The sequence below is a fragment of the Eucyclogobius newberryi genome, unplaced genomic scaffold, assembly GCF_026437365.1.
Source record: "Eucyclogobius newberryi isolate DKJ021-1_F unplaced genomic scaffold, fEucNew1.0.hap1 SCAF_10, whole genome shotgun sequence".
In the NCBI taxonomy this organism is placed as follows: domain Eukaryota; kingdom Metazoa; phylum Chordata; class Actinopteri; order Gobiiformes; family Gobiidae; genus Eucyclogobius; species Eucyclogobius newberryi.
The window spans coordinates 29855607-29998065 of NW_027315724.1; the positions used below are offsets into that span (position 1 = coordinate 29855607).

Here is a 142459-nt window from a genome sequence, read left to right on the forward strand (position 1 = left end):
TAAGGGGCCGGTGCAGAGAGATCTGGGCGGCAGTCGACGGCAGGGGCCTCGGCGACCAGATCTCCAGACACAGAGACTAACTCTGGGGACATGGAATGTCACCTCGCTGGGGGGGAAAGAGCCTGAGCTTGTGCGGGAGGTTGAGCGATACCGACTAGATATAGTCGGCCTCACCTCCACGCACAGTTTGGGCTCTGGAACCCATCTCCTCGAGAGGGGCTGGACGCTCCACTTCTCTGGTGTTGCCCGGGGGGAGAGGCGGCGGGCTGGTGTGGGCTTGCTGATAGCCCCTCAGCTCAGCCGCCACGTGTTGGAGTTTACCCCGGTGAACGAGAGGGTCGCGTCCCTCCGCCTTCGGGTGGGGGACAGGTCTCTCACTGTTGTGGCGGCCTACGGGCCGAACAGCAGTGCAGAGTACCCGGCCTTCTTGGAGTCCTTGGGAGGGGTACTGGACAGTGCACCGACCGGGGACTCCGTTGTTCTACTGGGGGACTTCAACGCCCACGTGGGCAATGACAGTGACACCTGGAGAGGGGTGATCGGGAAGAACGGCTTCCCCGATCTGAACCCGAGCGGTGTTCAGTTATTGGACTTCTGTGCTAGCCACGGATTGTCCATAACGAACACCATGTCCAAGCACAAGGGTGTCCATCAGTGCACATGGCACCAGGACACCCTAGGCCGGAGGTCAATGATCGACTTTGTTGTCGTGTCATCAGACCTCCGGCCGCGTGTCTTGGACACTCGGGTGAAGAGAGGGGCAGAGTTGTCAACCGATCACCACCTGGTGGTGAGTTGGATCCGCTGGCGGAGGAGGAAGCCGGACAGACTTGGCAGACCCAAGCGCATTGTGAGGGTCTGTTGGGAACGTCTAGTGGAGCCCTCTGTCAGTAGGGTATTCAACTCGCACCTCCGGGAGAGCTTCTCCCATGTCCCGGGGGAGGCTGGGGACATTGAGTCCGAGTGGACCATGTTCTCCGCCTCCATTGTTGATGCGGCTGCTCGGAGCTGTGGTCGCAAGGTCGCAAGGTGCCTGTCGTGGCGGCAACCCCCGAACCCGGTGGTGGACACCAGAAGTAAGGGATGCCGTCAGACTGAAGAAGGAGGCCTATCAGGCCACTCTGGCTTGTAGGTCTCCGGAGGTCATCGACGGGTATCGGCAGGCCAAGCGAGCCGCGGCTCGTGCTGTCGCAGAGGCAAAAACCCGGGCCTGGGAGGAGTTCGGGGAGGCCATGGAGGAGGACTATCGGTCGGCACCAAAGAAATTCTGGCAAACCGTCCGGCGCCTCAGGAGGGGGAAGCAGTGTCTCACCAACACCGTTTACGGTGCGGGTGGAGGCCTGCTGACCTCGACTGGGGATGTCGTCGGACGTCGTCCATCACCCAAGCTGAAGTCACTGAGGTTGTTCGCAAACTCCTTGGTGGCAGGGCTCCGGGGGTGGATGAGATCCGCCCTGAGTACCTAAAGTATCTGGATGTTGTAGGACTGTCTTGGTTGACACGTCTCTGCAACATTGCGTGGCGTTCGGGGACCGTGCCTCTGGACTGGCAGACAGAGGTGGTGGTCCCTCTGTTCAAGAAGGGGGACCGGAGGGTGTGTTCCAACTACAGAGGGATCACACTCCTCAGCCTCCCGGGTAAGGTCTATTCCAAGGTACTGGAGAGGAGAATCCGACCGATAGTCGAACCTCGGATTCAGGAGGAGCAGAGTGGTTTTCGTCCCGGTCGTGGAACACTGGACCAGCTCTATACCCTCCATCGGGTGCTCGAGGGTTCATGGGAGTTTGCCCAACCAGTCCACATGTGCTTTGTGGATCTGGAGAAGGCTTTCGACCGTGTCCCTCTGGGTGTCCTTTGGGGGGTGCTCCGGGAGTACGGGGTCCGGGGCCCTTTGCTCAGGGCTGTCCGGTCCCTGTATGACCGGAGCAGGAGCTGTGTTCGCATTGCCGGCAGTAAGTCAGACCTGTTCCCAGTGCATGTTGGACTCCGCCAGGGCTGCCCTTTGTCACCGGTTCTGTTCATAATTTTTATGGACAGAATTTCTAGGCGCAGTCGGGGGTCGGAGGGTGTCCGGTTTGGGGACCACAGGATCTCATCTCTGCTGTTTGCAGACGATGTTGTCCTGATGGCTCCATCAAACCCGAACCTGCAACATGCACTGGGACGGTTTGCAGCCGAGTGTGAAGCGGCTGGGATGAGAATCAGCACCTCCAAATCCGAGGCCATGGTTCTCGACCGGAAAAAGGTGGCTTGCCCTCTCCAGGTGGGTGGGGAGTCCTTGCCCCAAGTGGAGGAGTTCAAGTATCTCGGGGTCTTGTTCACGAGTGAGGGAAGGATGGAGCGTGAGATCGACAGGCGGATCGGTGCAGCGGCTGCAGTGATGCAGTCGCTGCATCGGACTGTTGTGGTGAAGAGGGAGCTGAGCCGAAAGTCAAAGCTCTCTATTTACCGGTCGGTCTACGTTCCTACCCTCACCTATGGTCATGAGCTTTGGGTAGTGACCGAAAGAACAAGATCGCGGATACAAGCGGTCGAAATGAGTTTCCTCCGCCGTGTGGCTGGGCGCTCCCTTAGAGATAAGGTGAGGAACTCGGCCACACGGGGGGAGCTCGGAGTAGAGCCGCTGCTCCTCCACGTCGAGAGGAGCCAGCTGAGGTGGCTCGGGCATCTGTTCCGGATGCCTCCTGGGCGCCTCCCTCGGGAGGTGTTTCAGGCATGTCCGGGAAGAGGCCCCGGGGAAGACCCAGGACACGCTGGAGAGACTATGTCTCTCGGCTGGCCTGGGAACGCCTCGGGATCCCCCCGGAGGAGTTGGAGGAAGTGTCTGGGGAGAAGGAGGTCTGGGAGTCCCTGCTCAGACTGCTGCCCCGCGACCTGGCCCCGGATAAAGCGGCAGAAGATGGATGGATGGATGGAGGAACACAGTGAACAATAAATAAATAATTAATTAAGGCTGTGTTGACTAAAGAAATTCTAAGTAAACACGCCCTACCAATCGATTGGTCAATTGAACGGGGGCGTCTCAAAAGTATCTCAATGTTTCTGACCCAAACTACACTCAACCAAACAAGACCACAACTGCACTGGAGGTCATACAAAAACAAGTACCAGTATTTATACAGAAATGACTAGGAAACAGTGTGTTTGTATGCAAAAAGGTAGATTCAACTCCAAAAAAACTGCCAAATCTCAATCTGAGCTCACTACAACCTGTTGTTCCAAATCAAAATAAAATAAATGCTAACTAATACAAATTTAAAATTGACTATAACACCATCGACCGATTAAACGACAGATGAACTAAGGACCTACAGCCCTAGTATTCGTTCAACTAGGTGCACAGAAACAGTAAAGAGGAAGTCTCTACAATAAGCGTTTCAACCCAAGATTAAATTAGAAAAACCTATGCCACATGCTGGTTTCCTCATCTGCTGACAGTCACGAAGATAAATGACACCGTCTTCCCATATATATTAATCTGAGACACCAGCAAACAGCAGTGACTTCAGAAAAGGCCTTTGCGATAATGCTCCAGTGATTTGATTTGAAATTCAACCACATTATTCTCTTCTGGAAAAGGATTATGAACACACACAATGACCCACTGAGACTTGACTCCTTGAGGCAACATGACAGACAAACAGCACTAGGTACCCTTTAACATTCAACTCTGTGACCCTGGATGACCCTGGTATAGCAAGAGACAGTAAAAACAAAAGCGGGTCTGATTATTTATAGGAGCAATAAAGGACAATGCATATTTATTGCTATATTAAATCACAATTAAGGTCTTTCCTGTGACAAAAGATATATTTATATAATATTTTTTTCCCGTGAATAGAGGACGTCTTTAATATTTGTTCCTGTAATCAATAGACAAGCTAAACAGATTGGTAATTAAACCATAAGTAATAATATATAAACAGTATTTTTTTTATTAGTAAAAGAAATAGGTGACATTTTTGTTCCAAAACGATTAATAAAAAGATTGATTCAACTATTATCATCAGGGCCATGATAGTCTCAGTAGTAAAGATAATAAACAAACCTTGTATTAATTGTTATTGAATTCAGTCATATCTTTAGGAACCATGTAGAAAATGAAAAAGCACATTAGTTTAAGTGTTCTTGATAATCAGAATAGAAGTAAAATCAACATTACTACAGACTTAAAGAGGCAGGTGATTTGCTATGGCGTGTTTGCCTTAAAGAAACATGCAGCAATCTTGACTTGATTCATTTTTATTGCAGCAAAAGCCCAGGATGCTGAGCTGTACACACTGGATAATGCAGAGACTCCTTGAGCCTTTGTTTCTTGGTGCAGCTCCCATCGGACACGTGGATCAATGAAAAGTAATAGGCCATTTCATCTTTTTACTGTCACCGCATCGCCATCTCATCTCTGCAACGTCTGTCTTCTGCATTTTATTGATGATTTGGGAGAACTATGCTTGTCACTGTGCAGTAAACAAGGAATACTTCTCTGTACTTCTCTGTCAGCTTTAGTTCTGCTTTCACTCTGGCAACACTGATGATTGTGACAAAACCTCAGAACAGCTAAAGCATGAATTTCTTCACTCAGCAGCCAGAAACATTTACTAATTTCAATGTAAACAAGAGTCAGAAGGGAACAAATATCTTCAGGGTACTGCCGCCATGCAGCACCAGCAACTCCAGTTGAGCTGACAAATGTCTAAACAACAACCAGCTAAAATACAACAACTTATTGATTCTGCTTCCAGCTGTTCATTCCGCAGCGCTACAGAAAAAACTGCAAAAACAGATGAACAAATGATGAGAGTGCCAAAATCTTGTAGACTGTGTGTCGCCCAGAAAACACAAATCTCACGGAAAACACATATTAAAGTAGTTTTAACAACACCGTACTGATTTTATTATGTACAGATCATTTTGAAAAGAATTGTAGAATAATCTCTATAAACATAGAAAACACTGCTTATTCTGGGTAGTAAAGGCCAAACGTGAGATTATAAGATGTTAGTTTTTGCAAAGGTTAAGCATTCAGACCTTTTCTCTAATATTTATACAGAGATCCACTCCATTTTTGTCATAAAATACAGCAATTTACAAGCATTACGTTCAAAAGGTTTTAATTGTAATTGGACTCTCCTGATTAAATGAAGGTTAAATAAATTAATCAAACTCCTTTTTTATAATTATCAGTGCAATATCAGTTGGATAAGCTGTATCACAGAAGAAAATGGTGCACCTTTCCCCAGTCAAAATGAAAAGAAATGTCCGGAATATAGAACATACTTGTCATTGTTTGACATAAAGCAGAGATTAATTGATCACCATTGGTCCCCACCAGACTGCTCCTCCCACCTTCCTCTCATCACGCCTCCCTCAGGGCTTTGGCCAAAACCAGGAGTGACTGTGTGAGGTGATGCTGCAGTAAATCTCCGCATTTAAGGCCTCATTGGTCACAGCGAGCAAGGGCCTACTGCAGTATCCCAGATCCAAAAATAAGTTAAAATAAGGACCATTCATAGCAAGAAAGGAGAATAGGCTCTCCGGTGGTGTAGTGATTTAAAAAACACATATTACTCCATGTTTGTATCGTTATTATCCTTTAAATGTGCACTTGGGTAGCTTTGCTTTGGAATCTCAGGTTTTACAACTTTAAATACAGTGATTGTTCTACTAAAAGTACACGTCAGCCAAGGGTTTCCCACGTCAAGAATTGAGTTAGAGCTCCATTTAGTGTCAGCCGAGGGAATTATCACAGGGAGATAAACAAACCTAGCTTTCCCCCCACATGCTAATGCAAGTAAACAGTTTTAATGCACGTATGCTCAGAATGAGTCTGGCGATGATTTATGGGCTTAGAAATTGCACAGAAGAACTCTGAGCTCAAGGTATTTAACCTGGGTCTTCTGACTACCAACCTAAGGTGTTTTCTGAGGCTCAAAGGAGAGGAAGCTAAAATAAGCTAATTAAAACTCCAGGTATGTTTTTCATGAGAGAACGATGTTATAACTTGGTTAAACACTCTCAATTGTGTAACCAACTACCCTCTTTATCCCCATTTCATGCTACAACTTTCCTGTCTATTAAAGCCTTGGGGACAGGAAATGTTTTTGTTTTTTTTCAAAGATAGGACAATAAAAAGAGGAAGACGATTAAATTTATGAATAAGTACTGTTCTTGGGGTGTTTTATGGCGCATTTCTTTTAACGGGCCAATAAAGCTCTCTTCTGCCGAGCCTGTGGAGGACACTGTGGTTTGGCTTCAACTGCAGTCTGACAGCTGTGACCTTCCAGTGACCCCACGCACTCACTTTTAAGGGCTGCCACAACCATTACACTGTCAGAGGAATCTACGGTGCACGCGCGGAAACCTGGCCATGTGGCTGCAGTCTGGTCCCCGTGGAAAATAAAACGCATGTAACTTGGCAACTTAACACATATCTGCCATACCTTAAGCTAAGGAAGAATATTGAGAAAAGCCAAAGAGTCTGTCCTAACATTGATTTATGTAGAATGTATTTCAATAAGCCAAAGTGTGCACACTACCAGATGTGGCAACAATAACTATTAAAAATATCATGGAAGCCATCAGGGGTATGACAAAAATATGTTTATGTTTTGGGGGGTTTCGCCTGTATTTTCTAAGTCAATTTAATTATTTGTAGGATAATTATAGTATAAATTGTTCTTTAGTAATGATCTGCAGTGGAGCAAGCAAAATATCCATGGGTTTCAGTCACGTGATTTATTTGTTGTCCTTGCCATGTTGAAGACGTCTCCGCATGTTGCCCATCTCCACTGTTAGAAAATCATGAAAAACAGCAAATAAAACTGAAATTAAAAAGGGCTAATACTTCAAAAAGACAGAATGTATGTGCTTTGAGCCTTATATATAGCAGCGAGTTGCCGACATTTATAAGCTGCAAAAACTTGCCACAACAAATTTCTGCAGACATTTACACTCAAGCTTCCTTGTCAACAAGCCCTCTGCGCTTGAGACAGGTCCTCAAAGATTTCGAAAGCTTAGACTTGATGAGTGACTGTCTGATCCTAAAATATAACACCCGGACAGTAGGAAAGTAGGCTAGTTAAAATGTTTATTAGCATAGCCGCGCAATAATATGTAAACTAGCATTAGCCAGCTGCTAACAATCTGAAACAAACAGCTCAGCGTTCAGCCTGGAGTGATTTCTGTAAGTCCACTGGGCCTTCCTGACCACAATAAAACATTTCTGGCCACAAACAGGGTCTTCGGTGATGTTACAGAAAAGGAATCCTTTGTTTTGAGACTTAATGTGGTACAATCCAGGCACAGCAAGCAGACAGCATGCCATCTTTCGTCCTCAAGATGGCAGTAACAACAAGTGTGTGACGTCACTTCGGACCCATGAATAGTTTCACTTGGGAGACTTGTTTGAATATAAAAGACTTTGAATGTCACACGATACATCACTAACATCTCAACATATTGCTGTTATTCCCTGCACTGCAGCCCCGTCAGGCCAAAGGTCTCTATAAGTGTCACTGGGTTGTTCTTTATCAGCTCACGTCCATCCATCTGCCTGACAGCTTTGTGGTCGGAGAGGAGTCGAGGGAGAAGAGGTGCAGCCTGAGCCGAAAGACTACAACCGCAATCCAGTCTGGCATTCACACACATACATAATGCATTTAATCTCAAGTCCTCTATGTGTTGAAAACCCTTCAGACGTGACGGAGCAGACAGGACGAAGAAAAGGAGGCAGACATTTTGGAGGGACACAAAGAAGGACCAATCGCTCTTATCATGGGTCAGGTGGGTCATGTGACCCCACGCGACAGGAAGAGTTAGTTTGTCTGTTAGGTTTGTAAAATGAAAGTGTATTTATATTGCTCCTTGTACACATATCATATTTGTTTCAAAGTCAGAGTTTTAGTACTCTTTTGTAATGGCATTAGGACAAAGCATACTGCTTTAAAACAACTTTGCACATTATATCCCAATGTTTGAGTAGTGAAAAAATATGTTTTTGTTTGATGTCTTGGCTTTAGGCCTGTTTCCAATGACAACCTTTGTCTGGTTATTTTTTTACATCACACATTCCCCCAATACAGAACATGGGGCATATCTGAACAGAGAAATGCAGCATTCTGCCATGACACTGCCCACTCAATAATCAAAAGCGTTACAGAGTTTGACAGCTTTCATTTTGTAATAACTTTGATAAAGCTTGAGCAGCATTGGCTGAGAAATTCACAGTGCTAGAGGAAGCTATAGCTGCATTGTTCCGTATTATTTTTTTATTACTAAAACTTTTTCATTTGCAGAGAGTCTCTTAAAAATATAAAGTTGGTAAACTATAATTTAGGATTAAGGAGACTGTCTAACCTGTAAGCAAATGAAAGGTCAGTTCAGACAGTCAGATCAAAAACCGTACCTCACCACCACTAATACTTAACACAAACTTATGTATGTTTTCAATACAATGCTAAATAGGGAGCATATGATGATAAAGAGTATTGCGAAATCCAGCTCTTCTAAGATTAGAAATTAGCTTGAGACATGTGCAGGCCAGATCTGAATTCCAGAAGGTTTACTCTGATGGGAAAGATAAGCATCTACTTCCCAACTACTATAATCGTTAAAGATACATTATTTAGTAATGCCACTTCAACTAAATCATACGCTTTAACAACTATTTAGGAATATGCAAATTGCTCAATATTACAAGACATTTGGCAGATTAAGTATTTTAACTTGAAATGTCTTGGCTTTAGCAGTGTTGTCTTTCACATAGCGTACTTTCTTCTGTTTGGTAACTATGTTCTTTGGATTTGCATGTCATTTGACGTAGGTTGAATACAACTTGTATATTGACATGACTTTGTTGTGCTATCTGTGGCTGGCAGTACTAGGATCAACACTACACGCTGAGGCAGCCTGTTCCCTCCCTCTCATCAGCTCTGAGTGGGCCATTATACAGTAATAGGACTGGAGGGCATCACGGCCCATATCAAACAATGACATCATCTCTGCAGGACTGACAGCCAATGAAGACTCCCTCCCAGACTGTTTAGGCTGAACTCTGCTACAAGCAATTATTTTTATCTGTTTCTACAAGTTTTCTTGACATTGAGGAAGTGAAGGTGTCTGAGCAGTTACATTCTCGCTGCATTGCATTGTAATTACTGTCATGATCCGAAATGTTGTTTTTGTAATATTACTGTGTGGTTATTCTGAATGTCTGATATGGATCAAAACCATTCTAAAACCATTTAGGAACCTTGTTGTATAATCTGCAATGTGGGTTACTTTTTTTTTACTGTCCAATGTATTTACGAATGGGTTCCACCTGTTTTTATTGTCTGATGCAGCTCAAATGAATTTGTTTTGAAGGGATACATAAAGTCTTCAAGTTTTCAAATTGCCCTTGTGCCACTTTTCATAACAGATGCTTGCTCAAATCAGTATAAAACTACAATACTAGTTTTAGTATTCATTATCTGGTAATCGATTTTACAACAAATGGTATTGTAGTTTGAGTTTTATGACATATGACAACAGTAAAAGTTTTTTTTTAAATTAAGTATAGTGACTATAAAGTGACTATGGCAGTAGCATTTCTGGACTTAGTATGTACAGCTTCAATTACAAGCTAATAATAGTAGAACGAACTTTTTTACCTGGTTTCACAACAGAAAAAGGTTTGTCTGTACTTAATGAAGTCAATATTAATGGCAATTGGCAACACAAGCTGCCCAATGTGCTTCACATGCACAAGTAATGGTAAAGACACAGATAAAGTACAAATATTACAAACAAAACTGATCAAAAAATACAGTAAGCTTGTGTTGAAAGCCAATGCAAAGAAATGCGTCTTAAGAGCAGATTTAAAAGACACAGTTTGGGGGCAGACACAGCAAAGGCCTAATCTCCTCGAGTTCTTAATCGGGATCTGGGCACATTTAACAACAACTGGTTTTCTGTCTTCACTGACCTGGCTGGGACATAGTCTGATAAAAGCTCAATCAGGTATACAGGGCCAAGTCATTAAAAAACAAACATCAAAATCTAAAAATCAATCCTGAATGTTACAGAAAGCCAGAGAAGGGAGACAAGAACCGGGGTAAAATGCTTTCGCTTTCTGTCAACGAGCGGGCAGCAGCATTTTGGACCAGCTATAAGCGCTGTAGAGAGGATTGGTCCAGCCCACAGTACAACGAGTTACAATAATCTAGGCATTAAATGAATGAAAAATCTGTGCAAAGTGCAATATTCTGGCTCAAGAAGAAGTCAGAGGTATGGACTTCTTCTCCTCAGGAGGAGAGCTATGGAGGCCCCTATGAGGCCAAGTATTACTGGATATCCTGAGTGCTCTGGATCTACTGGTGTAGGTGACAGTCCTCCATGAAAACTGTTGTTGGTGATATTATGACCAGATTTACAATGCAATACTTTTTTTTTTCAGCCATTGCACAGTTACTAGTGTTCAGAATTACAATACTGACCTTTCAAACTCGATTTGGATATTAAGGAATAGGTTTGATACTCAATACCAATTTCGAAATAACAATGACAAAATTGTATCTAGACTTGTTCAAATGAGTATCTAGTTTTCAATACTCAATTTGAGTTTTAGCATTGTTGATAAGCATTTGATTTTCAATGCTTTTGACAACCCTTTGAGAAAGCGATGAAAACAAGCAGCTTTTATAAGTATACTATATCACTGATATATCAGTGCAAGACAAGTCAAAAGATTTTTATATAACTTTGTTGTTATTTAGTATGGTATTTCTAAGGAATATACAGGTAGACTAAAACTAAACGTTTCTTCCCGTGCAAATAGTCAAATGTATCTTATCTTATCTTAATAAGTATGTTACTAAAATTATCATTTAATAAATGGCTGAAACCCTCCCTCATTACAATGCAAAGCTAGATCGGATAAGGCATTGCACACCGTTCATATCCAAATAGGACTATCTAATGGCGGGGGGACACTGTATATTCAACATTCTCCCATCATGTGACGGACACTAGAGAGTCACCAAAGGATGACAGACCAAAGTGAGAAAGCAGAAAGCAAATGTTTAGATCTGTCTTTACCTCTTGTTACCTTCACTGCATTACGTTTGACCAATATCATGGATCAGGTCTGTTAGTCTGCTGTGAAATGATGCATCTGATTAACTATGCAAACTGTGCTCTCCTCAGACAGGCTTGTTATAATGCACATGCTTGGGCTTTCTAACAAGTCCATTTCAGATCAAGAGGCCCTGAACTGAAACAGGTAAAACTCACAACAAACAAACAAACACTGGACAAGTTAAACATTGAATTATAGAGTGGGTCTATGAAACCTGACCTAGGTCTAGACTCCCAAGAGACCATTTGTGCCGTCTGTTTAGACAGCAGTGTCACCAAATGAGGAGAAGGGGAGGTGGAGTGACACACTTCCCCCATCTCCTCTGTCTTAAGGGCAAATAATCTATCGGCATTTATTTACAATTCTGCAGCAGTTGCAGGAATTTTAATGGACCAATGGGGCGACACAATGGCATGTGGCTACAAGAATCCCCAGACTCCCATTCAGGTTATGGTCCTAATGTGAGGACATATGCCCCTCAACATTGTACAGTATTCCAGGTGGATTATTCTTCAGCATTTATAGAAGTATTTTTTTCTAGAGCATTTTGCAGTTCATAACATTTTTGTTTTCTAAGAGCCATAGTTTGCTAATTTAGCCCAGTTTAGTTGGTATTTAGTAGCTACCAGTTGTTTATAAGTCATAAATGTTGTTTAGTCCTGGATTTAGAATATGTTATCAAGGCCTACATACTCTGGACAGTTTTAAATTTGTCAGTATTGTGTCAGAAGAAATCCCCCATAGCACTCCTGTCAGGCTCATTTCTATTAAAAGTGTCAAACTGACACTTTGGTCAATTTTAGCTTTATGCTGTGTGTGTTAAGCCAATCAACCATTCACAGCCACTGATGCCCTGCTCTTTGCCCCTCTTTTGCTTTCTTCCCAAATATTGATACAAGAGATTTAATACACAACGACTGGGGAATCTTTATTATAGGCCCCAAACACAAAACCAGCTTGATGTCTGTTGTTCCTAATAGTAGAATAAGAACAACAAACAAACAGGGCCATTTGGCTGTCACCTGGCTACCTGCCACAGTGCCCTTCAAGAGAAAAGAGGAAGATGTGCTACTTCCTTGTCTATGTATGATTACAAATGTCGTTGCATCGCGATCAGTGCGATCAACATTGGGAAACAAAGATAAAGAGCTCATGCCTCTTGGACAACAACAAAGTGGCTTGTGTAATTCCTGCACGACATCTACCTCCTCCTCTGCCAGTGCCACCATCAGCAGAGCAGGTCAGCCAGAGGTATACGAACAAGCGAGAAACGCCCGCGGAGATGCAGTCCATTACCTGGCCGTACACCTTGGGCATGGTCGCGTCTCCGATACTCCTCCGAGTTCGATGTTGCGGTAAACCACCCGAGTCTGAGCCGCCTCTGGTGACACCTCGAGCGGCCAGGCGCAGCGCTGGAGTCGCGGCGCCACCTCCATCACCGTCCGCCAAATTCACATTCGCGTTTATGGTGTGAATCCCTCTGTTCTGAGGACGCATGTAGCGCTGCTCCGAGTGAAGATGGAGCATCGATGCATTTAATCCAATGACCGGCAGGACTAATAAACATATGCGAAGACAGGACTGCATCTTGTCCGCCTGTAATATCGCCATGTTTGTGTATGTTTGGCTCTGATGAGGTAAGACTGAAGAGCTCCTTCTACCGGCGCACGGCTGCCCCAGCTGCGACGTTCATGGCCCGTGGGAGTGGCGGAAACTGGCAACTTCTTTTGTTGCGAGTTTTTCTCCCGATTCAAACTAAAGCTGTCCCCGAACCTTTTGGAGTGCAAAGCTAAGACTCTCTAGTTTGGCTTCTGTTGTCTGATATACTTAACTTATAAGTGGAAGCAAGCTCTACACAGAGGGATATCAGTGCAGTCAGTAAGATAGTCACACTGCCTATTTTAAAAGATTTCCTTTTCTCCGCCAGCCTGTAAATGCACCACTATCGCTCGTCGGTAAATGCATTTACGCTAATGTTACTGAACTGATGAATAAGTGTCACGTTTGTGTCATGTTATCATTTGTTACATAAAACTTCAACAGACAATATCTTGTGAGCAAATTGTTTTGTAGGTTAAGGTTTTGCCTTCTTACTTTTTTTATCAGCAAAGTGAATATTTTCACATTAAGTTAAATTAGATTACCGTTAACTAGCTAGCTTAACTAGCATAGCTAATCATAACTATACTTTAAGAGCAGTTAACGTTCAGTAAATTGGACTGTTAAATATATTGCTAATATGCCTTATTATTAATTATTATAACAGTATAACGTATTATTTTACAGCAACTCTGAGCCATGAAAGAAGCTGCACATATGTCCACTCCTGTTAACAAGAGACCAGTGAACAACAGCACAGCGCCCAATGAGGCTACTCCAGAGGCAAGTCAACTGTTATATAGTTTGTTTTAATCAGAGAAAAGATCACGAGATGAATTTATCTAGTTAATCCAACACAGCATTTCTATTAAAAGAGATATATACTAACTCGTTAGCCTTAGTTTACACATCTGTATTCATTTGTAGTAGGCTTATCTAATGTTTGCCTTTACTTTTGTTTATCTACAAACCTTAAAATAGTAAAGTCATTTTTTATGTTTTGCTTTAGATGCCTTCACCTGCTGGAGAAAAATCGCCACCAAAAAAGAAAACCTTCAAGCAATCAAACCTGGACCCAGCACATTTAATTGAAGCTGCAACTGCAGGTGATTACATTGACATTAAACGAATGTCCCGAAGAATTATTGTATGTTTTTCTTTTCATATATGACAGATTCTAACTCATTCAAGTTAAAGTCTATATGGCCATGTTCTCCTGTTTGTTTTTTTAAATATTAATTATAGTTTTACCACCATAAAGTTGTGGTTTGTGAAGAAGTTTTGACAAATAAAGCTTTAAAATGACCAGGAAGTAACATATAAACTTAACAGAAATCTGAAATATAATCATGTTCACTACATTTTAGTGACATGTGCAGTCTACTCTGTCATATGCACTTTTAAGTTCTTGTGTGCACTTGTGGTGTTTGTTGTATATTTCACACAAAATTTACATTGAATTAAGCCAATCTTTTCTTTTCAGATGCAAGCTGTGTGATCAATGAGCTGTTTGCAAAATTTGCTGAGGTCCTATGGTAAGTCAAATATTTATGTCAGTGCCAACAATTTCCCCAGATGTATAGTTTATGTCTATTCAACATTTAACATCAAATCTATATAATACTTCACTGTTATTTATTTACTATTATTCTGCTCTATTAATCTATTTAATCTCTAGTCCTGCAGGTTGTCTGATTTGATGATTTTCTAGTTATAAGTAGAAACAAGCTCTGCACAGTGGAAAATCAGCTAAACTAGAGTTTCTAATATTTTGGTTCATAGATGAAACAGTAAAGCTGTTTTCAGGTATGGACTGACATTCAGTAGATTTGTTTGACAATTCCTTTTTCAAAGCTAATTTAACTAAAAATACATTTAGGTGGAATGCCTTTATAAAGCCTATAATTTATGTATTTTTGTTTTAGTAATTTTCTTTATTTGTGGGTTTGGAGAACAAACTGACCCTGATTCCTCTCAGGCTGGTTGATTTGACTGAAAATAAGTGGAGTGTAGTTTTTATATTGTACTTTCCCAGGAGCTTGATACCGTAGTTACTTTTTTATCAGATGGTGGACAAAATTATATGAATGCAACAATTGTAAACCTGCTTCCGAGGGTAAAGTTCCCTTTATCCAGCAGAAACCACATTGGTCTGACATGGCAGTGGTTCTTTTCATTCCTTTGCAGCAGCGCCACCTTCTGGACTTTTGCAGTCACTACTCACTTCTCTGCCGAGACAAGCTTTCTACTACAATGTAGACACCATCATAATACTGCTGTGTTTTGTTTCTGGCAGTGAAAAGGCGGCTACAGATATATCTATGATGCAGGAGCTGGAAGGCATTGTGATTGAAGCTAAAAGCCTGGAGGCTCATCTCATGGAGAAGAAAAACCATCTGAGGCAGACACTGGCATTGATTTCTGATAAACTAATCTGTCATGATCGGTAAACAGTGACATGGGACAAAAATTGTTAGTCTGCAGAAAATTCATATTTTGTTTTATTATGTACAATTTTACTGGTGTCAGTTCTCTTTGTGTGTGTTATAAACATTTACATATTTATTTGCCATGTAAAGCTTGTGTTACTTTGTACATTTACACTTTTTGTTAAAAGCGGGTTAAATATTCTAATAAAACATGGTAATTAATGCAGTTCTAATAACAATATCTTTATTGAGATAATGTTCTTAGTGTAATTTCCTTTGTCCTTAAACATACTTTTTTATGTACAATGTATCTTTATTCTTGTCAGTCTGTTTACCTAACCAGTTCAAATAATTAATTATCAACCGCTAATCATAAAATTTGCTTGAAGTGCATATAAAAGGTTGGCATATTCCTTTCCCCTCAAATCTTGTGAGTATTATTATAAAGGTACTTAATATTTTACAAAAAAAATCCATTTTGATGATTTTGGTGACATTCATAATGTTACTTCCTGCTTCAAAATGGGCAGCAAATGCCAAAATCATATAAATTGCACAATTGTTATGATTTGACAATTAATACTTCCTGGTAATACCTTCATTTTGTTTAAATTATTGTTTTAACAGTTGGAAAAAGTTACCAGTTACTTGTACATTGTCCCTGAATTTTGGATGGAATGTCATTTATAGATGACAGACAGAGGGATTCCATTTTAGAAGCTCTTCTTCCTGTAGTTTTCAACTTTTATTGTTCAGTTTTTCTTTTCAAACTGAACCTTGACTTACTGTAAAACTGATAAATATTCAATACTTTTGTCCACAGTAAAATTAAATGAATAAATACCAACATATAGAGTATACTGCAATGCATTAAAATAAAGCCATGCACACAAATAATACAAGATTGCTAATAATCAGAAATATACACTGCATAAAGCTGCACATTAAGTAAAAGATGATGAAAACATTTACAGTTGTGTATATGTACAATTTGTTTTGTTGTTAAACGTCCCATGAAAACCATAGGGAATGTTGACTGGGACCTCAGCTCTACCCAGTTCCTCGAACGTCTGAGCATCTAAGACCAGAAGAAATGTGCTCTTGTCCTAACAGAAAACAAATGAAATATGTCACTTTGAATCTGTTCTCGACATATCCAGGTGAAATTCATGGATTATTTGAATCCAACAAGCTTGATATAATAATACAGCTGCAAAATTGTTTCCAAACTTTCCAACTGACCTCATTTGGAGTGATCACCACAGACAGAACAACACCATCATCCTCCGCTGTGGCATTGGGGGAAGGGACAAAGATGGGTTCAGATGGGTACAGACCGGGTTTATCCCACACCTGCAAGGAAAAAGTAACCGATTAACAATTTAAACTATAAATACTAATGAATAAATATGTAAATAGGTGATTAATACCTTCATGTGCTTTCCTTGCAGATCCATCTTGAGCAGAGTGTCACCCACTAGGTGCCTGAAGCCACAGCCGTAGAAGTAGCGGTACGAATGGGTGTTGCATTGGCCATAGTTGATCTGAGGGAACTCCAAGCCTCCGTACTGATGCAGGTCCTCCCCGTGCAAGTCCTCGTGAGTACAAAACACCTGCATAACACACACAACATTAAAAGAGAGCAGTGACATGCAGGGTCTCAGAACTCAAGATGCCAAAAACAGTTCTTTCCCATAGTCTAAATGCAAGCAGGATAATAAATTGTCCCAACAAGAATCACCAGGCCAACGACTCTAACCAAGGCCTGCCTCCCTGCTCTCATCCCCCATCTCACCACCCTCTTCAACCAGTCTTTATCCCTCGGCCATGTTCCTTCCATCTACAAACTGGCCTCCATCACCCCCATCCTCAAAAAACCCACCCTAGACTCCGCCAACCTCTCCAACTACCGCCCCATCTCCAACCTGCCGTTCCTCTCAAAAACGCTGGAACGCATCGTCGCCGCCCAACTTCACACCCACCTCCAGTCAAACAACCTCTATGAACCCCTCCAATCTGGCTTCCGCCCACTTCACAGCACTGAAACAGCCCTGGTCAAAGTACTCAACGATCTCCTCACCTCTGCAGACTCCGGGGCCCTCAACATCCTGTTACTACTAGACCTCAGCGCAGCCTTTGACTCTATAAACCATTCCATCCTCCTACAAAGGCTGCGCCAACTGGGTGTTGAAGACTCTGCACTTGACTGGCTCACATCCTACCTCACCAACAGGCAAGAGTTCATTTCCCTCTCCGGTCACTCATCCACCCTCTCCCCAGTAACGCAGGGGTCCCCCAGGGCTCAGTCCTCGGCCCCCTCCTCTTCATCTGCTACATCTTCCCCCTTGGTCACATCCTCCGCCAACTCAACCTGGACTTTCACTGCTACGCTGACGACACCCAGATATACCTCACCACCAAATCCACCCAAAACCCTCCCCTCAGCCACATCGAAACCTGCATCTCTACAATAAAATCATGGCTCACTCTCAACTTCCTCAAACTGAACAGTGACAAAACAGAGCTCCTCCTCATTGGCACCAAATCCACTCTCAATAAAACTGGTCCCTTTTCACTCAGCATCGACACCTCGACCATCACCCCCTCTACCCTGGTACGCAATCACGGTGTCATCATGGACCCCACCCTCTCCTTCACTCCCCATGTCAGCCACATCGTCAAGACCTTATACTTCCACCTCCGCCGCATCGCCAAAATCCGACACTGCCTCACCCTCCCCGCTGCTGAATCCCTCATCCATGCCTTCATCTCCTCCCGCCTCGACTACTGCAACTCCCTCCTCACTGGCATCTCCTCCCATTCCCTCCATAGAGTCCAAATGGTCCAAAACTCCGCTGCCCGCCTCCTCACCCACACCCGGTCCAGTGATCACATCACTCCCGTTCTCCGCTCTCTCCATTGGCTCCCCATCAAGCAGCGCATAAACTTTAAAATACTCCTCCTCACCTTCAAAGCTCTTCACCACCTTGCCCCCCCCTACCTGTCTGACCTCCTCATCCCCCACCGCCCCACCCGAGCTCTCCGATCCTCCTCCTCTCTCACCCTGGCTGCACCAACATCCCGACTCAAAACTTGGCGACAGAGCATTCTCCCGAACAGCACCCCGACTCTGGAACTCCCTCCCCCAAACTGTCCGCCACTCTCCCTCACTCACAACATTCAAATCCCGCCTAAAAACATACCTCTTCACCCAAGCCTATGACCTCCCCTACCCCTAGCCTCCTCTACCCCATTGCCTACTCTTCTACCCCCTGTTACATCCCCATCTTTTTCTCTCTACTTCTTCTGTCTTGTTCATTTTATCTGTATATTAATGTGTATTGTACGTGTTGTCCCCCCCTGTCTGTAAATACCCCCCCCCCTTTTTTTTATTATGTTCAGCGTCTTTGGGTCACTGAAAAGCGCTATATAAATAAAAGTTATTATTATTATTATTATTACCAGTGTCACCACAGACTTAAAATAAATAAGTGGTAAATAGTATGTAGTATATTCACCAAGATATAAAACAGTACAGATCAAACTACCTTGTTTTTAGACGTCATAATACAAGTTGCAGTGCTGCTAGGAAGCGTGTTCAGATTCTGGTCGTGTGGAGTGTCCTTGTCTATATTAAGAGGAAAGACAAATCGCCTCGGGAAGACTCTGTCAAGTGTATTGTACACCTAAACAAAACAAATACGTAGTCAAACGTATGTAAATGATTGACTAAACCATGTGGAATATGCCAAACCTCATCAAGAGCTTCTCCACTTTTGCGTAGGTTCTGCACATTGTAGTTAGTGATAGCCTGGCCATCATCAGACACACACATGTCCACGATTAAAAAGCCATCTTCTTCATAAGCGTTGATTTGATGAAATGTTGATAATGGCTTTGACAGATATTTGACCAAGCTCACCTGGAAGTAGAAGCACAAGAGTTAGTATGTTGTGTTAGAAAATAGGAGGGACCGTTCCTTAAAATAAATTACTTTTCCAGTCTGTTTGTTGATGAGATGAAAGATGGTGTTGAGTTTTGGGTCCCAATAAAAGCTGTCACTGATGCTGCTTCCTGTCAGCTTCCCTGTCACAATCTTCATCAGGTCCATCTTAATGGGCTGTTCAATGAACACCACATAATTTTCTGACATTGCTGTTTCAAAAAGAGAGGAAATTAATTTGAACCAAAATATCGTTTTTTTCTCAAGTGTCTGCTGTGTATCTGGCTCACCAAAGCTGTGGTAGTAGGAGGGTTTGGTTTTGTCCTTTGAGGGAATGGAGCAGAGCACTGTGGCGCCCTCTAGAGTTTCCTCATCACTTTTCTTAGTCGGAGGGACGCGGATGATGTTGTAAAATGCTCCTGTCAGAGTAGAAACATATCTTATGACAGCTGTACAATCATGTTACAGGTTCATGTCAGAAGGATAGACGCAAATATAAAGTAGTAGCATTTTGGTCTAGTCCCTCGTTCGTCCTGGAGTATTGTAGAAAAGGATTGAAGTGGAGTCATCTGGACACTGTTTACAAAATCAAGACGTTTTGACTTTCATCCAAGTCTTGATTTTAAAATCCTGTTCTCCAGTAAAGTAGAAATATTTTAACTACCTTTGGGGGTGTAGGAATTCCCCATGTTGTATGTGGTGCCATCAGGCTCTGTGTGAGGGTGAGCAGTGGCCCCATTTACAGCTATGAATTTGCTCCAATCCACCTTGAAGTGAATAGTGACAGTAGCATTTGTTTCATGTTTATGACTTTATACCTTTATGAGTTGGCGTTATATATCTTTATGAGTTGAGCTAACAGCTTTACCTTTTTGACTGTTTCAAGTGTCTCGGGGTCGACCTTGTGCATAAAGTTGGTTTCGGTGCTCACGTAATAATCCCCTTTATACATCGCAAAGCTCACATTATCATTGTCCGTTGCCTCTGCGAAGACAGGAGATAGACAAGTATAATTTATAGAAAGAATCCATTACAATTTATTTAGCTTTAAACTTGTGGAAAAATAAACAGAATAAAGGCTATTTACAAAAATCCAAATAGCATGTAAAAGAATCAAACATTATAAAATATTGTCAACTAAAAATAAGAATTGTTAGCCCTCCTCCATTAATATTTAGTTTTTTGTTTATTATTGTGTATGTTGTGTATGTGCCATTACTTAAACAATAAAGTTTAATAAAATAAATCTTGTTTTAAATGTTCAATAGAATACTTACTTGGAAGCTCAAATCGAGACAGGAAGCGCTGGAAGACGTTTTTACAGGGGTCTGGCATAGTCAGCGTGCCAAATTCCGACACTGCAATGCGGTTAGTGTCATTGTTGGCCTGGTAGCTACTGCTGGACAAGAATCTGCTTTTGTAGGTCACTTCACCGTTGGCAATTTTGAACTGATGCAGTAAAGCCATGCCATCAAACCAGTGATTAAACCTGGTGTAAAAAAGTAAGAATCACATTTCATTATTCTGTTGTTTAGTTGAGATTTCTAGTTTTAATCAACTTACTTATGGTTCCCAATTTCAAACTTTCCTGGTCCATTTCTGAGGAAGTTCCCATTGATCCACTCCGGAATTCTTCCAACAATGTTGGTTGTAATTGGCTCAGGGGTCTCCTCCACTGTGCGCACAATCTTCTCAATGCAGGGCAGGCCGTGCACATCTGTAAAGTGTTGGTGCTCCTGCTTTGTGTGATTCGACTTCTTGTGCTCTAAAGGTAATTCAGTAATTCAGTTAGTGCACAAAATATACTTCAAAAGGGTGTGAAAGTAGACCGTTAATACTACCTGCATGTTTCTTTTCCTGTGCTGCTTTCTCCATGATTCAGAACTTGCTGTAGCGTCAGCAGATGAAAACTGTTCTTGGCGCTCTCTCTCTTCTGCCAGGCTAATTCGCTGGTTTTATACTCGCCTTTCAACTGTACGCCCCAACACAGTGTGATAAGTGGATTTTATGCTTGTGTAACTTCTCAAAAAGCAGCACTTTGTGAACGAAAGATAAAACAAGAGGTAACTTATTCACAGAGATAATCACTCAAATAAAGACAAGCACATCAGTAGAGTCATGTAGATGTATGTAAATATAGCAGTTTGCTTTTCAGAAAGTATCGTTGATTTATTACAATGTAGTTAGTGTGTAGTTACTTTATTACACTATTGTGTTACAATTATATTTTTTGGTGAAGCAAATGATTTATTAATATGATTTTGGTATTAGTGCCACTCAAATCACTGGATTACCATACACTTATATACAAAGATGCAATGTATATTGACATAATAGCTGATAGCTAAAGCTTGAATCAGTTGAGGCAGGATACATTCTACACGATATCAGTGTAATCCCTCAGTTGTCTGGTTGGATAGTTAGTGGAGAAGTTATGTACTTATGTAACCATGTACAGTATGTTTGTTTGTCTTGTTAATGTGTTTTATTGCCCTTTAACAAGATGGCCAGAGGACTACAGCAAAGTAGGCTAATTCTAGCTTTTTTAAACTCAACTAAAACTCATGTTTATTCATGTGTTTTTTTACCTTTACCTTTCAAACAATCTAATGTAATCTACTATCATAGGTCAACATAGGAACATGTAAAAAACATTTAGCCTCTCTGGCAGTCAGTCCACAGCTGGACTGGCTTGAATATTGAAACTTGCTTTCACATGTATTTCCGAGGGTTAATAATGAATGACTGTTTCACCAAATACAAGAACTATGTCTCAGCACTGAGAGTTTGCTACAATAGCCAAATACGGTTTCCCTTGTCAGTTTAGCTGTAAGGATTAAGTGCTATCCACTCAGTGCTAGCCATTATGGACCCATTTTTATTTACCAGATGAGAATAAAAGTGTACTACTTACTTGAATATTGAGTCAATAATCTTGCACTGAATTGTAAAACAATGATGATATTTGCATGCAAAGGCGTGCCGCACTATAAAACCCAGGGTAAAGTAAGCATTGCTTGTACACCCCCTTAGTTTCTGCAATTGTTTTTAAAAGTTCATAATTTTTCTGCTGAATAGTTCGCGCACACATGTACACGCACACACATGCGTGCGCACACACATACACTTACACACACGTACACTTACACACACGTACACACACACATGGGTGCGCACACATGTACACACACACACACACACACACACATGCGCACGCACACACACACACACACACGCACGCACGCCCACACACACGCGCACACACACACACACAGGTGCGCACACACACACGCACATACACACATGCATGTGCACACACACGCACACACACACACGGGTGCGTACACACACGCACACGCGCACGTAAACACACACGCACACACATGGGTGCGCACACACACACACACACACACACACACCCATTAGCTCTGATGCCTCTTATCAGTTTGCTCTGATTGTTGCATTGCAGTGATAACTAGAGGCCAAGCTGTTCAGATTGAGGCTGGTCATTCTCACCTTCAGATGAACATGCATGACATAATGTACAGAATATGATACAGTGTATATGAAACAGCAGTTCAATATATGCTCCAAGGTGCTGGTTCTGGGCTGGTTTAGACCCGGTTCATGGCTGGTGCTGGTTTGGGCTGTGCTAGATCGGGTTTCCACCAAATAATATAATAATAATAATGCTGTTTAGTTAGCATTAGTTTTTAGTTTTTTATCCTAACTGATCCCTGTTTTTTGTATTTCAGCTAAAAATGTACTTTGTTTGGCTTTATCCATATTTACTTTTTGTTAGTGCTGAGAATGAAAATATTTAACATAATATGTGCATATGTACATATTATGTTAAATGTTCTAATTTCTGGCCGTGCTCTTATCTAGTGGTGAGCAAACGTTTTTCAGTGGAAACGGCTGAACCGGTTCTGAAATGGGCACCAGCCCAGAGCAGTAAAAGGGATTTGAGTCGTTAGAGCTGGAGCGACAGCTTATTACTGGTTGGCTGGTGGGAAATTCCCACAAAACATACAAACAAACGATGCTCTCACATCATCAGTGAACATAGATGGAACATGGAATTAAAAATGTAAAATCATCTGGAACTTTCCAAAGCAACAAAGTTATTTATTTTCAGTGTGTAGATGTTGTTGCCAGACTGTCAACCGCAAATCCATGCGACCAGTTAGATAAGAATAACAAAGACAGAGGAGATTTTTGTAACTTTTCCACAATAATTTTAGTTACAACAGTACAACAATCATAACACATATGAATAATTAAGATAAGATAAGATAAGATAATCCTTTAATATCCACACAAGGGGAAAATTTCTTTGTTACAACGCAGTAGAACAGGAGGAAAGGACAGATTATAGGAAGTTTCACAACACACTCTTAATTCCCACTCTGAACTGTCCTTTCTGATGTATTTACAGTATCTGCACAAAATGCAAAAGCTATGACGTATTGCTCGAACTCTCTTGACCGTGGATGTTGATTGCTAAAAATAATGTGTTTGAAAAGAGGAGCTTGGAGCAATGTCCTCGACTTATGACAGAGACTTGTGTGTTTGAGTGGGCCACTGCCTTGGGACATTTTAGAGTCTAAAAGTAGCGTTTTTGCCCCTTTGTCTTCAGTATTACATGAGATGAATAACCATGTTTTTATGTAAAAAATAAATAAATATGTACATCCCCAATACATTAAACATCAACAATCTATTTAGACGCTTAAAATATATGTAGCAAAAATAATTTTAAACTGATTAAGGGATCATCTCAAAATGGGTTGAAGCTGAAAAGACTTAATATTTTTTTGTCTTGGGGGGGTTGAACCTATTTTTGTCTTTTTCTTGCTTTGAAGCTTCAATACATCGTTGTGGCAGTAATTGTTTTGAAATGCTAAAAAACTCTATCAGCAACGAGCATTAGGTCAACATTAGGCGGCGGGTGCGTGAGCGGAGCACGGCGGGTGCGTGCGGGGGAGTACGGAGCGCCATCTTTTGAGACTATCTCAATGTAGTCATTTCAATTTTGGTTGAATGGGATGTGCCGTAGGGCCCCTAGGGCCCGTGGACCATGTGGATTGAGTAAACAAACATGCGCGACAGGTGACATTATTTGGAGAGTTCATAACTTCTACTGATAAACATCCGGATAAACATACAAAGGATGTTCAGGGATGTTCACTAGAGGTGAGCAGGGTCTATCAAGCTACTATCGTTTTATCAATGCGTAAAATTTTATGTGAAGCCAGAAATTTTTTTTTAGTCTTTTGACTATCATTCTATAATATTAATGGTTTATAAAGTGGGAATATGACAATTTTACACTTAATGAATGATGCGCATATTTTTTTGTGTGTTGAGTTAGTGCTGCTTCTTCCAGGTCATCATTGTAAATAATATTGTGTTCTCAACTGACCTATTCACAAAATATTGAATAAATAATTAATTATATATATATATATATATATTTTAAATGTGTTTGACCAAGAACACCAGTCAGACAGGGGAAGATCCTGGCTTCAACTCCCTTTTGGCCTTTCATACTTTCATACATGTTTCTCCCTCTGTCTGGCTTCTCTTCTGGGCTCTCTTGTTTCCTCTTAACCTAAAAAAAAAACATGTACACGATGTAAAGTCACTGCTCCTGACTGGAGCCCCAACCACATTGAACGATGCAAATGCAGGGGACAAATGTATCTACACGGACATTAAAGTGTACTGGACATAATTAGTACTTTCCAGAGACAATTATAAGTCTATTATACGTATATTATGAGTGTTAATCCAGTCAGACCTCACTGCGCACCTGGTGTAACACATTTGTTGAGTAGATGCTGGAGTGGTTTTATGGCTTGTTTTGTAATTGATAAGTCTGAGTGCACCGACAGTTCAAACCAGGTCTATAGGTAGTATATACGACTGCGTGACTTCTCTGTGACTTGCTTTACGGACATTCCTATCTAAATAGCAATTACAATACTCAGATAGAGATTATATAGTGTTACACAACAGACTTAGCCCTTTTGGTGAACTCAGCACATGCCCTGGACTATGATGATCTGCACATTAGGCAGATTCACATAACTGTACTGTTGTGGACAGGGGCAATCATGTTTTTCTTTGTTTGATTGATTTTAATTGACCGTTTTATTTGTTCCACTGAGATCAAGAATTGTTAAGATGTCCTGGCCCTGACACTATTGATTATGAGCGTATATAGCGTCCTCTCTAAAAATGAATTGCCACTTATAGAAGCTAATTTTTCAAATACATATAGATTTGAAAATATATATATATAAAATAAAAATGCCGGTGAGAAAAAATAGAGTTGGTAGAAATAAATCTTATCATTGGTTTCATTGGTGAAATCCTTCACAGGGCCACGGGTGCAAAAGAGTGCGTTGCAATCTAATTCAAAAGTGTTTTCACCCTCATTTCAGGCCTGTAAAAACCCCTATCACGCTAGTATCATCGCTGCACCCTCAGTCAGTTTGGTGTCTGAACTCAGGCCTGTTCAAGACAATACAATTATGTTTCCACACAGAGACAGGTAAGTCTTTTTCCTTTACAGAATTAGAGATTGTTCTTTCAAATGACTTCTTTCTAGTCAAGTTAGCACACATTTACAAAAACATTTCCTATCCTATCCATTATATTCAGAATACATGGAATTACTGTTCATCGTATATCTCGCTTGATTTCCAAGTAAAAGGCATTACTGTTATGCCCACATTCCTTAGGATGGATCATTTGATTCACCTGTTTGGCCAGATGCCAAAAATTCTGGTTTGGCAGGAAATGACACATGTTGGAATTTTTTCTATCGTGTGAATTTGCGTGTGGGTGGCAGACAATATAGTAATAGATCCCCGGTTGCAGATTGCCTCCTGATTTCTTGCCAAAAGCAGTGTTTTTAAAACATGTTTTGTTTTGTCTACCAATTTCCATTACTTTGCCATGTATATTTTTTACTATTATCATTATTTGTTTTATCTTGCATCATGTCGCCAAAGCAAATTCCTGGTGAATTTTGTTGTAAACCTTTTTTCTAATTCTGAAATCTTTGGGAACATTTTGGTCACATGTGTTTGTGCTGAGGAGGAAGCCTGCATATTCAAGCTCAAAAGCTCTGTAGTCCTTTATAAACCTGTTCCTTACAATCTGTCTTATTTTTTAATTTTCATTAAATCATCAAATTACAAACCAATAGTTATACCATACAAACATAAAATGTAAAAGATCTGTTCAATCACAATTAAATAAAATTTGCAAAGTAAAAAATAAAAAATTGGGGCATATATCATCTCAAAATAAATGTACAGGACAATATTTTAGATATCCAAATGATCCAGAAAAAAGACAAGTTTGAAAGCACTTTTGGATTTGACCAAGGAGAGAGAGATTTTAGAAGACTTTTAACTCATTCCATCCCAAGTCCATCCCAAATACAATTTGGGATGGACTTAAAAAAACTGCATTTATGTATAAAATGTTTTGTCTTATTTTCTTCATAGAGATGTCTTAACTTCTCAGTTTTCTTTTCCTGTCTGGTGTCCGGATGTGTGTTCAAACGTCACCCGCGCGCTGCTTGTCCCGCCCATGGATCTATTGGTCTGTCAAATATAATAGATCCATGGCCCCGCCGAGCGTCACAGCGCAGCGCTCCCGGACTCAAGGTAGGCTTTCATTCTGCATTCTCTTTGACTGAGGCTTGTATTTAGGTTCTAGTAAAAACAACATAGGGGTGAATATAACACAGAGTTTTATTATATGGATGCGTCTTGTGATTGAGAGTCTTATCTGTCCAATCCCAACCCACCCACAAAGTTATTTATTAACCTTTAGTCACGTGTTCAGAGGACTGCTCTGTGGCCAAATCCATCTAATGTATAAAACTAACATTTTTATTTGTGTCATAAACATAACATTGCAGTGTTATAGGTCTCCAATATGTTAAATATCTTTAAACTGACCTTTAGAATCTTGTTTTAGTAACAAAGAAATTAAACCTTTTTGAGTATCAGACAAAAAAGGTTATATATGGATACAAATAAGTCAAAAGTAATGGTTTCTTTACTTGGTAAAACTCAATTGTCTCCCATCGATCCCAGGGGTTTCCCTTGTTGAAAAGTCCTGAGGCTGCAGATAGTTCCTCCTCACTTATGAGTTGTTGTTAACTGTTGGAAACGTGAGGACACTGGTATTTTGCGTGGGCAGAACATTGAGTCTGTGCCTCAGTATTTTCGGCATACTCTGTCCATGTGTAAGCAGTAGTTTACGCTTACTTTCTACATTGTATTCAATCTGTGTTAACATTTAATTGTTTTTTAATCATTGTAAAGTATTTGTTTCTACAGTTTTTCAAAATGGCTAAAATCCCATTTCCTCTTACTTTGGTGGGAATACATGACAACACTTTCTACTTTAAAGGTAGGATATTTTATACTGTTTAAATGATTTAGTTCATGACAAAGTAACACATGGATGTATCTTTTGTTTTCTTGCAGAACCTGAAAGTATATCGAGTGAGTCAACTGTGTACTTATTCATTTCATCAATAGGCCCAGTTCAAGATGTGATAAAAGCAGTTATCCAGCTTCTTTTTTCCTTTTAAAGCAACCCTTTCGTTTACATTCTCGGAGACAGCAATGACATGTTTGATTCGAGGCCCCAAAAGCAACTTCTTAATTTTAAATGAGGCAAAAGAGTTTGATCTGAAAGACCTCAATATTCAACAAAAAAGTGCCTCAGGTTTGCAAGAAGATATAAAACTATATTTTTTTAATAGATAATTTAGATTATTTGTTTGCTTTTTGTTTTTAGATTACAAAATGCATATCGCCTTTTATAAGGACAGGAAAATGGAAAACGATTTTCGGCCTGTGATGCTTTATGCTCTTAAAGATGATAAGAAGTATTTAGCAGTTTGCAGAAATGACACAGAAGTCATGGCAGAGGAAGTAAAGGTGAGTATCAAAATGTCACTACCGGTATTTCCCACTCTATGAAAGCTTACATGTTTTATTTGTGCAGGACCTTCCGGCGCGTATCGAGTCCTCTCAAGACAAAGCCTTGTTCTACCTGGTTCCGGTTGGGCAAAACGTTTTCAAGTTCAAGTCTTCCTTGTTTCCAGACAAGATCATGGGGTTTGACCAAACCGATTCCAGTAAGGTGATTTTACAAACCAACGAGCCTGATGACCAATATAATAGATTTGGAATAGAATAACATTTTAGCACTTTTTGGGGCACTCAAAGGCACTTCACAGAACAATTTAAAGCTAATTCAAATTACAGAAAAGATTAAAAGATGGTCCAGTCTTGGATAAGAGGGGCAGTGTGGCAGTTGTTGAGAGTGGGCAGCGATGGGGAAGTCTCCGTCTCCTCAGGTCCGGAGCTTGGTCCAGCAGGGAAGAGACGCTCCCTCCGAGAGTTATGAGTATGTTTGCCACTGCTTGTTTCTGTGACACCTACTTGTTTTAGGAACACCGGTGCCCCACCTTGTCTCTTAGCAACTAATCATAATCATCAATAATTGTGAATTCATAACCGAGCAGCTCTCTATTTCAAAGAGGTTTGAACTGTTTTTTTTTTGTATTCTGTACACTGATCAGCCAATGCACAACCTGCCTGAAGTTTAAGATCCCGTGCAGACTTTCACAACCTTTTTGCACGGCCCACTGCAGCCCACTAACAAAGCAATCTGATTGGTTAGAACCAGGAAGTACGATCCCATTAGTCCTGTGCTCAGGTCTGCACTGGCTTCAGGCTCAGAGAATAGACTTAAAGCAGCTAATATCTGTTACATTCTTCTAAATGCTTTTCAATTTTTTATGCTTTTAAATTGTCTTTTTTAATCCATTGTAAATTTTGAATTGTTTTGTAAAGTACTTTGAAGTGTTTTTAGTATGAATTGTGCTTAAAAAAAAGAAAATCTGAATTTCATCTTATACTATATGGAGGAGTATATGCTTTACATGTTGTAGTCCTGCTTCTGTATGAAATAAACACTTGAGACTATCATTTTCTAACTTAATGTCTTTAATGCAGTTTAAAGTGTTTCCTGTGAGCGAGGATGTTGTGGTTGACATTTACTGTGAATGACAAATGGCACACAACAGACACAGATGATAAAAAGAAACACCAAAACATTTAGGCAGTGGAAAGAAGTGCATTTAGCGTCATGCAAATTATGTATCCCATCTATGTATCGCAATTCAAAGCATAAATTAAGTCTGCAATTAAACACATATTTTTGTGGGTTTGTAAGTGGAAGACTTTTGACGTTTGTAAACTCATGGTTCAGTCAAAACACCTTTTATATTTTAAACATTCTTCTCCGGTGACAGTTTAAAAAATGTTAACTGTCAGGTCAAAATGTTATAGACTCAATTTGAATAATGTGGAACAGTTCAATAGTAGTTAAGAGTGACATTTTTGTGACTACATGTACGTACATTTCAGTTTATCACTATGCGCTTGTCGCCTGAATCTTTGATAAGTCATGTTTATTAAAGAGCTCCCCGGTCGTGTAGTGGTCCACCCGTTCTTTTTTACTTCACACACGTCCTGTCCAATAAACCTACGGGCCAGAAAATATAGTTCATAACTCTAACATCAAAATCTTCCACTTGTGTCCAGTAAGTTGGGACACTTCACTCGATGTAGAGGGGAAAATCTCAATCTCCAATGTCCCAAATAATGCTAAATCACTCCCTAATCTCATTTTGAAACCAGGTTAAATATAGTTTGTAGTTTGTGCCATGGATAAATCTAGGTTTACTCGACTCATCACATTAGAAAAACAGAAACAACTTTATGCAAAATATAAATAGCCTTCCATATAATGCATGAGCAGAAGAGCATATTGTGCGTTCAAGCTTAAAAGTATTATACCAAGTACTAATATACTGTTAGCCTGACCAGCCAGACCCTCCTACACTCTGTTCAGGTGAAGTAGTCTGTCAAAACAATGTGACAGTAAAAGTATTCTACCAAGTACTAATATACTGCATTTGGCTCTCCGTGAACGTAGTCTGACAACACCTGTCCAAGGCCTTTTTTGAGATGGACTTTACAAAAAAACGGCATTGTATAAAATGTTTTGTCTTATTTTCTTCATAGATTGTCTCTACTTCTGTTTTCACTTCCTGTCTGGTGTCCGGATGTGTGTTCAAACGTCACCCGCGCGCTGCTTGTCCCGCCCATGGATCTATTGGTCTGTCAAATATAATAGATCCATGGTCCCGCCGAGCGTCACAGCGCAGCGCTCCCGGACTCAAGGTAGGCTTTCATTCTGCATTCTCTTTGACTGAGGCTTGTATTTAAGTTAAAGTAAAAAACACGTTAGAGCGAATACTAAACGCAGAGTTTGATTATATGGATGCGTCTTGTGATCTTATCTGTCTAATCCCAACACACCTTATTAACCTTTAGTCACGTGTTCAGAGGACTGCTCTGTGCCCAAATCCATAATGTATAAAACTCACTTTTTAATTTGCGTCATAAACATTGCAGTGTTATAGGTCTCCAATATGTTAAATATCTTTAAACTGACCTTTAGAATCTTGTTTTAGTAACAAAGAAATTAAACCTTTTTGAGTATCAGAAAAAAAGGTTATATATGGATAAAAATAAGTCAAAAGTAATGGTTTCTTTACTTGGTAAAACTCAATTGTCTCCCATCGATCCCAGGGGTTTCCCTTGTTGAAAAGTCCTGAGGCTGCAGATAGTTCCTCCTCACTTATGAGTTGTTGTTAACTGTTGGAAACGTGAGGACACTGGTATTTTGCGTGGACAGAACATTGAGTCTGTGCCTCAGTATTTTCTGCATACTCTGTCCATGTGTAAGCAGTAGTTTACACTTACTTTCTTCAATCTGTGTTGTCATCTAATTGTTTTTTAATCAATGTGAAGTATTTGTTTCTACACAGTTTTTATAAATGGCTACTTTGATGGGAATACATGACGATACTTTCTACTTTGACGGTAGGATATTTTATTCTGTTTAAATGATTTTGTTCATGACAAAGTAACACATGGATGTGTCTTTTGTTTTCCTGCAGAACCTGAAAGTTGGGACACGGTAGACATTTGTAAGTCAACTGTGTATTTATTCATTTTATTCCAGTTCAAGATGTGATAAAAGCAGTTATCCAGATTGTTTTTCTTTTTAAAGCCACGGATGGGTTTGATTCCTCGGTGACGGTAGCACGTTTGATTCGAGGCCCTAAGAACAAATTCTTAATTTTCAATGAGGCAAATGAGTTTGATCTGAGAGACCTCAATATTCAACAGCAAAGTTACTCAGGTTTGTAATAAGATAAGAAACAATAGGTTTTTTTTTTAATAGATAATTTAGATTATTTTTACTTTTTGTCTTTAGATTACAAAATGCATATCCACTTTTATAAGGACACGAGCTTGGGAAAGGATTTTCGGCCTGTGATGCTTTATGCTCTTAAAGATGATAAGAAGTATGTGGCAGTTTGCAGAAATGACACAGAAGTCATTGCAGAAGAAGTAAATGTGAGTATGAAAATGTCACTATTTCCCACTTTATGAAAGCTTACATGTTTTATTTGTGCAGGACCTTCAGGCACGTATCGAGTCCTCTCAAGACAAAGCCTTGTTCTACCTGGTTCCGGTTATGCCAAACATTTTCAAGTTAAAGTCTTCCTTGTTTCCAGACAAGATCCTGGGGTTTGACCAAACCGATTCCAATAAGTTGTTTTTAAGAACCAACGACAATGAAAACCAATATGATAGAGTTGAAATAGATTTTTGAGAAAATGTCAACAATATAATTTGTTAGCACTTTTCTGGACACTCAAATGCACTTCACAGAACAATTTAAAGCAAATTTAACGGCCCACTAACAAAGCAATCCGAACCAGGAAGTACGATCCCATTAGTCCTGTGCTCAGGTCTGCACTGGCTTCAGGCTCAGAGAATAGACTTAAAGCAACTAATATCTGTTACATTCTTCTAAATGTATTAAATTATTTCTGCTTTTCATTTGCCATTTTTAATTATGACTTTCTGCTATACAATAAGGAGTATATGCTTTACATGTTGTAGTCCTGCTTCTGTATGAAATAAACACTTGAGACTATCATTTTCTAACTTAATGTCTTTAATGCAGTTTTAAGTGTTTCCTGTGAGCGAGGATGTTGTGGTTGACATTTACTGTGAATGACAAATGGCACACAACAGACACAGATGATAAAAAGAAACACCAAAACATTAGGCAGTGGAAAGAAGTGCATTTAGCGTCATGCAAATTATGTATCCCATCTATGTATCGCAATTCAAAGCATAATTTAAACCTGTAATCAAACACATCTTTTTGTGGGTTTGTAAGTGGAAGACTTTTGACGTGTGTAAACTCATGGTTCAATCAAAACACCCTTTATATTTTAAACATTCTTCTCCGGTGACAGTTTAGAAAATGTTAGTGGTCAGGTCAAAATGTTATAGACTCAATTTGAATAATGTGGAACAGTTCAATAGTAATTTGTGACTACATGTACATACATTTCAGTTTATCACTATGCGCTTGTCGCCTGAATCTTTGATAAGTCATGTTTATTAAAGAGCTCCCCGGTCGTGTAGTGGTCCACCCGTTCTTTTTTACTTCACACACGTCCTGTCCAATAAACCTACGGGCCAGAAAATATAGTTCATAACTCTAACATCAAAATCTTCCACTTGTGTCCAGTAAGTTGGGACACTTCACTCGATGTAGAGGGGAAAATCTCAATCTCCAATGTCCCAAATAATGCTAAATCACTCCCTAATCTCATTTTGAAACCAGGTTAAATATAGTTTGTAGTTTGTGCCATGGTGGGAACACAAATCTAGGCTTACTCGACTCATCACATTAGAAAAACAGAAACAACTTTATGCAAAATATAAATAGCCTTCCATATAATGCATGAGCAGAAGAGCATATTGTGCGTCTAAGCTTAAAAGTATTATACCAAGTACTAATATACTGTTAGCCTGACCAGCCAGACCCTCCTACACTCTGTTCAGGTGAAGAAGTCCATCAGAACGTGTAGGGACAGGCTGCTCAGGCAAATACTGTAGAGCACAACAATGTGATCACGAACAAAATAAAATCGACTACGTAAGACCTGAAAGAAAAGATGAAGTTTCTGAAAAAAAATCGTTCTATTTGTGAGAATTGTGCAGAAGTATTAAGATGACTTTTCGGTTTACACATAGGCCAGATGTATGATCATAATCCAAAGTGGAAGCCAGTGATTTTATGTTAAGATAGCAGCTCTGCCACATGTAGGAATGAAGTTCATATTCGAGCCAGCCATTACTGCAAATCATGTATGCAAACAAAATGTCAGCATGAACTTACATCAATCAGTGTAACAATCATACACCTGACTGCCATGTTTTCAAAATAATATATATTTATAACAATTAACATAGAAACCTTTGAATTTTTACAATCCGCCAGGACATGAACATTGCCTCCCGCAGCTTCCTGTCCAGAGTCTTATTTACTTGCTCCATAGCAGTGCCACAGCTTTACAGATGCCTACGTCGTGGTAGTTGAAGTAGCAGAGACCTGCAAAGGTGACAGTGGACAGAAGAAAGAGTCCTGCATTGGCCCTCTTGATCTGTGGCTCTCCGTGAACGTAGTCTGTCAACACCTGTCCGATGCCCCTACAAAGAAAAACATGATTAGTACCGAGTGGCTGCATTTCCTCTGAAATACTATAACTATACTATACTATGTTAAACTCATCATAGCCACATGCTAACCCTCAGAGATGCCCTAAAGGGTTGAGTCGCTTGTGGTGCACATGATTAGGATTTCTGTCAAACACTTCCATGAAGAAAGTGCAGTCAGACTGAAATACTGGTCTTAAGAGCTGAAACTAAGGAAGGCGGAATAAGGCTTTTTCTTCACTTAAGTAAGGGTCATCGGACAGGCCAAATCTATTCAGTGGGTTACATTTCCCTAGTGAGAACATTGCGGTGTGGCACAATAAACCTTGTACTCAGACAAATGAGTTACAGTATTCATGTGATAGACATACACAGAGCAGCTACAGAGGATCAAGATGTTATCTTACTAATGGGCATTAAATAACTAGCAGAACTTTGCAAATTCATTGCATGGCTGAAGTGGTTGGATTGTGTAAAAATAAAATACAAAAACTAAAGAATTTCCCTTTTCTCTGGGTTAAATCAATGGTTCAGCCAATAAAAGCACACATGTATTGGCAAAAATGTGTTTTAAGACCACAGACAGGACAATTTCACCAGGGAAAAAAAAACAAAATGGGGAACAGAAAGCTAAATACAGGTTACTGCTGACCACTTCGGACATGACTGAGACGAGGCCACAGTCCTATCAGGTTTCATGGCAGCCTTTGCAAGCAATGATTCTAGAGACTGCTTTGAAGAATGAGGGACTACATTGACCTACAGTAACACGTGTTTGTCGCAGATCTTACCAGTGATTATGCAGAGTGAGGGCTGCAGCCAGGGAGTAGTCCATGATCGGACCAGGGTGAAAGTAAGCCACGGGGCCCATGGCCAACAGGACAATGCTCAGGACACGCTCTGCTGTCCAGTGCATGGAAGCAGCTTTAGAGCCAGAGCCCGCTGTGGAAGAGAGGCAACAACTTCACTCCACGAGTCACAATATACAGCATAGTTCAAATGTATTTTAATGTCTCTGGGCACTTGGAAATGTCTTATGTCACAGAGAAAGGTTCATAAATTCTCACTCTTTTAAGTTATTGCATTTTACTGGGTTTCACACATATCACGCATACTTTATTTATATTCTGTGAGCCCATAAATACACAAAATGCACAGGTGTTTTATCATTATTTATAGCCAAAGTAGTTTTTTGGGTCACACCAGTTGTTTGGTGTGTCACTAGTCCAATGACCTACTAGAGCGCTCGTCTCCGATTCACAGCTTTACTCATATTTGTAGCACTCACCGTTTAGAGCCTGCGATGCATGGATCTTTGCTGTGAGCTGGTACGACTGCTCCTGGTATTTGTGTGGCACAACCAGGGGCCTGGCCAGCAGCGTGGTCTGGTAGAACAGAGCTGAAAGTGCAAAATCCAACCATTAGAGAAAGGAATCGAGTATTGGAGTGCAATTAATCCAATTTTAATTAAATAATCTCCAATTGTCAATCACTGATATGCTTGGGTCCTCTTGTCTGTCAGTAGAAGTATGGATTGGAACAGAGTTTAGAGGATACTTTATGTTAAGAAATAAGTATTAAAAGCCAGTTGTATTTGTTTTAATAAGACAAAATACAATGTAATCTAAAATTGAAACAGCACTAGAGTTCACTAGATTAAAAAGAAGAACAGCAAAATAGGGAACCAAAACTGCATGTTCACAGCAATTCAATTTCCTTAGAATTATCTATCCAACATTTTTGTCGAATTGAGTTAATATTTCTTTACATTAGTTTCTTTATGAAGTTTATTTGAGCAAAAACTATTTCCTCGTTTCCTTGTGCTAAATGAGTGATCAGAACTTTAAACCCCAGTATCTCAGAACTAACAGAACGCAGAGAATCCTATCATTCTAAAAAACATATATATTTAACTGCAAATTTGTGCCAACTTAATAGGTAGGTCGGTGTAATCCCTCATTAGTCCAGGAGCATTCCATTGTAGAAAAAGATTCAGTTGTAGTTATCTGTGCACTGTTTGCTTTCTATAAATAAAAAAATATAAAAGTTGTATTTAAAAATGTATACAAAAAAGCAAAACAGTGTCGAGATGACAACAGCTAAATATTTTTCTGCAACTTAAAGCATATTTTTAACTGTGTGGTTTTGAAGGCATTAAAAGGAACAATTTGACTGTCAGATAATAAGTCTTCCCATATAGTCCATGATATAGTCCCAATGGTTCATATTTAGTTTAGGTTTTAAAAGCAATAATGAAAAAAAAAATAAAAAAAGTTATCATTGGAAGGTTGTCAAACACAAACTAGACGGAGGGGGGCGACATAGAGCACTACACACCTTAGATGAACTTTTATTAGATTATGCGTGTTCTTTTATTAGAGAGTTACACGGGTCCAAAACACAACCTTTGCTGATTTAAACATCTATGAAGAGAAGTATGTCTCTTATGCGTCTTTAGTGTGAACGGAAAATGCAATTGTGTGTCTCACCACGGTGTCAAAGGAAGTAGTGCGATTATTATCTGGCTGTAATGAGCAAAAGGTTGAGTTTCAATTAAAAAGAGTCCCACATGTTTGTTATTATGACTGGATGATTTCACTTGATAAAAGGGCAGTGAACTTGAGAGATAGTCTTGACGCCAACTCACTGATGTCTTAGCTGACATTGAGACTTCTACCAAACACTGATGACAAAACATACAAATACATGCGCAGACACCAAATGCCTAACAACACCAAAACGCGTGTCAAATACGAGACAGGACTCACGTTTAACTCCTCTGCGACAAACAGAACTCAACCTGACGATAGACGCCATGATGAACAACCCAACAAGGTCACCAGTGTTCACCCGGATGTAGTTGTGGAGCCTCCGCGAGCCAAAGATGTAAAGTGCCGCACAAGAGAATTCAACTAAGTCGTGAGGACTGTATTGACTTGATATTGTCTTAACAGCAATGATAAGTTCAGGTGAAGAGAACGAGGAGACACGGCGACAGGATTGCTTTCTTTCTCTCCCCTCCGGTTATTCTGTATGAGAGATCAAAGTAACAAATATTCAATTGATCGTTGTGTGGTGTAAAACCTCAATCATTAATTCTGATTCCTCCCTGATCTGATTGATTGAATTGCTTGAATGATTCGGAAGACTTGTTGTGTTGCTTTTAATGGCGGTTGGCAGTCAACTGAAAATGTGCATTTACCGCCACCTACTGTCTTCAAAGTATGTGTTTTACGCTGTTCCGTAAAAACAAAACAAAAAAGTTATATCCATGGTCCTTATCTTCAAAGCACATGGAATCACAGCGGAAAGTGTGACGTCACTGGAGCGCCCTCTACTGGACATTCCACAAACGCGCGTAATAACGACGTACAAATGCACGACGTAAACCTACGGCATTTATTTTGAACACCACATTTTATAAGTTTCCAAGGTGCTGCACCTATAAAAGAAAAAAAGAAAGAGATTCAGCCCCAAAAGTCAGCAGAAATACATTTCAAACAAACGGAACTAATAATAAATCAATCGGAACATTACAGATGATTTGAGAAATGTTATGCTATTATGTTCCTAAAATGCAGTCTAGCATATAGTATGCGCTGTTATTGCACGTTTGTCATACCTAATCAGACATTACATTTTTTAAACCGTGAAAAAATAGACGTGATTGTTACATTACTAGAATTTGACTATAATTTAAACCTGAGCTAGAGCAAGTCTAAACCTTTTGATGGAATTCACTGTTTAACTCTCAGATTGTGGATTTGTTGACGTGGTTTATGGTTAGATTTCTGTAATTACTGTCTGGGCCTTTCCACATGAAACAAAAACTGGACGATAAGATTAATATGACAAGTTCTTGAAGCCAATCCCAAACAAATAATGATAAGTTTCAACATATGTGGATTTCTTTTTTGCATATTTCTTTCAAAAACTGTATATTTCCCACGGAGTAACATCCCCCCCCGCCCCCCCCCCCCCCCTCCATTTCAGATTATATCACCATCAAATTCTAGATCTTAAACGCAGCCCAATCATTATTTATGTTATCAATAGTTAGAATATGAGTTCATTTTTACTGAATTTGGCTTTATTAATAAGCCTATCATCACCCAACAATATAGGAATTCACTTAACACATATTAGAATCAGAATCAGAACACAATACATTAACACAATTAAAAATATATTGCAGTTTTGGGCACTTTGTTAGAAAAGGGCCGGGGGTAAACAAAGTAAACGCTAAACAGTGTATTTTCTCCAAAGGTGGCCTTAACTCTCTTGATAGAAAGTCAAATCTTTGCACAAACGTCATATCCTGGACGTGCCCTTTCCGCTGACCTACAAACAACTGGATGTAGATTCTGTCCACTTGTGCCGTGCATTTACAGCTTTACAATCTTTTATATTTCTGGGGTGTTTCGTGATTGCGACATTCTCCTGCTCTAAAACCGAAGGTCACGTCTCATGAGCAGGTTTCTACCCGGTAAAGCTCTTATAAACGTTGTGTAACATCAATATGGACAATTTTGACAACCTGAGTGCGTCGGAAAAGGCAGAGGCGACAGAGCTGCAGCGCATGATCGCCATTGAACAACAGAAAGCACAGTTTCAGGCGCAGGTTTGTAATAATGAGCTACATCAATTAGCCTCCTCCCAACGTTAGCACATGCAGCAGAGATGTGGCCCTGCACCATGTTCTGCACACATAATGTACACGTGATCTCTATACAGTCATATTTAGGTAATATGTGTAGCTATAGCTTGTATAAACGCTGATCGGATCAGTATATTCTAGATTTTCATTAGGCCTATTCATGTGTTTCAGCTTGCTGTCAGTTGCTACATATAACTACATACATACATACATACATACATACATACATACATACATACATACATACATACATACATACATACATACGCACGCATACATACATACATACATACATACATACACACGCACACACGCACACACGCATACATACATACATACATACATACATACATACATACAACCTTCCGGTAGGGTGTATCTAGAGTAATATTTCTGCACTTTTATGATTTTAATTTGACATTTGTCTGATAATTAAACCTCAGCTGGTATGTTTAAATCAAAAGGAGTTCTTGGCACTAAAGTGTGTTCTAACTGCTGTTGCAGGTGCACAGTTTCACAGATGTCTGCTGGGACAAGTGCGTGGACACTCCGGGCTCAAAGCTGGACTACAGAACAGAGACGTGTTTAGTGAGCTGTGTGGAGCGATTCATTGACACCACTTTGACCATCACCAACCGCTTCTCACAGATGGTTCAGAAAGGAACGCATTAACAATGGACACAACCTACTGTAATAGGAGTCATTGGACAAATAGTTTCATAACCTACAAGTGAAATGTGAAAATGTTATTGTCTGTTTTTGAGAAACATGTTTTCAGTTTGGCACACACAGCCACTGTAGCCACCTGTGTCAGCGAGAGGAGCCTCTAAACCCTGATCGAAGCTGGACCACAATCTTCACATATTCAGTACATTATTGAGGTGCTGCCAGATATTTTATACTTCAGTACAATAATGCATCATTAAAATATTGCCCTCTACAGAAAAGGTGGCTTAATAGTGGTTCTTGTCATAGTCTCCTGTGCTCTTTAAATTCAAGAAAATATCTTTGGTAAAGTTGTTACAGCGCTCTGCAAACAAATCCAAGCATTCAGTGTAAAATGTACAATTGCAAAAAATGTTAATTTAAATTTTATTTAGATACATCCAATTTAAAAGACAAAATAAAATATTTTCTGTTGAATAAATGCTGCATATTGATTTGATTGAGTTTGTATTTTCTAAATCATATTAGTTTGGGGCCTTGGATAAAGAATCAGAATAAGGTTTATTGTCTTTGTCGATGAACAAAATTCACAAACATGGGAACTTGTCCTGATGATTTGTTGCAACACAAACAACAAAACGATGAACAATGAACAATGACTAACTAATGCCTATGAGTGCAAATATTTTAAAATGTCACAGAGAGCAAGAAATGCATCATAATAACAATGATACTGGCCTTTTCCTGAACTTTAACCTCTTCGTTTCTTAAACCTTTTAAACTGAAGTAGCCTTCTCAGGGCGTCTCAAGTCAGTTTATAAGGTTAAAGTGTTTGACTGTTAATGTTTTGCGCTGCTCTTATGGCAGACTTCATTGCAGTTTCAATCCAACCATGAGGCGTTGCAGTGTGTTCCCCTGCAAAGTGTACTCTCCCCTCGCTCTGGAACAGTTCGGTGGCATACTGTCCCTGCTGGTAGGGTGTGAAAAGGGCAAACGCACCAAGACTATAAGGGTCCAATCCCCACTTTTTCACCAGCCCCCCTGTCCAAAGAGGCCTGATGTACTCTCCATGGATCTTGACCAGGTCCTCCAGCACCTCGGCCATCAGTTGGTCATCGCTCATGCCCTGGAAAAGAGTGGAGTCGTCAGAGCAGGTGTAGGATGCGAGGAGAGCCCCTGCTGCAGTCTCGGGGAAAGTGTGGCTGGGATAGTAAATGAATCGCGATATCTGGTCTGTGATGCTCTTGCCCCCTCTGATGCCCTCATGCTCCCAGAAGCGCGCACTGAAACTGAGGATGACTTTGGTAGAGCTGGCGTAATGGACCGATCGCAGAGCCTCCATTTTGTTTCCAGGAAGAGGAGGCTGGAAGTCGATGAACAGTGTCGCTTTGGCCGTGGACGTGACTAGAGCGTAGTCCACTGTGAGGTTTACGGTGGAACCCAGCCCGCGCCAGTCCTCGTATGTGACTGTGACGCCGCCGCCGCCTGTCTGTTGAATCCCTCTGACCTTGGACTTCAGGAGGATGGTAGAGTTAAGGATATTGAAAAAGGCCCGAGGTAGATTGTCAAAGCCACCCGTAACTTCAAAGTACCTGAAAGAAAAAAGAAGAAGAAAACAGATTTATTTTATTGCAAGGCAAGGCAAGGCAAGTTTATTTGTAGAGCACATTTCATACACAAGGCAATTCAAAGTGCTTCACACACTAGGAAAAATGCATTCAAATCACAAAGAAATTACAGAAACAGAAATACAATAAAATTAACAAAATTAAAAATTATCAATCCAACTGATTTTCTAAACTAATAAAATCACAAACAAAAGAGAAGAGTGCAAAGAAAAAATCCTTTCAGTCATATGCGCAGCTAAACAAAACTGTTTTTAGCTTAGATTTGAACATTGTCAGAGTAGAAGCCTGTCTCACATCTTCAGGAAGACTGTTCCAGATTTTAGCTGCATAAAACTGAAACGCAGATTCCCCATGTTTTGTCCTGACTCTGGGCACCAGCAGGAGGCCGGTCCCTGAGGTCCTCAGAGTCCGAGATGGTTCATATGGCACTAACATATCCAAGATGTACTTTGGTGCTAGGCCATGTACACAAGCAGAGCTGCTTTAAAGTCTATTCTCTGAGCCACAGGGAGCCAGTGTAGAGACCTGAGAACAGGACTAATGTGATCATACTTCCTGCTGGTTCTAGTCAGGACCCGAGCAGCAGCGTTCTGGATGTACTGCAGCTGTTTTACAGCTCGTTTGGAGAGGCCAGTGAGCAGGCCGTTACAGTAGTCTAATCTACTGGAGACAAACGCATGGATAAGTCTCTCTAAATCTGGTTTTGACACTATATTTTTGATTTTGGCAATGTTTTTTAGATGGTAAAAAGCTGCTGATGTTATTGATTTGACGTGGCTATTAAAGTTCAAGTCTGAGTCCATTATTACCCCCAGATTTCTAATTTGGTTTGTAGGTTTTAGAGCGAGACTCTGGAGGTGACCGCTAACACTTTCTCTTTGTTTCTGTAGGCCAAAAACGATTATTTCAGTCTTATCTGAGTTCAGCTAGAGAAAGTTGTTTTGCATCCACAAACTGATCTGTTGGATGCAGTGACAGAGTGGTCCATAGTCACCTGCCGATAGTGAAACATAGATCTGAGTGTCGTCTGCATAATTGTGATAGGACACATTTTCACTGCGTATCAACTGACCTAACGGCAGCATGTAGAGGTTGAACAGAAGGGGACCCAGGACTGACCCTTGGGGCACTCCACAGGTCAGGGTCATGTGGTCTGAGACACAGCTACCAATTTCAACAAAGTACTTCCTGTCTTCCAGATAGGACCTTAACCAGTTTAGGGCAGTGCCAGTGATGCCCACCCAGTCCTCTAGTCTCTGTAAGAGGATCCCATGATCGACAGTGTCAAAAGCAGCACTCAGATCTAACAGAATTAAGACTGAGGCTTTGCCCGTGTCAGTGTTCAGGCGGATGTCATTTGTCACCTTGACAAGAGCAGTCTCAGTGCTGTGATGAGGTCTAAAACCTGACTGAAAAACATCAAATGAGTTGTTTATTAAGAGGAAATCTGTGAGCTGTTGGTAAACAACCTTTTCAAGGACTTTGCCCCAAAATGGCAGATTAGAGATGGGCCGGTAATGACTCAGTACTGCGGCATCAAGACTGCTCTTCTTTAGGAGAGGCTTTATGACCGCAGTTTTCAAAGACATTGGGAATGTTCCAGATTGAAGCGACATGTTAACTATGTGAGTGAATGGTGCTAACAAACTGTTCAGCACAGACTTTAGAAATCTGGTGGGTAACACATCAAGGCAGCATGTAGATGAACTCAGACTGGTGATGATCTCATGGACAGTTTTGTCAGTTACTGGTGCAAAGTGAGTTAGCTCTAAGTGTCTTGGTGGTTTTAGGGTAATTTTTTGCATTGTGGGATTTATAGCATTTTTAATGCCCTGAACTTTGTCATTAAAGAATAATGCAAACTCATTACACTTGGATGTGGAAATGAGTTCTAACGGCAGCTGAGCTGGAGGGTTTGTTAATCTGTTTACTGTGGCAAACAGGACACGCGAGTTGTTACTGCAGCTTCCAATTATTTCAGAAAAATATCTTTCCCTAGTTCTACATAATATTAGGTTGTACATGTTCAGCTTCTCTTTGTAAATCTCTTTTTGAACCTGGAGCTTTGACTTGCGCCATTTCCGTTCGGCCCTGCGGCACTCCCTTTTCTGTGCCCTGACCGAATCATCATTTCTCCACGGCGCCTTCTGCTTATTTTTAACCATTTTAGCCTTCATAGGGGCGATGGTGTCCAGAACATTCAAAACACTAGATGTAACAGAGTTCAACAAATCATTTACATTAGAACATGAGACATTTTCAAAGTTTATCATTTCCATAAACAGTGCACCTGTGCCATCACTTATGTGTCTCCTCTGAACAACTGCAGGACCAACCGGAGGTTTGGGAGAAACAGACAAGTCAAAGAAGACACAGAAATGATTGCGAGCATCATCTCTTCTTCTCTATCTTAAGAAACGTACAGACCAGTTAGTTGGAAAAATAATGTAGTCATAATTATTAGATGATTGCATAAAGTAACAATGAGTAGACAATTATTTTAGAGGCAATTTGAAACAACTGCGGTAATTAATTAGAACTTGATTAGTCTGTATTTCTTTTCATTGTGTCAAATGGGGTCCACTTACTGTATGCCGTCTCCAATGTCTGACTGCATGTAGAGCATCTCCACCAAAGACATGTAGAAGAGGCTGTTTTCATTCAGGATGTCCCCGATCATCCTCACTGCTCCTCGGCTCAGGCTCCCCTCTTTCACCAGGTACTCCTGTAGAGAACATTAGTAAGACATTATTATTATTATCACAATGTATTTCTAGAGTGCTTTGAGTGCCCTGAAGGCGGAAAAAAGCAATTTACATACATTATAATAATTATACTTTTTTACCAGGCAATGTGGGTGAAGTGTCTTGCCTAAGGACACAACCGCATTTCCTCTGGTGCCCCACTGTGGCCCCTGGCGTTCCAGTGGTATCCAATGCAAGTACTAACCAGGCTCTATCCTGCTTATCTTCCAAGAGCGGACAAGATCAGGCATGGGCAAGATCAGGCATGGCCAAACCATACATGGGATGAGACAAGAGCTCATGCCACAAGAGGTGGTCGGTAACTAAGTAAATGTGCTTATTTACTGTTCTTATGTTTTTGTGGATCTGTAATTTACTTAAGTTGTATTGTAGTTGAGTACTTATTACTTTGACTCCACTGCATTTGAAAGTTAAATATAATACCCCACAACATTTCTCAAAAGGCTCAAAGCTGTTGTAAAGTTTTCTCTATGTCATGTGTCCCATTTAAAGCCTCAGGATGCTCACTCCAGAGACTTTATGTGTGCATTATGTGCAGTTAGAGATGCAACACAGAATGTTTTTCGCCTGTACAGGTTCTGTCATGGAATGCTTTGTTGTTATGACTTGGTTTTGATCTTGACAAAACAAACTGACCAGATTAAAATTATGATCAGATTAAAGTTATGACTGTAACTATGGTTTTATGACTCCAGGATGAGGTCAAGCGGCTCTAACAAGCTTTGAGTTGGCTTATTCTTGCTTTTGCGTGTGAGATAGAAAACAATAGACTAAACAGTCTACGAGACATGTCCCGAACATGCCTCGTAGCTTTCTAATGTCATCTTTTATATAATTTAACATTTGTTTTACAAGGTGGACTGAATAGGATAAGACCAATACATCTTGTCTGTACATCTTATATTTCGAAGTATTAAACCTACAGTATTGTAAATATATTTGAACCCACAAAGTTATCATTCACAACACTAAAATTATTGGAAAATGATTATTTCTGGACTTTAACTGGACCAGGTATAAATGTACTTTTCCTCGCGTGCCACACGATTGTGCACACGTTAAAAAACAACCTTGGGAGATTTTTGTTGACATTTGGCTTGGACAAAAAAAGGTTTGTGTAAAAGTGTGAGCTGAACCAGAACCACCCAGTTCATTTATAATGTATTAAGTCTTGTTTCGTTCTCTTTGATCTGATCTTGCCTTGTCTTGTGGGAATCGTGTCACATAATAAAAAGTACTGACCTTGACTGTATAGGAGTCATATTTATTTATCATGGCACTGCAGCCCATGGACTTCAGGTCATCTCTCACCTAACAACAGATAATAAGAAAGACTTGTTTTCATTTGAATGTCATTTGAATGTCAAGATAAATGGAAAAAGAGATAATATTTATTGGTGTAAATGAGCACTGACCTTCAAGAGGGCCTGATCAAAGAGCTGAGCTGCAGATTTCCCTTTCTCGTTGTCTGCCAGTGTGTATTTAAGGATACTGGGGTCATTCTCCACAGCATACGTTTTTTGAAGTATGTTGTTGATTAGATAAAAGGTGTTGATGTCATCTTGGACAAAAGGGTTCAACGGAATTTTAAACTTTGATAAAAAGGTAAGAAGAATTCTGTAAAGGAAATTACGTTTATTTGACCATTGAACTGGAAATAAAAGACACATTGACTGCTAAACTAACAAGAATAGCTCCACATTCTCTATTATAGCACTTTTGCTGTCAGTACATATTTGCTTTCCTGTTCAAAGTGCATTTCAGTTACAGTTTCTCACTTGTGAAAGTTGGGGATCCTCATGGGGCCCATTTCTGCGTACCAGCCCTCCCTTGTGTTCCTGAACGTCTCCACTCGACCGCCAATCCTGTTACTGGCCTCGATTATTGTGACCTTACAGGATTATATAAGAAACTCGACAATCACAACACAATTTACATACATAAGCACAGATATGACCCAAAAAAAAAGTAAAATTCAATATGAACTATATATATATGGGAATATTTAGTAGAATAACAGAAAAGTAGTTAAAAATGGTTAGTCACCTTGCTAATAACACTTTATAATACCCTTATGTCAATCAGAGAATACAATTTCGGTGGGGAAAGTAACAGATTCAACACATAACCCCAAATATATATCTAATTAAAAAGCATTTATCTCAATCAAATACAAATACAGTTTTGGGGATATTAACACTTTTATTTGCTCAAATTATTATTTTGAAGGACTGATAATCTGGAGTTCTGGGGACACCCTGAATTCTCTAGTGCTCTCCCAACAGTAGAAGATGTAGATATAGATTGATAATATAGTCAGAGTATCTTGTACCTTATGACCAGCTTGTTCCAAAAACATGGCAGCGGTGAGTCCAGCCATGCCCCCGCCGATGACAGCCACATGTCGGGGGGTCCGGGAGACTGGAAGTCCCTGCTGTACCAAACTCAGGAGCTCATTGTAGTCTGTGTCAAGGAGGCAGTCGAAAAGAGGGTCCCCGGTGCTCCCACTCACAGCAAAAACAACCACCCCAACCACTAAAAACGGGACAGGCACTGGGGAAGAAGAATAAAAGATCAAAACTGAAAATGAAAATGAATGAAAAATGGTCTTGGCCTTTGTGTAAAACGTGACTTTCCAATCCAATTTTAATTGAGGAAATTCAAATATAAGTTTAGTATAGGACTATTACACCTACAGAACTTGCACAGCACCATCTTCTGGACAGAGCTCCAACAAGATGGTTTAGTCCAGGTGTTGTTAATACTGACACTATTGGAGGAAAACGAAGCCTAAAAGAAATCAAATAGTACAATTTCAGCAAGAGATTTAAAGACAACACATTACATATCAAACGTAATCTTTCACACAGCTTCTTCCCTGCACAAACATCATAAGAGTGTCACTCACCTGTAACAAAGGTAAAGTCTCATCACTTGCAACAGACATAGACATGATTAATAATAATCTTAAAAGTCCCTGTAATGATGTTCAAATCTAGTCCCCATCTATGGTCACAGCCCCGTGGAGCCGTACGTGTGAAAATGGTGTCACTAAAACAGGGACTCCTCAGGTCGACCAGAAAGATTTTCCCACAGCGGCTCGTACTCACCCACTCTGAACAAATCAGATTAGTGAGGTTATACTCTCCAGCACACCCACTGCTCTCATCTTCTCACATTTCAATATCTGAGAGTCAGGGGGGAAGTTACTCATTTTACTCACTATTTTTACTTCCATTGAAGATTACGCTTTTTCAGAATCTTTAAAGCATAGTGCGTGTCGGCATGTTATGTCAGGTCATCAGCGATGAAAACATCTCATTAAAAAAGTACTTGGATTTTATCATTGATATGATGCAAGAAATACCATTTTTCTTTGTTGCTTTAGGACATTTCAGAACCTTAGGACGGAGTATAAGGGCCAACTAAGGGGAAAAAATGCGCTGCAGTACGAGAATAAAGTCATTAATTAATGAGAAAAAAGACGTTAATTAATGAGAAAAAAGTCGAAGTCAGAAAAAAGTCGTAAATTTAACGACATTAAACTAATTAAATAACGAGGAAAAAAGTCATTAAATAACGAGAAAAAAGTCATTAATTAACGAGAAAAAGTCGTAGTTTAGGGGCCGATTCAAAGTGACGTGAGCAGTTCACTTTCAGCCCCAGGTCAGGACGCACAAGAACGGGCTTGGATGAGTTGACAGTTTAGAACTACATAAAAGCCTGTTATAGATGTTAAAGTGTTTCCTGGCCTTTAAAACGATGTCTTACGTGTGTTTATTACAAGACAAGACACTGCGTTTAGCAGCACCTTTCCTGTTACGCATCATTCACAAACTGTTGGATAAACCCTTTACTTTCTCCATGATGGACCCGTAATGCACCAGGGCTCAAACAGCAGCCGTGCTCCGCGCCACAGCCGCCCGGAGACAGGAGGAGCAGCCTCGCTGTTACATTCACACGCGTCACTATTCTCACTCATGTTCATTGTGCTCATCGTGTGCACTTAAGTTTTATGCCCGGATTCTAACCTTTTGTGATCCCTTGGACAAACTCAGTAAAACACACAGAACACAAACACACAACATTCATCTGCGCTTCCTCTCAGCTCCTGACGCCCAGATCGTGTTTGGCACAGCCTAAAAGCGATATGTTTTACGCACACGCATCATCCATACATCATCCATACATCATCCATACATCATCCATACATCATCCATACATCATGGCATGAGCTCCAACACACGCGAGCACCAACACCGGAGTACGTCATGTTACAGGTCCAGGACCTGACATGGGGGCACTGCACCGGGGACATGATTGTTTGTGATGTCTAAAAGACCCGCATTATAAAGATCGACATCTATTGTGGGCTTCTGTATTCACTTTTAACCAAGCGCCATTTGCGTCCTGGTGGTGGTGTGTTTGTGTAATGAAGACTCCACAGATGGATTGGACTCAGAGCAGATCAGCTTCAGAGCTTTAAACATACAAAACACAGCGCTGTTACTGGACTGTACCATTATGCAACACTGAGGGGGGGAGCACGTAACATGGTGCTGAAAGTGAACCGCGTATCTGCCTTTATAGTCTTTAAATTATGAGATTTTTCTCGTTATTTAATGAGAAAAAAAGGCATTAATTAATGACTTTTTTCTCGTAGTGCCCCGCATTTTTTTTTGGTTGGCCCTTATACTCCGTCTTAAGGAACTGATTTGTTCTTTCTTTAAATGCATTCCCCAAAACAATTCATAAAAAAACATCAAACCCACTGTATCTATTGTAAAACCTGTTCAAAATGCAGTATTTTTCTTGGTGAACATGTCAGAGCATCTGAATGCACAGATGTGCAGCGTTTATGGAATGACCATCAATGCTTCATCATATTTTAAGATTATGTACAATATATATATATATATATATGGCTCATGTTGGACACAATTTTACTTTTCACTCTTTTAATAAGCTTCTAAATCAGATGATCAGTGCAAATGACACAACTAACCACAAACAGGTTCATGTGTTATTCTATATCCTGTTGAAGAACATATCATGGTCTCTCATACACTCTCCCACGTTTTTAACCTTAGTAATGGGTCTTTACAGCTCTTAATCTTCCCTGTGGAAAAAATAGCTTTCTGCTTTTGAGTGATCCTTCCATCAAACATTCAGGAAGAATGGAGAAGAGTTCAGCCCTGAGCCCTGTTTGATTGGGCCCGAGCCCCAGCAGGGCGTAGGGCCTATTGGTCCCGCAACGCTATCCTGTCTCCTGCTTGATTGTCTTTTTAAGAAATGCCCTAAATGCCCCTATATCTTAGGAAGTTTATTATTAGATTATTACTATTCATGTTTTATTCAATCACAGCTTGATTATTGTAACTCTGTTTTACCTATTCACTTCCTATTGCACTACAAAACTTTATATTTATTATGTACATATCATCACTTCCCATTGCACTACAAAACTTTATATTTATTATGTACATATCATCACTTCCCATTGCACTACATAACTTTATATTTTATTATGTACATATCATCACTTCCTATTGCACTAAATAAAAACTTTATATTTTATTATGTACATATCATCACTTCCTATTGCACTAAATAACTTTATATTTTATTATGTACATATCATACCGTTTAGTATTCAGTGGTCAAGGTTTCTGTGACAAATGGCAATAAACCCTATTGTGATTGTGATTCTGATTCTATAATAATAAGACTGCTACAAATGGCTATAAATCACAAATTGTGGAAAGCTCTGCTGTCAGGCTTTTTAACAGGAACCACCAGAACGTTCCACACCATCCTCCACTGGCTTCTAGTAAAGTTCAGGATTTATGTAAACATTTTAGCTGTTACTTTTAGAGCACATTCTGGAACTTTACTACTCTGGACACACCCTTTGGAACCTGCAAGTCTCAAAAACAACATTTAACACTTGGGGAACCTGTTCTGTCAAAGCTATGAAATGTACAGAGTTAAAAAAACTTTTGGTTGAATTGATCTTATTTTATATTTGTTTCTTAATGATACAGCTGTTATTTTGGTGTATCTCTGCAAAGTATGTTGTGATTTTATCTGTGAAAAGTGTACAAAAATTATACCTTGCAGTGCATCCAGAATTCAGAAATGATTCAATTCCTGTGCTTTAAAAAACAACAACTTTATAATAAATTTGCATTAGATTTACATAAATGTTTGGAAAAAGCTAATTGTGGTGGCCATGGTTCCAATAAACAGTAATCAATATGTGATGGTTCTAAACATATGAGAGCCGCTTTCATGCATTTTAAATAGTCTGGCAAAAACAAATTAGACAGCTTATTTGAACCATAACACAAAAGCATTGGAACAAACAAGAAAATGACTTTATGATTTGCAAAAGTACCTGAAAGACTTGAAGACTGAACCGATCGTTAGTTTCTGTTCAGAAAAATGTTCCAAAGAAACTGAAAAAAGTATAAGGCAATTTTGATGAATTACTTAAAGAGTTTCTTCTGCTTGATTTTGTTGTTTGGCTGGATTCCTACCCTTGGTTTTATATCTGCGAAAATGAAACCTAATATCAAATGGGTGTTTCACTTTTCATAGTCAGCATAATACCACAATGCTACGACGGAGTATAAGGGCCAACCAAAAAATAAAAATGCGGGGCACAACGAGAATGAAGTCATTAATTAATGCCTTTTTTCTCATTAAATAACGAGAAAAATCTCATAATTTAAAGACTATAAAGGCAGATACGCGGTTCACTTTCAGCACCATGTTACGTGCTCCCCCTCAGTGTTACATAATGGTACAGTCCAGTAACAGAGCTGTGTTTTGTATGTTTAAAGCTCTGAAGCTGATCTGTACGATGGAGTATAAGGGCCAACCAAAAAAAAAAAAAGTGCGGGGCACAACGAGAATAAAGTCATTAATTAATGACTTTTTCTCGTTAATTAACGAGATTTTTCTTGTTAATTAACGAGAAAAAAGTCATTAATTAATGACTTTATTCTCGTAGTGACCCGCATTTTTATTTTTTTGGTTGGCCCTTATACTCCGTCGTAGAATGCACTACTTTTTATTGCAATATCAGTGAAAAAAATTATGCTTGATCAATTAAGGAAAGTACTGAGATCCAGATCTTGTGACTGGTTCAAAAGTAAGGTGTCGGATAATAATGTCTGGTAATAATAACTGGTAATAATATGAAGACAAGGAGGAAGCTTAGGGGCTTGTGTACATGTCAAGCATATCCTCTTGGGTCGTCCTGAAGCAGTTCTTTTGTCTGCTTTTTAGAAGAGAAATGTGTAGTTTCCACCCAGCAATAATGATCTGGCCCGAGGATCAGCCAACAACCTTCAAACACAACCTATAACCCACAGTTTTACATTTTTGTTACTTTGGGAACAACAGAGCATAGGTGCTTCTCACGGTCCCATTTTAAGGTAACAAATCACACACAAAAATAAGGTTTTTTCCGATACAATGCCCATAACACAGTAACCACAATAACAATAAGGTAATGGTGTATGAGGCACTTAACAACAATGCAATGGGTTTGGTTGAGTTGTTTTACTTTTCTATCCAAGCATGAAGAGATAGTAGCTCATTTTGGAGCCGCTGTAAGTGGAAGATATGCCTCAGCTCGTCCCTGCACACATTGACGTGAACCCACTGCAGCGTGTAATGTAATCTATGTCCCAAAAATATGTGTATGATTAAGCATGATGAGGTTAATTTTAGCAACAAAATATGGAGTTCGAAAAAATCTACTGATCATTTTCCATGTAAATTGTCTCCATAATATTTGAATTTGTGCTTCGGCGTAAACATGCCTCTTCCCACGTTTCCTGAGATAAACTTAGAATCGCCTCTGCCTCTCATCTTTGTTTGGCCTGTCCGGGTTTATTTTGAGAGATAGATACAAGCATTTTATATACTTTTGTTGATATGTGTATCTCCTTCTCTTTTAAATTTAAATCAGGATGTCTTCAATTGGTGAAGCTTCAGAGAATTCCCTGCACTGAGCTGTAAAAAAAAAAACCTCTGCTTTACAAAAACTGAAACAAAGACTCGTGATTCTGACCACTGACCAACTCTGTGCAATTCTGGAAATATAGCATGTGCAAAAGGGAAAGCCCAGAAGCCTTTATTCTGTTTTGCGTTTTAAATAAATTGAAGTTTAATCTTAATTACAAATTTTGTGTTAAACAAAGGTATTTTATGTGTTGCATTTCTTCAAACAGTTTTTTTTAAAGATAAGATAAGATATTCCTTTATTGTCCCACATGGGGAAATTTCATTGATGCAACGCAGGTAGATACAGAGGTAGATACAGAAGAAAAGAACAGATCACTTATAGGAAGTTTGAAAAACACTCTCAGTAGAAGATCTCCTATAAACAAAAAACTCCCATAGACATGGTAACGGATTGCAAATTATAAGATTATGCTATATGTATGTTATATTTTCTTAACATTTGTACAGTTTGAAAAGACTTACCTGTAGTGAGTAGATCATGAAGTATTCTAATCTCTTGTTACATATTTTCTGCTGAAGAGAGGAGTTCCTAGGGCAGTTTTATTTCAGTTTTTTTTTTTTTTTACTTGTAAAACACAAGTTGCTGAAGTAACAGGGGTCAGTCATGTTAATGGGTAATGTCTCAGCTCTGTCATATTATTTACAATTTTGAGTTTTTAACCAGGTTATAATAGTTCATCATTAGCTTTCTTTAAGTTATATTTTGAGTGATGAATGTAATGCTGTATTGTCTTGCATTTGAGGCTTGAGTGCTCAGAAAATGTCTGTTTTCGCACCCCAGATATATGGGATTATTCATATAATTCAGACTCTGGGGCATACATACAAAAAGTCACCTAACATTTTTTTAATTTAAAAACAAACAAAAATGTACATTAAAGTCTGCTTCATGTAACTGAAATTGATGTGAAATGTCAGGATGAACATGATAATTTCTGCAGTTTTGAACAGCAAGTCTATAGGCTTGTTTCAATAAGTCAAGTTCAATAAGACAGTAAAAAATAATGATCTGTGTATGTTGCAGTTTAATACTAAATCAAAAAAAGCAAAAGAAAAGCAAAACAAGTCCTATTTGGTCCGTGTGAATTATAGTCTCAGCTCATCAGTCTGATTTTTTTTTATAGATTTAAGCTGAGTACTATTCTATAGTGCCCTTTACTATTTGAACTGTCGCACACAATACTCTGCAACACAAAAATCTATATATTTATTTTTCAGTTTCAGCGAATGGAACACGTTTGCTGCGCACTGACGTCACCAAAGCGGAAGTAAACAACTGTAACGAAAGGGCTGTCAGCAGAGACTTTCTGCTGGATGTTTGACAGATGAGGTGGGCGATTTCCAGGTTTCCCTTTTAAACACAAACAGATATTTTCTTGTGGCGTTATTTACAGACAAACATCTGGTCTCTGGTAACATGTCTGTCACGTATAGGAGGCTACAAAGCCCGAATGCACCATCTGTAACAGGCTGCTTCATTTTAATAATCTCGTGCAAAGACGCCGACTGGTTCTTATTTCAGTGTTTATTTGGTAATTTGGGTATTTAGTCTAAAAATATCGGTTAGCCCATTGTTTTTACGCAAACAGATGTTAAAATGTCTCCGCTCGTAACGGGGTTAGGTCCTTAGAGTTGAAAAACAGCTGTCCGTGTTTGCAGTGACGACTTTTCAGTAGTGGTTGTTTCCTCAGCTTTGTTTTCGTCTTTTGCCTTCAAATCAAGCATAATTATGTTTTCGCTTTTATTACGTGGTTGTGTCAGTAATTTTGATTGAAACAGTACAAACCAGGCTCGGCTAGAAACACGCTTCATTTGTCGAAAGATGTAGCGTATCATCCGGTTAGGGGTCGTTATAATGGATGGATTTTAAAGTCATCTGCTTCAGCAAGATGGTGGTTTGTTTTGTCATTATCATTACGATCTTTATCTTTGATATTTATATTCACACCAAAAATATGATTTCTGGCGTTTTAAGACTTTTGAAATGCCATGTTACATTTAATGTAAAGAAAAATAAAATAAAATTCTTAAGACTGAAAGAGTTATTATAACAATTCTTGTACTTTTTTCCCCATAGCCTGTTAAATTAGAAAACTAGAATAATCAGATTACCCAATGATTTTGGTTTGTGCTTGCACATGCACCAAATAAATCTTAAACATATTCTTAGATTTCTAGTAATCCTAGTACTTGCTGTTTATTCAGTATTTTAGTCTTATGTTGTAGTACTACATTGTAGTACTATGTTGTAGTCATTTTTTGTATTTTTAGAGTTCTAGTACTAATTTGCAGTATTTTCGTCATTCAATGTTCATTTTGTAGATATTGTCTGATTCTTTTTGTTCTTAAGATATTCCTTTATTGTCCCACATGGGGAAATGTCATTGTTGCTTTTAATGGCGGCTGGCAGCCATCTACTTTACTCTTTAGACTTTATTCTTGTCTGATTGTTGGCATTGCTTTCATTTTCCTCAGTCTTGTCGTTTTTGCGGGATTTGTTGTCAAAGTTGCAATTTTGCCTATCTCTAGAGTGGCGGAATGTTGTTGCTTTGTGACATCATGTCATGGCAACTGTACAGGATTTGGCCATGCGTTACGCAGTCACTCGCAATGGCTTCTTGCACAGCATCTAGTTGTCATATTGTTGTTTGTTTTATTCTATTCTAGTGAAAGATGTCTGCCTGGTTTCCCTGACCTGTACACACTAAAGAGCCATGGCGGAGGTACTGGGGCAGAGGAGCCTGCTGGGTGTGGGCATGCTGGTGACCTGGCTAGTGCTGTTCCACCTGCTGGTAAACATCTGGCTGCTGTGTGTCTTCACGAGTCTCCTCGTGGTGCTCGGAGGGTGGCTGGGTTCTCAGGCTGCACTGGACTCAAACACTGTCCTCCACTTGGAGAGGTTCATCACAATGGACCAGGTAAATCTGTATTAAGGACCGTTGCGATTATAATGAGAAAAAACACCACAATTTTAAGATTGTAGAAAAAGCTTCAGTTGTAGTCATCTGGACTCAGTTTGCAAAAATAGACGTTTCGACTCTCATCCAAGAGTCATTGTCAATAACAGAATTTAGGTCGAGAACTCCGATATTAATACTGTTCTGTGGTAAGACCCGCCCATTGGGAGGAGCCTTCCTGAAGTAGAAAGAGTTGTTTGTTTCAACAGAAACTCCCCCCTTGTATCTACCGAGCTAGCCTATTCAGAATCTTAATGGGCTATTAGAAACCTCTTTGTCTTTGTGAGACCCTGGCTCAACCACCCTGAGTACCTGATTAGCATCTGAATGTCCTCTACCTTTCCAGGGGTTCAGTAACCCATTATAAATAACAGGAAGATTAAACCTTAGCCCTCCATTTCTGTTTAAAGAAGGTCTTTCTTTTTTTAACAAAAATAGCTTCCTTAACTCCTCTTTCAAACCATCTTTTCTCCCTGCTTAAAACCTTCACATCACCGTCTTCAAACGAGTGATTAGAGGCTTCAAGGTGGAGATGCACGGCGCTCTGTGGTCCTGAACTAGTATTTCTTCTGTGCTGATAAAGCCTCTTGTGTAGAGGCTGTTTCGTCTCACCTATGTAACGTTCTTTACAACTTTCTTCACTGCATTGGATCGAATAAACTACATTGCTCTGTTTTTGAGTCGGCAACTTGTCCTTTGGGTGAACCAGTTTTTGTCTTAAAGTGTTTCCTGGTTTAAAATAAACAGGGACTTCGTGTTGTCTAAAAATTCTCTGCAGTTTTTCCGAGAGGCCAGACACATAAGGGATAGAGACACCCTTCCTTCTCTGTTCAGTTTCCCTTTTCTCCTGCTTCTTGGTTCTCTTCACTCTGTTGAGAGCCCAAGCGGGGTAACCACAGGCTGAGAGGGCATTTCGGACATGTTTTTCCTCTTTCTTCTTGCCCTCTGAGCTGGTGGGCACACCTTGAGCTCTGTGTTGTAAGGTTCTGATCACCCCCAGCTTGTGCTGTAGTGGGTGGTTGGAACCAAAGAGCAGATACTGGTCCGTGTGTGTAGGTTTCCTATATACTTCTATTTGGAGAAGGAGCCTTATGCAGATGCTCAGTGAAAGGATCCAGGAAAACAACGTCAGAATTGATAAATTGAAAGGCAGAACAGGAACTTTACAGGAGAAATTAACCAGCATACTCCCTGAAGAAGCTTTCAAAAGAGTGCTGGATTTTACACAGACAGCACAAGAAGCACAGCACAGGAAGAGCAAAGAACGCCAAATCAAGAAGTTCAACATTCTTTTGAACAAAAAGAATGCAGGTGAGGTCGAGCTAGACATTAGGACTGAGACAGACAAATTAGCGACCAGCAAAAACAATTGGATTAAGAACCTATCAGATTGTGTCCTGACACAGGCAGAAAAGGAGGTGCTCTCTAAAGGGCTCAACTTTTCTGTCACCTCTAAACACATCCCTACAGAGGACTACATCACAGCCACTGAAACTGCAATTAGAAACAACAAAAATGTCTGAATCGGAGGCTGCAGACCTGAGGTTACGTGTCACAGCGACCCTGAAGAGTGCCAAACCACCGCCTTCAAATATCACAGCTGAAGAGAGTAAAGCACTTTCAGCACTGGAAAAAGATCATAGCATCAACATCCTCCCAGCAGACAAGGGACGTTGCACTGTGATTCTCAACGCAGCTGATTACGAAGCCAAAGTCCACACCCTCCTCGAGGACACGACCACATACGAGCGCTTGAAAAGAGATCCGACCAGTGGCTACAAGAAGAAAGTGATAGACTGTTTACAAAGGCTGGAAAAAGAGGAAGCGATAGACCGGCCTCTGTATTACAGACTGTATCCTGGTGAAGCCATGCCTTGCATTTATGGCCTTCCAAAAATACACAAAAAGGAGGTTCCACTCAGACCCATAGTGTGCAGCACAGATTCCATCACTTACAATGTGGCCAAGCATTTAACAACTATATTGGCTCCGCTTGTGGGGAATTCGGAACATCATGTGGAAAACACGCACAACTTTGTGGATAAAGTGAAACATCTCCAACTGGACCCAGATGACCTCATGGTTTCATATGATGTGGTGTCCCTGTTCACCTGCATCCCGACCTCTGATGCAGTAGCAGCAGTGAGGATCAGACTGCAGGAAGACTCCACCCTACAGGAAAGGACCAAACTGACACCTGAACACATATGTAAACTGTTGGACATCTGTCTGAACACCACTTACTTTCAATTCCGGGGACAATTTTACAGACAGATTCATGGCTGTGCCATGGGCTCGCCCGTCTCTCCCATAGTGGCCAACCTGTACATGGAGCACTTTGAGAAGAAGGCACTGTCCTCATTCTCAGGCATAGCCCCAAAACTGTGGCTCCGCTATGTCGATGATACTTTTGTAACAATCAAGAAACAAGAGCTGGAAACCTTCTCTGATCACATCAATGCTGTGGACCCACATATTAGGTTTACAAGAGAAGACGCTAAGGAGAATCGCTTGGCCTTTCTTGATTGTTCCACGATCAGAGGAGAGGACGGGAAACTCCAAATAGAAGTATATAGGAAACCTACACACACGGACCAGTATCTGCTCTTTGGTTCCAACCACCCACTACAGCACAAGCTGGGGGTGATCAGAACCTTACAACACAGAGCTCAAGGTGTGCCCACCAGCTCAGAGGGCAAGAAGAAAGAGGAAAAACATGTCCGTAATGCCCTCTCAGCCTGTGGTTACCCCGCTTGGGCTCTCAACAGAGTGAAGAGAACCAAGAAGCAGGACATAAGGGAAACTGAACAGAGAAGGAAGGGTGTTTCTATCCCTTATGTGTCTGGCCTCTCGGAAAAACTGCAGAGAATTTTTAGACAACACGAAGTCCCTGTTTATTTTAAACCAGGAAACACTTTAAGACAAAAACTGGTTCACCCAAAGGACAAGTTGCCGACTTAAAAACAGAGCAATGTAGTTTATTCGATCCAATGCAGTGAAGAAAGTTGTAAAGAACGTTACATAGGTGAGACGAAACAGCCTCTACACAAGAGGCTTTATCAGCACAGAAGAAATACTAGTTCAGGACCACAGAGCGCCGTGCATCTCCACCTTGAAGCCTCTAATCACTCGTTTGAAGACGGTGAGGTGAAGGTTTTAAGCAGGGAGAAAAGATGGTTTGAAAGAGGAGTTAAGGAAGCTATTTTTGTTAAAAAAGAAAGACCTTCTTTAAACAGAAATGGAGGGTTAAGGTTTAATCTTCCTGTTATTTATAATGGGTTACTGAACCCCTGGAAAGGTAGAGGACATTCAGATGCTAATCAGGTACTCAGGGTGGTTGAGCCAGGGTCTCACAAAGACAAAGAGGTTTCTAATAGCCCATTAAGATTCTGAATAGGCTAGCTCGGTAGATACAAGGGGGGAGTTTCTGTTGAAACAAACAACTCTTTCTACTTCAGGAAGGCTCCTCCCAATGGGCGGGTCTTACCACAGAACAGTATTAATATCGGAGTTCTCGACCTAAATTCTGTTATTGACAATGACTCTTGGATGAGAGTCGAAACGTCTATTTTTGCAAACTGAGTCCAGATGACTACAACTGAAGCTTTTTCTACTATGGAACACGCCTAGACGAATGAGGGATTACACCGACAATTTTAAGATTATTCATGAAGCCATGACGAAACAATGGTGAAATTCAATTAAAGCCAGGGAGCTGATTCAAAACCATTAAAGAAGTTAAAGTTGATGTTTTAATCTAACTTGTTCCTTGCTTTCACAAACCCTTTGGCACATTTCAGACAGAGAATGGAACAGGTTGAACCATCTTTGAATAGTCAATCAGCTCTCATCCCAAAGCTTGATTCACATGGGTTTCTCCTAATTTGTAATATATAAAAATAATTCTAATTAAATAAAGATGGCATGCAGTGGTTCAGTTGTTCTGCTTTCTCACTGTCATGGGGAAAGCAGAACTTACTTACTTATCAAAAAAAAGTTTAGTATTTCTGCTTGCATTGTGTAAAATCTTACGGTGCTGTTTCTAGAATGTGACAAGCCTTAAGAAATCAAACTTTGTGATCAACAGCCTGTTAAAACATGTTTCATTCAGTTTTACTTTTATTATTCATTTTGAGAAAAACCTTTGAATCTGTGTTTTTGTGAAACCCAAAATGAGTTTCCTGGGGCAATGCATGCGGGTATAATTAAGTGTGAAACCATAGAAAATCTGACCTACTTCCAAAGACATAAGTTAACATGTATTTCACTCTCCCCCAAGAATTTGTCATGCTCTACAATGCCACACACACATTCAACTCATACCAAAAAAGCAGCAAAGAATTTTGAAGCCTCTTCGTCTGGTTCTGGTGGTTTTGTGCAGAAAAGTGCAGACAAGTCCAGAGTACACTTCATTATCAGTGTACCAGAATAAAAGGCTGCACTCAAATAAACTGTATTTAAATCCAGAGTAAGATTTATTTATACATGATGTTTACTTTTATTTGTATTAGATTACTCCATCTGAGGAAGACGAGGAGAAACTGGACCAGGAAATCCACAATACAGTGAGAAAGATCATCCGAGACTTTGTGACATCCTGGTACTCCACAGTGTCCGCTGAGAAAGACTTTGACTCTGATGTACATGATGCTATGATCTTTATGGCCATGGAGCTCAAAAGACGAGCCAGACAAGTGGACAGGAAGGTACAAAAACACTCCAACGACGCACACACTATGACCACAAATGGCTGCTGATGTCAGGTATACATTAAGTAGGGCTGTAGTCGATTAAACAAATTCTTTGTTAACTAAAGACAGGCCATGCCCATCGATGAATTGACTCAAATTTGTTGGATCTCGCACAAAAACTACTATGTATCCAGAGAAGTGCAAGTAAACAGCATCTTCATCAGTGAAAAGGAATGAAAAACTATTCAGTCACTCCCAAATCTTCAGATAACTCCTTTCGGCTGTTGTGCGTATACTGTAAATCCATAATAAAATAATGTAAATCTAATAATAGTAAAATAATACATAATTATATAATATATGATTTACTATAAATATATCAACATTCATAATACAGCTTCATAAATTTGTAAGTCGACTAAAGTATCACGTGATGGAATGGGCTGTAATTTAAAAAATACTGGAGGATACGGAGCATGAGCTGCTTTTCACACGCTCCTATTTAGAGCAACAATAAAACAAAAAGCAGAAGCGTATGTGGATTAAACCTGGGACACAGTATATTCACTGTATGAAAGGAGCATGTTGCAGTCACTGTAGCACTGATGATGAATGAAAAAGTTCACACAAACTCCATGTTGGTTTCGTTGTGCTATTTTTAAGGTCATCATTAGGTAATGGAGCCTAGCACTGTCGGCTACTTTGATTGGCTCCGTTAAAGTTGTTGCATCAAAGACACCACAGACATGAGGAGTGCCACCACAAATAATCGCTTATGAATTGCTGCTCGGGCCACGCCTTCCCGAACTCGTGGAGAGGCAAATCAGGCAGAAAATCCTTCTGTGTGTAGAAGGCTTTAAGCACCATTGAGCGATTAATTGATACATACATTTGTTTGTTTTCTACCATAAACTTTACCAAAACAGTATCGAGGATCAAAAGTAGGGAATTTGCATTAGCTGATTCTGATAATGCATATTTGGCAAATTGATCCTAATGTTATGTTTGATCACTTTATATTTACCGTCAAAATAAGAACCTTTAAACTAGGGCTGTGCAATAAATCCAAATTTGACTGAGATCAAGATTTTGCCATTTCTAATCATCAATGATATGCGGCTTTGTAATCAAGATCCACAAGCAATCCTCTGTGCAAGTTGTTTGGAGCAGAGTTTAGGAATGACTTGACTATTTTTTGTTAAATGGCAATAATTAAAAGTCTGTATTGTCTACGTATGTTCAGGACATTACTTTTGAAGGCCATTTTGATCAGTTTTTAATAAGACAAAATCAATTTGAATGAAAAATCATGATTGTTCAACATGAGGGGAACTGTTTGATTCTTTTCTTTTCTGCATATCACCCAGTCCCATTTTAAAATGTTGACTAATTTACCGCCTTTCATTGCAGGAGTTGAACCAGAGAATATTGGATCTCGTTGGATGCCACTTGCAAGATTTCCTGAAAGCCAAACAACTTGTGCCTCAACAGCAACGAAGTGTCAAATGGGACAGCGAGAGGTTGTGGCGCGCTTACTCCGGCATCGCCGCGCCGCACGTGGCTATGACCAGTAAAGGCTTGGAAATAAACTACATGCGGGCATTAGTGGATCTACTGCTGCATGTTTTGGTGCCATCTCCTCATTTAGAAACTCGCAGTGGTCGCTTTGTCGTGGGCGAGCTCATCACTTGCAACGTAATGCTTCCACTGATAGATAAACTGTCCGACCCTGACTGGTTAAACCTGTTTGTGATTGAATTATTTGGAAAACGCAGCATGCAAGTAGATGGCATTGAAGAAAATGTACAAAATCCAAGACCACAGTTGCCGTCTATTGAATCGGAAACCTCTCTAATTGAATCTACGCTAGAACAGCAAACTATTGATACAGAGGCAGTGACGGATAAACAAGTGCCCAATAATAAAGAGATTTTTACCCCAGAGTTCCCGATGTATTTTGAAGTTGACTCGAATGATTTGGACGGCACGCAAAACGCAGAAGACGACGAACCAGCGCAATCCTTTTTGAGGCATTGCCTGCGAGGAAGTAAATTGAATCCGTTTTATCAAGAAACAGATTCAGATTTAGACTCACCGTTGACTGATTATCAACAGAGTCCCATCGATTCCTTGGTTATGATTGGCCAAGAGGAAGGCCTGGACGATAAGCAGTCCATTGACTTGGAAGATGCTTATTCAAATGCGGGAGATGGGTCTTGTCCTAAAGTTTTGGTGAATTCCCAGCCTGTAGTGGACATAAATGGTTGTTTGATACTGAAAACAGCTGAAGGAGCAGCCAGCAACATAGATATAGATAAGGAGGGTCTTATCCCGCCATTTAACCCAAGCAGAGAGCTCCTTTTGGGGGTGGAGCAGTCTGAATTGACAAGCCCGAATGAGTTGACAGTAGTGAGCCCGTCCCAGATGACCTCTCCCCTGGCCACGTTCAGTTTTGAGCCTCTGAGCAGCCCCGAAGGACCGGTGATCATCCAGAACCTGCGTATTACCGGCACCATCACGGCCAAGGAGCACCGCGGCACCGGCTCACACCCCTACACCCTCTACACCATCAAAGTAATGATCACATTTATGATCACAATGTTCATTTTTAAAAGTGCGTCACATGAATCCAGAATTTAATATCTGTCTTGTACAACGTTTAGAGATGGTCTGATATTGATTTTTTTTTTTTTTAACTGCTAGCTGCTTTTCACTTTAGTAAAAGTTAAGACAAAATGTACTTATCTTGGATATCTACTGATTTGTGGCATGATTGTGAATATAAAGCCATATTTTAGCCTAAATGCTCTTCTAGTGCCATTTTTGCTCAATAGATATCGATATCGGAAAATTCAGATTCTGGAACTGATATATTGGCCATTTCTGATGACTTTCACAAAAATGTTTCCCATTAATAAATCTATTTGAATGTAGTAGTAAGGTGGTTTATAAAGCAGGGATAAGTGACTGTGTGGGCAAAAGTTTGATGAATGTATTTATACTAATATTTAAAGCCAAAAAATATTTTGGCTGTTAACCTGAAAAGTTATTTTTTTTTGTAAAAGTTGAACTAGTTTGTATATTCTTTTAGCCGCTGGAATTTTAATGAAAAGAACAAATCGCATGTTTTCCCTTCAGCATAACAAATGTTCCCTTCATCTCTGCAGTAAGCTTATGTAACAAATGTTCTATGTCTTAGTACGAGACGGCGATGGGATGTGAAAACCAGGAGAGCGCGCAGCCGATCTCTGATGAAGCAGAAGCATCGAGCTGCTCTGAGAATTTGTCGGCGGTTCAGCAGATCGCATACCACATGGTCAACAGGAGATACAGCGAGTTCCTCAATCTGCAAACAAGACTGGAAGAGAGAGCCGACCTGCGCAAACTCATCAAAGGTACAGGAATACGACATGACTGTTTATGAGTGTAAAGCAAATCACACTTTCAGGTGTCATTTAAATGTGTAAATGATTGTAACATGGACTGTTGCAGCGGTGAAGGGCCCAAAGAAAATATTTCCTGACATGCCTTTTGGAAACATGGACAGCGACAAGATAGAGGCCAGGAAGGGATTGCTCGAGACCTTTTTGCAAGTCTGTACTTTTGAGTAGGTTCACAGAAAATGTTATGTATATTGAATATTAATATTTACTTATTTTTACAGCAACTTTGTGCCATTCCTGAAATAGCCAACAGCGAGGAGATGCAGGAGTTTCTGGCTCTAAACACAGATGCCAGGATTGCCTTTGTGAAAAAGCCTTTTATAACATCCCGTATAGACAAGGTTGTTTATTATTGTAGTTAGTTTTTCTCGTTCTTCAGCCCTGTATTTGTAACCCAGTGGCTGCTTGCTTCTAGATTGTGGTGAATGCCATCGTGGACACACTAAAGACTGCCTTCCCTCGCTCGGAACCTCAGAGTCCCACAGACGATATCGATGAGCCCAACGGTGTGAGACTGGCCTCTGACAAGAAAAACAAGTGAGATTCCCAAGACAAGATTTCACTAAGGACAAATTTGTTTTGGAAATTCGATGACGTTAAAATCAACCGTACATTTTTGTAATTTCTCAGGTCTCGTCTAAAGTTTTCCACCAAAAACCTACCCTTAATGAACGGCTCGGACGCCAGAACACCGCCTCTCTTCAGTGTTGACCACAACGGCAATGCAAGTGTCTTTCTGAACAAATCAAATGCCCGTTCTTTGCATATAGCTTCACCCTCTCCTTTTTATATGGTACTACAGGTTTTTAATGGGATGACATTGGGAGATCTGGAAGTTTTTATCAGCGATCGGGAGAAACTGGCCCTAAGACAAGAAAGACAAGACTCCTACACAGCCGACAGCCCCATTGTCACAGAAATAACACTTTCTCCAAACACCGAAACAAGAGCCAGGTCCAGTGAAGAATCTGGTAAAAGCTGAACCTCAGGCTTTTTGGTTTTTAATGGAACATATAAAATGGGTTTAATTGCAGCCAACTGTGATGCTAAATCTTAATCTCCAGTTTTAGCTCTTAATGCTTGTGCAACTAATCCAGATTTTTCTGCCCTGATTTCCTGTGTCTGACCAACCACATGACTCACTGCCCGCTCTGTCACCAGACTTCCTCCAAGACTTAAAGTCAGTCACTTTCTGTTCACATCCAACCCCCAATCGAGTGGATAAGAACAGCTTTTTTAACCACACATTCAGTTTAGAGAAAGATTTATTTCACGCATAAGCAAATTTACTGAAACAACCAATATTATTTATACATGTAAACCCTGAAACACCAGTGATTTTATTTTATGAAAGAAAAACTACACATATTAAAGAAAATTACACATATAAAATTGCTCCTTGCTGTTAGTTTTGTAGCTGTTGGTTCAACCAGCATCTATTTCAACTGTGCTTTTATTATTTGAAATACTTTATCACTGTTGCAAATTGTCATTCAGTATTATTTGAATGAAATGGTGAAATAAGAAACTTTAATTTCAACCCTGGTGCTCTTTTTGGTGAATAGATAATGAGTCTGCCTGTGCAAATTCCCCCCAAACACAGGAGGGCATTTGACCTAAAATCTATGCCAAATAACACAACAGAATGAGAAGGTACTATTTTTTTCATGCTCAAGCTGTCACTGTAACTGTACAGTAGTATGTACAGATGACCACATGGGGGCAGTGCTCATACAGCAGAACACCTCTGTATTTGAACTACAGTGTGTTCTTTTAAGGAGTGTCCGAGATGGCGTTGGCGGAGGTGACCCTGAATATCCTGTGTCTGTTGATGAGGGAGCAGTGGAGCTGGCTCTGCACCGAAAACATCCAGAGGACCGTTCGACTGCTGTTCGGGACGCTCCTCAACAGGTGACGGCAGGGTGACACTGACAAAATGTAAAATCTTTAATAACACAAAACACAGAATTTGTATCTACTGTAATTTAATTTAAATCAATATAATTTAGATTTGTAATATATTACAATTGAAATACTATTAATTATATGCCCCCCAAAAAGCTATACAAAATATATCAGGCCTACACTTTCTTTACAGGTTCATTTTGACAGTATAGTTGTAATTGTTTGACTTAATCATGATTTCGATTATGAGGCACATCATTGTGATTATATTTTTGCCCAAATCGAGCATTCCTATCACAGTAAAGACAGATGCATGGAAGATGTCACTTTTTCAATGCATTTGGTTCAATTTAATGTATATTATTGTGGATAATGCCATTTACTGTCATGGAATAAATTCACTTAGAAAACAGGATCCTTGTTACTATATTGTTTGATCTTTTGGACAAAGACAAACTGTATTGATGTAGAAAACACTTGGAAAATGTGTAAATTCATTTTTCCTTCTTTATTTTATTACATTTCACTTCAGTGCACTTATGTAATATTACTGCAGTTTTAAATGTTTTACAAGTTCAGCCTCATAAAAAAAAAACAATACAATAGTTGAGGCGTGTGTTAGCTGTGGAAATGTGCTTGTGTATAAATGCTGCATTGGCTGGTCAGTGGTTGCTTTGAGAAGTGTCAGTAGACTGTGAAGGACAACCTGTCTGCGTGTCTTTGTAAACCATACGTGTTTTTAACCTTTGTTTATTGTGCTGTGAGTGAGCTAGAGAGGCTGGCCAAAGTCATGAAATGGGGAATCCCTCTGTTGCGGAAAGAAGGTTAAAAGTTCATTTTGAGAGCACTAGACTTTAAAATAATTATTATATACAGTTTTGCTAATAACTGGCTGTAGGGCTGGGTTGTACTTTGACTCAGCTTTCACATACTGGTACTCTTAACTACTTTTACACCTGCCTCTTTAGTGTATCCGCTCTTTTGACTTATGTTATTGTCGTCTTTTCCTTCACGGATTATTATTACAGCCACCTTGGTTTGGATTGTGGCCCTTTAGCAGTATTTAGTTTTACATTTTACACACTCAAACTTACCGTAATTAGTTTGCAGTACACCACCTGCTTGTTTCCATGGAGATGTCATTGCTTTGCCTGGAGGGTTCCATAGTATGGCATTTGACAGTGACACCTCTAGGCCAAGGTACACGTCAGATTTGTGGAGAGACAACAGTGTTTTTCAATGACTTTATGCAAGATGAAGAAGTTTAATTACTTATTTCATTCTGCACAATTGGGGCCATGACATTGTGAATGTTGTTTTGAAGATATGAACATGTTTAATATCGAGTATACCGTTTATAATACAAAATGCAGCAAAAGGAGCTGAATGGACAAAATAGTTGTAAAACTCCATTAAGGGTATGTTACATTTCTGTAAGTTACATTTATGCACTTTAGTACTGTCTTTTCACATTTGTCTGATAATTAAACCTCATCAATTCATCCAAAGACATGTTTCAGCACATTTCTGTTGGATTTGCAAAATAATGTTATCGGGATACGCCAAAAAACTTTTGAGATATTAAGTTTTGTCAATATTACCACCCCTAATGTGGAACATTCCAGGAAAACAAGTAAGGTGCCCATAGAGACAAGCAGGTACAGCTGCCCACAACCCACCAGCAGAAAAGTTAAAAGTGCACCTCAAAGGCTAAAAAAGTGGTAGTTGTGCTGCAGCCAGTGAGGTACGGTACAATGAGAACATAAAGGGCTCAGGTTGTGCTTTGGCAAAACATCTTGGTCTCAGTGTGAATTGCCTAGCTCTTTACATAACTTTAAAACAACGGCACATTTGCACAGGGAGAATCTCGGAACGAACACTGACTTTTACTATTGGTTTGTCAGCAGCTTTACTCAGATGGAACACATGGATTTGTATCCTCGCGGCCTTGTTGAAATCTTACTGTCTCGTTCTCTGGAATCATGTTGTACTAGTGTAATCTCTGTAGATCTGTTTATTGACACTTAATCTTAACTTTATAAGGTGATGTCATTTGGTAGAGAAAAGGCAGAGACAACTTGTTCTTTTTGCTCTACATGGCACTACCAAGTTACACTACATTACCTACAAGAACAATAATTCTATTATTGTCCTTATTACTAGAATATTAAATAAAAACTCAAGACATCTAGGATCTACCATAGTTATTCAAACTGAGGTGTTTTAAGACACACCAAGTCTAATGTGATTAGCTCACATTCATTTATAATTTAAATAATGTTTCTATTAAGTTTTGTCACAGTTAGCAGAGAAGACTATTTTCTTGGGTTTTAGTATGAGTTTGATGACCTCATGCTCCCAGGACTGTCACCACAGAAATATCACTGCTTCTAAACTATTCTAGATCCTCTATTTAAAGGTCGGCTAGCCAAGCTAAGACCTCGCACTTTTGTTTGGCCTCCGCTATATTAGGCTGCAGTCTGTCAACATGTCTGTGACGACTCTAAGTGCAGTGTCACCCGTTTCTCACTGCACTGGAGATGAGACGTCCAGAATGTAAACAGCCCTTTTTAGAACCTGTATTGTATTAACATGGGTTGTAATGGGTGGCAGTCATTGAGCACCAGAACAAGCATTTGGAGATGTGTGGGATCACAAAACCCTCTCATTAACACAGACATTCATATATTTAGTGTTGTGAGACTCCAAGGAGACTGTAAGTAAGTTATGGTACTGTTTAAAGTAACATGGTGCCTCCAACAGTGTGAAATTGCAAAAAGGGCAATGGACTGCCACACAAAATAACTAACTTATGAGCTCTTGCATCTGGAACAAAATGGTAAAATGCTACAAGGACATTAGAGCAACAAGTATTTTGACATTTAAAAGCATACACAATGCATTGCAATGCACTCATGGAGTCATGCATGAGTTTTGTTTTTTTTTGGGTTGTTTTTTCCCTCAGAATGATCTTTTATGTATTAAATAATGAGACAAATGATGAGAAGTGCTCCTGTAAATGGAAGCAAAGTAAGACTGAAATGTCTGATGTCCAATGAAAATGGGACAGTTTAAATAGCCTCTTTCCTTAGAAAAACAAAACAAAAAACGCATGTTTGGAAATGGAGCCAAACTGTTGTCTGCAGTTGATGTCAGAGGGGGACTGTATTATGTCAGCCTTTTTAATGATTACGTATTTTTGTGGTGATGTCCAGTGCATTTTCCTAATACCAGTTATGGATTATATTCAATTACAATGTCTAAATATAGGCACAGATTTTTCTTGTTTGTAATATATTGGGGGGAAAAAACTCCACTCCAGGCTTTGGAAAAGGGTAAAGTCAAACAAATGCCTTTCTGGGATGGAGTAAATTGCATATTTAGCCCAACACTGCACGCTAGATTAGGAGAAACCATTTTTTATGTTTAACTAAACACTTGTTTATCTCCCGGAGCTTTGCATGTGACTGCTACTGTTTTATTGCACCTGTTGCACAGTGACATCGTCCTTTATTTTTGCATGCTAATATTGCATTATTAATACTTCCATAAACAAGCGCGGGTACCAGTAGATCTCGCTGACAGCTTGATGATGAAGGCGAGGATGAGGAGGGAGCTGCAGGACTTAGAGCTTGTCAGCAGTTGTCACACAGTGAGGTCTCACTCACTCAATCTTTGTCCTTAGCTTTCCCTGTCACTGAACACGCCACACCTTTAATTAATACCAAGGGACCTGCTCTGACAGACGGTAGCTTGGATTTCACACGAGCGAACAAGCATTGTTGGCCTTTTGTCCTCTCATGTCACGTAAACACAGACCTCATCCATTATAAAACATGATGTCATAGTGGACTGATTAAACTAGATTGTAGATAGTTTAATCTCTATCAGTTTGTGGGGTCTTGTGCTGTTTTTAAGATTACAGCAAATAATTGTAGTTTTTGAATTTCCTGTGTGAAAATATCCACTAATTGTTACAGATTTGGTAGACTGAAACATGTTTGAATGGGTTGTAGCTAGATTTGCATTTGAGATATACTTGTTCTATCAATAGATATTGGTCCTTTTATGGGATGTTTGTGTTTGGTAGGGATGTGGTCGACCAAAGAAATGTTTGCCAAAGATAGGCCATGCCAATCGATTAATTTGACTAAAAAAGGCAAAACGATTGAGTAACTTTATAATCTGCTTTATAATTGAATCAGTTTAGCCATTTAACGGTACATACACATACATGTGCATGTTTTGACTGCAGTATCATAAATGTAGACTTATTTCATATCTCATTGTTCACATTTCTTGTATTGAATATGAGTCATTTATAGACCTTAGTTAATCACTTTGCCTGTTCATTTATGAAGTAAAAACATACCTAATATTACATACTGATGCCATCTCCTACTTCATTTTGACTTTTTTATTTGTTCTGATATAATACAACATTAGACCTCAAGCCTTGTTACTTCATGAAGACCTCATGAATCACGCTGATGGGAATCCAGAGATTAGAGTCTTTTCCAAAATGATTGGCCCCAGAACAGGAATACCTTAGGATTTTTGACACGACTGCTTGTTTTCACTGTCTGGGGACGAGTGTTCCTGTCCTGATATATGTGTCTCAGGCTCCAGACACAAGGCAAAACAAGTGCGTACCTTTGCGCAGCTGGGTGGGCCGCCAAAAAATAATGATAGGCTTATGTGTGTGGGGAGAGGAAGAGCCGGAAGGCCTGTTGCACGGAAAAGGCAGTAGTTACATAACTGAGCACTATCTATCAGCTTTGCTTGAGATGGGTCGTCCCGGCTGTTCTGGAGATGAACATTCGATCAGGTTTAGATCAGAGATTTACCTGCCACACTGTTTGAGTTGGATGCGCCATGTCACCATCACATTTGTCAAAGCTGCTACATCTGCTTTGCATCTACAAATATTTTGTGTTGCCCTCTCAAGTGTAACTTATTGGATATTTTCAAATCTACTGGATCAAACATCCTAACCTCGCAGGATTTATATCACTCCTTTACAGCAGGTGACAGAAATGAACATCTTGCATTCCAAATGGCCCAACTCGATTGTGCATGCTTTTCTTTGCTGTTTGTTTGGTTAAAGTTAAGGTACACACATGCTATTTGTCTTCTTCTTCTTACTCATTGTTCAAAGGCGTTGGTGCATCCAGATTCAAGGTCAGGATACCACAAAGGAATATCTTATCTTATCTTATGACCTAACTGAACAGTGAACCTACTGTTGACTTATTGTTCATGGAAACCCATCCAGACATAGGAATAACTTGCAGATTCCACACAGAAAGCCCCCACCTGGTCCAGGAATCAAACTTGGAACCATTTTGTGAGGCAACTACAACTGATCTATTTTATTTCTATCTATAAAAGGAGAATGTCGGTACTGTAAAAGCAATGTTTTCCTCAAATTGAAATGACAAAATGACTAATGTGTAACAGTTTGGTACAATTTATCTTCATACTTTGATATTTTATCATTGTTTCACTGTATATTTTTGTATTTGGGTTAGAATTAGGGTTTCTTTCTCTCCTGTGCTTGACTCTCCTGTGCGCATTGTCCGGGTGCCACCAGTAAAGCCTCTCCGATTTGTTCAGCCAGTTGCATCAACACTCTAGTGCTCCTCTGGGATACATCACAAGGCTCATTATTGCTTTGATAAACTTAGCTGGAGCTGAGTGATTTGAACTTATTCCCAATTAAATACAGACGCAGTAGGATGAAGTCATGTGGTGTGACCCTTTTCTCATCACCGGTGTGGGTTTCACTGCTTCACCTGAGCCTAAGGACACTGTCGCCAAACCATCTCTCTTCTCCTGGGAGATTCCTCTGCAGTGAAATCTTTTCATTTGTTGAGAGATTACCAAACACTTATTTTAGCTCAGACAGAATCCTTCTAAACTTGTGCATGTCCACCTTAAATAGAGTCTTCAGGGTCATGCTGTATCTGTGTTGTTGTGACTGCATCTAAAACTATTGGTATTCAAAGCGCATTTGTCAACATTACAGTCCCTGGGCTTAATGACCTGTAGAATACTTGTTTTTTATCATTTCTAAATGTTCAACCAACTGTGGGTGGAGTATACAGCACATGGGCCAAGGCAGACAGCTCAAGAACAACAAATCACTCATTAGGTGCTAAACTGTTTAGTAAGAAAGTGTGGTTGTGTGTGTGAGACTGCTTGTTTTGTTGAGTTAAGTTAGGGGCATTTATGAACTGAATTGATCATTAATTAATTCATACATTTTTGACCGCTTGTTCCCGTTTGGCGTCATGGGTGTCTGGAGCTGTAGGCGGGATACACCCTGGACAGGGCCCAGCTCGTAGGAGGATATTGATTGATAACTGATATCAATTCCAAAACGAATAAAAGAGTCACAGGCAGACAAATCTTTGTAGAGGTTTAAACTAGCAGGAAATTACGTAATAAAACACTATGATGATTTGATTGTAATTATCCTTGCAGCCCTACGCTCATTCACTAAGAGCAAGGTACTTTTCAATTCACCTCACAGACACAGACACACATCTTTGGATGGGAGTCATAATATTCATACTGAAGGCAGTTTAAAATAGATGCAGACTTGAGCCAGATAAGCCTTTTGCACATCTCTTTTTGTCCCTATATGGTAATCCGTATTGCATGGAAATCAATGGACATTATGCGCTAGATTTTTCACAGTTTGTACTCATGTGTCTATACTAAACCAAACTGAACCCACATGCCGACAGCTAAACATCACTTGAGTACTTTCCTCTCAACTTGAAAAATAACAATTTGACAGAATAGTGCTGGAAAACAACTGCTGCGGTTTTCATGGTAGCAATAACTTCATACAGACTGAGCCGGTCGCAACCACGATCTCACATCTAGTATTACTTGGCATTTGTCAGCTCTAATTGGCTGAAAGCACTCTCTTCTGTCCATGTGTACGTTTGTAGAAATCTTTGTGTGGTTGGATGCAGCAAAGGGAAAAGTAATCTTGGTGGTTAAGGCCATAAGCTGCCGTGGTGATGACAGTAGCGGCTAAGTTTGATGGATGCTTTTTGGTAGAGTCAGTAGATGGATGTCGTCCTGCTCAGTATGTCAGCGTTTGTCCTTTTGACGTGTGTTGGAGGAGCTGTGACAGAGGCATAACCAAATCCTATTAACAAAAGCGCATCTGTGTTAGAACAGGGCCAACAGGACAAGGGGCCACTAAAGGTCGGGGTGTGTTTCCAAAATTGCAAGTTGAAGGCTGACAAATATTAGCCTGGAATACAGCCTGTTGCTCTCTGTAAATTCTGTATTCAAACGATTTACAGTCTGATCTCCTCTGCTGTGTTTCCGTGCATCAGCTTTGTTTTTTCTTCGACACACGGGAAACAAATACACTCATTGGTCATCCATCTATCAATAAGAATAAAATCAAGCTTCTCTCTCACTTTAACAGCGGTTAGTGCTTTGTCAATGCTCTGTTATTTTTTTATTACAATTTTCCACTGAAGTGAAGTTTCCATGTTTGTTTGGACTCTAATGACCATGTGTTTCCCTGGTTGGCTAATCAACCTGTCAATCACGCCCATCTGAAATCTGAGACATTTGATCAGTGTGCATATATAGGCTAGTACATACTTTTTTAATTCAGTATCACACATTTATATTAAAGATCTGCATTTGTAATGTTTTTTCAGCAGAGAAAGATATTTTATGGTTCGAAATGGTACTTTTACATGCTCTACGAACCCGGTGGTACTCTTGCAGGTTATTTGATGCATGTTTCTTTCTGCCAGTGCATTCTGTCCCTCTGAACTGTACCACATTTTTGCTTTTTTTTCAAGATTAGAATATACTGTACTCCCATGTGAACTCGATATCAACAAAACCTTTGCTGAATAGAGCATAATACGACCTCAGACATTCTGCGATGTGAACAGGGCCCTCTCGCATGTCCACAAATACAGTCTGCAATATAAACAGATGTAAGACAATCTTTGAAGTTTCTTTTCCCGGTAATGCTTGGGCGCTAAAGCAACACAATTAACACTTCATCAGCTTCACATGGGCTCGGCTCTAATTTTACCCCTCGCCTCCGGACTGACCTGGTTTTACTCAGCACCTGGTCCATGCCAAATCTTTACACTTTATCATATCAGACACCATGCTCTGTAAGAATAACCAGGGAGGTGCGCATTCTGGGATTTGCTGGACACATTTTCCATGGCTAACATTTGGCGTAGTATAAGGTACAACTGTTCATCTTTGAGTTTTCACTTATGGGATTCCACTGCCATTTTTCAACCTCTTAGATTCACATTTTTGTATCAGATGCCCTTCCTTGTACAATTTTGCCATTAATCTAGATTAAACAGTGGCTCAGTTGTAAATCAGTCATCTTACATCTGGAAGTTTGGCAATCCCAGCTCTGACCAGTCATGCTGCTTTTGTTTCACTGCTTTCAAGACACTTCATCCACCTCTAATTTGTTTGAATAATAGTGTGTGAGTCAGTGATTGGTGGTGGTCAGAGAGACTCCCAATAAAAATATAAAGTGCAAGATAATTCCAAGAATTTAGTATTTTGTGATTCGACTTGCATGTATCCATCTAAAAAAACAGTTTAAAACTGAACTCTCTTTTAGCACCTGATAAGATACAAATTCAGATCTCCTGAAACGTTTGGATAGATAGTATAGGGAGTTGTATAAAAATATATTAATATATTGGGCATAATATCTAAAATAATGTTTAGGAAAAAAGGTGAAAAAGCTGAGTGAAAATAAAAAGCAATGAAACTTTCAAGTTTCTACAGTCGCTAATCTAGTTTAAAGCTATTCAAAATACTTTTAGTTGTTCTTAAAAAAATAAATAAATGCAAGTATGGGAACTAAATGTAGATCCTCAGCGGGACGTGCTCCAGAAGAAAAACAATCTGACACTGTTTTACCAACATTAAGAGTTTTCTAACCACTTTGCAGCTGAGCAGTAATGGCTTTTACTTTTGATGGATTATCATAATATCATGTGATTATTGTCATCGAGCTTAGCCAGATATTCATTCATATGTCAATGTGGCACATATTATATTATATAGTTTAACCTTTCAGCTCTAGACACATTTTTATGGCTGATCTTATTCAGTCTGTCGAGGGTTCACCGGGTGCTCATTTTCGGAAACTCTTTTGTCATGCTCTGTTGTGGAGGTCCATCTCCACATGGGCCTGTCCTGCTCTGGCCGTTCTGTCCCACTGCTTCCTGCTTATTACAAACAGGCCTCAGATAAACGCTCTCATGTGTAGGGATGTAAATATTGTGTTCTTCATTTGTTCTCTCAGAAAAAACTTCAGCTCAACAAAGTTTTTAAATGGATACAGTTTGGTGGTTATATCACACTGTTTGAAATGCCGCTCCTTTTATAGAAAGTCTGATTAAATTTGTTCAAAGCCAGGCATGCAATTGACATTTTAAGTTCCTCTGTTTCCATTTTTTCAAAGTTTGTGTCTGCACACTGCTTAGAGGGGCTGCACGCTATATTGCAATCAGATCAAAATTGATAGTTGCAATTGGCATGTTTAAAATGTGAACTTGTGTGAATACCGTAGAATCTTTCTTATCAAAACATAGCAAATCAAATTGTAATGGCGATGCTTGTCAGAAAATTCCCAGATCGTTAAGTCCTAGTGCTTAGGTCTGTATCTATAAATGGTTTTCCAGATCCACCATCAGACATTTCTATGCGTTTATGTCACTGTTTTGACTTTCCCTGTCCCGGATTTCATGTAAACTTGAACAATTTGTTTCCAAATAAAGAATGGGGCCTGGTCGATTCTACAAACAAAGCAGACCATTACAGTCTAATTCCACTCGTCTCTATTTGTTGGTTCAGACCATCAGTGCTATATATAGCCATTGATCCATATGGAAAGGCACTACTTCTTAATCTGGTTAGTTTGATTGATAAGTGATTGATAAGTAGTTTGTATCAAAGAAAAATGACATTTCAGTCTCTAAAACAAGTGCATCTTTATTCTTTCTCGGTATTGGAATGTATCTGAAGCTGGATTGGTGCAGTTTAACCATAAAATTGTATTCATTGGATGGTGTTTAATGGTCAAGATTTGCTATCTACAGCATTAATTTAAATGGGGTGGCTGTTAATATTGTGCTTTTTATTTGTCCTGGTGGCTTTTTCACTGTGGGAATAATAACTAAAGCATTGTGCAGATCTTGATCCAACTCAGAGGCCCGTGTGCAATTACTATGTGCTTTAACATTTGTTTTCGCCTCTATAGTGATAGTTACTGACCCAAGAGAAATGTTAAGGAACGACATGGGATGCATAAAGGCCAAAAATGGAAAGTTGGAATCATAAACCTATAAATAAGTATTACATATAATATACATTGTTTGGATTTAGGTGTTTTAAAACCTTAAAAAGTAGAGAAAAACTCTCAAATGTTGAATTACATAAGTCTCTTTATAGCACTACTGGACTCAAAATGACATTCAGTAGTTTAAAATCTTCAATGATACTTCAGATTTTTTACTCAAGAAGTCTACAGCCAATCCTCTCTGTCAGTAAAAGCGTGGTGTGGAGCAGAGTTCAGACTATGGAGAAATAAATTGAAAATGTTTGTGTAAATATACACTGCCTAAACTAAAATGTATATTCTTTAAATCAATATTGATAGAATATTTCACTTTTTTTTTTAAATAAGAAAAAGGCACAATTTAGAACTTGTGATAAATCGGTATTAAAGCGAAATATACTTGATTATATTACAGTAGCCAGAACGTAACACATGCACTAATATTAGCCATAATGATGCACGTGATTATGCCCTAAATTTCTTCTCGTACAATTAGGTTCAAGTTCATAGCGGTTCATCACACACTCATTATATGCTCTCACATTTTTTTTAAATAATAAATGCATGGACAGTGAACTCGCAGTCCTAGGTTTTTTCGCAGTCCGAGCTCCTGATTCTTCGCTCCTTGTCACTTTTTCCACTCCATCTCTTCTTAATTAGACCAGTCATTTTTCAGAAAGGACATTATGGCGCTAATGAATTTATTTATTTTTGTAGCTGTGTCAATACAGCCCGCCGTGCCAAAGGGACTAATATAAAATGACATAGAGAAGCCGACATCGTACAATAAACAACTCCTCTGAGGCTTTCAATAAATCCTGTACATTATGCACCAGTCATTTGTTTTCTTTTCTGGCAAAGCTACTGTATGAACAACACTGAAAGTCATTAATCATCATCATAGTGCTTAAGCTTTGAATTCACAACAACAAAAAAGCTTAAATTATTCCGTTATGTATCAACGATACGGACAAAATGTGGATTGGTGGAGGTACACTTTGTTGTGCCGGACTTTTGTCCTCTGCATTTGACCCATTCTTAATGCTGCTGGGGCAAATTCTCCAAAGTTTGGGGTAACGTCAATGTCTGGGGGATTGCCTATTGACAAGACACTTCATGTTAGCTGGTCATAACCATCTATTTAAAGTGCATATGACAGTTCTCATGTTTTTCTAATTATTACGTGTTTTAGTGTTTTAGTAGTTGCAGTTTGTGAAGAAAATTTGAAATCTAAATGTTGAAAATTACAGGGAGTAGAGCTGAATCCCTCAGTGATGTCATCAGTAAGCGACACCACCTCACCGAAATTGTCAAACTGGGGAAAAATGGGCAATTTTTAATATATATAATAATCTTTTTAGTGAATGTGTTTAACCTCTCATATGCACCTCAAATGTTTATTATTAAACAAGGCTGATTTATTTGCATGTAGGGTATAATATATGATGACAGTATGAATAGGTCTTATGTTGTTTTTTCTCCTAGGTCTTTACACAGCTCTTGCTAAGTCCCTTCATGGAGACTCCAAAATAGCACTGCACATACTGTACATCCCCTTTACACTGACCCTAGTTTAATTTAAAAGCATTAACGATGAAATCCTATATCCTGGACTGTAAATTAGTTTTTGTAATGTCACAGGGTTATTGTGCGTTTGGCTGCGAGTGTTGACACGTCCAGTTTGTTGGGACAGAGGAAAGTAATTTATGGGGCTCATCTGTGACTCGTAAAAGCCAAAAGGTAATAAAGTTTATTGTTCACCTGCTGAGTTTATAGCATCAGTGACCAAAATATTCCAGTTTCCAAGGAAAGATGTAGCTCGAACAATTAAGCCAAATCCTGTTGAAAATCCCAATTAGAGGGGAAGATTATCAAAATATTAACAATATCGTGAATGTTTTGGATTTGGATATTGAGTATGTTTATAATGAATAAATACAACAAAAGCTGATTACCATTATATTGTAGATATAGTCATATTTCTGTACTTTTGAGGACAATTTACAATAATTTAAAAATGTTAAACTTTGGTTTAATATAATAAAACATATAATATTGAGATTATTATTTTTTAATATCAGCCATCCCTAGTCACAGTTATAATTACAAAACGGCAACTGTCTAGATTATTTAGATTGAACTTCCTGTCTATGTGATCATATTATGTCATAAAATATCCTTACCCACTATATTTATTTTTTCTTTTTACACACATTTTTCAGTCTCCTGGACAGGGTGATGCATTGTGAAAAGAAACTTAATAAAATAAATAATTGCAGTTCCTGTCTGTCTCCTCACAATTGTATTCGCTGTAGAAGTTTTCATTCTTCATACTGGCAACTGACTTTGGAGAGTAATTTTCTTGTATCAATAGTTAATTGCGCTGGAACAAAAACACATAAACATGAAAAATCGTACTGTTTGTCCTGGGCTATTGCAGGTCTATTTTCATCAACAATATAATTACCATCAACAATATAAAGACCGTCGACTGGCAGTGCAAGTCGACTCAGGATTCCACGATTAAATAATAGTAGTGTATCTATTGCGTACCTATTTATTTAGACTTTCAATTGTGAAAACGCAGCAAAAGTAAGATGTTCCTGGCAATCCAGTTCACAATGTACTGTCCCATACTTGTTCCCACCTTCTACTTGTAGTATACTGTAGAATAGCCTAAAGTATTTGGCTTCTCCTGTGCTTTCCTACGAGATAAAGCATGCAAAAGAGTGGAAACTATAAATGGAAGCTGGCACATCCAGACCTCTGCGTACAGCTCAAATGAAATAACTTTATTAGGGGCCACAAGTCGGTGAAAGCAGCGCAACATGTCCCTCATACTTGAGCTCTGCTGTGAGGTTTACCTTGGGGTTGCATAAGAGCATCTGCATGGCGTTAAGCATTTCTGTGTCTGCTGGAAACATTGCAGAATTTATGTTTGTGAAGACTATAAATGGAGAATGCCCGGTCCCTGTATGCACTGCTGTTTGTCACGTAGACACTGCTGGTTTCCTATGGTCTCTCCTACAGCCTCACATGCCTGACCCATACAATGCTGACATGCTTGAGTTACACCGAGATGTCGTTTTTAGCTTTTGCCGACTTTATATAACTGTCCCGTCCAGTCCGGGAGGCGGCGAGCGATATTTCCACCCCTCTTGGCATCTTGGTGTGAAAAGGGTCGAGACACAACAAAAGGGTCAAAGTCACTCAAGCTGCACACAGAAAGAGCTCTTCACATGACCCAAAATCCTACTATGATCTTAAGAAATTCATGGAAAGTGTCCCGTTTTGAGAGCACCTCCACATGATTTCAAATCCGCATGGGAATGTGTGGATTGAGAGGTTTGCCGACAGGCTTGTTTGCCGTTGGCCAGGTCAGCCATGTTGACAGGGTCACAACACATTCAAATAACTGTCGCTTTGAAGGATTTTAAGGTCAGAAGGTTAACTACCTTTTGCCAGGATCACTCCACCTTGAACAAGACTTGTTAATGTTTGAAGAACGCTTAACATGGGCTGCACATCGTCACCTAAAATAACACACGTATACATTATAAAACATCCGTTATAATTAATGCTATTAAAAATAAACAAATACAAACAAGGGTGGAAAGCGATATGTCTGTCTTTTTCACGCTCATTCACGTTTCGTGCAATACTTGAACCTCAACACACACATGTTAGCACATTCTTGCAGCATTATTAAAACGCTGTTTGAATTTTGGTATCTAGATAACAATAAAAACACAACAAAACAACCTGTAATAGAACGCAATATCATGTGTTTTTTCTTGTCTTGGCAATTTCTTAGTTGAGATTATTAGTTTATGTTCAGGCAGACATTTAAGTGTTCAATGTGTTTTCTTGTAGTCAGAACGGTCAAGATTGGTGCAGCCAGTAAATCATTTCCCAAAAGGACAATATGATGTGAGCAGTATAATTACCAAAAATGTGTTTTCTTGTGTTTTCTCATCAACTGAAGAATAAGGCACCAATAAAACATTTTCTTTTCAAATGTTCTGTCTCTTTTAAAAAGTTTAAAATGTCTCTACTCTACATTGACTAAACTTTCTGCAAATTCATAAAAGTAAAATGGCTTCTTGTTTGTGCCACAGGTTCCTGGACGTGAGTGTGGCTAACCTGTTGTGCGTCAGGTATTGGGTGATGTATCTGCAGGTGATACAGGAGGCTGTGTGGCCCGGGGGAATTCTGCCCACCGCTCCAGAGGTGGTCCGCACTCAGCAGCAGAAAGACGCCACTAAACAAGAAGCACTACAGTGTCTCATGCAACTTCTGCCAGGTAAGAGTACATTGTATGAAAACAAATACAGTTTACGTAATGCATCAAGAGCCTTATTCGATTTGTAGATAAGCTCTATTTATGAAAGTTCACGGAATGTGAAACGGAAGACACAAACTGACCCAACAATCAAGGTCTGGATTGAAATAATGACTGAAATTCACATGTGCACTGTGTATGGGAATACTTCACATTATGACATTAAACCTTTTGTAGCAGGTGAAGCGATCAGGCCAGATCTGAGTCCATTTGCTGCAACAACAACAAACAAAATCTTATTTTATTTAAATTGTAGGAATATTTGGAGCAACAAAACGTAAAATGTCATGGAATACATTTTATTTAAACAAATTTGATGCCATACTGTGAAACATTTCGGACAACACCATGGCAAGGCAAGGCAAGGCAAGTTTATTTGTAGAGCACATTTCATACACAAGGCAATTCAAAGTGCTTCACAGCAGGAAAAATGCATTCAAATCACAAAGAAATTACAGAAATACAATAAAATTAACTAAATTAAAAATTATCAATCCAACTGATTTTCTAAACTAATAAAATCACAAACAAAAGAGAAGAGTGCAAAGAAAAAATCCTTTTAGTCATATGCGCAGCTAAACAAAACAGTTTTTAGCTTAGATTTGAACATTGTCAGAGTAGAAGCCTGTCTCACATCTTCAGGAAGACTGTTCCAGATTTTAGCTGCATAAAACTGAAACGCAGATTCCCCATGTTTTGTCCTGACTCTGGGCACCAGCAGGAGGCCGGTCCCTGAGGTCCTCAGAGTCCGAGATGGTTCATATGGCACTAACATATCCAAGATGTACTTTGGTGCTAGGCCATGGAGAGACTTGTACACAAGCAGAGCTGCTTTAAAGTCTATTCTCTGAGCCACAGGGAGCCAGTGCAGAGACCTGAGAACAGGACTAATGTGATCATACTTCCTGGTTCTGGTCAGGACCCGAGCAGCAGCGTTCTGGATGTACTGCAGCTGTTTTACAGCTCGTTTGGAGAGGCCAGTGAGCAGGCCGTTACAGTAGTCTAATCTACTGGAGACAAACGCGTGGATAAGTCTCTCTAAATCTGGTTTTGACACTATATTTTTGATTTTGGCAATGTTTTTTAGATGGTAAAAAGCTGCTGATGTTATTGATTTGACGTGGCTATTAAAGTTCAAGTCTGAGTCCATTATTACCCCCAGATTTCTAATTTGGTTTGTAGGTTTTAGAGCGATACTCTGGAGGTGACCGCTAACACTTTCTCTTTGTTTCTGTGGGCCAAAAACGATTATTTCAGTCTTGTCTGAGTTTAGCTGGAGAAAGTTGTTTTGCATCCACAAACTGATCTGTTGGATGCAGTGACAGAGTGAATCTACTGGTCCATAGTCACCTGCCGATAGTGAAACATAGATCTGAGTGTCGTCTGCATAATTGTGATAGGACACATTTTCACTGCGTATCAACTGACCCAACGGCAGCATGTAGAGGTTGAACAGAAGGGGACCCAGGACTGACCCTTGGGGCACTCCACAGGTCAGGGTCATGTGGTCTGAGACACAGCTACCAATTTCAACAAAGTACTTCCTGTCTTCCAGATAGGACCTTAACCAGTTTAGGGCAGTGCCAGTGATGCCCACCCAGTCCTCTAGTCTCTGTAAGAGGATCCCATGATCGACAGTGTCAAAAGCAGCACTCAGATCTAACAGAATTAAGACTGAGGCTTTGCCCGTGTCAGTGTTCAGGCGGATGTCATTTGTCACCTTGACAAGAGCAGTCTCAGTGCTGTGATGAGGTCTAAAACCTGACTGAAAAACATCAAATGAGTTGTTTATTAAGAGGAAATCTGTGAGCTGTTGGTAAACAACCTTTTCAAGGACTTTGCCCCAAAATGGCAGATTAGAGATGGGCCGGTAATGACTCAGTACTGCGGCATCAAGACTGCTCTTCTTTAGGAGAGGCTTTATGACCGCAGTTTTCAAAGACATTGGGAATGTTCCAGATTGAAGCGACATGTTAACTATGTGAGTGAGTGGTGCTAACAAACTGTTCAGCACAGACTTTAGAAATTTGGTGGGTAACACATCAAGGCAGCATGTAGATGAACTCAGACTGGTGATGATCTCATGGACAGTTTTGTCAGTTACTGGTGCAAAGTGAGTCAGCTCTAAGTGTCTTGGTGGTTTTAGGGTAATTTTTTGCATTGTGGGATTTATAGCATTTTTAATGCCCTGAACTTTGTCATTAAAGAATAATGCAAACTCATTACACTTGGATGTGGAAATGAGTTCTAACGGCAGCTGAGCTGGAGGGTTTGTTAATCTGTTTACTGTGGCAAACAGGACACGCGAGTTGTTACTGCAGCTTCCAATTATTTCAGAAAAATATCTTTCCCTAGTTCTACATAAGATTAGGTTGTACATATTCAGCTTTTCTTTGTAAATCTCTTTTTGAACCTGGAGCTTTGACTTGCGCCATTTCCGTTCGGCCCTGCGGCACTCCCTTTTCTGTGCCCTGACCGAATCATCATTTCTCCACGGCGCCTTCTGCTTATTTTTAACCATTTTAGCCTTTATAGGGGCGATGGTGTCCAGAACATTCAAAACACTAGATGTAACAGAGTTCAACAAATCATTTACATTAGAACATGAGACATTTTCGAAGTTTATCATTTCCATAAACAGTGCACCTGTGCCATCACTTATGTGTCTCCTCTGAACAACTGCAGGACCAACCGGAGGTTTGGGAGAAACAGACAGGTCAAAGAAGACACAGAAATGATCAGACAGAGCAACATCGATCACATTAACATTTGAAATATTTACCCCCTTTGTAATTATGAGATCTAGAGTGTGTCCTTTGCTGTGGGTGGGGCCTCTCACATGCTGAGTAAGACTGAAGGTTTCAAGGACAGCATCAAGCTCTTTAGCGTTTCTGTCACAAATATTATCAACATGCACATTGAAATCACCTGTAATGACCAAACCATCAAAGTCTGTGCATATGACTGAAAGCATCTCAGTAAAATCATCAATAAAACTTTGGCAGTGCTGGGGAGGCTTGTATAAAACAATGAAGAGAATGGATGGAGACCGTTTTAGCTCCATTTTAAAGGATACATACTCAAATGATGAAAACACCCCAAAAGACAACCTGCGGGTAATTATTTCATCTCTAAAGACAGCACAGACTCCACCCCCTTTTTTGTTTTCTCGTGTTTCAGATTCAAACTTAAAGTTGGGTGGAGCAGATTCTATCAGAACTACATTTCCTGTGTTTTTGTCAAGCCATGTTTCAGTTAAAAACATAAAATCAAGATTATAAGAAGAAATAAAATTATTAATTAAGAGAGATTTGTTACATAAGGATCTGACATTTAGCACAGCAAGTTTCAGACTAGTTTCAGTGAGACTGGGCTTTATCTTTTCACAGGGAATATGAATCACATTTCTCAGATTGGGCCTGACTCGCATTTTGTTTTTCCATCTCTGTGATGATGTGACTACAGAAATAGCACTAGGGGGGGCTCTTTTTACATAGGGCCCCGGGTTGGTTTGATTTTTAATGTGACAATAAGTCCCGGCAACGCTGAGACCCAGTGCATCCTAGCTATGGGAGATACCAGGTGAGAGACGAGGGGGGATGGGTGGTGGGGCTTTTGTTGGTGTAGTCGGCTTGTGCAGGGAAGAGTTGATAAGTATTGATATAGCCCTTGCTATATTGGGCGTGAGTGGAGCCATCTTAATGCCTGATTTGATCAGACTTTCAAAATGGCTGGGAAGGCCCATGGGTGAGAGTGGAGATGAGAAGGAGAATGAAGAATCTTTAGTGGGAGTAGATGTTGCAGGGGGAACCCAGGGCTGGTGTGAAGGCAGGGGCGATGACAGGGATGTTGTTGGGCTTGTCACAGATGGGTCCAAGGCCTTTGAAGATTGTTCCTTTGCTGGAGGCGGTGGAGGTGAATGTGGAGCAGCTGGAGCTGAATCCTTTGCTGGTGGTGGTGGAGCAGCTGCTGATGAATCCTTTGGTGGAGGCTGAGGTTGTGGTGCTTTTGATGTTGAAACATTGGCTCGGTCTCTGGCTGATGGAGCAGGAATTCTTCTCTCATTCCTCTCTTCTCTAACTATCTGCTCAGGACCCTGTCCAGGCCCAGTCCAATGCCTCAGAGCGTGGAGCAGGTTCTCTGTCAGCACCCTCACTCCACCTCTGCATAGGTGGGGGCCATTTCTCTTAAACAGGTCCTCTCGTTTCCAGAATAGATAGAAGTTCTCAATGTAGTGTAGTCCTCTCGGGGGACACTCTTTGGACAGCCATGTGTTCAGCTGAAGAAGCCGGCTAAACTTGTTTATCCTCCTGTCGATGTTTGGAAGAGGTCCACTTATGAATGTTTTGATTTCCATTTTATCAAGCACGTCGAATAACTTCAAGAAGTCTTTTTTCAAAACTTCAGTCTGTTCCCGCCGCATGTCCACTGCACCCACGTGCACAATCAGCTGTTTAGCTCCTCCATGCTTAGCCATAATATTTGGAAGGAGTGACGTTATCTCAGAAACAGTGGCGCTTGGAAAAGAATGTGTGTTTATCTTTTCATGCGTCACGTGACTTATCGCGCCGTCCCCAACTAAAACAATGACCTTGGCTCCTGGCACAGATCCTTCTCGCTGTATTTTAGCCACGTCATCTTTCCTTTTTTCATTTAATTCCATCTCTGAAAGTGGTAAAAATCTGTTGGTGAGCTGTATTTTAGGTGACTTCACCTTATCTTTGTATCGTTTAGGCTTTGCTCCAAGTTTGTTCCAAGAAACAGCCTGGTCTTTCTGGTTTTTAGACAGTTTTGGAAACGACACAGAGTCACTGCGGTTTAGGTTGAAAGTAGCAGTTTTTCTTGTAAAAAGTGTGCTCTTCTTACCGTCGGTTGACACAGGAATGGTATCGTGAAGAACTTTTTCAGATTCCAAAACAAATATCCGTGTTTTCAGCTCATTAATTTCTTGTTGATATTTCCGACAGCGTTCACAGTCTTTCTCACTTCTTCTCCCGGACATGTCGCTGGCGTCAGATATGTCGTTAAAACTGGAAAAATGTTCTTAAAATCCTTGGTTTACTTGAAAAAGTCTAAAGCAAAAATGTTTGGAAGACAAAAACTGATTAAAAAGCAAAATAAATAAGGAAAGCAGCGATAGCAAGCGGAGCGAGCGAAAAAGCGTGTGCACTCTTCAATCGACTGAATATAGGTACCATAACATTTCCCTGGAGCCAACATTACATAGTGAGCCCCATGTTGGATCTATATGGGCTTAAGTGGGCTTCCAATAAGTGGGTTTGTCCATGGGTTCCATGTAGAGCCTACATGGGTTTGCCCACGTTTATGTGGGCCCCATCTGGGCAACCCAGGCAAAACCCATAGGCCCTGCTTTACATCTGAAATCGAATGCCTGTGGATTATTAGACTTTTAAACTATTAGAGCTCATCCAGTAGGTGTATGGAGTTAAACAAACACCACTCAACAGTGTAACATACTGCTCCTCGTTTAACCCTTACTGAAATAAAGATTTACGCTCAACATTTGTAACCTTAAATGCTAAAAGTTACCTTAAATAAAGCCCTCCAATAGAGAACGGCACGTTCTTTCTTGTAACCAATCGTAGAACGCCAAATGTGGCTCAGTCTGAAAAGGGTAGAAAAGACTAATGCCAGTACTCATTTACTGGTCAATAAAACATTAAAATAATGAAAACTATGATGTATTTGATATATGCGTGTTAAGCAGAGTTCATACTTGGGTCCCAAATATTGGCAAACCAAGTGGGGCCCGTTTGGGTTTACCCCCTCAATCCATGCCCATGTGAAACCCTCACTGCCCAGACAAAACCCATATGGGGCCCACATACAATGTTGGCAAACCGCCCACCAGAAAGTTACATAGTGCAGCTTAAAATCAACCAACAATGAAGAGGTAAATGTTTGGTTGTTTTTTGAACCATTGTCTTGAGAGATTGTAATACTTTTTAACAACATAAATTCTTTATAATTCACAATAATACACTTAACCTGTGTATTAACCTGCCGACTACTGTAGTAAGTCTGAGCTAAAAGGCTGAGTTTTTCATGTTAAGGACTTTGCAAACTGGAAACTCAAATCCATTTTGTTTTAACACTGGTATATGGACTATTCATGTTGTATGGTGAATCATTTATAAATATGTTTGCAGATCTGATTTCTGATATGTTGGGATCAGAAAAGTACAAAGTCAGCTGGCAAAACGCACTGGACTCTCTACAGGACCCATACATTAACAGGTACCATTATTATTATCAATATTATTATTATTCTATGCTTTATGTAACAAACACCTACTGGGTTTTGTAAGTTTCATATTTACTTTTTTATGTTGTAGACATCTGGTTTACTGTATTTTCGACCTGCTGCTGGAGCACCTGGTTCCTGAAACAGCTGAGGAGGACTTTCAGAGGAGTCTGCTGCAAAGTCTGTCCAAAGTCCCAGAGAAGATCCAGGCCTAAACACGGGATCAGTCTTGTTTAACTTATTCAGTCTTTAAGAGTGCGAGTGAATGTTTTCAGTAAGTGCAGATCCGCCCCGTTTTTAAATCTGACTCCAATTTGAACCGTAGACAGACACAAAATCCGCAGCAGCTTTGAATACATGGCAGCGCCTGTTTTGCGTTTGATGTCCTCTCCTCTGTAAACACGTGCCACATCCTCTCTCCTTATGCCACCACTTCCTTTTTTTTTTACCAAACTGTAGCTTTACACAACTCACTTCAGATGGTCCTCCCTGAGTCTCCACACCTGTTACTTAAGTCTATGGGCTCAGCATTTGTTTCCTCTCTTTCCCCCAAATATCTACGCATCGCATGTTACGATTATTGCGAGGAAGAAGCGTCACAATTTGAATATTGTTCTCGATTATTAAGACTGGGACCGAACAACAGTGAAATCTTAAATTTTCTTCTATTCTTGTTGTCCTGCACATTACTATTCCTCAAGTTTGGGACCGGCTTTACAAAACTGAACTTTCTGAAAGGCAAAATTTAGTAAAATGTGACTAAAACAGCCAAATAAACTGAAGTAATTTACATTTAGGTCTATTTTTTGGACTATACATGTTGAACTTTTAAATTGTTGTTGTTTTTTTCTTATGATTATATTGAAAAATCATGATTATCAATTAATTTAACAATCTTGACATCATTTGTTAATCCAGGCCTAGCTGAAGTATCTCCTCTTGTATTTATTTATATAAGTCTTTATTATCCACTGTGACGTTTTTTTTTATCCTTTCAATTAATTTCTGAACTAATAACATCCAAACACTGTTACATATGAAGAATTTGACACATGAATTGCTTAAATAGGCCATAAAACACGTTCCTCATTTAAATCTATGTCCAAACCCGCAATTATGATTGTTTACGTCGCGACTTGAAGCCAGTCTGTTTAGTGGTTACTTTAAATAGCATAAAATAGTTTGGGTATTACTGTATTTGATTGGTTGGCGGCTACAATAACTCTATTACGCTGTTGTTAAGTACGATGAGCAAACAGGGTTTTTGTCCAATGTGTTTTAATATTCTTTGTGATATATTAACCATGAATCTTACATAAAGCTCGCTAAATCTACATTCCTCATTTCCCCTGGTTGGTTTACGTTGTGACGTGGGCGAAATCATGTCTTTTGTTTACATTTCAGAATCAGAAAAGGCTTTGTTGTCAGTGAAGTAGATCCTAAACTGTAGTTATTCCTCTTTGGACCACCAGCTCAACGTCTCGTGCCACTACATCGTATTGTTACTCCTGTATTTTTGCGCTTGGAAAATGATCTGTTGAATTATGTTACTTTACCTTAGTTAGAACTGAAGTTGTGTCTTATAAACAATTGTGTGTTGCCTTAAAAGTGATGAAGTTTGTATTGTAATAATCATAACGCCTTATTTAAATTACAAACCGCTATAATTGTCCGTGCCAGGTTTTATGGCGAAATAAAATGTTACTGTTGTGTATAGAAAATGTAAAAGGCCCATGTAAAGGACCAAAACAATTAAACATTTTAGTTATTTAAATTTATATTCAATTTTGTGTCGTGCCAGACATTGCATTTTGTCATTATTGTGTTTAAAATGTATTTTTGTGCACTAAAATATAAATGTGTGAACCACTTGACCACTTTCCAAAGGCACTGAATTAAAATGATGTATACATTTCATATGAACGATGTCTTAACAATGCTCTAATGAATACATGCCTTCAATGCGTAGACCTTTGTGCACTTTTGTAGTTAGAAAATATTGTAATTGTATTATGTCTCGGCTTTGGCAAAGGCACAGAGCTTTATGCGTCTGATTTTATTGCTTCTTTCTATCTGTATGTTCACCGTTCACCCGCACTAAACTTGTCTCTGTTCCCGGAAACGTGTGTGAAATTAAAAACAGTAAAGTTACCAAATGCGGTTATGAAACTTCCAGTGAAATGTTGTGCTCTCTCGTTATTTTTCTGGCTCAAGTTGTAGATAGTTTTTACAAGAGTCCAGGGGGTTACAATAATGTGCTCTAACTTGCAGCACGTCTGGAGGTCGTCCTGAAACTCGCCTGTGCTTTATGATCCGCTTTAGATGTGTTGCATTGTAACAGAACTGTTCAGTGTCAGAGAGTCGTTTTCAAACACCACGTACTTTACTCCTACTTGAGTAAATACAGCAGTACTCTAACTTGAGTAAAAGTGTTGGTGCCGTTGTGAGTGAGTCTATCAATATTAAATGACTTGAACAGTTGTGTTTCTTCTCCCATTTTTGTGTCAATCCTCTGAATATAACAGATTGTATTCAATATTTATTGTTTTGTCCTGACAATTACATTAACGACACATAGTAAATCATATACAGTTACTCTTATTTGAGAAGGATATTTCCCCAATACATTTTTTACTCTCATATATATTTCTTGGACACTGTTTTGTACTTTAACTTGGGTAATATTATGTAACTTTACTTATTGAAGTGTAATTTTTGGCCTATATTCTTCCTGCCTCTGCACATGATCTGAAAAGCCTTGGTCAGGATAATATATTTTTCTGGTGGAGTGTCCGTCACCTGCTTGTCTCTATGGAGATGTTATTGCTTTGCCTGGAATGTTCCACGATATGACATTAAATACACCCATCGAGAGGTGCAAGTGACGGCACCAAGTTGCAAGGTCATATCCGTGGAAAGGCGACCTCACTCACACTAGTCATGACACTGCATGTCATAATATAGATGGCTGGAGAGAACGTCGCCACCGTAATCTATAGTAACCAACGCCCAGCTCCATGATGTGACGGAGAAATCTACTAAAGAACTCAGGATGAATGTTAATTTTCATAATTCATTAACACAACATGCTGAGACATGTAGAGTTCTTTGCTTCATTAGGACCACAAATACACCATTATATGTTAATTTAAACACTTTTATGCCCTGTTTTTACATGATTTTCTATTCAAAGATTGCACTTTCTCCCATTGCAAGTTGTGTTTTTTTCAATATTCTCTGTCCATATAACAGCTGTAAATAAGAGTGTCACCATTGTTATTATTATATAGTATAAGAGTTTTTTTATAAGAGTTTTTCTATAAGAGTGTTTTTATAAGTGATCTGTTTTTTTATTGTTTACTTCTGTGCCTACTTTGTGTTGCAACATTGGAATTTCCCCATTGTGGGACAAATAAAGGCTTTTTAAGATAGCCACCGCGATTGTCACCGCCCACAATCTCCCTACCCTGTATAATGTTTCTCAAGGTATTTTTAGGGAACATGTGCAATTGAATAAATGCAAGATAGGTTTAATGTTATACTGTGGAACATTCCTGGCAAAGCATATATCCATGGTGACATATGACAGCCCAGACCCTTGAAAACCTTATATATAGTGCACCTTTTATAGAAACTACCTTCAATTTGGAACTGGAATTCCCTTTATCCTGATTCATTCACAGGTTTTAGGTTTTTACTAGACATGTCAGCCTTGCAAATATTCAAAAAAAATCAAACACTCAATACAAATAAATTCAACATGCATCAAGTTGATGCATGAGCTCGTTGATGTCTTTGTCCAATATCATGAACAGCTTAATATCAGACCCATTTCTTGGAAGAAACCGAGCACGGCGTGATATTGCACCAGTAACAGTCTAATTTGGAGATGATGAAGGTCGGATGGGTCCAAATCTTCATGGAAACTCGGGGCTATTGCTATCCCCACCACGTGCATTGTGATCGTCTGGCAGCTCCGATCTTCTTTGTCACTCAGTTAGAATACTGCCAGTAAAACCAGCGTGTCAATGAGTTCCTGGAAAGTTATTCTGAGCTTTAGGTGTTAGTGGTGTGTGATGAGTGCTTTGAGAAGAGAGAGATGTCTGTTTCATTGTCCTGGGTACAGTGGAGGAGGTGCTTGGGTAGATACACTGTGTCTCTTCCTGTCAATGTACAATCATTTAAGCTTTTTCCCACGGACTAAACCACAAATATTGGAACACGATTATACTTAGAAATGTCTTATGTCTCTTCTATTAAAATGAAATGGCTGTACAAGTGCATTTTTTGCAACACAACGTCCAAGAAACCAATTTGTTTATGTCCATTATTTTGACCTAATATGGAAGAAAATTTAGCTCTGGTAAAGTGTGTCTTAAAGGTGCACTATGTACTTTTCTAGTGGTACGTCCTCGATCTTCACGTAACATGCTCTGCCTATAAAAGTGACTGATTTGCTATGGGATGGTGTGAATATAACTACCTTTCATTTATTAAATTACAGGTGTTTTTATTGCCAATACCACTTGTCTCCATAGGATTTTGTGGAACATGCCGGGCAAAACTACAACATCTCCTTGGTTTGGGACCCTCCACGTGATTCAGGGGTTTTTGGCACTGCGCTGTTGTCATAGCAATAGTACAGTTGAATTCTAAATATTGTGTGGGGAGAGGTCTTTCAAATCAGGAAAGAATCATTTGCCTGAAACCCATGAATAATTTACATCAGGCTCCTTTAACAAGCAATAAGGACAAATACACAAGTAAATGTTATGTGTTAGTTTGTTGTTGCATAGATTAATGCAATTTGATACTAAAAGTTAATCAAGCATTCCATTGTATTGAATCTGACTTGTTTAACAGTCTTTATAATGCCATTTGCTGTATTTGCATAATATCGTAATGATAAAAGTTAAGTCTCCAGACTAACCTAAATATATATTTCATTTAATGTGTCCTCAGAAAAGGTTGCGGTCTGTGGTCTTAGGTGGATGTTTAATGACACTCTTCACAGACGTACACGACCAGAGTGACGTGTGTTTCCATGGTGATTTCACCCATGTGCAGAGAAATGACTGGATTTTTAAGTAAAGAGGAGTGTTTCCACGGTGACAACGCATTAGGTTGTAATCCATTGTTACTCTTAAAGGCTACTCATAGGTTTCAGCTTCCTTTTTTCTTTTGCCCATTCAAATGATAGACTATTTTGTTTTTAATAGTTTTTTTCCCCCTATTTGTTCAAGACACAGAGAGAAAGAGATCATTCAAACATTTTACATAGTCCAAAACATGTAGTCCGGCATAGTCGTCCCATTTGATCCAAAGTCTATTACATTTTTCTCTTTTCACATTCAGTCCAACACAATTTCTTCTATTTTTTAAAAGCCAATTATAATGTCAGTCCAGTCATTGATGGTTGGTGCAGTTCGTGTCACCATTTTTTTTGTAATGGCCTTCTTTCATGCTGCCAAAAAAAGAATAGACCCACTTTTCAGTATGTTACAAAATAAGTTAACTGTTCAAAATAGTTAATGTTAGCCAACCTAATCGTCAAGATTATTAGTACTGAAAATGACTTCATAGTTGTTTTCAAATACAGTCCACCTTTGAAACCTTTAGTAACTGGCATTAGAACGGCCCATGACTCTGCTTTTTACTTATACAATATATGCTATAAAAAAAAAACTCTTACTTTTATTGGTAGAACATTGAGACCAAATTCTTCTATAATGCTGCCTTGACTGCAGCTAAATCTCACTACTATAGGCCACAATATATATATATTCTAACGAATCATTTGCCAATTTTGTGACTGAACTTCCACCACATGATACAGTCTGTTAAGATCAATTGGAATATTTTACAGATGTGTAATGAACAGTATCAATGGGCCGGATCAGCAGAAGTGATGATAAGTCCATTCAGAACTATGTCCCGCCACAGCATCCCAGTGTGGGGGACGTACATGAAACACGTGGCCTTGTCTCCTCTGCGGGTTATGCAATGCACTGCTGCTATCACTTCTCTCCCTCACAAACTAACTGAGCCAAAATGTGTTTGACAGCCTTTGGTCGCTGTCTGAGGCACGCTTCACTTTTGTCTAATGCATGTTTTCTTTTCTGTCTTGCATAATCCAGGCAGCCGCTCCAAATCCTGCAATTTGGAAAAAAGTACAAAACTTACTATATTTTTGGACAATAATAGAACAGGCCTACACTACTTGTATCAATCTTAAATATTTAAGATCTATAATTGAATTTAGGGATAAATTGCAATATTTTATAACAATGTTTAAAATGCATATTTTACAAAGAAACATTAGTAAAATATGACTAAAAGTAATCACAATCAAATTAACTTTTTAGCCCTTTACAAGCATCAGTATTGAAAATATCGTTACCTGTGCATGTGAATGAAGGTGTACTTTAACACAGTATAAAATATATAGTATACTGTATAACAAAGTGTATAATAATAATCCCAATAATCCACATTATATATTTTTTCAACTTTATAAAATTGTGTCACCCTTGAAAAAGAGGTCTCGGTCTAAATGGGTCCTTACCTGGTTAAATACATGTAAATAAATAAAAAGATACTTTCGTGGTTTAATACATGTAAATAAATAAAAAGATCCTTACCTGGTTAAATACATGTAAATAAATAAAAATATCCTTATCTGGTTAAATACATGTAAATAAATAAAAGATTGATAAATAAATAAATCCAAGAAAAAAAGGCTACATAATCTTTGGACTAGATTGTCTTTTGGACTTTTAAAAGTATGTGCCAGGACAAACAATAATTATTATACACAGTAAAACAAACTTAATAAAATAATGTACAATGGGCTTTAAATTGTGTGTCTCATGACTAAGCCATCCATGACACTTGAATAAATAGTATGTTGTCAATATGACGCATTATTAGCCTGTAAAACTGTGGATTATTCAGTACCAGTGGCAACATTCGTGCGTCTCTTTTTCTGCACTTCAAGTCAGTGACCATGTCTAATACTTTCCACTAGATGGCGCCATGTCCAAGGTTTTGCTTTTCCACCTATTCTCGCAGTGGCCACGGGTTGGCGCTGTGTGATCATAAACAGTGCCGCCACTTGTCGCCTCTTCATCGTCACTGTCTGTTCATCGTCACTTTGCAGTAAGTTTACACGTGTTTAAGTCTAACCGGCAAGAAATATCATGATATAATCCTAATATAGATCCAGTTACTGTCAGTTTCTTGGCAGCGGAGTTTGTGAAGGGGCCAAACCGCGCCACAGCTGAACACGACCACGATCCTCCTCCTCTGCTGAATGTAGTCTCCCGTCTGGATAATTGGCTTACGCTGTTTTTGTTACGTCCCCGCGCGTCCACGTCAAACTACTGAGACGTTCTTCTTTTCAACGTGAGAGACAGTGAGGCCACGCTGCGAATCACGTGTCTGCCCCATTAGACTGACGACCGCACACATCAACAAATATCAATTAAACCTGCACAAAACACACACCTCACTATGATAGGTCACGTGACTCCCCAGACGGACACTTAATTGGGCTGCCACTGTAAAAAGACTAACCCACCTCGTGCTTGTCTTCAAAACGACATTGTAAAGCGCGTTTTCACATAGCAGCTAGTGTTAAGTTAGTACATTTTTATTTGTTGCAAGACAATTGTGTGTTGCATTTTTTAAAGTGTGATAAAATGTTCTGGAATATATCGCGATAAACGATCATATCGAAATCACTGAGTTTGCAGCCGAGTGTGAAGCGGCTGGGATGAGAATCAGCACCTCCAAATCCGAGGCCATGGTTCTTAATCGGAAAAAGGTGGCTTGCCCTCTTCAGGTGGGTGGGAAGTCCTTGCCCCAAGTGGAGGAGTTCAAGTATCTCGCGGTCTTGTTCACGAGTGTGGGAAGGATGGAGCGTGAGATCGACAGGCGGATCGGTGCAGCGGCTGCAGTTGTGGTGAAGAGGGAGTTGAGTCGAAAGGCAAAGCTCTCTATTTACCGGTCGGTCTATGTACCTACCCTCACCTATGGTCATGAGCTTTGGGTAATGACCGAAAGGACAAGATCGCCGATACAAGCGGTCGAAATGAGTTTCCTCCGCCGTGTGGCTGGGCGCTCCCTTAGAGATAAGGGGGGAGCTCGGAGTAGAGCGGCTGCTCCTCTACGTCGAGAGGAGCCAGCTGAGGTGGCTCGGGCATCTGTTCCGGATGCCTCCTGGGCGCCTCCCTCGGGAGGTGTTTCAGGCATGTCCCACCGGGAAGAGGCCCCGGGGAAGACCCAGGACACGCTGGAGAGACTATGTCTCTCGGCTGGCCTGGGAACGCCTCGGGATCCCCCCGGAGGAGTTGGAGGAAGTGTCTGGGGAGGGGAAGTCTGGGAGTCCCTGCTTAGACTGCTGCCCCCGAGACCCGGCCCCGGATAAAGCGGCAGAAGATTAATGGATGGATGAAATCACTGAAAACAATAAGGCAAAATGGTCATTCAACTTTTTTTTTTCTAAATGTACAATATAAGGGGGGAGCTGCATTAAATGAATAAATAGAAGAATAAAATGCTGACAAGTTGGTAGTTAATGTCATTAATAAGCTGTAGATGTTGGTTATTTGACATTCTACAACTTAAATGTTAATAAAGTTTTTAAAAAAAATACAGAAACAATCAAAGACAATTTAAATATGTGAAAATATTGATCCCACAGTAATGTTCCATCTTATTTATTGAACAATAAGTTGATATATAATAGCATATTCTATAGTAGTGGTCACAATACAAATATAAGCCAAAAATATACTTTTGTCTGTCAACAGTGGGAAGGATTGTTATTTTTACCAATCTTTTCCTCTTATAGCCCACATCATATGCATCGGATCATAAAAACCAACCACCTCTATTAAAATCACATTTGTGCATCTGAATTTAGCGCTGATACATGATGACTCCATTTGCTATGTCGCGCTTAATTGCCAGCGTCTGACGGTTATTGCTCTGCACCTTTGAAGTTGCCACCAAATATGCAAAATAAATTAATCCGAAGTAAGTGCGCGTTGACAAGGAGAAGATGCAGCCGCCAGCATATTTTCTAATAACACTCAACAGCTGCTGGTGTTTACTTCCTTTCTTATGCGCCTTAATCCCTCTCTCTGCAGCTTTAGCGTCTTAGCCTACAATTAGCACAGGATTAATACTTTGTGTGTGTGAACTATTGCAAAGTTTATTTATCCTAAGCTTTATTATTGGCTATAGGCAATTTCAAGTGAAAAAATGGATCAGTTTTTGCTAAGTTTGCTAAATTAATGACAACGCAAAACCCCTTGTGCTTTGTCACTATGAAGTCACGTTTCCCTGTGACCTCCATCCTCGCGCCGAATCCCTTTAGGAAGCATTTTTATGGCCGTTCTACAGTACACCAGGCCCTGTGTGTGTGCCGGTATCGGATTTAGTGCTCCGTCTGCAGCTGTCCTTAAAAGCAGCATGACTCTAGTCCCTGCACATTACCTCAACACTGTTTTCTTTGTTGCCACATTTGTCGATTTCCTGAAGCGAATATAATATAAGGTTGTAATTGTCGGGAGGAGTGCTGTTTCGTAGACCGTGGACTGATATGACGCGTGGTGGAGGCATAAAAACACCTACAGAAATATGCGTGCATGCTGTGTGCTCTGCGGCGGAAGTCCATTTCAGTCCATTTCAATCTACTGTATATGAACATGAACTTGCTGCTCTCTAAAAACGACATGGCGCCGAGACGGACGAGTCGCGTCTGTGCGGGGGGCGTATCGGGACGGCGCTCGATTCGACGATTATTCACAAACGACTAAATCCTTCACTCTCTTTCATTCACATTATTGTTAATAGATCACCTTTAATTGACCTCTAATATGTGAAGTGTAGGGCTGTTGCGTTAATTGGGAAAATTATCTACGGTAATTGCAATTTTTCTGTTGCAATTGCGATTAGATTTGCAATTATAATAGAAGGATTCTGTCCAAAACCCGCTCAAAAGACTGAAAGAGCCGATGATCTGAAAAACAAATAAAAGAATCACATGTTTGTACAGATCTAAACTACAGGGTTCATGCAGAATTCACAGGATATTTAGTTTGATTTATTTTTTTGCATCTATTCAAATTACTATTTTGATTCAGTTTAGCAGCTTTAGGAAATCAAACTTTCTGTACGACAAAGTGAAGTTAACGTGACATGAACGTGGCAACTTTTGGTGTAGGTTCATTTCGTATTTTGTTTTTGTAACCTTCAATGTCCCTCCAGGAAACTGTCTTCCTCTGCATTTGACCCGTCCAGCCACCGTCATCTCGTCGCGACCCGTCAGAGGCAGTCGGCGACCGGGATCCAGCACCAGATCTGGAGCCACGACGACAAAAGGAGAACGGACCATAAAAGCTTCCTTAGATGACTTGACAAAACGGGTACATTTTTGCATTTGAACAGTAGTTAATCCCAAACTGAAATACTGCATATATTGCTTTATGTATGAGTCCTTCTATTTAACATACTGCATAAACCTCAAATGTCCAGCAGGATGGCATTAAACCTCTTTGTCTCTATGGAAACGAGCAGCTCATAGGGAATGAAATGTTATTATACACACATGAGGAAAATTAACTAGAGATTTTTTTGCATATTGAGAAGGTGAAGTTGCAAAAACAGCAGCGCTAATGACGGCAAAATAATAAAAACGAGTAAAATAAATACATAAATAAATTCTAAGCCCAGAATTGCGTCCTTTCCTTCTCGTGGACCCGGTATTGTGTAGCTTTGTTTGTGTCAAGTCCCAACTTCATGTTAGAAAGCATGTTTTAAATCCAAGATAAGTTCAATGCAATACTGTGGAACATTCCAGACAATGCAATAACATCTCCATGGAGACAAGCAGACGAAACTGAAGGCTTTCTGCTGCTTTAAGTGAATTTGTAACTCCGTATTGAGGCAGCGACTGGATGTTTGTCTTTGCAACGTCTCAAGTTGAGAAAAGATCAGAAGTGATGACAAAAAAAATGAAAATATGAATAGTATAATGATTGTATTTATAAAACTACACATTGTTTTCTTATCTTTCCCCCTGTAACCGAGCCTTGATGACCTGATTCTGGTCCATGCCTCGGGCCTGTTCCCTCTTTTTTATCCTTATTCCCTTTTCTTAATTTCCTGCTGGGATAACTGAGCACAAAAACAGCCTTTTTTGTCCTGCCTTTGCCCCATTGTCCCTCTGCCTCCCTCTCTGCCTCTCACCTTAATGCTTTTGTGCGCTTCAACGTCATTTCCAAAGTGTTGTGTGGCAAGAAGGCGTAATGTTGAGGTTTGGTGCTTTTCTATTTAAGAGTGATCCTACTGCCCTGTCCCATTTGCCCGTGGTTACATCAGGGTGTGCCCAGGATGTGTGCTGTCCCTGCATAGTTTAAACTATTTCCTTGGTCGGTTTTTATGACACTATTCAAGAAATTTAGCAGCTGTTTATGTGAGCTAATTTTGCTGTCTAATTGATGTAACAGACAATGGTGTATTCTTGGTGTTATTTTGCGGTAGTCATTCGTCACACATAAACTGAGTTGAACTGAAAACAAGGGAGGACACGATATACTATTTAAGTGCGACGGTTATGGTAAAAAACAACAATTTCACGATCATTTGCGATTATTGAGACCGTGACCAAACAACAGTGAAATATCAAATTTGACTAAATCATTCTCGTTGTCGAACACGTTACTATATCTCAAGTTTGTGAACAGTTTACGAAGTTGAACGGATTCTGAAAGACAAAATAAACTCACTTATGTGACAAAAACAGCCAGATGGAAGAAGTTCTTTACATTTACCAATATTTGCATTTTTTGGACTAAAGATTGAATTAAAAAGACAAAATGTTGTTAGTTTTATAGTGTGACTTGAGCAATCACGGTTATCGATTAACCTAATAATCTACGTATTGACACTTAAAAAATGGTAAAAAATGGTATCTGATAAACTAACTAAAAAATGGTATCTGATAAACTAACTAATCCCTCAATAGTTTTAGAAAATGCTCTTAGTTCATTTCAGGGACAGGTTCTGACGAAAGGTGAGTGAGAGGTGAACAAAGCAGCCAAAACACTGCTAAATATCCAGGAGTTACGCTTGTGTTTGTGTTTGGAGGTAACTACTCACAAATATGACAGGTCCGGCCCTGCTTTCAGTGTTTACTTTCCCCGGTGTGTAAATGTGGTGGTGAATAGGTGAGTGGTCCCATGATGTAACACGCTGGGCAATATATCAAAATGTAGATCATATAGTGCACGTTGTTTTGAAGATAGACATTTTAACATCGTTTATAGTGAAAAATGCTTCAAAAAGAGCTGATTAAAAATAAAAACATTGATGTTGTAAATATTCAAATCAAGGTATAAGGTGATATTTAAAATATGTATGATAATTAAATCGAAACTTATACATTTAACGTAACACATTTCTGTTGGATTGAGATCATATTCTCTGACTATGATATACATTTTTGTCCCTATCGTCCACCCACAGTTTGAAAGTCTAAAAGTGATTGAAAACATTTAAATATATATATGAAAAGAAAATCCAAAAGCGATTGAAAAGAATAAAATATAAAAAAGAATGGCCAAAAGCGCAACATGTATACTTTTGAACGTTTACTAAATAACTAGAGAAAACATTGATATCCATTTCATAAACTGCACGTGTGCTGTTGACCCTGATATTTACAATAAGTAACTCAGTCATTGAAGAATAGACTGGAGTATAAGTTGCACCAGCCAAAAAATCATAATACATCCATGCAAAAAATGCATAATAGAGAAGACAAAACATATATAAGTTGCACTGGAGTATGAAATGCGGTTGCGGTGTGAAAATAACAAATAATATCACATTAAGTCGCTCCGGAGTATAAGTATAAATATAGAAGTATAAATATAAGTATAAGTCGCACCCCGGCCAAAACTATGAAAAAAGATGCCACATATAGTCCGGAAAATACGGTATATGGCATCGCGTCTTGTAGGATTGTACAAAAACAAAATAGCCCAGACACTAATTTATAATAAAACTAGTTCATTAGAAACTACATATTCACTTCAGATAATATTGACACTGAAATAATTACATATGGAGCAAAGGTTTGGTCTTTCCTGAATAGTTTTAGAGAGTGGTCTAGATCTATTTATTAGTTATTTTATGTTGAAAATGACATGTTGAATACGGTAATAATAATAATACTCATGGTGTTGAACTTGGTATGGAGTATCAAGCCTTTTCTTTACTGAAATCTACTTTTTGCATTTCCATATTGTGACAGCGCTATCGTCGCGTGGTCTATAAATCGTAGCGTAATGAGTGAACAGATGAAAGTTACCGCGGCGCCTCTGTGACCTTGCTGCGATGCATTTGTCTTCTGTCAGTCTGAATCTTCACGGGCTCGTTCCATTAGTCGCTGCTCTGGACGATCAAAGGCTCGATCCCGTCTTGACCTTTGACCCTACAGTCTGGTCCTCATCCACTGTAGGCAGAAGTTAACGCGAGGCTCGGCGAGGCCCCTCCACATTCGCATTTCAGCTGCCCGGCCGTCAAGTGGGAACAATAATTGAAAAAATGAAACCATGTCAAGTACTAGAGATGACGTAATCGAGCCATGTTGTGGAGGTTATTTGAAGAAGAAAAAAAAAAGCAGGAGTTTTTTTCTTGGACTGTTGCAATGGTTAGGAGGACACGGACTCTTGATGGATTAGCAAAAGATCATTTTCGAAGTGGGCTGCGTTTTGTCAAAGCGAATGTTCGTATACTTTATGTGTCAGTGATGTCAAATGCATCATTAGACGCGATAAGATATAGAAATGTAGATAATATTATTGTCAATGTTGTTTTGAAGATATGCCACATTTGAATACTGAGTACGTGTGTTTTATAGTCCAAAATGAGTCGACTGAAAATAAAAATGAAAAGGTTGTGTTCTAAAATTTTTCCAATAAGGTGATATTTCAACACTTTTATGATTAATTTTTCAGACATTTAACATTTGTCTAATGATTAAACCCCAAAGTGAATCGTTTAAAGACATTTTTCAACCATTTCTGTTGGATTGACATAGTATTGTCGTTATCAGGATACAAAGAAAATAATGCAGATATTAATTTGGATCAATATCGCACACACCTACTCACCATTAAGTTGTAGATGGATGTATTTAAAGTTGTCCAATGTAAATAGAAATCCTCACCAACGGCACTTTAAATGATCAATTTCTTGGTCTCAGAGGAACAAGCTAAAACTTCTGAACCACTCACACTATTTTGTATTATTTTTTGGCTTTATTCTACTCAGATTATTTCATTTTAATTCAATGTGTAGCTGAAGGAAAATTTGGTGAGCTCATAATTTCTTTTATTTGATTTAAAATGTGTGAATTTGGTGTAATTTATTTTATTTTCTTTAAACTTTTATAACTGCGCTTCTACTGAATTCCCATGTTCAGCACCTTTTATGGAATTGAACACCAGGCCAACGTTTTAGGATGCCATCGGTCGATCAGTACGTCACAGCGGTTTCGGGTCAAACGTCAGAATGGCTGAAAGTTCTTGGCCTTTTGAAGATTCCTTGTCCCCAGGTGAAAGGAGGTCATCACCTGGAATGTTCATTTATGAGGTTGATGTCTGCAGCTGGAGCAGTAGCTGTGGAGATGGCACTCGCCGCTGTGGCTGTTGCCTTCAATAACAGCCCGGTGTGTCGTGTGGAGTGGGTTTTACGGCCTCTGTGGGTGAATATACGAGCTCTATCAGATGGTTAACGCATCTCTGAGTCACTTCTCTTCTGGCGCACACAGCTGAGCAGGGGTGGGTTTCTAGAAAGTGAAATGTCACGCTATTTCCTTGAACTTCCTCATTTCTTTACCTACAAATGTCCTTTTACAGTTTCTCAATAATAACAACCGACATTAATGACATTAATTATTTTCTTCACTTTAATTTTCGCCCTTTTCAATGGATAAGTCACAGTGTATTATTATTTTTAATCATATTGTCACGTAACACTATCGACATTTTGCGTCACGATTATCATGGCCAAAATAATTGCAATTAACTATAATATTACAATAGTTATAAAGATGAATAATTTATTATGAATAATTTGGTGTTTAAACAACTGTTAGGATTGTATTTTGTAAGTGAAATTGTCATTGATCGAGACATTTACCTTGGTAATACAATGACATTTGTAGTATTTTCCATCTGGTTCATAGTTTTAACAAGGACATTTCAATTTCTACCATTGTTGACATTTCTCTGTGCTTGGTTCTATTCACTTGTCCAACATTATCAGTTTCCTTGGTCAGCTCGTCTCACAGAAGTGGTATGCCAGGCACTTCTCATTGTATCTCAGCCTTCATAGCTTCTATTCTTCTACCTTCTTGTGTGGACGCAGTCAGGCTTGAATAGTCAATACCAGCACACTGTCAAGTCGCCGGGTAAATAAACGTCTACGGCCTCAGACTTCCAGAGCCTCTCTTTACAACTCTAGGACTTGTTAGGACAACACTTATTTTTCCCTTACAATGACTATGAGCTTTGTTGGCGATAATCAACACGATAAAAAACTGAACCACAAACAATTACTGTCTTTCTTTTTGTAACGATTAACAATAGTATTGTTTATTGTCCCATCCCTTCACGTGACAAATACGCCACACACTCCAAAAGAAATATGCCTAAAGTCACGTGCTCAAATATCAGAACTATCCCCATCTTCAAAGTCAAACATAATGGACTTGAAACACTGAAACCTTGTGTTTGTAAGTGTCTGAAACCTGTGCACTAAAGACTAACGAAGTTTGTAGGAGGCTTTGAGCTTCCAGCGCTTACATTGATAACCGTCTCTCGTTGAGCTGCAAGATATAATGGAATGTAAAGTGCTATTTGAATGGTCACAAATCACAATGACTGCAAATACCGGTACTAAAGTCAAAATATCAAATATCATAAAAACCTGCTAACCCTGTTGTTTAGATGTCTGCAAACATGTTCTGAATGTGCTTCTTGTATTAGTTTAAACTTTAGATGTTTATATTCAGTCTTTTCTCAAATTAATCGCAAATCAAATCGCACTCGCAGTATCTGTCAGAAAAATACCAAAGATTTTCCTTTTTCTTTTAAACCGCTGACTGACCTGACCTCTCAAATATTATTGCTCTTGGACAATCTCTGTGTTTCCTCTCAACAGTCGTAAATAAAATAAAGATTACATTTGCGTATCAGAAAAATTCCATCTCAAACTGAATCGTTTAAATAACAAATGCAATTCTATGTAAAGCGTGTGAAACTTTGAGGTTCATAATGCATCGACCGTTAAACCGTTCTTTAGACCAGTCGGATAAGATAAGGCTTGAGATAATCTTTCGGGGTCAAAAGGACTTAAACGACCTCCATGACCCCTCGGTATCAATAAATCACTGGACTGGTGTTTACTGCAGACATCAGTGTAATGACCATGAAATGGAAAGGCCATCGGCAAGCAGACGAGTCAGGTCGTCAATAACCACTCCAGTGGCATCTGCAGCTAATATATGGTTCAGTAATATTCACTTAAGGCTATGAATGTCACTAAACAAAGTCAATTACACAATAATACAAATCCAAAACACAAAGGGCGATGAAAAATGTGCACCTTTGAAATGGCAATTAACAAATCAAGACAAATGAATTGATCTATTTTAATGCTGAAAAGTGCCTATAAACAAACACTCATGAATATTCTTAATAAATCTGATACTTAAATGAGATTGAAGAAGGTTTGGGTTTCATCAGCAGTGGCAAAAGTGTCAAATTAGTGTACAAGGCCTGAACGTAGATTCTCAAATACATTCAAAAGTTGACATTTTCTATTGCCCTCCATCTCCAGATCTTGAATAGCTGGGACGCTTGGGACCCATGTGTGGATATAATACAGGTAGCATGTGTGTAAATGTCAAAGCCAAAAGCGGTTTCAATGACCAAAGCAGACGACAGGCGATAAAACTTTTGAATGCTGGACTTTGATGGAAAATGATGTAGGAAGCATCAGTTTTCCACTCTCTCCTCTAGTGACAGCATTTGGAAGACCTACTTTTCAATAATATAATACCCCCAAAATACACACAGCTTTTGAATTACACTTCGACAGCAATTAACCAACATACATCATGTTCATGCATTCAGGCTCACCTTTCGCAGTTGTCTTGGGGATAGTACATAATGTTGTTGGCAGCAAAAAGCTTCCATCTTTTCAACAAGTTTGCATCGAAAACGTCACAGTAAAAGTTACTTAGTGCCCATTTAAGTAGATCTGCTTAAACACTTTTTGTACACACTCCCCATGTTGACACAGGTTTACATGTCGGGGCTCATGTTCTCATCATTTCACTGCTTTTGTTGTGCATTTATTTAATCAATTTAGCAAAAGTACAAAGTCTGTCAGAAATAATAGGAAGGATCAATGTGCCTTCCAAAATCTTTTATTGTATTGTTACCAGTACCTATAAAATCTTCTCATCCTCTCTTTAAAAACTGGTTACACTACATTGCTTTTAGGAAATGTTCTCTTATATTCATCATAACTGTCTGTGTCAATCTAATTCAATATATTTTCCTATTGCATGCAGTGGGAGCATGTAAAATACACGATATTAGCCTTCATGCTGTTGCACTTTGTTACATTTTTAGTATTTGTATTTTTCAATTGTGACATTACTGCAAATTTTCCAAACTAAAGTTAATGGGACATAAACCGCCAGCATTTTACATTCAGAATTACGTTTTTGGAGTATGGTGAATTGAAAAACAGACTTAACTTTGCTTCGTTGAAAAACGCTCTCTCAAAGTATAAAAAATACCAGTCAAAACATTTCACCACTAATGCGGCTCATGACTCTGGCATGTTCTCTCGTTGTTGCGCGATAGCAACAAAAATCACAACCGATAAGGCTCACTGATACGTTGTCGTTTTTTGGGGGTGAAACAGCCTTGTGTGTGTGGGGGTAAGTGCGTTTATCTGATGAGTTTCCAGGCGAATCTGGCCAACAGGACAAGTTCGTCAGCCTTTGTTTGTCCTGTTCTGAACGATCACCATGGAGAACCGTATCTTCATATTAGTGACTTAATCAAAAGAGCATGTTCTTATGACGAAGCAAGGAGTCTTATTGGCCCCAGCTGTGCTCAGGTACAGGGGGAGGTGCAGAGGGAGGAGGATGTGTTTTCATTACGCGCAGGCCATTAGTAAGAAGAACAGCAGCTAAAGGAAGAAGCTGTGGACATATTTCAATACATAACAGTTGCACATTTCACTTCTTACCTTTGTTTTTCTTTAGGAAATTTCTCTGCGAGGTTCTGGCGATAGTTTTTCACTTATATTCACGTGTGCCTGTCCATTCCTTTACGGGTTTGGACAATCGGTTTAATACATTTACTCAGGAGGAGATCTGGCATTTTTCACCGGTTATTTTCAACAATTATCCAAGTGTATCAGACTGAAACGATGCTGGAGTGTGGAACATGTTAGTCTTAAAATGTATGAAATAAGTCAAAAGGGCTGGCCTATTTGGCAAACAAAAATATGTTGTCCTTGTATTGATCAGTCTTTTTTTTTTTTTTTTTTTTTTATTGTTTCTTATTAAAACACAAGATGACGACTCTTCAATATTAATTTCATGACAATCAAAAAGACAGACGGACGGAAAACATATGACATTTATTTCTCCAAAGTCCAAAGCATTTACAGACAGAGAATTTGCTGTAGACCTTGAATTATCTAAAATTCAATTAAATGTGCGTGTGGGCTTGATGTCAGCCACTCGGTTTGACCCGTGTTTAAATACCTAAGATATTTTATCTTTTCACTTCAAAGTTGACCACAAACTTGCTAAACTAAAGGCCAGTATTTGTCCAAATTCTGTCTGGTTGACATCAGATCCCTGTTAAATTTTGATACTTTTTCAGTTGTTTTTTTCTTGTGGTTTTTGAGGCCCTTTACTAACATGTAATTTGACAAATATAATGTTAACCCTCAAACCACTAACACCTCTAACGCTCACGCCGGGGACAGTTATTTTACCAGACAAGTTTAGTCTCGTCACGTTAAAACCCAGATCCAACAAAAACACTAAAACAAATCCTTTGTTATGTTTTGGTTGTTTTACGCGAGTTTAGATTGCGCAAAGTGTCATAAAATTCCAGGAGTGTCGTAATACTGCCAGTTTAATATTATGCTTTGATAGTCCAGACTGCACTTAAACCAATTACAGACCACGTCTTTGGGACCAAAGCAGCTGAGAGCTCTCTATCTCGACTGGAGCCGGGCCAAATGGACAATCGTTCCCAGAGGAGGGATGGGAGCGGAGGGAAGTTTTTCCTCTTGCAAAATTCCTCCAGGAGAAATGGGAAAAGACGGCGTGTTGGTTAATCAGCCGCACCTGTTGCAGACTCTGGTATTCACTTGCATGTCAAAAATATGGGGAGAGATTTTGGTGGGAACTTTACGTGATTGGTCAGCTTCTCCGGAGGTGTGGCTGAGGTCAGTATGTTGTGATGGCTGCGTTCACTAGTCCTAAAAGAGAGGGACTTTCCACTTTGCACTGGACTCTTGCTCAAAAAGAGGGGGGGGATAGTTTGGGCGTTCATGATGTCATCTTTTAGCATGTCACTCCACATTTGGAAGACATTAGCGGTCAAAACGAGCCCACTTTCAACACATGCATGACATACTGTGGCTCCACTGCATATTTTACCTGGCAACTGATTGAATTTTAATACGTCATCAAGTTGTATTTGTTCACTAGGGAGCACAGATGCAATTTATGAATAATTGAGATGGATACGCTGTAGATTATGGTTGTCAAAATACTGATTGATACTAAAGCCAGTGTTGACGCCATACTAAGTATATTTCATGAACAGAATTGGGTCTTTCCTGAATAGTTTCAGATCTATATTTGAACTATTAAACTAACTAATTTTGTTTTGTATTTAAAGTTGCATTCTAGTGTCTAAAAAAAAGGTTTGAATTTAAAATGTATGGGTATGTAGATGATAGATGATGAATGGGCTCATTTACAATCTCCGTATCAACAACAAAACTAAAAGATATACAAGATAGATTAGTATAGGTTAACATATATAGGTAATAATCATTGCATGTAAACACCCTCAAGGTCTTGACATTTACAATATGGTCTTCATTCATTAATTTATTTACCAACCTTTATTTAACCAGGCAAGAAATCCCATTGAGATCTTACTCTCTTTTCAAGTTTTAAAGGTGCACGTGTAACTTTTCATGTGAGTGTTCCCCACCTGCTTGTTTCCTCGATAATGCTGTTGCTTTGCCAGGAATGTTCCACTTGTCTATCTCCACGGAGACAAGTTATTGGTCAGATCTGTAGCGAGGCACACAGTATGAACACATGTTTTACTAGATATTTCTTGAACAATCAAAACACCTGCAATTTAATATTGGTAAATGCAAAAAGAGTTGCTTAGCACACCTTTATTTGTAGTTGTACGTGTACGTAAACTATGTAATTTTTCTGGTGCGTCCACAACCTGCTTGTCTCCATGGAATGCTCCAGATTATGGCACTAAACATATATCTTTTATTTATACAGCATGAGTGTTTTTGTTGCACAATAACTGCATGGATTCGCCTCTCCACAGATCTGAACTGTGACTCTGCCTGGTTGCCCCACTCGCTTGTCTGATGGAAATAGAGGGGTTTTATACTATATCTATATTGTGGAACATACAGGACAAGGCAATAACATCTCCATCCAACGCGCCTTAACACTTAACACGTCTTCACTCCAGCCTCGGTATTTGCCACATGACCGTCGTCCACAGCAGAAGTGCAGCAGTCAGTCATTGATTTTGATGATAACGTCTCCAAACAGTCGTACGTCGGTTCATGCTCGAGTACCAGGCTAATTCAGGCCAGCTCTATACTGACCCCTATTAATGCGATTATCTGATTGGCCCGCGCGGTATTGCCCTCATCAGATTAACATTCCTCTTCTGTCTGACTGGATTGTCACCTAAGATTTTGATCAAAACGCACTCTTTGATGGACAGTGTCATTGCGAGGTTGAGCGGTCACAGTTCACTATCCAGGCCGTGTACTCAGAGACATTATGTAACCAAATTAGTATATGGTAAAATTACCCATCTGATTTAATATGTAGGCTTTATGGAGAGCCCGAAGCGTGTGATCTAATGTTCATTTAATGCCACAGTGATCACACATGACACATAGTAAACACAGCTTGACCTCTCAACTTTGATTACATAATATAACTGTACTATATACTTTAGGCACACAATATTGTCCAGTGTCTGTAATATTACATTGCATTAATTAACAGACAAAATGGAACTCTGTCTTAATTTTTCAAGAAATCGATCCTTCTCAAGGGAAAATAAAGCAAATGAATACAGTGTTTTTCATTAGTAAAAGAGACTATAGTGACCCCTCAGTCATAAATTATACTCCATTGTCCATTAAAAACAACCTGGATTATATATTTACATCACAAAATCACTCCATTGCTGCCTATTGTATCATCATATACAATTAAAAAGCAAAAATGACTGCTTAAAGATTAAATATGCAATAAGCAACATGAAATGATGTGTGCCACCACTCGCTCTCCAGAATCTGTGGGAAACACTGCCATTATTTATTGATAATAATATCCAAGCACTTTACATTATTTATTCACTCCAGACTCTGTAGCCACAGCTGCCCTCGCGTAGACTGACCTGCAATCGGCCCATTTGACGAGGTGGACAAGCACTCTCTCCACTAAGACGACATCGCCCCTGATATTGAACCCAAAAAGAGGTCATGCATTTATACTTTATTCCGAGTCAATCATCATGGGGAAAAAGTAAACAATTCAACAATGTATTTAAATTCAGTTCAGGTGAGAAAACGTTTCATATTTTTCCATTGTGACTTTTTTGCTGCAATTCGCCATAGTGGGAGGTCAAAGGTTATTAAATCTCGGCAACTCTGGCATCAAAACTGTGTTGTAATCACACAGTCTGTATCAGTGAGAAATGTGAGCGTAGCTGCAGTGTTCCTGTTGTTTATCTGGTTTTCTACAACTTGTTATTCTTCTTTTAGATGTCGGGTACAATCTAAATATTAAGTTGAGTTGTAGACCTTTATATTTGTCTTGAGACCGTAGCAGCTTTTTCTCATTTTCGATGTGTTTTGAGCTGGAGAAAATGCCATTACTCACCATTGACTCCTTCTTGACTCTCACCGCTATCCTTAAATGACTCTTTTCTGTTCTTGGCAGTAATTAATTGAATGGCTGACCGAGCGACAGACCCAAAAAACAATTCCCGTCACGTACGGTTTGAAAGGTTTCGTCGATCCCACAGTGCATTCTTTTCCTCCTGTCGGTGTGTCTAAAATGCCCATGTCAAATTCTACATGATAACATTTCAGATGTATGGATGTTTCAGAAACGCTTGTTAAACATTGTAACTCGGACCATCTGTCTTTGCTCTCCGCACGTACTACGAACACCACCATGACGTCGGGTTGAGGAGAATCGTGCAAATGTGGGCCGAGGACTTTTCTATATTTGGTGCTCGGACCCGTCAGGAGAACCGAGAGTGATGCCAAGGCGATACCGGGCCAAGGCTGAAACTATGATCCGGGCCCATGTGCGAGTGGTTAGTGCCGCGTTACCATGGAGACCGGGGCGAGGGCGGGACTCCGGGTAGGGGATTTCAGGTTTCGGTGCTCGAGGCGTGACCCGGGACCACAATGTTGAGCTCAGCTGTTGACGTTGGCGTGTTTAATGTTGAGTCTTTAGGGGAGCTCCAAGTCCCTCAAGTATATTGTAAAGCTCGATCCCGCCAGTCCCACACATGCTACACACATGGACAGCATAAACACGAACACGTTTATGGTTAATTATCAACACTCTTTTTGTGCTGCTCGGAGAAGTACAAAAAACAAGCTGAAATTATTTGGATAATGCGCATAATGGTATTTATTTTGGTTCAGTTGATGATTAAAGCTTTTTGGATAGTGTCCACAGTAAGCTAAACGTGAATGAGAATGAGACGTCCAGCTAGATCCGTTGTATATTCCATCTTCATATTATCAACATTCATAAAGTTTGTGTTTGTTTGTGTTTATTTGTGTTTAATCAGTTTGTTTTGTTCATTTATTTGTTTTGTTTTTCAAACTCAATTTTAAGTCAAAGGGAAAGGCTCAATACATGATGCCGATTTTGATAACACAATGAGAATGTATTTTTTTTTGGGACAAAAGAATGCTAAAATCTATGCTGGGAACTTGAGGGCTCAAGTGTATGTATTTTTTTCAGTATCGATACTTCAATAGTTTTGTTGCTTTTTTTATTATCAATTATTACCTGGGTATCCATTTTGACAACAAGATGGGTTTATACACACTCATAACTGTACCGTATTTTCCGGACCATAAGTCGCACCCTTTTTCATAGTTTTGGCCGGGGTACCACTTATACTTATATTTATACTTATATACTTATACTCCAGAGTGACTTATATGTGATATAATTTGGTATTTTCACACTTGCAACAGCATTTTATACTCCAGTCCAACTTATATATGTTTTTTTCTTCTCTATTATGCATTTTTTTGCTGTTGCGACTTGCGACCTACACTCCGGTGCGACTCATAGTCCGGAAAATACGGTAGTTACGTCAAGTAATTGTCGTTTCTGCAATGTATTTCTGCTATGTTGTCACTGCTGATGATAGTTTCTGAAAAGCATCTGTCCTGAACAATATCATAAGAAGTGTCGTGAGTTTGAATCCCGACCCCGAGTTAACTGCATGTCCTCAAAAGTTCACAACGCATGAAAATGGATTCGAGCAACTGTAGCTTCACAGTGTACAGCAATGAAATGACTATCCTATAAAATAGAAAGAAAACAAGTAGTGCGAAACAGAAAATCACATTTGATTGAGAATAGGAGTTCCACAGTCTCTCAAATTTGTCCAATTCCAAATGAAGTCCAAATGTCTTTTTTTTTCCATTTATCTGTGTCATCCATTTCTTTGTGATGGCCTTTTCCCCCGCCGCCAAAAGTACATTCCAAATTTATAAATTGATTTTGTCCATGGCAGGAGTTGTCACCATTATTAATGATAATAATGTGGATTTTATCAAGGTTGCTGAACACATACTAAACAAAGAGTCAACTGCAATCTTCCAGTGCCTTAAAATGGCACTTATCTGTTTTTCCCAATAAACTCTTCAAGTATATTATTTGTCAGTATAAATCTTCTACCTAAGCTCTTGCGTGAGGTTGTACGTACACTCCGTACCTTGGCAGACGGGAGGGTGACAGCTGCGTGGTGGGGACCAGTGGTGACAGCATCAGTGACGTCGTAGCTCCGTCGGCGTCTCGTTCATCCAGATGTGTTCAGATGTGTCCAGGTTTTCACAGCTGCAGCGGGACAGGGCTATGGACAGCCTCCAGTAACAACCCTCCCTGCTCTCTTCCTCCCCAGAGCCTCATAGACACGAAAATCAGCCTCGATGTTCAACAACTGTTACATTGAGCGTGAACCACAATCGGGACTCTGTGTGACAAGGTTCGCGAGTCTTAACTTTTCCCGCTATGAGGTGAACCCAGTATATTTAGCCTAGATTTTATTCTGAACAAATGACATCATCATCTTAAACCAAACGTGACGCTCATGAACGGCAAAAATAATACACACCGCATTACCGTGTGGTCAGACGGTTAAACCTACACAAGTTTTTGTTTTGCGCTGCTAAGGAAACAATGTAACGTAATGAAAACAAGTTATAACTGGCTTTAATTGGTTTCACACAAGGACATACTGAGATGCTTTTTTTATAGGTGCATTATTAATTTTCTCCTGTGCCCACAGTGCAATGAGACAGCCTGATGGCGACGTGGGCTTTCCAACAATCACTAAACAACACCAACACACACTATACAGGCCAAGTATATTAGACTGATGGTGGTGATTGATTACTTTTGGTGTGTTATGTATTGACAATGAAAAATGTTATGATTTTAAATGGACAAATTTGACAGACTTTGGACTAAGTGGGACTTTTTCATTAACTTAAATGTGCCGTGATTTTGTTTCTTTTGATGTGTAGTTGTCTACTTGTATTCTTTTCGCTCTCTGGCCATGTTGTGTTCTGTATTGTACTGCGTTCTATGTTTATTATTTTTAAAGACAAAAAAATAAAAAGAAAATTAGATGTGAAAACCAGTGGTGAAAAATACAAATTTAAAAGTATTGTACTGTTGATAAGTCTTTTAGCGTACTTTTACTTCACATTTGAAAGCAGGTGTTTGTACTTTCTACCTCACTACATTTCGTTGCCCTTACTTTCGAACAAAAACATGGCACATAATGACCCAGCATTAGCAGGTCATATTTCCGTCAAACACTCATAATTGGCAGGTGCACACTGTCCCGGCACAAACTTTGTGGTTGTAAACACGACTTTCTTCCAGATTATCAATGGGCTAGAGGTGTTTATTTGATCTGGCTGCGAGAAGGGAATTCTACAGAGCTGATTGCAATGTAAATGCTTCACACGATGTCTGTGGATTTTCACAATTTAGTGCATTTCTGTGTCTATTACGACACTGTGAACCTGCTGCATGTGATTTGTGATGTGTTTTAATGGACGTGTTGTAAGAGGATTGTGTTTCTCCTGCAAGACCACACCATAGACCGCAGTATTTAGACAGCTGACTTACTTTAGGCCTCCCTCCCTCCTTAATATCAGAGACACTCATGTGATCAGAGAGTCACTCGCCCGGCCTCAGTGTTCACTTTGTTGTACCTGATGTGTGGATTTCTATAAGAATGAACTTGAAGAATGAATGTTAGTCGGCCTATCACGATAACACATTTGGAAGTGAGATCAATTGAAGCAGATAATATCACGATAACATTGTTGAATTTACTTCATGTCACTGACACAATAACCTCAAAGCAGGAAAAATAAAAGTTTTTTTCTAAATGTCCGATATTGTGAGAAAAACATGCTCAAATTTGATCTTACCACAAAAATGATTCTCACTAGTGCACAGAAAAGTTACTCACGACAAATGTTGAGCCCAAAAAGATATTACAGATATAGTAGAAAAAGCTTCAGTTGTAGTCAACTGGACTCAGTTTGAAAAAGTAGACGTTTCGACTCTCATCCAAGAGTCATTGTCAATAACAGAATTTAGGTCGAGAACTCCGATATTAATACTGTTCTGTGGTAAGACCCGCCCATTGGGAGGAGCCTTCCTGAAGTAGAAAGAGTTGTTTGTTTCAACAGAAACTCCCCCCTTGTATCTACCGAGCTAGCCTATTCAGAATCGTAATGGGCTATTAGAATCCTCTTTGTCTTTGTGAGACCCTGGCTCAACCACCCTGAGTACCTGATTAGCATCTGAATGTCCTGGTCCTCTACCACCTTTCCAGGGGTTCAGTAACCCATTATAAATAACAGGAAGAATAACAGGAAGATTAAACCTTAGCCCTCCATTTCTGTTTAAAGAAGGTCGAAAGTTTCTGTTGAAACCAACAACTCTTTCTACTTCAGGAAGGCTCCTCCCAATGGGCGGGTCTTACCACAGAACAGTATTAATATCGGAGTTCTCGACCTAAATTCTGTTATTGACAATGACTCTTGGATGAGAGTCGAAACGTCTACTTTTTCAAACTGAGTCCAGTTGACTACAACTGAAGCTTTTTCTACTATGGAACACGCCTGGACGAATGAGGGATTACACCGACATTACAGATATAGTAATTATCGTGACAGACCTAAACGTTGGTTTATATACTTGTCTTTTATTGACTGACTATTTGATTGGTTGATTTTCTAATGTTTCTGTAGGTTAAATCGGCTCTGTTGTGAAGCCCTGTGAGGTGAGGTGTGATTGTGGGCTACACGAAAATACATTGAATTGAATAAAATGATCCTCTTCAGTACATTGCGAAATATTTCATTGCAGTAAAAATATCTATTGGAACGCAGAATGTTGATACCATGATAATATTCTTTATGATAATGTCTACAGGTGATTTTTTCTTTAGTTGTTGCTGTTGCTGATCATTGTAGATCTCTGTATTCATTTGGTTTTGGTGTTGACTGTAAATCCTCACTAAATTTAATTTCCTGTCTGATTGTACGCACCTTTATTCATCTGGAGTGCCCACAATAGCCCTACTGAGCCTTTCATCTGTAACTGAGCTTTGAAAAACAATTGAATATCAGTGTGAATGGTCCATTTGTGTTTGTCACTAATTGCGAGTCCTACGATGCACTTGCCTCATGCTCAAAATAGTGTGGATTAGCACAAAGCATTAGGATGTTGTCTTTTGTTTGTGCACACGCCCATGTATAAATTATTGCTGTTTTGTAAGTCGTATAATGGAAACCTAGCTACAGAAATGCGGTAATCCAAACCCCATTCAATTACTCAAATAGTTTTTCGTCATAAAACATTTACAGTGCAGGTTAGAAAAATAATGAGCGTAATAAGTGAGTTAATCAAAATGAATATAGGCCTGGGACCACAGCAGGGACAGAAGTTTTGATAACTCCTGGTGTGAGGAGTTTAACATTACACACACGTGGGCCAGTACACTGTGTACTCAGGCCCTTCCTGCCAATCTACAGTACACTAATGCCTCGTCAGTGACATAACAATATTAGTTTTCTGCAGTTCCTTTGGGGCATGTTAACTCTCCTATTAACGTCCCCTCAAAACATTTACACATTGTTTCACAAAGTATCGGGTGACGAGGGGTTTTCGGTCATACGTTGACTCAAGGTGGTGTGGTGGCAAAAATCTCTAGATAAGACAAAGAAGCAAGTTGTCTCGTTTCAAAAGTAAACTGTTTAATCTTGTGGCTGAATCAGAAAGAAACTTGTGTGGACTCGGCCATTCTCATAGAAGGCCGAGTCCACGCGTCTGTCTCTTGCCTGCTTCCCAAAATGTCTGTCTCCCAAATCCTCCCGTCCCACCTCTGTCCCCTTCCTTAAATCACCGATGGTCACATGACCACACACACACAGAAGTTCCTGGTCACTGGTCTCTCAGGTACAAAGGAACCAAGGAGCAAATGGGACATCAAAGACACAGTGGTTTCAGGAAGGAGACAGTACATAACATTTGCATTAATTCAATTCACATGTCTTGCCTAGTGTGAAACATAACGTGGGACTTCCTAGCCACTCCAGGGAGTCCGGACATGTAAATTTCCAGGCCAAAAGGGGTTGTCAGGCTGTTAGAACTAAATCTGATTAGAAATAGAATTGGAAGTTAAAAAGTAAAGGGCCAGATTAAATTTTTTTCCACAACAGACCTCTCCCGTGATAATTTAGGAAACTCGCTTTCCTAATTAATCACAATCAGAAAGAAAAAATAAAATATCACTACGTCAATACACCATTAATGAGCTGCTGTTTGGAAGAGTAAATAATTAAAAAAATTCCAAAGTCTATCTTAAAGTTGTACACAGGCATAGGATTCATGGAGGAAACCAACAAACAAAATAAAATGAAACAATAAACAAAACATAATAAACTTCAGCAGTTGAAAGACAAATGGTCATTGTACAAACAACATAAGATTGTGAGATGAAGTAAACCAATCAAAGTTATGTAGAAACCAGATCACAATATAGAAATATTACAGTATGAAAATAAGTCAAAACGTAAAAGGATAATAAAAAGATGAGTAAAATGAAAACCAACAACAATGTAATCATGTTCACTGTCAAAAATAAAGGTGACAATAACCAAAAGTAAAAGGATAGAAATAAAAAAAAAATCAGTAGTGTGATGCTAATCGCGCTTTGTAAACATGGGATTACACAGGCGAACAGAATCAGAATGACTACTATAACGATCGCAAAGGCTATGAAACCATAGTGTCAAAAGAATCAGGGCAAAAACCAACCCAATAGCGTAAATCGCGATTCTAAAGTTCAATGTTCTGGTTTTAGATTCAATCTTCTCATCCAGTAGGGTCCATTTAGAGCTCTGTGTGTCCAAGGTTCCCACCTCACGCGGAGGGTGGGACATGTTTGTGTCTGGAGACATGAATGTGTGTTTGTGTGAGTGTAAATGGGTGCAGATGAAAAGCAGCGCTCAGGCTTGCACTTTTATCTTGTCTTGGGCTTGTCTTTGTATTGTCCAGGCTGTGGTTTCTGTGGCGAGCTGGGACTCTTTCCCCTCTCAGTCAGATCTGGTGATTCCATGCTGCTGTCGTGTCCAAACCCTCTGTACGTTACGTGCGCCACATTTGCGTCTTTGGCTTTGTTGGCTCTGCTGCTGCTGCTGCTGTTGCTGCTGCTGCTGCTACTGTTACTGCATAGAGTGTCATAATGGCGTGTGTGCCTGTACAGTTCGTTGAGCGTTGGTTGCCCAATGCCGCACACACAAGTTAGTTCAATATTTTGGACAATGTTCTGGCTCGGGTCTTTGAGTTTCGCCCAAACAGTGGACGCCTCGCACGGCGTGTCCAGCGTTTCTTGTATGATCCTCTGCTTCTCTGAACGAAGTGGCTCCAGTGTAGTTTTCTTCAGATGTTTTGATGGGTTGACTGACTGAGAAGGAGGATGAGCCCAGCTGCGCCGACAGGTCCACTCTGTGTAAAGAGAAAAATTCTGCACACAGTAATTTGTTCTTTTTGTTGTTGTGTGTGTTATGTTGTAAGTGGAGGTGCGGATGTTTGTGTGTGTGTTATGTGGACAAGGATTTTCGCTCTCTCTTTTTCACATTATTACAGTTTCCCAAAACTATATTGCATACATTCAATATTTCATCAAATAATTATAAAAAATCCAAAAATCACAAATGTGTTCAATATCTCCTTTTTTTTAACATCAACTCATTATATCTCAAACTCATTCAAACAGTATCCAGCATCTTTCTGCAGGGTCTACCACTGGCTACAGTTTTTTTTTTTTTTTTTTCTTTTTTTTTTTGTGGAATTATCACAAACAAAGGATCTTACAAAAAATACATAAACTTCCGTCCTTTTTCGACGGGAACTTAAACACAACAGTTTCGGTTTTAGGGTACACAATGCTTGAAAACAATCTTATTTCCCCCCCTTTTTTTTTTTTTTTTTTTTAAGAAGAACGGCACGTAGCAGATTTCTAACAGCGCACACAACGGGCTAAAACAAAATTACAAAAAAATCAATAAATAAAAATGTTAGAGTTAAAATTAAGATTCCAATCCAACTCGAATTAGGATTGGCGTCGTAATCTAGCACACAGCTATAATATTTTGGAGTTACAGTTAGAATTAGAGCTTTGTTTAATCACAGAGTTTCAAACAAAGCGCTAACTCATTCACACAGCTCTAACTCGATCATTATTCGCACACAGCTCTATTTGTTGAAGTTACAGTTAGAATTAGAGCTTTGCTTAATAACAAAGTTTCAAACAAAGCGCTAACTCATTCACACAGCTCTAACTCAATCATTATTCGCACACAGCTCTATTTGTTGAAGTTACAGTTAGAATTAGAGTTTTGCTTGATAACAAAGTTTCAAACAAAGCGCTAACTCATTCACACAGCTCTAACTCAATCATTATTCGCACACAGCTCTATTTGTTGAAGTTACAGTTAGAATTAGAGCTTTGCTTAATAACAAAGTTTCAAACAAAGCGCTAACTCATTCACACAGCTCTAACTCAATCATTATTCGCACACAGCTCTATTTGTTGAAGTTACAGTTAGAATTAGAGCTTTGCTTAATAACAAAGTTTCAAACAAAGCGCTAACTCATTCACACAGCTCTAACTCAATCATAATATATTTGTTTCTGAGTTACAGTTAGAATTAGAGCTTTGTTTAATCACACAGAGTTTAAAACAAAGCCCTAACTCATCCACACAGCTCTAACCCAAAAATTCCTTTAAATACAAAATTTAAAAAAAATTAAAAAAATAAAAATGGAGTTGGACTCCGAAAACACGTTACACGTGTAAAAGTACGTACAATCAGTTGGACTGATTTAAAAAGGAGTTGGACTCCGAAAACAAGTTACCCGTTGTGGCTAGGTGGCTATCTTACAGATTATATTTGCACACAGTTCTTTTATTTTTTGAGTTACAGTTAAACTAAAAGACATGTTCTATTTAGAACATGTCTTTAAGTCATTCACACAGCTCAAACCCAATTGTCTTCATATATATATCCTAGTCTTACAATTGAAATACAAAAATCAAAACAAAACAACTTACACACAAGGTCCTTTTCACCCAGCGCCGGAGTCCTTTCTCCAGGGCCCCTGTGATGCAGCCCTCACGTCTCAGAAGTGGAGGTACGAGGCTTAGGTGGCAAAATTGCTGAATCACACGGTCCCTGGAAATTGGAATTGCCGGTCGAGGGAGTTTGTCAACAACGCCAAATTGTGGTGGCAAAAATCTCTAGATAAGACAAAGAAGCAAGTTGTCTCGTTTCAAAAGTAAACTGTTTAATCTTGTGGCTGAATCAGAAAGAAACTTGTGTGGACTCGGCCATTCTCATAGAAGGCCGAGTCCACGCGTCTGTCTCTTGCCTGCTTCCCAAAATGTCTGTCTCCCAAATCCTCCCGTCCCACCTCTGTCCCCTTCCTTAAATCACCGATGGTCACATGACCACACACACACAGAAGTTCCTGGTCACTGGTCTCTCAGGTACAAAGGAACCAAGGAGCAAATGGGACATCAAAGACACAGTGGTTTCAGGAAGGAGACAGTACATAACATTTGCATTAATTCAATTCACATGTCTTGCCTAGTGTGAAACATAACGTGGGACTTCCTAGCCACTCCAGGGAGTCCGGACATGTAAATTTCCAGGCCAAAAGGGGTTGTCAGGCTGTTAGAACTAAATCTGATTAGAAATAGAATTGGAAGTTAAAAAGTAAAGGGCCAGATTATATTTTTTTCCACAACAGTGGACAAGCATCTAATTCAAAACATGGACATACTTTGTGCATGAGGTAAAAAGAGCGAGTTTTGTTTTTCAAAGAGAGAAAATGACTTCCTTTCATCTTTACCATTGACAAGCGTAATGTACTGTTGTCTTTATTACCAATATTATGAACCTGCAGCATTTGGGATCTGAGGGCAGCCAAATTACTTCAAGTCTGGGCAAATACTGCTCACGTCAGAAATGTGTGAGGTTGTTTCCGGTCAAGTTAATTGTGAGGTTTTTCTATATTGTTGATGATCAGCGATAGTTGGCAAAATATGCGTGAAGTGTTCAGACCTTTTTTTTTTTTTTAATATGGATAATATCATGAAAAGCTTGGTGTTTAGTAAGTGTGTTCCCAGAAAAACAGTCACAACTAAATTAGTAGAAAGTGGCACCTGGCGAGGTGTTAATCTCACCTTGCAGCAACACGTACGCTGACCACATGCGGTCTTTCTGTGTGGAATTTCGGCTTTCCCTGTTCTGTTTTAAAGGTTTGAGTCGTTTTTACTAATGTGTCCTTAGCATTGAAGTGTGAGTGTATGTCCATCACACAGTTTCACAATATGAGATTGACTCTGGCTGGTGAGGCCTCGCTCACAGTGCAGACTAAACATGTCCAGACCTATGTTTGGCATTATATTCAGTCCCGCAGGCAAACTGCAGGAGGCCATGTGTTTATGCAACATCCAGGACATTTATCTTAGCTCCTTGTGCTCAGCTGACCCTTCAATATCACCATAATACTTGTCTACTTAGTCATAGTTACTCTGAAGTTGGGAATGCTCTCCAAATACCTCTGAAAAGAGTAAATGCTGTACTTAATCATTAAGCAAGTCATTGAGGTGGAAGTGGATATCTGTACTGTTTAATTGGGCCGCATTACTATTGGGAAGTTTAGCCAGTAGCAGAAATCTTGAAGGCTTCCAGGCATTTGTCTTTCAATCAGAAAACTATTAAAGGAATGGAGACAAAAACAAAATAGCAGCATGATGTTTTATAGAAATTTGGGTTTTTGGTTGAGTTTAGTTTCTTAATTGAATGTATTCCACACCAAGTCGGTCTATATCCGCTAATTTGCATTTAATGTAGACTTTAGCATCCAGGTGAGCTTTAAACAAATGACCTTTGACCCGGAAGTCCCGGGCCCAAGGCCTTCAGGTGGCTCTGCATGTGTTACAACATGCCATATCAGGAAACACAACTTCACTTTATCAATACCAAGTTTCTGATGACAGAAAAGTCCCAGCTTCATGAAGACAGCGGCCAAAGCACTCCATTCTTTATGTGTTTATTTAATATGGCAAGTCAACTTCAATTACAGAGAGCCTAATGAGGCTTTTCAAGTGCCATAATATATTGTTGCTTTGAATTGGCTGCCTGGTAACTCTAGACCAGTTGTTTTGAGTTGAAATAAGATAATTAAATATTACTTTGGCCGATTAAATGCCATTTGGCCAATCTGCCATCATGGAAATGAAACGCCATCGCTAATTTAGATATTTCAGATGCATACCTTCTTGCATTTACTCAGCTAGTTACTTTTTCTGTGTAAATCCACTCTTTGTATTGGTTAGAAAGTGAGAGTGAATGAGCAGAACAGTTTCTCTAGTTTGACTCGCTCTAGTGTCAGTGAGAATCTTTGGAGACGGGGCAGGTGAGCGCTTGTCCCTCGCTCTGTTATGTACTAACTTCCACTTGATGTCCCTGTCCTGTTTGAGACTGTGTCTGTCAGCGGACTGAGCCCCCCCTCTCGGCCCAGCGCACCCCCATAAAGGTAACCATGACGACCAGGTACACCTCACGGAAACAGTGATCTCGGCCCTTCAGTCCTGTGTTTGCACATTCCTCTCCAACTTCATCCAAGTCCAGGGATTTAACTGAGTCAATACTCGCTTTCACTTCTGCATTTTAAATGTAGGCTGTAGGTTTGTGTAAAATATGATTTTTAACTTTTTCAACTGCTGTTACATAAATGGTCAAAATGAAAAACATTGGCATTCATGTTGAGTGCAAGTATTCATCATTGATTTAAAGTTTTAGACTTTAACTTTGTTGGATTTCCAATTCACATTTGTCAAGCTTTAGAAAGAAGCCATTTTTTTAAAGAAAACTAAAGACAAGAAAGGTTTTCCATTTATTTAACTCATCGGAGTGTCCAAGGGTATCCAAGGATAACAGCTTTTAAACATCAAGGAACCAAAATTAGCTTTTTTTTTCCCCTCACCTTTTAACTTTTGCCATAACAATTAAAAAAAAAAAAAAAATTCTCTTTTTAGACATGAACACAACATAATGAAATAGGCCTAAATGTAATGATTCGTGAGATTGTGGTTGGATTCATTCCTGTGTTGGGTAAGACTTTCATCCAAATCCAAATATTAACTGGAATTTCCGTAGAAATACTGTGTTGTCATCAGTGTAAACACTGTGTAGGTTGAGGTGTTGAGGAATCCATAGGAGAAAGAAAAATGACACGCTCCTGTCATCCTTTATGTCATTAATTACTGTGTCTCCGCAGGCATGGCTAAGTGAGGCTGCAAATTCTTCAATGAAAAGACACAGTTTTGTTCTTACAGGCAGTAAAAAATGAGTCTTTGGTGTACACGGCATTGGATTGAGCCTGAAGTCAAGTCGAACAATGTTGGAACACACGCGCAAGCCCCGACACATCACATGCATCTCACGTGTTCTCTGTCAAATATCTGGCCTCACTTCTGTAACGGGCTAATGGTCTGATCAGGAAATGTTGAAAATGCCTCATAATCTCAGTTTCATTCCACTGCGTACTTATATAACGTTTAACTAAATCGAATTGAAATATCAGGTATGAGGTATACTCAATAGTTCCATAGCTCCTGTAGGTAAATTCGTCCTCTGTATTAGACATATCCTTCAATGCTGCCAAGAAAACCTGCAGTGGCAGTGGGTGATCGCCTGGCCCCCCTTCTCCTGATCTGAAGCTAGGTTTAGGACTGAGAAGGAGGAGACCTACACAGACACTTATTGAAGATTTAAAGACCCCACCTGCTAACCACTTTATTGACCTTCATTTAAGGATAGTCTGACTGAGAAATCTCATTTTCAGGGGAGCCTATTGGACATGTTTTAGTAGAGTAGACTGGAGCTCCTGAAGGAAACCTACACAGACACGGGGAGAACATGCAAACTCCACTCCCGTCATCGAATCGAAATCTAAGAGCACTAACTGCTGTGCCACCCAATTATTAGAAAATTAAAGTTCTTCAGTCCCCTGTTGTTTTCAACAAAGAACACCACAGGCCTTTACCACCGCAAAGTGTTTTTTTGCTTTATTTTAATCACTCCCCGAGGCTAAGGAGAGACTTGTACACAAGCAAAGCTGCTTTAAAGTATATTCTCTGAGCCACAGGGGCCAGTGCAGAGACCTGAGAACAGGACTAATGTGGTCGTACGTCCTGGTTCTAGTCTGGTTTAGATCCTGGAGGACAGTTCCTCTCCTCTGCATGCCTTCATAACCCAGGTGTCATCTAATGCAGTGGTTCTCAAACTTTTCACACCAAGTACCACCTAAGAAAATATTTCACCCTCCGAGTACCAGCAGCTCTACAGGCTCTAAACCGGAGTTTTAGTAAACAAGAGCATGACCAAGAAACATAAAATGTCTTTTGTAACTCAAGCTCTTTGATTGTTTTATTATCAGTGTCTCCTTGTATTTTGATGTTTTTGCTTAGGCCTATTATGTGGCTGTTTTATCTTTTTTCTGATGTTATGATTGACACAATTCAGGATTAGCATATACTGTTTTCTCCCACTAAATCAATCTTCAATAAATCCATCCATCCAATTCAATAAAACCTAAATCTTACCAAGACATTGGTTCTCAAACGGCTTACATTGACTCCTCTTCATTTATACCCTATGTCTAATTTATCCTTCTTTGGGTTAGACTTTTAGTGTAGCAATAGTATAAATATGGTTTCTTTTAATCCTGACTTCAAACGATTGTCCGTGGAGAGTATAATCCAGTATGATGTTTTTGACAGTAGCAGTAGCAGTATGTGTGTGCTAACGTTAGCTCTTCTCCACCCTGACACTTTGATAAAAACAAGTCCTATGTGGTCACTGGTGTGATCTGTATGGACGTTAACTTTTACCCTTGATTTAATAGCTGAGTTCCGAGTATTTGAATCCAGCGCTGCCTCAGTCAGAGCCATGAAGGGTTAGAGCGCACACAAACAGCTGCACTACAGCATCTCAGACACACGACCAAACTACAGCACAGAGAAATGGATCTGCTCTACATATTAGGGCATTAATCGATGTATCGACCAGGCCCTAATATTCAATTAGTCTTTATTTCAAACTCCAGAGGTTCATATCAAAAAATTAAAAAGAAAAAAATCATGCATACAAACAGACAATTAGTTAAACATATGTTATTATTACTTCAGTTAATTTACAGGAAAATGCTGAGAATTCTTCAAGACAACATGTTTATGTCATAGATTTGCTGAAAAGGGTCCTGGAGGATTATAGTGGAGTTGCATTGTGCTGCTTCAATGTCTCCCCGGCCTGATTATGGGCTGGACAGCTGCAGCTTCCAAATGCCTCAATGTGGGACAGACAAGAATGGCTGCATCTGCTGGAAGTATCAAATCACAGCCTCTGCTTGAACCTCTGTGCATTTCTGATTGTTGGTAGTAAAAACAAAAAGTGAGTAGTGCATAAATATTCTGAAGAAACACTCAGAGCAGCAGCAAAACAAAATACCCCAACTATTGTCACGATGGTCACAAAATCCTCCTGTTTTTATCTATGAAAGTAATTGTCAGATTATGTGACAATAACAGACTTTTATGGCACCTATTAATTAAAGATGAGCAGTTCTGAAATGAAAACTTATTTAGTATTTGTTTTAATCAGAGTTTAAGCATCAGTATTATGACGATAAATCTGCTGATACAAAGCAGTCCAAATGTTCCTTATGACATTCAAACACTAAATCTCGGTTCCTTTGGCTGTAGATTATACCAGGGACATTTTGGACAAGTATTTGTGCAGTAAACTCAAGTTCACACAAAAAAGGTATGAAACGCTCCCACTCGCTCTGAGGCAAACTGTATATTTGTTCTATAATATAAGTTTATTGGTTGTTCTGAAGTCAAACATGTACATCTGGTTCTCCAAAAGGAAATAGAAACTTGCCAAATGTAAATGAATAACAGAATGTCTTTGATACAGTGCTGTGTAGCCAGGAGAAGCGTTACAAATGTTAAGTCTAAACTGTTTATTCTGAGCGTGTTCGTACGAAATTAGTTTACATTACATAAGTAGAACTGCCTTTGCCTTTTTATTGCTTTGAATGATTTGCCATATAAGAACATGTTTTTCTTCCACTCCGTACAACTCTACATATTTGAGGATGTAAACAAAAACACCACAGATATGGCTATGAAGCACTTCTACTTCAGGCCACACCCACCCCGAGTGAGAACGTGCCAATCTGGCCTCTCAACACACAACAGAAGTATGTGAAGTGTCGTGCTCAAGGGCACTACAACTACAGCAGTATTTAGTGTAGACCAAAAAACTTCCGGTTAAAGGGTAATAAGTCTTTTTTTTTTAAACCAGACTTTCATGACTATAAAAACAAACTTAAAAGCCGAGGTGTATAGTTACATTTACTCATTTAATGGTGTAGTTATTAATCTTGAGTCGTATATTTTACAGTACTCTTACTTTATTTGGTGAACGTTTCTGTGACTCTTCTCAGTCTATAACATAACAGATTTTCTGCATTATTTATTGTTTCAAATACAGACTTCATGCCAGAAAAGCCTCATAACATTCAGAACAATATACAGTATTACAATGTTTTTTGTATTTTTGATTGGAAAATCCACCTGTCAATCATGCCCATCGGAAATCATGGAGACGGTTCAAAGCTATACATCTTTGTAAAGTATTGCAGTATGCAGTCTTGACTGGCCAGTTATACAGTATGTATACTGCAGTAGTGTGCGGGGACTTTTATGGATTGGCAAACATGGGGTGTTCAATACTTAGTGGATAACACAAAATTGAAATAATAAATCTAATATTCAAAGTGGGGCATTGAACTCCAGCCTCACACGTGAAGGGCAAAGGCCTTTCCTCCTGTGCTAAACATCCATACCTCAAACAGATACTGATTGGATTAAATATCATGACTTCAACAACTCTGTGTTGTTATTGACTGTTTCTATTTATTTTTGTAAGGACTTTTTGGCTTGTAAGCTTTATTGGACAAGACAGCTCAGCCTCATGACACTGTGGCCGGCTGCACGTGGAGCCTGGCAAGAGTGTTGCCACTTTAACCACTCAACCACCAGGCAGCACAACTGTCACTGTTTCGAACTAACGTCTAATCATTACAACCGTGAGCCGAGCCTGAGCAACAAACAAAGACTTGTCTCTAAAATAAAGATTTTAAGTCAGTTTATTGAAACTTTGAGCTGCTGTTGCTTCACTTCCCTGTACATTTGGGCAAAACCTGCAAACATTCAAGATTCCCAGACAGGTTTATTCAGGGTGGTTTGAGTTTGTCCTCAGAGCGCATGCGAGACGTTTAAAAGAAGCTGCTTTCTGCTCTGGTCCTAAAAGCTCATGTTAGCGCTTGAACGGGCCTCTGAACACGGTCACAGACTGATCTGCTGAGGCAAAATAAGAACCATGCGTCCCGCGCAGTACTGCCCAGTGGCCTGTAGAGACACCGTGCGTTCAGCCAAGCTTCTGCAGCTGAAGTGAGGGGGGAAACTGGCTTATTTGGATATATTTTAGACCAATTCATATATAGTTGTGACACACAGTAATTTTAGATTTTATTGGCCAATCACTGATTGCCTTGATTGACCTGACCGCACGCCACAGGTATACTGCTTTAAAACATGCAGAAGTCTGTGCTGTAATGTGGAGCTTACATGTAGAGAGTCAGATGTTCCTCTGGGAGCAGCTGTGGAGCCCTGTGCCAGCGCCTCTGTTACCCATCAGTCAGGCAGTGCGCTCGCGCCAGCAGCTGACCATACGCCATGCACTGTACCCTGCACTCTCACACTCACAGAAGTGAAAACATGAGCTCATTCAAACTGAACATAGCAGCAGCCGCAGTCCAATGCCCTCACACTGGTCCCTGTTACATTGGTACAAACGCCAAACCAAAACTACAAAGTATAGCCACAAAGATGTACAAAATTAAACATGTTTTCAAATCAACATTTTGATACAAAACATGTTCTCATCTACCTTTTAGTATTTTCACATACTTCTTCCTGACATGCTTTTGAAAGTCATGGCACAAACCTCAGGCCAAAATATAATAACTTTGTATTACACTGGCTGGGTAAGAATTGTCAAATCCAAGATATCCAAGTTGTTTCTCTGATATACTTTTTTGGTTTGTTGGTGGTACTATTTTGATCATTGTGAAAACATACAGCCATATCTATTTCCTTTTGAAAGTAAAACTAAATCTGCAGAAAAACGACTAACAATACAGATGAATGAAAACATCCCCTGAGTTCCTCAATACCGACATTAGCCCTAATATCCATAGTCCATAATATTGCCTTCTAATTATTACGTCAAAACTGGAGACATTAGTGCTTTCTACTGTTTCCACATAGGAACAATTGGAACAGATTAAAATTACAGTCTGTGAAAATGTTACCACTCTCTTTCTCTTATGTCATTTTCTTTGTCCAACTTCGGCTTGTCTCCGAAGAAAACCTCTGCTGAGCATCACGTTAATTGTAAAAGACGCATGACGTATTGAAAAACAGCACAATAAAATCTACGTAATAACAGGAAATCAATAGAAGGTGTAGTTTGTAACGTTTGACAGTAAATGGGATGAAATCAAATGTTTGAGACTTGGGAATGAGCGCAGTGCATTAGTTCAATAATGTTTTCCATATGCCATGTACAACAAAGTCAGCATTTATTAAAGATTTTCCAAGAATACGTTTTGTTTTTCTCGGCGCATTTAAATTAACGATTCAGTGTAGGACTAACTGCTCTTTATTGTTTGCAATGTACAAATTATGTTTGTTTTGGAGTATCATTAAAAGTGCAGTACGTAACATTTCTGAGGAGGGTCTGCCACCTGCTTGTCTCCATGATGCTTTGCCTGGAATGTTCCACTGTCTGGCATTAAACGTATCATGGGCTGCAACGATTAATCGAATTGTGACAAGTCGACAATGAAATATCGTAATCGTTCTCTGGGCTAAACAGACTCTAAAACACATATGAAAAACCTTTTTAATGACAAAGAGTGGCGTAATTAAATTTAAATATCAAAATGTATGAACTATTTATGATCTATTATGAATTAATTATTTATATATTTGTTTAATAGTACACATAACAATAGAAAACATCGATCACCATATTTCAACCTTTTATTTGATAATATTGTATTTAAAATGTCTCAATAGAAATAATTGCAGACTAGTCGACTACTAGAATGCTGATAATGTTAGTTGCCACCTCAATCTCCATGGAGATGAGCAGCATGCCGTGTTACAGGTCAGCGAAGAGGCAAGCCCAAGTATGTTTGTTAGCATAATTTTAAGGTAATATACAGTATACACAATCTCTTATAGTCTTAAAAGAGGGATGTTCATTCACTGCATTTGACCCAGCCTTCGATGTCGCTGGGGCAACTTCTCCATGGAGACAAGGTGGCATACACTCCACCAGAAAGGTTACATTGTGTTCCTTTTTAAAATTATTGAATTATTGATTAAATGTTTACAATAAACAAAGTCAGAACAAACACAAACAGTGAGGTGTACGACAAATCCAAAAACCATCCCATTTCTCAGACACCACTTCATTCTCTACGCATCGTGCACCTTTAAAGTGGAGAGGGGGAAAAGGCTGAGAACGTGCATTACAAATCCTGTGGGCTTCAGGTAAACAGAATCTGTGGACCACGTGAGAATGTTTACAAGGTGCAGAGACAGTCGCAGCTGGTTCTGTCATTTGATGTTGTTGTTTGAGCTCTTCACCTCGTCCACTTGATTATCCAGAGATCAAGAGCAACAAAAAACAAATTGCTCTATATTCAATAAACGCATGCTCACTCTGTAACATGGCAGTCTGGGCCACACAACAGCTTCAAACGAAGGCACAGGTGAAAAAGCAGCACGTGAGGGGGAATCTGTTACATTAGAAAATACAAGTAATGTGTGTTTTTTCATAATTCGGGATGTCAAGATGATTTGGTTAATAAGCAGTTGTGATCATTCAGGTCACGATATAATCTACGAACTAAAATATAATAAGTGTGATGCGTAATTTCAATAAAGAACATCTTGTTAAAAAGTAAATCTAAATTGAAAGTGCTTTTTATCTGCCTTTTTTGTGACATTAAAACATTTTATCATTCAGAAAGTTTTATTTCTCAAAGCTGAGCTTTTTTAGAGGAGTGTTAAACTATTAGACTAAGTGAATTAAATATTTAACTGTTAAGTCATGGTGCAATCATAAAATTGTGTAATAATAAAAATGTTATATAGTGCCTTCTCTGCAGCACAGTTGTTTTTGTTAAGTAATGCATGTTTTTCATCATTTTTGTGAAAGCTTCTCCTTCAGTTTCTCCATCCCAACGTTAAAGAAGGAAGACTTTTTTGGTCTCCTGTGTCGCTTTAGGACGTCATCGCTCATCTGCTCATAACATTTACGGGAACATAGTTGCAGGTTTTCACAGTGACAAAGTGAGTGTTGTGGTTTTGACTAACACCGATAACAACTCCAGCCAACCCAGATCACAGAAGACCTAAGCAGCTGCCAAATAACTCCAAAATGTCTTTTCGCTTTGACATAGAATGCTGTGATCTGTGTAGAGAGTGTTTTTAGACCAGGGTTAGAGGCAAGGTATTAAAGGTAAAGCTGTGTAGATAAGGGACACTGTTGTTCACGTCGGGAATCTCCTGAGAGCTCACAGTCACAGGGCGCGTGAAACACCGACAAATGTAATTCTGACATTAAATAAAATGCACCATGTCATTTTACTATTTCTCACTTTTCTTACTTTTTCAATGTTTTAATGTTTTGATTGACTGAGCTTCATCAAGCACAAAGAGGACAGACACTTCTCTTTAATCTTTTGTGCTGCTCCCATCAGATCCCAATCAACATTTGGTCACTTATTTGGAAAGGCAAATAAATAAGGCAATTCGTACACAGGGTAATTCAAAGTGCTTCACACAACAGGATCAAAATTGCATTAAAATCACAAAACAGATTAAGATGAAGATAAAAGTATTTTTTATCAAACATGATTTTAAAGTATACATTTACATTAGAATTAACATGTTTACATAAGCTTCCCTGTATTAAGGTCAAGGTATAATTATCTTTGTACGGAAATTTGTCCTCTGCATTTGACCCATCCTTCAAAGCCACTGGGGAAACCTGTCAGGGGCAGTGGGCGCCACACCTCAATAACCAGGGATATTTCCCCAGATCTTAGTCTAGTTTTTGCTCAGGATCGTAGCTGGAGGATTGTTGCATGTTTTGGGTGGATGGGGAAAACTGAGTGCCCAAAGGAAACCCAGCCAGACACGGGGCGAAACACCCAAACTCCACACAGAGACCCCTGGGTGTCGAAACAGCTCTGTGCTAACCCCTCAACCTCTTATTTACCAAACAGACTCGAGATGCTGTCTAGTGTATTTCAACATCTCTCACGGTCCAATAATGACGGCATTGTTTCTTAAGTAGGCCCTTAAAGACTGCGGTTTTCTCAGAGTCAGATCAGTAACACAAAACGCTGGTGAAGTGACGAGCTCGGCCCTCATGGCTCCTTCACTGACGCTGTAAAAGTCTGTGCATGTCAAACAATCGTCGCACTTACTGTTGGCTGTATTACATTGTCTTTGCCACTGGTCACTCAATCAGCACTAACTTTGACGGATTAAAGAAACTTAAGCGAGAGGATATTCGCTCAGAGCTGTGAATGAATGGGATGAAGTCCTGTGTGAGATGTTTGGGCCTGTTGCTAAGATCTCTCCTGTTTGAAGCCTTCTGTCAGTGAGCTATCATTTTTATGAAGCTATAGCCCTAAGCTGTGTTTTCTGCTTTCCCACCCACTGAGAAGGAAAAGGGATTTTTTTTTTTTTTTTAATTTAGTTGATGACATTTATGTTTGTCCTTTATTTTCTATAATGCTTTTGGATATTCAAGATGCTATATTAGCCAAAGCGTCTCTGGGGCTGACTGACAGTAAAACGGTCCACGTTTGTCCTCTGCATTTGACCCTTTCTTCAATGCAGCTGGGGCAGCCGGTGTCACATTCTGCATCCAGGAAGGCTTGGCCAGGACTACCTTAACTGGAGGATTTTAACTCTTGTGTCTGGTTTGGGTAATGTGGCTGCCAATTGAGCACAATACCCTGCTGCCTGGTTAGATAAGATAGATAAGATATTCCTTTATTGTCCCACATGGGGAAATTTCATTGGTGCAACGCAGGTAGATACAGAGGTAGATACAGAAGAACAGATCACTTATAGGAAGTCTGAAAAACACTTTCAGTAGAAGATCTCCTATAAATAAATAAAAACTCCCTGGTCATATTAAAGGTTTAAATGCTTGCTCTGGGCTGATCAGCTAAGTGGTAAGTGATGAGCGCAAGACCTTTAATTTTATGTCTCTAAAACTTTATAGACAGCCACATTATTAAAACATTTAGTAGAATTTTGACTTCTGTTAAGTTTTTTGAACAACCACTCCCTGGACATTAGTTGGTACATAGCTGCTTAGCCTCCGTCGTGCCTTTTAACTGTTAAGCACAAGGGCTAACTCGTGATCTGTCATGACATACCTACACCTACGTACCTGTTACCTGTATGTTTTCGCCAGGTGGCTGCAATGAATTGGACTAATACAGTTTTTCATACTGATCCAATTCTTTAATTTAAATCATTAATTATTTAGTTAAATCTAATTTAGTCACTCCAGAATTGTGGAGAAATGGTTTAGCTTCCACCCACTACTATGTGCTCTTCTCATTTGAATATGGTCAAATATGATTTGGTTTAAATTTTGGATTTTTGGGTAAATAGTTATTATCAAGCAGAGGGAAGAATTTAATTGCCAATGTACATATAAGTGTGTGCATTGAATTACGTCACCTCCCGGGGTAGAAACGATCGTGAATGTTGGTGGTGATATAATTATGCCTTAAGAATGTAGTGTAGGCAGTGGCTGGTTCTTCAGGCTAATTGTGGAGTTGTTGAACAGTATACCTCTGGCCTAAACGGGGCAGGTGTTAGTTATAAAATCTAACCCCCGCCGTTTACAAGCCCCGCAGCCCGGGACAGAGCCGAGCACGGGGCGAACTGCCGATCAATGGGTGACTCCACTGCTGCAGGTAATGTGTCCCAGGTGCTGTCAGTCAGCCGTACACGTGAGAGCGCGAAGCTAACGAGACAAATGAACTTGTCCAGAAACACGGGGCCAATATAGGGATATGCATTTAAGGAGATTAAACTCAGACTGGAACTGTTACAGCTTTACAAGCAGCTATATAATTAATTGGGTTAATTTTACACAAGGAAGCCTGCAACAATGACGGTGGATACTGGAGGTGAAATCTTCAAATAAAAAAATGGCAATAACAGGGCTGTAGCGAACTAAAGAAATTCTTGATCGACTTTAGACATGCACATCGATCGATTTCCTCGATTAAAAGAGGATGTTGGTCCGTGGTACTGGCAAAAGCTCAAAATGAATAGACTTCTGGAGTACAAAAGAAGATTAAAGTGTCTTGACACGCCCCCAAAACTTTAGCTAAATCATGCCTTCTCCTTTCTGCTGTTGAGCATAAAAATCCTAATAAAATAATTTATTGACAAAAAAAAGAGACAATGGACCGATTAATTGACACAACAACTTTATTCAACTAACTTTTTCAGATGAAATAGATTGAAAATAGATTGAAAGCGTATTGACACACTCCTGCTCCAAAAACTAGAACATACATTGAAAATACAAAAGAAAACTTGTGTAAATCAATTACAGCCTGGATCTGAAGTTTTAGGAGTGACCCATAAAACAGGGATTATATTAGTTGACCACCACAAGTCTAAACTATGTCAAATAGAACAGTTGTAATACCACTTTAGCGTCAAAAGAAACAACTACGGTATTATTAGAACTGAAAATCACTTGTGCTGCTTGGACCACTTGACCTCCGGGCAGTGCAGAAAATTCTATATTGTTCTTTTTAAATCATCATTGGAGTATTGAAATAGGTAACGAGTATCTAGCTGGACACACACTGATTACACTGATAGTAATAGTTTGGGTATAACAGGCTCTGTAACTGTACTGGTGATAGTTAATGGTATTTGTTGTTTGTTTAAAGCTGTAGTTTGTACTTTACTTTCTACTTATTTATACCTTGACTGAGCTGATATGTTGCCTGTTGTTTTGGTACTCACTTAATGTAATTCTACGTAACCGTGCTCAACAGATGTCCTTACTAATCAAAATATAGACCCACGTGTAAAAATGTTTTATTATTAATTGTTGATTTTCCTCATTGACCTCACTGCCTGGACAGTGAAGATAAACAATAAACCTTTAAAACGGATGATCAAAAGGTGAAAAGTTTGTGGATACAGCAGATTCAGTGAACAGTTCATTTTGGAAACCTTGTATTACTGAAATTATGTTTATTAATGAACAATAACACATAACGCACATTGTGACATAGACATAAGCCCCACCTGGAGATTTACTTTTTTTTACAGCTGGAGCAGATCAAGTCGAAGGGCGTGTTCACACTCGATCCGATTAAAGCAAACTCTAGTGTGTTTCCAGCGAGTACGTTTTGTTTGTGGAGATGTGAATGTGCTATGAAATCAGATTTGTACCAAGCAACAGCACATCTGGTCAATTTGAAATCAGAGGTCTAAGGGTGCTCTCACTCTTCCACATTCACCACCACAGTCAAAGTCAGAACAAAATAAGGACTTGAACAAGACCAAAGCAAGTCCACATCAGCAAAATATTATGCTCAATTTAGGACCAAATAATGACAACTTTAAACGCTCCCTACGCATTGACGTGCTGCTAAACATGTCTGAAACAAATGACTTGCCAATTACCAGTGTTCTTCTTGTATTCAGTCAAAGTTGCTGCTCACAACTTTAGATTTAATTAAAAATGTTTTATAAATCTGCCACAATTTCTTACTTTCCATCCAACCAACCTCTACAAGACGCATGAATCCGTTTGGTGAGTGGTGGTCAATTCCGTTTTTTTTTGACGGGGAAACAACAAAAACAAAATGTAAAATTGGTTCAAATAAAGTAGTGGTTTAATTGATAGGACTTGATTGAATCTACACAAAATAATCTAAAATATATTCTGACAAAAAGGGAACCTAAACTAAGAAAACCAAGGGGAGGGGGGATTTTTGTATTTTCTCCTGAAGCGCACCGAGTCCTCCAGTAAGTGGGAACACGCCCTCAGTGAGTCAATACAACAATATGAGAGGTTTATGGCTTATGAGGATAAACAAAGAGCTAAGTAATGCAATAGTTATAGTTAAGTAAGTCACTGCAATGTTGTTTCTGTGTGTGTGTGGGGGTTAGTTACCAATAAATAAAGTGAATAAAATGTCTGTAAAAATCCAAACTCACAAGTAAAAGTGTAGCTGACCATGTGATAGTCAAGAAAGTGACACATAATGTATAGTTAAACGGCATAACAAACAGCATTTTACTCTGAAATGTAATGGAGAGAGAGAAAGAAAATTGTCTATGCTTAAAACATCGGCAGCAAACATTACTTACAACATTTTTGACATCAAATGACTCCCAGGGAATGATTGACAGACACGTCACATTTTAAGAGGAGGCTGATAAGAAGGTTTGTCTCTGACATCATCCTGTAGGTGCCATAGTAACTGTACAGACCTCTTAAACATAACAGGGATTTCCGATTGAGAGGAAATTGGAGGCCACAGCGTTGATTTAAACCTATGAGTCAGACTGATAATAACACATCAGCAGCTGTATTAAAGAGAAGACTCGTATTAAAAGTGTTGTTGAAATACATTTGACTTGTTTGTTAGTGAAACTCAGCGGATACAAAACTTATTATGTGTTATTAAATATTATTGCTTGGCTCTTTCATAATAATAATATTGTAAACAGTGGTTGATGTTCAGCATGTTTTTAATAGCTGAAAAATGGTGTGGGGCGTGAATAAATACAGCTATACAAAGCATCTTTGTTTGTCCAAAAGGGCAAAAAGTTATCTTTTTTGTATTATTGCAGCTCATGTTTTCAACACAGTGCATTTTTAATTTTAGTCCAGTTTTTTGGTGATTTTCCGTATATACTGTATGTCTTCCGCAATTAATCACATTTTAAATTCCTGATGTTACAGGCTTAATCATCGCTGCATTTATTTTGTAGATGCACTTTTTAATTTAAATTTCTCAAATGAACTTATCTGGCTGCATATTTCTTCAAATGTTGTATAAAATGGTGGATTCAGTAGGCTATTCGTTTGCACTAATGCGTTGGTATTCAATGATGTACCGAGTATATATATTTTTCTTCATACCTAAGCCCTTACCTCTTTTCTCTTCAATGTGCCAGACGTTTCATAATTATAACAGATTCTTGGGTTTTTTCCAGAGCTGTCACTGGTCCAGACTTCTGTTCTCTTGGATAACTAAAGTAGTGCGTATGTGGAAACTGTCTTTTGTCTTTTAGAGTGGGTTTTATTAGAAATCTTTGAGTGTGTATGTAATCTATATCCTTTGCGGTTTGCCTCCTCCTGCTGCTCTCGCACTGTACTGTAAGTGCAATCTGAGCATGATAAATGAACTGGAAACTGAGGGGCGCTGCACCACTGTCCTGTCACTAAAACACTTCTAATCTGCACTTTATCTGCTGCTGTATGTCACAGCTCTCTAGGCTTCAGTGGCTAAATTGGAAGCTCCTGATTCTTTCTTGTGTCTGCTGCTCCTTTGAGGTCAACTAGTTTACCTGTTATGTTTTATCATTTACCTTGTTCATTTTTGTAACCTCAATGAAGTAAACTATTCTGATTGCATTTCTCTGTCTGATTCTGGCCTGAGAAGCCGAAGTGGGACTGGTGACTAAATCCTATGCAGAGGGTTTCATTCTGGTATTTCCATGCGCGGCAAGAATACTGTACCTTCTGTCTTTCATTAGTGCTTTTATTAAACACAAATATGATGTAATTTGCCTTCTGTCCTCTTCAAAATAAAACTTGGAACTTGTCTGTGGATGGATGGCCCAACTGATCTAGCATCAGCCGAGATCTAAGATAATGTGTTTTCTTCCTAAACAGCTCCTTTTAGATCTTCAGATTCCTTATATCTTCTCTGTTTCTCAGTGGTGGTAAAGTCCTGTGCTTCTTTCATTATTGCTCTTGTCAGTCTGGTCCCATGTGTCCTTCCCTCAGGTCCTTCTGCATCACACAAGTGGAGCTGATGGATGAGGAGCTTAAACTCCTGACCAAAGCCACTGGTCCTATGTGGAGATGGAAACAGCAGTCGATAATGATTAGTGAGAAGGCTCTGTTTTTGTTTCCTGGTCCATAAACTCGAATGGATTAGTCTGCAATCATTACACATTATGTAATTGATTTCCTCATTATTAATAGTGTCACTTTAACCTTAACCTCTTGCATGTTTTTCTTTATGGTTGGATAATAACAGACTGTTGGAAAAATATATTTCTTAGATTGGCTATCAAATGTTGAAGCCCAATTTTTTTCCCCACAGTGTGAAATGGGAGATGAGAGAAAAGCAGGAATGGAACTCACGACACTGGGCCGGCTGCACTTGGAGCCTGGCATTATGTGCTCGATCACCAGGCAGCATTGAAGCCCAGTTTTACTAAAACACGTGTGGTTGACTTTTTAAAATGTATGCCCATTTTTATATAGAATGATGCTTTGATCAACCTTACCAAAAATAAAATGTAATTTATACAACTACACATCTACAGAAAGAGGTCAGCATTGGGAATGATAAGGCATATTTGATTGTACAATATATGTTATGTATAAATTATCAAAATTGGATTCAAATGTGGATAAGAAAAGGCAAGTTTATTTGTAGAGCACAATTCTTACACAAGGCATATCAAGGTGCTTCACACAACAGGAAAAATGCATTTAAATCACTGTTAAAGACAAAGAGAAGAGTGCAAATAGAATGCGCAGCTAAACAAAATAGTTTTAGCCTGGTTTTAGACAGTAGAGGCTTGTCTGACTTTTCTAGATTTTACCTGCATAAAACTGAAACACAGATTCCCCCTGTTTAGTCCTGACTGGGCCGGTTCCTGAGGTCCTCAGAGTTAACATGTCCGAGATGTACTTTGGTGCTAGGCCATGGAGAGACTTGTATACAAGCAGAGCTGCTTTAAAGTCTATTCTCTGAGCCACAGGGGGCAGTGCAGAGACCTGAGAACAGGACTAATGTGATCTTACTTCCTGGTTCTGGTCAGGACCCGAGCAGCAGCGTTCTGGATGTACTGCAGCTGGACCGTTTGGAGAGGCCAGTGAGCAGGCCGTTACAGTAGTCTAATCTACTGGAAACAAACACATGGATAAGTCTCTCCAAATCTGGCTTGACATTATACCTTCGGTTTTGACAATGTTTTTGGGATGACAAAAAGCTGTTGTTGTTATTGATTTGATGAGGCTGTTAAAGTTCAAGTCTGAGTCCATTATTACCCTCAGATTTCTATTGTGATTTGTAGGTTATAGAGTGAGACTCTGGAGGTGACCGCTAACACTTTCTCTTTGTTTCTGTGGGCCAAATGAGAAAGTTGTTTTGCATCCACACACTGATCTGTTGGATGCAGTGACAGTGAATCCACTGGTCCATATTCACCTGCCGACAGTGAAACATAGATCTGAGTGTCGTCTGCATAATTGTGATAGGACACATTTTCGCTGCGTATCAACTGACCTAACGGCAGCATGTAGAGGTTCAACATTAAGAGGAAGTCTGTTAGCTGTTGGTAAACAACCTTTTCGTGGACTTTGCAATATCCTTGCCTAGTTTTACATAAAATGAGTTTGTACATGTACAACCTTTTTACTAAAGGTCTTTTTGAACCTGGAGCTTTGACTTGAGCCATTTCTGCACTCCCTTTTCTGTGCCCTGACCAAATCATTGTTTCTCCATGGCGCCTTCTGCTTATTTTTAACCATTTTAGCCTTCATAGGGGCAATGGCGTCCAGAACATTCAAAACACTAGATGTAACAGAGTTCAACAAATCTTTTACAATAGAACATGAGATAGTAGAAAAAGCTTCAGTTGTAGTCATCTGGACTCAGTTTGAAAAAGTAGACGTTTCGACTCTCATCCAAGAGTCATTGTCAATAACAGAATTTAGGTCGAGAACTCCGATATTAATACTGTTCTGTGGTAAGACCCGCCCATTGGGAGGAGCCTTCCTGAAGTAGAAAGAGTTGTTTGTTTCAACAGAAACTCCCCCTTGTATCTACCGAGCTAGCCTATTCAGAATCTTAATGGGCTATTAGAAACTTCTTTGTCTTTGTGAGACCCTGGCTCAACCACCCTGAGTACCTGATTAGCATCTGAATGTCCTTTACCTTTCCAGGGGTTCAGAATCCCATTATAAATAACAGGAAGATGAAACCTAAGCCCTCCATTTCTGTTTAAAGAAGGTCTTTCTTTTTTAACAAAAATAGCTTCCTTGACTCCTCTTTCAAACCATCTTTTCTCCCTGCTTAAAACCTTCACCTCACCGTCTTCAAACGAGTGATTAGAGGCTTCAAGATGGAGATGCACGGCGCTCTGTGGTCCTGAACTAGTATTTCTTCTGTGCTGATAAAGCCTCTTGTGTAGAGGCTGTTTCGTCTCACCTATGTAACGTTCTTTACAACTTTCTTCACTGCATTGGATCGAATAAACTACATTGCTCTGTTTTTGAGTCGGCAACTTGTCCTTTGGGTGAACCAGTTTTTGTCTTAAAGTGTTTCCTGGTTTAAAATAAACAGGGACTTCGTGTTGTCTAAAAATTCTATGCAGTTTTTCCGACAGGCCAGACACATAAGGGATAGAAACACCCTTCCTTCTCTGTTCAGTTTCCCTTATGTCCTGCTTCTTGGTTCTCTTCACTCTGTTGAGAGCCCAAGCGGGGTAACCACAGGCTGAGAGGGCATTTCGGACATGTTTTTCCTCTTTCTTCTTGCCCTCTGAGCTGGTGGGCACACCTTGAGCTCTGTGTTGTAAGGTTCTGATCACCCCCAGCTTATGGTGTAGTGGGTGGTTGGAACCAAAGAGCAAATACTGGTCCGTGTGTGTAGGTTTCCTATATACTTCTATTTGTTTTCAAAGTTTATCATTTCCATAAACAGTGCTCCTGTGTTGTAATTTATTTGTTTCCTCTGAACAACTGCAGATTCAGCTGGTGGTTTGGGAAAAACAGACAGGTTGATGAAGACACAGAAACGATCAGACTGAGCAACATCGACCACATTGACATTTGAAATAAATTCACAAGAATGCACACAGCTTAAATGTATCACTTTAAATTATTTTAATACAAATTACTGCCATCTTGTGGCCTGTCCTCTTGAAGTAACAAAAGACTAAAATCCACTTTTGGATTCTTCACTACATCTGTAAACATTTGCAAAGAACATTGCTTGTGATTAAAGGTAAATTTGTGGACATTTTGTAACCGTTTGAGCAATGCTTGAAAGCAGAACAAAAATAAGCTTGTTTTTGTCCTTTTATGATGAGTAAATCTCAATTGAATGTGCACAAAAAGCCTAATAGTTGTTTTAATGAAGCTTTTAGTTTCTAGTGGTCCTTCAATTGAGGGTTGCAGGATGATATCATCGTAGAACTCAGAGCCAGATGTTAGCATGGCAACTGCTCGTGTCTGTGGCTTTCTTCACATTTAAACCAATAAGGGCTCAGATCTGGCCTTTGTCTCCGGATCATGAGGTGGGCACCGTCAAGTCGTCTGTACAAAACCTGTTTCAGATGTCGTCCGAGCCGCTCAGTTTAAGGACTGCATTGCTTGTTTCTACATGAGGTGTTTCATTTCTGCATGAATGTGGGAATGCATTGATATGATTGAGGTGCATGATTGATAGAAATATGAAACACCTTATGGATATCACAAATAACACATTGCTTAAAACATATAGAATGTATTTAAATCTGTTTTTAATTCAAACATCTGCCTCTTACTGTGACTTGTACATATTTCCATGTTGCACCGTATCACCAAAGCAAGTTTGTGTTTGCAAATTCTGTTTATTGACAATGGCATTAAAACTTTTCTGATTCTGATTCTGGTGGGATGTTAGTTGTGTGATGTGTTGACCTTTGAAAGAATTAAGTGGTAGAGACTGAACACACACACAAAACAACAAACAAAAGCTACAGTTTAACTTGTAAAAGAGCATTCACTACATGCTACGATGATGTGCGTATACACTATATTCACAGAAATACAGAAAACTTTACATTTTTATTGAGGAAACTTCTCTCTTGATGAAGGACATACAGAGGAAGATATTCTCACGCTTTGTGTTTTTGAACAAGCTTCTGACAGCGAGAAAGGAGGAACTCTAAACCCAATCCAAAGGTTTTTGTACCTCTTGTTTGGTTGATGTGCCAGTTCATTCCAACATGACCACTTTAAAAACTGCAAATGGTGGTTACACATACAAATTCACATGCAATAAGGTAGCATAATGTGACAGTGTTAATATATCACAATAGCGTGTGAATATGTTCTGGTTTTCTACAGATTTTGGGCGTGTACATTTTCAAAACATATTTGTGTTGGACTTGATCAGAGAACAGAACTATTCCCGAGGTCACTTTAACACACCACAAGCCGACAATGATTAAATGAAAGAAACAACTATTTTAAAATATTTTTATGTCACATGATATTGCTTTACCTTTACCTTTATCTATGCATAATCTCTTGCATTTAGTCAAATACAGGTGTTTTTCTTCCCTTTCTGATTGGAGAATTGTCTTTACAACCAAAACACCAAATGACAACATCAACTTGGCCTTCATATCCAATGTTTTTGGAATAAATCAGCATTACAATTGTCATCAGCAAAAGCCATATTTGATAAGAAAATTGATAACAGAAAATTCTTCATACCGTCTTTTAAAGCCTGGTGTCCATTGCACTCATTTTTTGTCTTATAAGATTTATGTCGTGCTGCCCGGTGGTCGAGTGGTTAAGGCAACAGCCCCTGTGCCAGGCTCCATGTGCAGCCAGCCGCAGTGTCGTGAGTTTCAATCCCTGCTTCAACAATTTACTGCAGGTCCTCCCTTCTTTCTCATGCCCATTTCATGCTCAGCTGTCCTGTCTCATAAAGTCTACGGCCCAAAAAAAAAAAAAAAGATTCATGAATGTTACACTAAGGGAGTTTGGGGAATTTAAAATTCTGAGACGGCACACATTAAGAGAAAAACCCTGTAGTGGTACTGGTTAGCAGAGGCTAGTGCTACATTTGCGTTTTGTTAAAGTTACTTAATAAAAGTGAAATGTTGAGATATGATACACTCTTCTGCTATGTGTATTGTATTTATAATTGGTCACAGTTTGACAAAAATTTATCATAGACGCAGCGAGAGGAGGGTTCAATCTGCGACCAAGACAAGCTTGACTTAATCATAGCTCATCTATAGTCGTGAGTTATATGTTTAATCTTTGTCCTCATCTCTGTCGGATTTATGACCCACGACTTTGAGACAAGAGTCAAGATTTAACCCACGATCAGAAATCACTTAAGGTGTGTCTATTATATTTTACTTTGAATGTGTGGCCATTGAATGTTTATATGAGATATGGGTGTGAGATTATAGTTATTTTGTGCTTGGCTGGGGTTTGGTGCGGCTTGGTGTCGTTAAAAGTCTTGCGTTCTGTCTCCAGCCAGTCAACTGTCCACGCCCCACTCTACCTTCTCCCTTTCGCTTATTTCCTTTATCTTGCTGATGTTCCTGCATTGCTGAGACATCCACGGTTAGTTTGCTTGTGTTACTTCGAGTTTGTTTATTAGTTTGCTGTCGTGGCCCCAGAACCAGGAAGGCCTCTACCTAATGCTATAGAACTGGGCACATCTTGGACAACTGCAATCACTCTCCAATGTACAAAGGGGAATTTGAATTGTCCATTTGTTCTGCACAGCTTTGGACAGTGATTGTAAATGTAAGACTCATATCACAGAGAGACAGTAAAGGATTTTTAGGGACAAAAGTCATCTGGACATTGAAAAGTCTAGTCATATTATTTTGATCTTAATGGGCCACAACAGTTCAAATATTACTATAAAAATAATACTACAATTTTATACTTATTTCTCATTCCTGCAGGGAAAATACGGCCGAACGCACTTTATGTGAAGATAGAAGAATGAAAATAAAGGACATCTGCTCTTAACTCATGTTTGGCTGCATTACTGTATGTATATGTATGGATGTGTATATGATTCATTGAGCAGAAACATCTCGACACTATAGTAGCTATCATCGTCCTGTTGTAAAGACTGATGGCATCACTTACTTGGCATCCCTACACTCCTGCTTTTAGTGAGGATATCTTTAAAGCTCAGACCATACTGTCATGTTTAAATGGGCTCTGTCAGACTCAACTATTTGGAACAACGCTACATTTTGTTAGACAGTGATGAATGGCAGATCGCACTGGAATGATGAGGGGGGGTAACTGGAGATTTCTTACACACCCCAAATTCTTGCAGCCAGTCCCATGTTGTATTCTTGGGTTGGCTTTGTCAGGGCTGTTAATGCTCGCTTTGACAAGTTCGGGGGGGGGGGGGGAGTGTGGAAGATCACGACCCCGTCTTATTGCCAATTAGAGCAAAGACAGTGCAGACAACAGACGGTAGTGTTGTGATCAGTTATGCTGAGGTTTCCATATTGGGCTAAAGGGAGTTTCACACTCTTCATGCTTTAGTTTAGTGCATGCTCAACGCTTCCAGTAGAATGGAGACATTAGTTATTTGCACAGCCCAGTATTTGCACAAAAAGAGCTTGGTGCACAGAGATAATCCCTTCTTAATAAAGAAGAAAGAAAAGTGTTGCATGTGCATCTTTCTCTGTTACCATTGGTTTGAGCCTAGACATGTCAGCGAACCATGAAGGTTGTGAAAACAAGATCAGCGTCCAGAGCTGTCCACATTCAGTTCAGCCAATGTTCTCATGCTGTTTTTGTAATGATTGGGATTTTACTTTACACAAAATTTGGTTTAAAATATTAAGCTTTATTATGGACTTAAGAACCCAGTGGGACAGATGTGTTAGAAATCCATTATAAAAGGCCTCAAATGTCCTTCCTAAAGTTTGAGTAGAGACGCTGGCTCACCAAATGCTGTGTCATTTTTTCTATTTTCTAAATACATTTTAATTACATTTTTATGAAACAAATGTAAATGTGACTGGACTACCTCTCAATGATTACATTAAATACAGGACCACTGCATCACAAACTGCCAAAGCAGGGGTGACTGAGATTCACTCATTCATTAATAATACAACATCATAATTATATGGTGCTTTATTTGGACAAACAAAGACGCGATTCACTCAACACTTGATGGTAGTAAGCGTCTATTCTTCTCCTGTTGCCACAGCTGCCCTGGGGCATACTGACGGAAGCAAGGTTGGACTCTGCGCCATGGGCCCGTCCAACCATCACCAACTAATCCCACACACCAAATGCTAGGTAATGTAGGTGAAGAGTCTTGCCTAAGGACACAACAACAGTTTCCACAAGCCGCTGCACCATGGCAATTGGTGTTCCTTAGGTCTCCCATCCAAGCTCTAACCAGTCCCACTCCTGCTTAGCAGCTGAGATCTGACGGGATCAGACATGAACAAGCAGGTATGGCCCTACAAGGGCATTCAGTAGAACAGTCTGCTGACTTTTGTGAGGGAGGCGCCCACCTGTACAACATTCAAGTTTTTAAAGGAATGGCTAAGATCAATACAAATCTTTTATAATTAATAAGAACTCAATTTAACACATACATACAGCACTTCACATACAGTGTATGTGATACATATCTGATTCCACTGTAGCACGTTATAAATTAGTGTAAGGAAAAAGAACATCATGATTGACAAATGTGTATACTTTATACTGACAGTGATGAATTATAAATTGCAAACTAATGTGTGAGCCCTCCTCTGACCACTTTGGAGTTTGTGCTAATGAATCACTCAGTTCAATCTGCTGTTGTTTGTTGTTATTGTGGTTAATGTGTCTTATGATATTTGTTGTACTGTTTGTGTTGGGATGTCATGTTATGTGTGTGAATTGTAATAGTATCATCAGCTTGTCCAGGGATAAACAGAAACTAGCCTCCAGCTGAAATCTTCCATATTTGCATATAATCATATGTTTATTGTAATGAACTGTCATAGGACCTATTTCTACACTTGCTTGAGACATGAAGAGTCTTTACCTATTCAGCCATCACCCCCAACTAACTCATACAAAGTATTCCAAACCTCATCAATGATGAAGTAAGTGCTTGGTTTTAAACCTATGGGAAAATGTATGTAAGCTGCCAATCCGGTTCAGGAAAGGCTTGAAGCATTTCTTTGTGGTTTGTCATAATCCACCAATAACCACAAATCCTTGACTCGGGGGTAAACTCTTGGCCACATTTCAACATGACTGCTGCCTTTGGTTAAGCTTGTTTGAGATTCCTTTAACATGCTTCATATACCATGTCTGCCGTTACCAGCATTGTCTATGACATAAGAGTCACACTTTGATTATTTTCAGCTTTGATCAGCAATTTGTTGATAATACTGGAGTGGATCCAGATGCTGAGAAGCCCACAGTTTCACTCTTAATGAAGTCCA

The 142459-nt window shown here is 39.4% G+C and overlaps 6 protein-coding genes across 10 annotated transcripts in view; 2 read left to right on the forward strand and 4 right to left on the reverse strand.

The window, feature by feature from the left end:
• sorl1 (sortilin-related receptor, L(DLR class) A repeats containing) overlaps positions 1-12777 on the reverse strand; it is a 62485-nt gene extending 49708 nt beyond the window's left edge. For 2 of the 4 annotated variants that reach the window (XM_072454190.1, XM_072454183.1), the window contains exon 1: positions 12413-12777. In XM_072454190.1, the coding sequence (XP_072310291.1) occupies positions 12413-12727 (315 nt within the window). In that variant the 5' untranslated portion in view covers positions 12728-12777. The remainder of the gene's footprint in view (positions 1-12412) is intronic. The other 2 variants (XM_072454176.1, XM_072454168.1) reach the window with 1 other exon arrangement.
• Positions 12778-16008: 3231 nt separating this feature from the next.
• Positions 16009-21014, reverse strand: LOC140371537 (carotenoid-cleaving dioxygenase, mitochondrial-like). The gene is made up of 12 exons (XM_072458710.1): positions 20929-21014; positions 20651-20852; positions 20365-20576; positions 19956-20071; positions 19752-19854; positions 19378-19506; positions 19139-19299; positions 18899-19066; positions 18693-18830; positions 16575-16757; positions 16387-16497; positions 16009-16250 (listed from the first exon to the last, which is right to left on the reverse strand). The coding sequence occupies exons 1-12, from the start codon at positions 20960-20962 to the stop codon at positions 16113-16115; spliced, it is 1695 nt and encodes a 564-aa protein (XP_072314811.1). The 5' UTR covers positions 20963-21014; the 3' UTR covers positions 16009-16112.
• Positions 21015-33260: 12246 nt separating this feature from the next.
• Positions 33261-36687, reverse strand: sdhdb (succinate dehydrogenase complex, subunit D, integral membrane protein b). Its single transcript, XM_072454144.1, has 4 exons — positions 36555-36687; positions 35075-35185; positions 34578-34728; positions 33261-33780 (listed from the first exon to the last, which is right to left on the reverse strand). The coding sequence occupies exons 1-4, from the start codon at positions 36601-36603 to the stop codon at positions 33615-33617; spliced, it is 477 nt and encodes a 158-aa protein (XP_072310245.1). The 5' UTR covers positions 36604-36687; the 3' UTR covers positions 33261-33614.
• Positions 36688-38194: 1507 nt separating this feature from the next.
• Positions 38195-39390, forward strand: timm8b (translocase of inner mitochondrial membrane 8 homolog B (yeast)). Its single transcript, XM_072454155.1, has 2 exons — positions 38195-38407; positions 38948-39390. The coding sequence occupies exons 1-2, from the start codon at positions 38306-38308 to the stop codon at positions 39113-39115; spliced, it is 270 nt and encodes an 89-aa protein (XP_072310256.1). The 5' UTR covers positions 38195-38305; the 3' UTR covers positions 39116-39390.
• Positions 39391-39714: 324 nt separating this feature from the next.
• On the reverse strand, positions 39715-46696 carry il4i1 (interleukin 4 induced 1). Its single transcript, XM_072454110.1, has 8 exons — positions 46411-46696; positions 46199-46292; positions 45835-46055; positions 45281-45393; positions 44918-45119; positions 44745-44813; positions 43326-43462; positions 39715-40701 (listed from the first exon to the last, which is right to left on the reverse strand). Exons 1-8 carry the CDS (start codon positions 46453-46455, stop codon positions 39933-39935), a joined length of 1650 nt encoding a protein of 549 aa, XP_072310211.1. The 5' UTR covers positions 46456-46696; the 3' UTR covers positions 39715-39932.
• A 6080-nt stretch (positions 46697-52776) lies between these two features.
• Positions 52777-86330, forward strand: LOC140367645 (sorting nexin-19-like). Of its 2 annotated transcripts, none has more exons than XM_072454202.1 (14): positions 52777-52869; positions 54207-54457; positions 59008-59202; positions 60598-61761; positions 62387-62582; positions 62680-62780; positions 62852-62974; positions 63046-63167; positions 63261-63354; positions 63433-63601; positions 64412-64541; positions 79023-79207; positions 85417-85504; positions 85603-86330. In XM_072454202.1, exons 2-14 carry the CDS (start codon positions 54254-54256, stop codon positions 85724-85726), a joined length of 2895 nt encoding a protein of 964 aa, XP_072310303.1. In that variant the 5' UTR covers positions 52777-52869; positions 54207-54253; the 3' UTR covers positions 85727-86330. The 2 variants fall into 2 exon arrangements, with proteins under 2 accessions (XP_072310303.1, XP_072310312.1); XM_072454211.1 differs by having other exon boundaries at positions 62852-62971.
• The last annotated feature ends 56129 nt before the right edge of the window (positions 86331-142459 follow it).

What these genes read in the sequence shown, in the direction of transcription:
- LOC140371537 (XM_072458710.1), bottom strand. Translation starts at nt 20,962, where the DNA reads ATGGAGAAAGCAGCACAGGAAAAGAAACATGCAG. An exon ending in GAATTCCTACACCCCCAAAG is followed by an intron (nt 19,507 to 19,751) that starts GTAGTTAAAATA and finishes CTACTCTGACAG; the next exon opens with GAGCATTTTACAACATCATC. An exon ending in TGCAAGGAAAGCACATGAAG is followed by an intron (nt 16,498 to 16,574) that starts GTATTAATCACC and finishes TTTTCCTTGCAG; the next exon opens with GTGTGGGATAAACCCGGTCT.
- timm8b (XM_072454155.1), top strand. Translation starts at nt 38,306, where the DNA reads ATGGACAATTTTGACAACCTGAGTGCGTCGGAAAAGGCAGAGGCGACA. An exon ending in AAGCACAGTTTCAGGCGCAG is followed by an intron (nt 38,408 to 38,947) that starts GTTTGTAATAAT and finishes CTGCTGTTGCAG; the next exon opens with GTGCACAGTTTCACAGATGT.
- il4i1 (XM_072454110.1), bottom strand. Translation starts at nt 46,455, where the DNA reads ATGTCTATGTCTGTTGCAAGTGATGAGACTTTACCTTTGTTACAG. An exon ending in AGACTTTACCTTTGTTACAG is followed by an intron (nt 46,293 to 46,410) that starts GTGAGTGACACT and finishes GATTTCTTTTAG; the next exon opens with GCTTCGTTTTCCTCCAATAG. An exon ending in GATGGTGCTGTGCAAGTTCT is followed by an intron (nt 46,056 to 46,198) that starts GTAGGTGTAATA and finishes CTTCTTCCCCAG; the next exon opens with TGCCTGTCCCGTTTTTAGTG.
- sdhdb (XM_072454144.1), bottom strand. Translation starts at nt 36,603, where the DNA reads ATGGCGTCTATCGTCAGGTTGAGTTCTGTTTGTCGCAGAGGAGTTAAA. An exon ending in TTGTCGCAGAGGAGTTAAAC is followed by an intron (nt 35,186 to 36,554) that starts GTGAGTCCTGTC and finishes TTGCACTTTCAG; the next exon opens with CTCTGTTCTACCAGACCACG. An exon ending in TGCATCGCAGGCTCTAAACG is followed by an intron (nt 34,729 to 35,074) that starts GTGAGTGCTACA and finishes TCTCTTCCACAG; the next exon opens with CGGGCTCTGGCTCTAAAGCT.
- LOC140367645 (XM_072454202.1), top strand. Translation starts at nt 54,254, where the DNA reads ATGGCGGAGGTACTGGGGCAGAGGAGCCTGCTGGGTGTGGGCATGCTG. An exon ending in CCAGACAAGTGGACAGGAAG is followed by an intron (nt 59,203 to 60,597) that starts GTACAAAAACAC and finishes CTTTCATTGCAG; the next exon opens with GAGTTGAACCAGAGAATATT. An exon ending in CCTGCGCAAACTCATCAAAG is followed by an intron (nt 62,583 to 62,679) that starts GTACAGGAATAC and finishes GGACTGTTGCAG; the next exon opens with CGGTGAAGGGCCCAAAGAAA.